This window comes from Dendrobates tinctorius, unplaced genomic scaffold, assembly GCF_039654945.1.
Source record: "Dendrobates tinctorius isolate UK_male_01 unplaced genomic scaffold, ASM3965494v1 ptg000082l, whole genome shotgun sequence".
NCBI lineage: Eukaryota > Metazoa > Chordata > Amphibia > Anura > Dendrobatidae > Dendrobates > Dendrobates tinctorius.
The window spans coordinates 23,450,423-23,572,318 of NW_027361750.1; the positions used below are offsets into that span (position 1 = coordinate 23,450,423).

General features: G+C 47.3%; 2 protein-coding genes across 2 annotated transcripts; both read left to right on the forward strand.

Moving 5' to 3' along the window:
- The first annotated feature begins 25,621 nt into the window (after positions 1 to 25,621).
- RPS20 (ribosomal protein S20) lies at positions 25,622 to 30,869 on the forward strand. The gene is made up of 4 exons (XM_073583979.1): positions 25,622 to 25,777; positions 26,525 to 26,624; positions 27,530 to 27,603; positions 30,648 to 30,869. The coding sequence occupies exons 1-4, from the start codon at positions 25,775 to 25,777 to the stop codon at positions 30,828 to 30,830; spliced, it is 360 nt and encodes a 119-aa protein (XP_073440080.1). The 5' UTR covers positions 25,622 to 25,774; the 3' UTR covers positions 30,831 to 30,869.
- Positions 30,870 to 45,547: 14,678 nt separating this feature from the next.
- On the forward strand, positions 45,548 to 117,687 carry LOC141097006 (kinesin-like protein KIF20A). Its single transcript, XM_073583980.1, has 19 exons — positions 45,548 to 45,621; positions 46,698 to 46,844; positions 47,883 to 47,978; positions 52,108 to 52,227; positions 52,311 to 52,449; positions 58,095 to 58,279; positions 58,573 to 58,648; positions 58,766 to 58,924; positions 59,613 to 59,724; positions 63,216 to 63,287; positions 63,786 to 63,932; positions 64,061 to 64,223; positions 86,851 to 87,012; positions 87,322 to 87,461; positions 90,127 to 90,292; positions 92,536 to 92,614; positions 94,198 to 94,253; positions 117,159 to 117,269; positions 117,354 to 117,687. Exons 2-19 carry the CDS (start codon positions 46,734 to 46,736, stop codon positions 117,606 to 117,608), a joined length of 2,349 nt encoding a protein of 782 aa, XP_073440081.1. The 5' UTR covers positions 45,548 to 45,621; positions 46,698 to 46,733; the 3' UTR covers positions 117,609 to 117,687.
- Positions 117,688 to 121,896: the final 4,209 nt, after the last annotated feature.

The following is a 121,896-nucleotide window of genomic DNA, read 5'->3' on the forward strand; positions in this document are numbered from 1 at the left end:
CTTGAGAGGGGCATGGTCAGTGATCAGCCTGAACTTTCGGCCCACCAGGTAATATTGTAGGGCCTCTAGAGCCCACTTAATGGCGAGGCACTCTTTTTCTACGACTGCATACCTTTGCTCGTGTTTATTCAGCTTCCTGCTGAGATAGAGGACTGGGTGTTCAACTCCGTCCCTCACTTGTGAGAGTACGGCCCCGATACCGGTATCAGAGGAATCCGTTTGTACCACAAACTCGCTGCGGAAGTCCGGAGTCACCAGTACGGGCTGAGAGCAAAGTGCCCGTTTTAGGCTATGGAAGGCTTCTTCAGCCGCTAAACTCCATTTAATCATGATGGAGTCTTTCCCTTTTGTAAGATCCTTCAGGGGGGTAGCGATGGCTGCCAAATTGGGTATGAACCGGCGATAATAGCCGGCGATCCCCAGGAAGGCTGGCACCTGCTTCTTGTTGACAGGTTGTGGCCAGTCCTGAACCGCCTGAATCTTATCAACCTGGGGTTTAACAACACCCCTCCCAATTACATACCCCAAATACCGGGCTTCTTCTAGCCCGATGTGACATTTCTTGGGGTTCGCGGTTAGACCTGCCTCCCACAGGTCGTCAATCACAGCTTGTACTTTCTGGAGATAAGTCTCCCAGTCCAAGCTGTAAATGACAATGTCGTCCAAATAGGCCAAAGCGTACTGCCTATGTGGCCTCAGGACTCGATCCATCAGTCTCTGGAAGGTCGCCGGTGCTCCGTGCAGTCCAAACGGCATATACACATACTGAAATAGACCTTCTGGGGTAGCAAATGCCGTCTTTTCTCTGGCAGCCTCTGCCAGAGGGATCTGCCAATACCCCTTTGTTAGGTCTAGGGTCGTAATATACCGGGCTTTTCCTAACCGATCTATTAACTTGTCGACCCGAGGCATAGGGTAGGCATCAAATTTTGAGACCGCATTCAGTTTCCTGAAGTCATTGCAGAACCGGATGGTGCCGTCCGGTTTAGGAATTAGCACAATCGGGCTGGACCAAGCACTGTGCGATTCCTCAATGACACCTAACTCTAACATTGCCTTCACTTCTCGGGAAACGGCTTCACGGCGCGCTTCCGGGATTCGGTAGGGCTTTACGTGAACTGTGACACCAGGTTCCGTTACGATGTCATGTTTCATTAGCGTAGTCTGCCCGGGTTTTTCTGAGAAAAACTTTTGGTTGTGAAGTAAAAACTGCCTGACTTCAGTCTTTTGCCGCTCCAAGAGAGTCTCTGCAATCCGTAACTCCGGTACGGTATGCGAGCAGACGGGACGGGCCAGCTCCGCTGACAAGGCAGACCGATCTTTCCAGGGTTTTATCAGATTTACATGATAAATCTGTTCAGGTTTCCGTTTACCTGCCTGGTATACTTTGTAGTTTACTTCCCCATCTCTTTCCTTAATCTCAAAGGGGCCCTGCCACTTTGCCAGGAACTTACTGTCCACCGTGGGGACCAGGATCAACACCCTATCTCCGGGTGCAAATGTACGGATCTTGGCGCCCCTATCATAGATTCTTTTTTGGGCTCCTTGAGCCTGCATCATGTGTTCTTTGACGATAGGCATGACAGCCGCAATACGGTCCTGCATTTGTGTGACGTGATCTATCACCGTTTTAAACGGAGTGACCTGACCCTCCCAGGTTTCTTTCGCAACGTTTAACAGTCCGCGAGGACGTCGGGCGTACAATAACTCGAAAGGCGAGAATCCCGTGGAAGACTGGGGTACTTCCCTGATGGCAAAAAGCAAATAGGGAAGTAAATAGTCCCAGTTCTTCCCATCCTTGTCTATCACCTTTCTCAGCATCTGCTTCAGAGTTTTATTGAACCGTTCGACCAACCCGTCTGTTTGAGGGTGATACACGGATGTGCGTAATGGTTCGATTTGTAACAATCGGCAGAGCTCCTTCATTACCCTGGACATAAAGGGGTCCCCTGGTCGGTGAGTATCTGTTTTGGTATACCGACCCGACTAAACACATGCACCAGTTCCTTGGCAATCGTCTTGGTGGCCGTGTTACGCAAAGGGATGGCCTCCAGGTAAACGAGTGGCATAATCCAAGATGACCAGGATATGTTGGTGTCCACGTGCAGACCGTGGAAGGGGCCCAACTAAATCCATCCCAATCCTCTCAAACGGGACTTCGATAATAGGTAGGGGTACCAAAGGGCTACAGAACCGGGGCTTAGGTGCAGAGGCTTGGCAGTCAGGACAAGACTCACAATATACACGAATATCGTGATGCATGCCTGGCCAAACAAAACAGTGTAATATCCTTTTGGTGGTTTTCTGGACTCCCAGGTGACCTCCCATCACATGTCCGTGGGCCAGGTCCAGCACCTACCGCCGGTAGGGTTTTGGCATGACTAATAGTGGCACCGTGTCTTCCCCCTTTTTCTCTATCTGATAGAGTAAATCATTCTCTAGAACCATGTAAGGATATGCCAACCTAGAGCCAGGTTCTACGGGTACCCCGTTTATCACTTTTACATTTGTCCTAGCCAGAGAAAGGGTAGGATCCTTTATTTGCTCGCTTTGGAAGTCATCTTTCTGAACTTCTAAATCCGTCAAACAGGGAGGTGGACGGCTGTCGGCCTCCTCCTCTTCCCTGGTCTCCTCCGTATCACCCGCCATGACTGAAAACGGGAACTGCAGGTCATTTCCAGCAGACTCTTCCCCCGAGTCTTCCGGGGAAATCTCTTCCAGGGGTTCGGGACCCTCACTCGCCCTGGGAGAAGAATCATGTACCCTATTACCCTGGGGTATCAACTGATTCTCACACAATTGCCAGAAGTGGGGAAAATCCCGGCCCAGGATCACATCATGCAATAACGCCGGGACGAGTCCCACTTTATGTTGCACAGACCTATAGGAAGTAGTAATGCATATGACCGTGGTGAGGTACGAACAGGTGTCTCCATGCACACACGTTACAGAAAATTTGTCTGATGGTCCAGTCGGGGCTGACACCAGACTGGCCTTCACCAGAGTCACCACACTTCCCGAGTCTAACAATGCCACCACTTTTTTGCCATCAACAGTTAAATCACACGTGTTTTTCCACATCCTTTTGACCGGCATTCACACTCACTACCCGTGCAACCATAGACATGTGGTTTTTAGAGTCTGTGACGTCGCACTGCATGGGTTCAGTAGTGACCGGACAGTTCGCAGCAATATGTCCCATCTCTTGGCAGCGGAAACACCTAATGGGCCCCTTGCTTAGACCAAAGTTCGTTACTCTCGGCCTCGCAGTGCGGGCAGTCCCGTTTTCCTCCCCCACTGTCTTAGAGATTTTTCCATCTCCCCTACTCCCTGGAACAGTCTTACCGGTTCCACGTGGAGATGATGAAGAACGAGGTGGGGTAGCGTCGTCTCGGAGTCCTTCCGCCACGGAGTAACGTTCAACCATATCCACAAGTTGATCTGCCGTCGTAGGATTTCCATGGCTTATCCACTTCCTCAGGGCTGGCGGTAGAGCTCTCAGGTACTTGTCCATGACGACTCTCTGGATTATCTCTGGCGCTGTCAACACCTCGGGTTGTAGCCACTTCTTCGTCACGTGGATCAGGTCGAACATCTGTGACCGCGGTGGTTTATCCGGCTGATAAGTCCATTGATGCACTCTCTGTGCACGGACAGCGGTCGTCACTCCCAGCTGGGCCAAGATCTCGGCTTTCAGTATGTCAAAGTCCTGCGCGGCTTCAGGCTCTAAGTCATAATATGCTTTTTGGGCCTCACCGGAAAGAAACGGGGCAATCAGGCCGGCCCATCGTACCTTCGGCCATTTTTCTTGCACCGCCGTCCGTTCAAACGTGGTCAGGTATGCCTCGACGTCATCTTCTGCCAGTACCGACTCACGTGAATCACTCTCGACTCGGCTTCCAGGTTAAGCTCAGGTAAGCTTGCCAAGTGCTGCGCCACCTGCTGGAGAAGCGAACGATCGGTAACTGTCTTGTCCACCAACTCCTTCAGCTGGGCCATCATCACCCGAGTAGCTTCTTGCTGGACGGTGGTGGACTGTACCAGCGCTTTCACCACGTCCTCCATGCTCATGCTTGCAACGTGATGCCCGCGTTCTCCACCACAATGTGATAAAACACTCCGGGATCGCCTTTGCTGGGGTCAAAGGTCACGTGCGTTCAACAGGAAACTCAGGCGCAGAGCTGGGAGTCGGGTATAACTGACACTGGGTCAGGTTTATTAAAGGTGAAAGCAATGCAAAAAGGAAATAAAACATAAAACAAATCCTTGCCTGTCCGGCACTAACTAAACAATGGACAACCTAACTACCAACTGCCGGGCTTCTCCCGTCCAGCCAAACCACAGTTGCAGTGGGCACTGCTTTCACTCACGTGTGTCTCTCACACAGGCAGGCTCTCTGTGTTCCCAGGCTGAGACACTCACACAACCACATGGCATCCTTTTATATCCACCTCCCATTATTCATTAGCAAGCAAGTGCGATACTGACCAGACTAGGCCACATAGGAAAGGAATCTGGGCGAGATATACCTGCCCTCATCCACTATTCCCACATGATTCTCACAGTGGTTATCCAACACAATAAAGCAAGTGGTGTAACAAGTTAAGCAAAATTCAACATGACCTGTCAGTGTCTTTGATTTGGGTTGAAGACACTTATTGTATGTGGGCTGGTGAGTTTTATGCACCAGAGCTTCTTTTTAGTCCTAGTCCAGCCCTGAATCACCTCCATTATCTGAATGCAAGGAAGAGAGTGAACTTCTGCTAATTGTGCAGTAACACTTCATCATCTCTTCTCCGTCCTGTCTTTCAGCACAGGGTTAAAAATGCTCCAACTCCATATCTGGCTTCATGGCTTGATCATAGATCCTGATTCCCAAGAATATCCCACAACCCCAAGATTGTGAAAGAAACCCACAAAACATTGGATGTTAAATATTCGATGTTAAATAGACCAAATTTTATTACAAATCAGATTATTATTATTTAATTCAGTGTCCGAAATTTAGAAACAGCTAATTGCTATGAAAAAGACACTGAAAATGGCAAACCTCCGACTTACAAAGAATCATCCTTCAGCACTCAGGAGAGGAAAACCCCCTGTGGAGGAAACCTCTAGGGAACTATGGCTGGAGGACTGCCCTTCCCTTGGGCTTGAAACAAGAGGGGATTATAAGGAGAAAAATGGGAAGCGCAAGCTTCTAAGTGTAGTAGTTAATTATCAAAGGTATATACTCCGTGTGAATACACTCACCTATTTGGTGTCTTGAGATACTGCATGTAGATCCAATCCCTGGATCACTCCATTCCTCTTTCCATTCAGTTTGCTGCAAAGATCTGGGAACTAGTGAGAGCACTGGACAGTGCTTTCATAGGTATTAACACTTGGTGAATGTTTTTCCCAGCAATATGCGCTCCTGAAGGATGATGATGGAACTTGATATTTAGATTCAAGGATGATTTTTATTTTTAATTCAAAATAGAATACAACCGGTTTCGACTGCTAAGAGTCTTCCTCAGGTATGTGTTACTTCCCTTGGGCTTAGAAGGTTAATGTCAACACGGAACAGCAAATTGTACCAGAATTTGTACATTGTGTATTATTTACAGTGAGACATCACATGGTCACATAGGTTGCACAGTACATCAGAAGAAAACGGACAGTAATGGTCAATGCCAGTGCCCTGTGCTAGTGCCATATGGTGAAGCCTAATGCAACCTCTCCAGGCCGTACACAGAAAGGTGAAAACGGCTAGTACCGGACATGAGGGAAATCTGGCTGCAACATCTGTCACTCCATTGATAGCTAGTGTTAGTTAGGTCTAGCTGGCTAGGCAGTATGGCTGATCTGGTTGGCTAGGCGATATGGCTGATCTCGCTGGCTAGGCGGTATGGCTGATCTGGCTGGCTAGGCGGTATGGCTGATCTGGCTGGCTGGCTAGGCAGATGTCCCCTTCCTCCCTTATAGATGGTGGAGTGATGAACCTCCAGGTCTCCAGACACATCTAGTATGGCACCTCCTATGGCTGAGTGACCTGTGGTTTTGGAATCTTCTTCTATATCATAGATGTATATGTTTATGACATCAGCAAAGTTGCCGTAGATACCACAGGTGATTATTACTGATGCTCCATTGGCTAGAAAGTCCTTCTCAAGGTTCCAAAGAATTAGCTTTTGAATGACTGGCATTGTGCCTTTTTCCAGAAGCCTGTAAAATAAACTTGTCACTGGGCAGGACCATTATTATTATATTTTAATGTTTCCCTAACCAAAGTCTAATTAGCGAGCGTACCTACAGACTTGATGTGTAACAAGTACAATAGTTCCCTTAAAGCGGTTGTCCACTACTTTTACATTGATGGCATACCCCTAGGATAGGTCATCAATGTCTGATCGACCGGGGTCCAACACCAGGCAACCCCCTGCCGATCAGCTGTTATCGGTGTCGGCGACTGCCGGCTGGAAGTACTTACTTGTGGAGATGGACGTCTACTTGTAGTGCTTGAGCTTGATACTGCACATCCGCCTCTTATTCAAATCAATAGTAGGCGGATATGCAGTAAACTGCAGCAGCCACTACAAGTAGACGGCCAGCTCCACAAGTGAGTACTTCCAGCTGGTGGCAGATGCTAGCGGTGCCGGGTGTGGGACACCAGCCAACAAAACATTGATGATCTATCCTAGGGATAGGTCATCAATGTAAAAGTAGTGGACAAACTCTTTAAGCCATACTAAATGCATAAGTAAGAGTACAGAGCAGTCCCACAGAGAATGAATGATATGGAGGTCAATGCAATTATATAAAGAAGAAGAAAGCCAAACCAGAGTGAGTGTTTCCCATGACACAATACAGCATACACTGCAGAGAAATGGAAGGCATGGGTGTCGTCCACAAAGGAAGCCACTCCTAACGCCGGAACCAAAAAAGACCACTTCCAAGTTGCCAGGACCCATGCTGAAAAATATGAAGACTACAGTGACTCTGTACTCTGGGGTGAAGTAAATGTTCTTGGAAATAAAGGATTCAAAACTGTATGGTTTCACAAAGGTGAGGAGTACAAAGAAAAATGCACGGTGCACACAGTGAGACATGGTGGTGGCAGTGTCCTTATGAGCGGTTGCATGAGTGCTGGGGGTATTGGGATGCTACATTTCATTGATGGTATCATGAATTCACAGATGTCCTGCTCAATATTGAACGAGAAGATGCTTCGAACACTCCATGCCCTTGGTAGACGTGTACTTGTGACATCGGCGGCTATGCCCGCCGATGTCCCTCGCGCAGCAGCGCACGCCGCAGCTTCCTCTTACCTGCGCGCCCGCGTCCAGGCGCGCGCCCGTCCTGCGATCCTTCTCACAGCGGCTCCTGGCCCCCGCTCCCTGTCGCGCGCACGCCCCCTCCCGCTCTCTCCCTCCAGCGGTGGGCGGCGCTGAGGGGCAGGACAGGGGGACGCACTTCCGGGTGTTAGGATACTTCAGGCGTCCTCGCTGTAAGGAGGACGCCTGATGATCGTGTAGTCTCCTGCACCCTCTGGCCGCTACAGTCCTCTGTAGTTTCTATTGTCCACTCCCTGTCTCTCTGCCTCCCCGCCTTGCCCAGTGTTACAGTCCTCTGTAGTTCCTATTGTCCACTCCCTGTCTCACAGCCTTCCTGCCTTGCCAGTGTTCCTTGCCTCAGTAGTTCCTCTTGTCCATGCTCTCTCCCTGCCTTGCCTGTGTTACATGCCTCTGTAGTTCCTCTTGTCCGTGCTCTGCCTCCCTGCCGTGCCCTGTGTTGCATTCCTCTGTCCGTCAGTCCTGGGCCCGTATCTAAGCCATCCTTCTCCCTAGCCCTTTTTGTCCGTGGAGCCGTCCCTCTTGGTTCCGGCTGTTGCGCTTCCGTCCCCTGTGGTCCTGCCCCAAACGATCCCTGTATAGGGGTCGGTCTTCACCTGGAGTGCTCGGCCCGGGGGCTCCGGATCCGCGATCCAGAGGGTCCACTCTCCGACGTAGCTTTTTTCCTAAAAACGTCACAGTATCATCAGGCCATGGACCCCGCCGGTGCCGCGGCTGCCACTCAAAAGGAACTACTGTTTTTAAGGGAAAATCTGACCCGGATTATGTCCTTCATGAAATCCATGGACACCCGGCTTTCCGCCCTGCAAACCACTGACCCTGGGCATGCCCCCCTCTTAGCCAGTCTCCAGCAGGAGCTCGCGCAGCAGCGCGACGCTCAATCTCACATTCTGGGGTACATGGCGTCCGTGGATGATCGACTGCTTGCTCTACAGTCCTCTGCGGCCGTCTCTACCCAACCGCGGGACGCTGTCTCAGCTCCTCCTCCCCGCCTTGGAAAACCGCCCAGGTATAGTGGGGAACCAAAGTTGTGTAGGGGATTTTTAAACCAGTGCAGACTGCACTTTGAACTCCTGCCCCAACAATATCCCACAGACCGCGCTAAGGTGGCCTTTATAGTGTCCCATCTTGAGGGAGAGGCGCTGGCTTGGGTGAATCCCTTATGGGAGAGGGATGACCCGGTGGTCACCAGTATCCAGAGTTTTTTGGAGACATTTCGCAAGGTATTTGATGAACCCGGGCGCCTTGCTTCCACTACGGAGGCCCTCTTTAACCTTCGCCAGGGATCCCTGACGGTAGGGCAATACGCCATCTGTTTCCGGACCCTGTCCTCGGAGCTGGGGTGGAATAACGAAGCCCTTGTAGGTGCCTTTTGGAGAGGTCTTTCTAGTAAGATCAAGGATGAGTTGGCCGGGCGTGACTCCCGAACCACCCTGGAAGATCTCATCTCTCTAGCTACTCGTATTGATCTGCGTTTTCAGGAACGCGCTAGAGAGTCAGCCAGGGAGAGGAGGCCCTTTAGGTTATACCAAGCCCCCATTCCGCGCGCTGTTGCTCCCTCTAGTAACTCCGCTCCTGAGCCTATGCAGGTGGATCGCGTCAAGCTGTCCGAACAACGGCGCAAGGAGAGGATGACTAATGGACTCTGTTTATATTGTAACATAGTAACATAGTAACATAGTTATTAAGGTTGAAGGGAGACTTTGAGTCCATCTAGTTCAACCCATATCCTATCCTAACTTGCCCTAACATGTTGATCCAGAGGAAGGCAAAAAAAACCCATGTGGCAACAGTAAGCTTCACATTGGGGAAAAAAATTCCTTCCCGACTCCACATACGGCAATCAGACTAGCTCCCTGGATCAACGCAATATTAAGGAGACTAGTGTATATACCCTGTAATATTATACTTTTCAAGAAAGGCATCCAGTCCCTTCTTAAATTTTAGTAGTGAATCACTCATTACAACATCATATGGCAGAGAGTTCCATAGTCTCACTGCTCTTACAGTAAAGAATCCGCGTCTGTGAGTATGCTTAAACCTTCTTTCCTCCAGACGTAGAGGATGCCCCCTTGTCCCCGTCACAGGTCTAAGAGTAAAAAGATCGTTAGAAAGGTCTTTGTATTGTCCCCACATATATTTATACATTGTAATAAGATCACCCCTAAGCCTTCGATTCTCCAAACTAAATAACCCCAAGTGTAATAACCTGTCTTGGTATTGCAGACCCCCTAGTTCCCTAATAACCTTGGTCGCTCTTCTCTGCACCCGCTCCAGTTCAGCTATGTCTTTCTTATACACCGGAGACCAGAACTGTACACAGTATTCTAAGTGTGGTCGCACTAGTGACTTATATAGAGGTAAAATTATGTTCTCCTCATGAGCATCTATGCCTCTTTTAATGCATCCCATTATTTTATTTGCCTTTGCAGCAGCTGCTTGACTCTGGCCACTAAATGTGAGTTTGTCGTCCACCCATACACCCAGGTCTTTTTCAGTGACTGTTTTGCCCAGTGTTTTACAATTAAGCACATAATTATACAACTTGTTCGTTCTACCCAAGTGCATGACCTTACATTTATCCCCATTAAAGCTCATTTGCCATTTATCAGCCCAAGCTTCTAGTTTACATAAATCCTCCTGTAATATAAAATTGTCCTCCTCTGTATTAATTACCCTGCAGAGTTTAGTGTCATCTGCAAATATTGAAATTCTACTCTCTATGCCCCCTACAAGGTCATTAATAAATATGTTAAAAAGAAGCGGGCCCAAAACTGACCCCTGTGGTACCCCACTGCTAACCGTGATCCAGTCCGAGTGTGCTCCATTAATAACCACCCTTTGTTTCCTATCCCTGAGCCAGCTCTTAACCCACCTACACATATTTTCCCCTATCCCCATTGTTCTCATTTTATGTATCAACCTTTTCTGTGGCACCGTATCAAAAGCTTTTGAAAAGTCCATGTACACCACGTCCACTGCATTCCCTTGGTCCAGTCCGGAACTTACCTCTTCATAAAAGCTTATCAGATTAGTCTGACAGGAACGGTCTCTTGTAAACCCATGTTGATATTGGGTCATAAGGTTATTCTTCTCCAGATACTCCAGTATAGTATCTCTTAGAAAACCCTCCAGGATTTTACCCACAGTTGAGGTTAAACTTACTGGCCTATAATTTCCAAGTTCAGTTTTTGTCCCCTTTTTGAATATTGGCACCACATTTGCTATACGCCAGTCCTGTGGTACAGACCCTGTTATTATGGAATCTTTAAAGATTAAAAATAGTGGTCTATCTATGACTGTGCTTAATTCCTGCAGTACTCATGGGTGTATCCCATCCGGGCCCGGGGATTTGTCAATTTTAGTGATTTGTAGACGCCGCCGTACTTCCTGCTGGGTTAAGCAGGTGACATTTAATGGAGAATTTTTATCCCTGATCATGTTATCCGTCATGGGATTTTCTTGTGTAAATACTGTTGAAAAAAAGTCATTTAGCATATTGGCTTTTTCCTCATCCTCATCCACCATTTCACCCAGACTATTTTTAAAGGGACCAACACTATCATTTTTTAGCTTCTTACTATTTATGTAGTTAAAGAATATTTTGGGATTATTTTTACTTTCTCTGGCAATGAGTCTCTCTGTCTCAATCTTTGCTGCCTTGATTTGCTTTTTACAGAATTTATTTAATCTTCTGTATTTATTTAATGCCTCATCACTACCTACTTGCTTTAATTCTCTAAATGCTTTATTTTTATCTCTTATTGCACCCCTTACAGCTCTATTTAGCCATAGTGGTTTCCTCCTATTTCTCGCATGTTTATTCCCATACGGTATATATTGTGCACACGTCCTATTCAGGATGCTAATAAACGTCTCCCATTTTCTTTGTGTATTTTTATGTCTCAGGATATCATCCCAGTTAATTACACCAAGATCATCTCTCATCCGTTGGAAATTTGCCTTCCTGAAGTTTAGTGTCCTTGTAATCCCTCTACTACACATCTTATTAAAGGATACATGAAAACTTATTAATTTGTGATCACTATTACCCAAGTGACCCTCAACCCTTACATTTGATATGCGGTCTGGCCTGTTGGTTAATATTAGGTCTAGCAGTGCCCCCCTCTTGTTGGGTCCTGAACCAGTTGTGAAAGGTAATTGTCTCTCATCGTTGTCAGAAACCTGTCACCTTTGCTGGAACTGCAGGTTTCGGTTCCCCAATGTATTTCAGGGTAGTTGAAGTCCCCCATAATAATGACTTCTCCTTTAGTCGCTGCTTCATCTATTTGCTTTATGAGGATATTCTCTGTAGCTTCCATTATTTTTGGAGATTTATAACAAACCCCTATCAGTAATTTATTATTTTTCCCCCCTCCCCTTATCTCTACCCACAGGGACTCTACATTTTCATTAGATTCATATATATTATCATGAAGGATGGGTTTTAAGGATGATTTTACATATAAACACACGCCTCCCCCTCGCTTATTTGTACGGTCATTTCTGAACAGACTATAGCCCTGTAAATTAACAGCCCAGTCATGGCTCTCATCCAGCCATGTCTCAGATTTCCCCACCATGTCATAATTATGTTCCAACAACATTAACTCCAATTCCTCCATTTTGTTGGCGAGACTTCTGGCATTAGTATACATGCACTTTATGTATCTCTCTGTACCTCTATTCTTTCTTAAATTATTAACTGTTCTAACCCCACCCCCCATGCCACCTCCACCCCCAATGTCATTATTTGTGCCCAGGTCTCTATCTGCACTGTCTTCCCCTCCTATAAAAGGAATACCCCCCCCATCCCTAGTTTAAACACTCCTCCAACCTTCTAGCCATTTTCTCCCCCAGCACAGCTGCACCCTCCCCATTGAGGTGCAGCCCGTCCCTAGCGTAGAACCTGTAGCCAACTGAGAAGTCGGCCCAGTTCTGCAGGAACCCAAACCCCTCCTTCCTACACCAATTCCTGAGCCACTTATTAATTGTGGAGGGGCCAATCACTTCGTACGCACTTGTCCTGAGAGACCGGGAAACGCATCCGCCTAGGCCAGGTAGGAGAGGGCCCCCTAGGTGATCAGACCCCCTCTCTTCCACTTACTCTTTCAGCTCTGCTTATTACAGGTCGGGGGTGTGGCTCTGTGGAGGCGTATGTGGACTCGGGCGCAGCAGGCAACTTCATCCGCCAGGAAGAGGTGGACAAACTCCAGATTCCCGTGGTCGTCTTAAGAAATCCGCGAGCTATCACCTCCGTCGATGGCAAACCTCTGCCTAGACTCATCACCACGGTTACCACCGAAGTTGAGCTACAAATTGGTGCACTTCACTCCGAGAAGATTGCCTTTTATGTCCTGCCTCAACTATCCCACGCCATTCTCTTAGGGTTACCTTGGCTCAGGCGGCATGAGCCAGTTGTCGACTGGCGCTCCGGGGAGATCTTGCGCTGGGGGCACGCCTGCCATGCACGCTGTTTGCGGACCCTTGTTCGTCCCCATTCTTTGCCTAAGCCAACCGATCTTCCGGGCCTTCATGTTCCTTACCACGCCTACGCTGATGTTTTCTGCAAGAAGGAAGCGGATTCCCTGCCTCCACATCGGTCCTATGACTGCCCTATCGACCTGATTCCCGGAGCTGTCCCTCCCAGAGGAAGAACGTACCCTCTTTCTCCAGCCGAGACCTCTGCCATGACGGAATACATTCAGGAAAACCTGACCAAAGGGTTCATCCGGAAGTCCTCTTCTCCTGCGGGCGCGGGTTTTTTCTTCGTCCGGAAGAAGGACGGATCACTGCGGCCTTGTATAGATTACCGGGGCCTAAACAATATTACCGTTAAAAACCGATATCCCCTTCCGTTGATTCCTGAGCTCTTTGACCGGCTGAGAGGAGCTCGGATCTTCACGAAGTTAGATCTGCGGGGAGCTTACAATTTGATCCGGATCCGCGCAGGGGATGAGTGGAAAACGGCCTTCAATACCCGTGACGGGCATTATGAATACTTAGTCATGCCATTCGGCCTTTGCAATGCACCAGCTGTGTTTCAAGAATTTATCAACGAGGTGTTCCGGGATCTGCTCTATTCCTGTGTGGTGGTGTATTTAGACGACATTCTCGTTTTCTCGCCCGATCTGTCCTCCCATCGCAAGAGCGTACGCTTGGTCTTGCATCGCCTTCGAGAGAATCGACTCTATGCCAAGATTGAGAAATGCCTTTTTGAGCAGACGTCATTGCCCTTCTTGGGATATATCGTCACTGATTCCGGTCTGAAGATGGATCCCGAAAAACTCAGTGCGGTACTCAAGTGGCCCCGTCCAGTGGGGATAAAGGCCATCCAGCGGTTCCTTGGCTTCGCAAACTATTACCGTCAATTCGTGCCTCATTTTTCTACGGTTACTAGACCCATCACGGCCTTGACCCGTAAGGGAACGAAACCCAACAGCTGGTCCCCCGAAGCTGAAAACGCCTTCCTGGCTCTGAAACGTTCTTTTGCATCGGCACCCATCTTGCATCGGCCAGTGACCAGCAGGCCCTTCGTCCTAGAGGTGGACGACTCCTCCACCACAGTGGAGGCGGTCCTGTCCCAGCAGGCTTCATCCGGGCGCCTGGTCCCTTGCGGCTTCTTTTCTAAAACCTTTTCGCCTGCGGAGTGCAACTACTCCATTGGAGACCGGGAATTACTTGCCATTAAGATGGCCTTGGCTGAATGGCGATATTTACTCGAGGGGGCTGTTCATCCCTTCACCATCCTTACGGACCACAAGAATCTGGCTTACCTGCAGTCTGCCCAAAGACTCAATGCCCGGCAAGCCAGGTGGGCCCTGTATTTCTCCCGCTTTGACTTTCAACTTCACTTTCGACCTGGTAATAGGAACATCAAGGCCGATGCCCTTTCCAGGTCGTTACAGTCACCAGAGAGGGATGAAGACCCATCCTATATTATCGAGCCTACTAAGATGATCACCGTGGCTCCTGTGAATTTTTCCACTCCTCCGCCTGGTAAAACTTTCGTTCCTCAAGGCAGACGTTCAGAGGTGCTACGCTGGGGGCATTCCTCCAAAGTTGCTGGACATGTTGGGACTAAGAAGACTCTCTTGCTGCTTTCCCGGTATTACTGGTGGCCCACGCTTCGCCAGGATATGATGGACTATGTAGCTTCGTGCACAACCTGTGCCCAGAACAAGGTGGCTAGGGCTTTGCCCTCCGGTCTTCTTCACCCATTACCAGTTCCAGAGGCTCCCTGGCAGCAAATCGCTATGGATTTTGTGACCGATTTACCCCGCTCAGCTGGATGTACCACCATCTTAGTCGTAGCTGATCGTTTTTCCAAGATGGCCCACCTTGTTCCCTTACCGGGACTGCCGTCCGCCCCGAAGTTGGCCGAGATCTTCATCCACCAGATCTTCAGGCTACATGGTCTTCCTCAGCGGATTGTGTCGGATCGGGGGGTCCAGTTCACCTCTCGCTTCTGGAGGGCTCACTGCCGGCTCATGGGTACGTCTCTCGACTTCTCCTCTGCATACCATCCTCAGACCAACCGGCAAGTGGAGCGAATTAATCAGGTGTTAACTACCTTCTTACGTCACTTCTCCAACGCCCATCAGGACAATTGGGTCGCGCTCCTACCTTGGGCTGAATTATCGCACAATAACCATCCCAGCGAATCTACCGCCAAGTCACCATTCTTTGTGGTAACCGGTCAAAATCCAGGTATTCCGCTACCCTTTTCCACGCCTACGGGAGTGCCCGCAGCTGATTCACTCGCATTGGAATTCTCGCAGATTTAAGGGAGACCAGGGAAGCGCTCAAGAGTGCCAATAACCGGATCAAGAAACATGCGGACAAAAGACGAAAGGACGTGCCTCCGTACCATCCAGGTGACAAAGTCTGTCTTTCAACTCGACATATCCGTCTGAGAGTTCCCTCTTACAAGTTGAGCCCTCGGTACATTGGACCGTTTGAAGTGATCGGACGCATTAATGAAGTGGCTTATAAGCTGAGGTTGCCTGCTTCGCTCTGGGTTCCCAACGCTTTCCATGTCTCGCTCTTGAAACCCGTAGTCCTGAATCGGTTCCAACCGGTTTCCATCGCCCCTCCTTTACCAGTTGCCTCGGAAAACGTCTTTTAGGTCAAAGACATCTTGGCTATGAAAAGAGTCAAGGGAAAGACCCTTTTTCTTATCGATTGGAAGGGTTTTGGTCCCGAGGAAAGGTCCTGGGAGCCTCGAGAGAATATCAATGCCCCCCGGATTCTGAAAAAGTTCTTGGCCAATCTCAGTAGGGGAGGACGTAAGGAGGGGGGTACTGTGACATTGGCGGCTATGCCCGCCGATGTCCCTCGCGCAGCAGCGCACGCCGCAGATTCCTCTTACCTGCGCGCCCCCGTCCAGGCGCGCGCCCGTCCTGCGATCCTTCTCACAGCGGCTCCTGGCACCCGCTCCCTGTCGCGCGCACGCCCCCTCCCGCTCTCTCCCTCCAGCGGTGGGCGGCGCTGAGGGGCAGGACAGGGGGACGCACTTCCGGGTGTTAGGATACTTCAGGCGTCCTCGCTGTAAGGAGGACGCCTGATGATCGTGTAGTCTCCTGCACCCTCTGGCCGCTACAGTCCTCTGTAGTTTCTATTGTCCACTCCCTGTCTCTCTGCCTCCCCGCCTTGCCCAGTGTTACAGTCCTCTGTAGTTCCTATTGTCCACTCCCTGTCTCACTGCCTTCCTGCCTTGCCAGTGTTCCTTGCCTCAGTAGTTCCTCTTGTCCATGCTCTCTCCCTGCCTTGCCTGTGTTACATGCCTCTGTAGTTCCTCTTGTCCGTGCTCTGCCTCCCTGCCGTGCCCTGTGTTACATTCCTCTGTCCATCAGTCCTGGGCCCGTATCTAAGCCATCCTTCTCCCTAGCCCTTTTTGTCCGTGGAGCCGTCCCTCTTGGTTCCGGCTGTTGCTCTTCCGTCCCCTGTGGTCCTGCCCCAAACGATCCCTGTATAGGGGTCGGTCTTCACCTGGAGTGCTCGGCCCGGGGGCTCCAGATCCGCGATCCAGAGGGTCCACTCTCCGACGTAGCTTTTTACCTAAAAACGTCACAGTACTTTTCCAACACAACAATGATCCGGGATACGCATCTAAGATCACTGCTGCATTTGTGAAGAACAGGGTGAGAGTGATTGCGTGGCCAAATATGTCTCCTGCTTTGAACCCAGTTGAACACCTTTGGGGAATTCTGAAGAGACAAGTTGCGCTTCACTTTCCATCCATCATCCAGCCTCTAAAATAGTTCATTCTTAAAGAAAGGAAAAAGATAGAGGTAGCAATATGTCACCTACTTGATCATTCCAGGGCTGGTCCTTAAAAATCATGGAGGTCATGCAAAATACTAGATGTAGTAGTTTTTAATGTGGGATGTATTCATTTTTGCATCAACTAAACTGAGTAAATCTCAAGATTTTATAATGAAAGTTAAATTATTAACTGTAATTTTATGTTAGGAATAAAACTTTTTTTGTGAAACTCAGTCTTGACAAAATTTTGGAAATTGTTCAGTGACTGATTGAATAAAATCTTACTTTTCAAAGGGAATATACTCATTTATGCTGAGCAGTGTATATTGTGCTGATATTCTCTAATTAGTTTGCCAAGTATGTTCTTTTTTCACGCAGATCTAGCATGAATTCTATAGTAAGGATGGGTAAACCTGAATGATAAAGTTATGGGTTCGTACTAGACACTTAGTCCATGTTACTGTTTGGGTTCAGCAGCCCGATCAAAATGTATTGAAAGGCTGCAGTGTAGCCAATCAACAAGCTTTTCCGGTGTGGGCACTTCCGGCTCAATCACAGCCATGACAAGTATTGACATAGTTGTAATTGGCCAACACTATGTAAAAAATAAAAAAATTAAAAAGACGTGAGGTCCCCTCTATTCTTGATAACCAGAGCAAGTAAATCTGACAGCAGCCACCAGCTGTCAGCTGTATCTTGGCTAGTTATCAAGAATAGAGGGGTCTCCATTCAGCTTTTTTTAAATTATTTAAATAAATTTATAAAACAGCTTTTGGTTTCCCCCATTTTTGATAAGCAGACAGCTGGGGTGCTCTCACGGTCAGCTCAGTGTGTCCTGGATGCCAGGCCATGGATATCTGCCCTCCCCAACCTAAAAATAGCAGCCTGTAGCTTCCCCTAATCTGACGCCTTGCCCGGATCTTCCCTCTTTCCCTGGTGCGGTGGCAAGTGGGGTAATATTTTTGAGGTTGAAGTCAGCTGTTTATATCCGCTGACACCAAGCCCAGGGGTTAGTAATGGAGAGGTATTTATCAGTCACCTCCATTACTAACCCCATAACCAAAAGTAAGAAAGACACAGAAAAACTTCCTTTAATTGAAAAAACATTCCCCACACAATAACCTTCTTTTACCCATTTATTAACAGTAAAATAAAAAATCAAACTCCTCCTCATCAAACTAATACAATAATGCTGATGTCCCAAGACAATCCGGATGGTTCGGTGGTTTTGTTTTTGGTACCGTTCTGGTAGCCGAACCAAACTTTTTTTTTTTATTTCGGCCGATCCCAAAGGACCCTAACATCCACGGCTCCGCCCATCACTATTCCACACCAAAATCAGTGTGAAATCAGGATTCTAATTGTGGTGTAGTAACCACTGTGTCCGCTAGGGGGCGCTGTGTGGATGTCCCAGGAGAAAGGATGAATGGCAGAATACTGAATGGCCATTATGTATCTCAAAGTGGGTGGCTTTGAGATGGAGACTTATGTGTTGATCAGCAGTGATACTGCTGAGGTGCTGCTATAATGTGACAGGGAGAAGTCTCCAGGTAACTAGGGAGATGGGTGGGCCAGTTACCTATAAACCCACCCAGGGGGTGTGTTTAAAGAACACTGTTGTAAAGAGTGTGTAAGTGCTTGAAGGACCTGTGATGAGGTCAGAGTCATGTGACCCGGTGGGCGTGGCTATGAACCATATAATGTGGGCAGGGTAGGTCACATGGGGTGAATGCTGGGACCTGGTTGGTCCAGTGTGGAAGGTCCCGCTGAGATGGAGCTTCCTGCCTGACAGCACGTGTGGACGCTGTGTTTAATGGTTGCAAGTGCCTGGAAGGTCCCTGGAGGGAATGAATGTCTGCAGTATGGAGAAGCAGCCATGAGAGAACCCTGACGGGGTGAGATATAACTGTGAGGCTGAAAAGCCTGCGTATTGGACATTGCTGACAGAGTGAAGCTCTGTCATGGATGCTATGCCATTTATATATTGCTGGTCATGGTTTATGATGTTTAATAAACCACATGGACCGTTCCGACTGAGGACTGAGTTTATGGAAAACCTGTGCCGGATCTGTTTTTGTGGCTGCCAAGCGAGTGATCCCCTACTTAAATGACAGTTCTACCTCACATTTGGTGGAGAAAGCTATGGGCAATGTTGTAGCCTTGTGGCTAGGAGCAACGGAAGAGGACTGCAAAGTCGGTTGCTAAGGGCAACGCTGAGCCAGGAAGGCTGACGGTTGGGCAAGCCACAGCCCGGCTGTGGTTCTGGAACCGTGGGAAGGCCTAGTGAGTAAGGCACTGTCCGGATCGGTGAGCCCAGTGCGGCCATTTCCCCAGGAGAAAGCGACTTATAGGATACCTCTGCGGTAGAGGGATCCGAGAACCTGCGCGGCCAACAGGTGATGGTCGTGAAAACCGTGTTGTACTGACCGGGTTCAGTGAGAAAAAGACTGGTGATTGATAGGGTGCCTCTGTGGAGAAGAGGTGTCCGAGGACCTGTGGGGCCGACACAGGTAACGAACAGGTGTTCGTGTTGTACTGACCTGGGTCAGTGAGAGAGACTGTGTACCTGGAGGGTTCAGTGAGCAAGGACCTGGAGGGTCAGTGTTGGGAGATTCTAGAAGAATCGGATCCCTGGAGCACGTGGTATGACCTTGGACCTGGTGAGGCGTGAGTGTTGGGCCGTCTCAGGAGGAGATGGATGTCCTGAAGAGCACCCGCTAAGCCCCTGGACCTGGTGAGGCCGGTGTGTTGGGAAACCCTGGGAGGAGGGACGCTCCCTGAATAGCACCCGGTGCACCCTGTGTGTTGGACGGTCTCAGCCGGAGACGGAACGTCCTGAATAGCACACAGACAGGACACGTGAGTTTTGTGTGATGTGTTGGTGTGGCCGGTGTGTTGGGAAACCCTGGGAGGAGGGTTGCTCCCTGAATAGCACCCGGTGCACCCTGTGTGTTGGACGGTCTCAGGAGAGGAGACAGAACGTCCTGAATAGCACACAGAAAGGACACGTGAGTTTTTTGTGTGGTGTTTTTTTTTCTTTTCTCAACTCAGCCTGCGGTGGCTCAGTGGGAGTCAAGAAGGTGACAAGCGGCTTCCTGTAACTCGGCGGGGTTACAAAGGGGACAAGCGGCTTCCTGTAACTCGGCGGGGTTAAGAAGGGGACAAGCGGCTTCCTGTAACTCGGCGGGGTTACGAAGAGGACACCAGCCGCTGTGTGTGAACAGCAGCCGGTGGTGTCGGTGATCGGTGACAGCAGGAGCTGTGGTGGTGGCAGCAAGGACTTGTGTGGTATCGTTAAAAGACATAAACTGTGTTGTGTGAGCTGTGGTCTGAGAAGACCGGTATAACGGACATGGGGAAATCACGGAAGGGGGCGGTGGCCCAAACTGGGGTGGTATCCCAAAAGGGGGTGAAGTCCCAGAGGGGGGCGGTGACCCAAATTGTGGTGGTAACCCAAAAAGGGGTGGAGTCCCAGGAGGGGGCGGTGACCCAAATTGGGGTGGTTCAGGAAATGGCAGGCACTGGTTGCCTCAGTGGGTATGTCTGGGGAACCGCAGTGTGTCTGTATGAGTTTTGAGGAGTGCGGCATGTATTTTCCGGATAATGATGGGCCACAGGTGTGTACCGTGATGCTGCATCGGGAAGGAGTCTCTGGTAGACTGGACTCAGAGAGTCAGGTGACTCTGACAGGAACTCCTCTCGTTTTGTCTCTGACCGAGAAAAACGCCAGGGTTCGCTGTAAACATGGGGTCACGGTGAACTATGCAGTAGACTGAGTAATGTTCGAGGGGACCAAAGGTGGTGCGTGCCAAGGGGGCGGGATACCACGTGACTTAGTCTATGCCTTGGAGAGGGGCCGGGACTTTGTGTTGTTTGATGATGTATGGTCGAATGAGGGAGACGTTTCTACTGTTGGATTAACAGACGTTGAGACGGTGACGCCTCCTAAAGTGGACACACGGTCAGAGGGTAACTGGAGGTTTGACTCGGGTGATCGGCGTGACTCAGACTCTAGGGGTGACTGTGGCTCTGAGAGAGAAAGGGAGCACAGACTAGATGACCTAGAGAAAGAAGTCTTCGAGCTCAAAGGTCACCTGGCATCGTGGCAAGGTCTGAATAAGTCCCTCAGAGAAGAGGTAGGAGTACTAACAGAAACTCTAAGAGGTCTTCTGTGGGAGAAGAAGTGGGACGAATCCTTACAGCGGCCAGGCCTGAATGAGGAACAGCGTGAAGACAAAAAGAAACTGAAAAGTATGGAAGCAGAGGTGATTCGTTTGCAGAGGGAGCTTGCTGCTGCAGAGTGTGCTAAAAGACAAGCACAGCAGGAAAGAGATGAACTGGCTGACGTGATTGCCAACAACAGAAGTGAAGGTGCTCTGGCTTTGGAAGAAAAGAGGCGGTTAGAGTATCGCATTGTTCAGCTTGAAGAAGAAGTGGAGGAAGAACACGGCAACGTTGAATTAGCCAATGACAAGCTGAGAAAGGCCACACTTCAGGTTGACCAGATGGATGCTGATCTGAAGACAGAACGTAGTAAGGCTCAGAAGAATGAGAATGCCCGTCAGCAATTAGTTCGCCAGAATAAGGACTTGGAAGCAAAGGTTGCACTACTGGAGGAATAGCTTGATGCAGAAATTAAAGTGCGACAATCTGCTAGCAAACAAGTACGTCGCACGGAGAAAAAACTGAAGGTTGTACTAAGGCAAATGGATGATGAAAGGCGTATTTCTGAGCAGTACCAAGACCTGGCGGAGGGAAATGATGTGCGTCTGAAACAGTTGAAACACCAGGTGGAAGAAGCAGAGAAAGAGGCTCAACGTGCCAATACGTTGCACCGTAGATTACAGTGTGAATTGGAGGTTGCTACGGAGACAGCAGATGCAAAGAGCTGTTAGGTTAATGCACTGAAAAGTAAACTTAGATGTGGTGGGGTACCATTTCTTACAAGACGCTTAGATAGAGAAAGGATGGTGACTAACCAGTGTCTGACGACGCAGACAGACCGTGATTGGAGGGTCAAAGCCAATGACCGATATTCTGACCGATGGAGGCAGGGGAGGTCTAACGTTGGAACGAGGCCGTATGACAGATGGAGACAGTTCTCTCGACCTGTGGGGCAAGGTGTAGTGAGTGCCCGGTCGCGAGACCCTGGTGTAATGTGTGTTCAACCCCACAAGTTTGAACAGAGGGGGGAGGTATGTGGTGTAGTAACCACTGTGTCCACTAGGGGGCGCTGTGTGGATGTCCCAGGAGAAAGGATGAATGGCAGAATACTGAATGGCCATTATGTATCTCAAAGTGGGTGGCTTTGAGATGGAGACTTATGTGTTGATCAGCAGTGATACTGCAGAGGTGCTGCTTCAATGTGACAGGGAGAAGTCTCCAGGTAACTAGGGAGATGGGCGGGCCAGTTACCTAAAAACCCACCCAGTGGGTGTGTTTAAAGAACACGGTTGTAAAGAGTAAGTGCTTGAAGGACCTGTGATGAGGTCAGAGTCATGTGACCCGGTGGGCGTGGCTATGAACCATATAATGTGGGCAGGGTAGGTCACATGGGGTGAATGCTGGGACCTGGTTGGTCCAGTGTGGAAGGTCCCGCTGAGATGGGGCTTCCTGCCTGACAGCACATGTGAACGCTGTGTTTAATGGCTGCAAGTGCCTGGAAGGTCCCTGGAGGGAATGAATGTCTGCAGTATGGAGAAGCAGCCATGAGAGAACCCTGACGGGGTGAGATATAACTGTGAGGCTGAAAAGCCTGCGTATTGGATATTGCTGACAGAGTGAAGCTCTGTCATGGACGCTATGCCGTTTATATATTGCTGGTCATGGTTTATGATGTTTAATAAACCACATGGACCGTTCTGAGTTTATGGAAAACCTGTGCCGAATCTGTTTTTGTGGCTGCCAAGCGAGTGATCCCCTACTTAAACGACAGCGCTACCTCACATAATTTCATTAACAAATATTCATTCATTGGATAAATGCATACTCTCCATTTTTGCTGCAGATTTTCAGCACTGTACTATAACACTGGACAAACAGATAAGATTATCAATTTTACATTCAAAAAATTAACAACCAGTATGGAGTTTGAAATTTGAAGCATGTCAAATCTTTGTGTGTCTCAGAAAAAAAATGTGTCAAGTGACTTATTGAAACGGATTCTGAGTGAAACAGCTTGTGGTTTCCACATGCATTAGCCATACTGAATGAGATTCCACAACACATGATACAGTATAGCTCTGCTGCAGAAGTCCAAGGGTTAAGGGGAACCTACCTGTTAGAAGTCAAAGAGAACGCATAGAATAATATTGGCTATGTGAAGGGACCCAAGGGTGGTTATAGGCTCCAACAACACCCACTATTTTATTACTGCCCCTTAGTGGACCTTCAGATTCATAGGGCCCTCCAATATTTTTTTTTTAGCTGTCTATTCTGTACGTGATCTGTATAAATTACACAACTATTCACTGAAATGTGAGTTTGGTGTGCAAATCGGACAAATCTTGATTCTGTGACTTTTACCGTCGGTCTGCCAAAAATAAAGAAATAAGAGACTTGAAAAGAGTCATTTACTATCCTTAAAGAGAACCTGTCAGCGGGATCTGGAACTATATAGTAATGCCATGGGCATAAGGGCACTATGATGCTGATTAAATTGATACCTGCTGTGAAGGAATCCGATCAGTGGTTGAATAATCATCCTCTAAAGTTTTAATCTAATTACGCCTTCTGTACATCAGGGTGGGCCTATGGTCTTCTGCTTCTCTGCCTCTCCACCAGCCTCCTGTTTTTTTTACAGGTCTTCTGCCAGTCTTCAAGAAAATGGCGCCTGTGGAGGCACATGCGCAGATCAAGATATCAGCTCAATGACGTCTTCAGTAAGCTGAAATCTTGATCTACGCATGCCATGTTACTGAAGACCTGAAGACTGAATCTAAAATCACTCTGCGCACGTGCCGCCCACCTCGTTCATAGCAGTGGTGCCGAATTTTAAAAAGGAGACCAGTCTCAGCAACCTGTAAAAGAGAGGAGACGGGTGGAGGGTCAGAGAAGCAGAAGAAGGCCCTACCCCCTAGACCCACCCCGATGCACAGAAGACGTCACATGAAAACTTTAGAAGATGATTATTCAACAACCACAGATCGGATTCTTTCGCAGCAGATATTAGACTAGTTGATCATTGGATGTGGCATCGGTCATTGGATGTGGCATCGATCATTAGATGTGGCATTAGTCACTGGATGTGGCATCGGTCATTAGATGAGGTATTGGTTACTAGATGTGGCATCGGTCATTGGATGTGGCATCGGTCATTGGATGTGACATTGGTCACTAGATGTTAGGCGTCAGGTTTCTGCGTCTGCTCTGCAGGAATCCAGAGCCTCACATTCTGCGGTCTCCTGCTGTCTATCTACTGCAGAGATTACTTTGCAGCAGACCGCTCCAGAGACTAAGGCTAGTTTCACATTTGCGCTTTATAGCGCAGCGACGGCCTGCGCACGGCCGCCGCTAAGCCCCGCCCCCTGACGGCTCCCTGTCCGCCCCTTCCGGTCATCGCCGCCTTCTAGCACACATGGGCGCTTGCGATCTGCGCACCCTATCTTTAGCATAGGGTGCGCAGATCGGGCGCTGGCCGTGCGCTGCGCACTTTTGAAGGTGCGCCGTGCGCGCCGAAATGCAACATGCTGCGTTCGGCGCACACGGGCGCACCTTCAAAAGTGTGCAGCGCACGGCAAAATCCTGCTAGCGCACGGCCAGCGCACGATCTGCGCACCCTATGCTAAAGAGATAGGGTGCGCAGATCGCAAGCGCCCATGTGCGCTAGAAGGCGGCGATGACCGGAAGGGGCGGGCAGGGAGCCGGCAGGGGGCGGGGCTTAGCGGCGGCCGTGCGCAGGCCGTCGCTGCGCTATAAAGCGCAAATGTGAAACTAGCCTAAGTTCCTCTGTGCTCATACTGGGCATGCTCATGAGACGATCTCCCATTGGAGATCGGGAGTCATGTGCACAGGTCCTGCTCCAGATCTCATTGGTCCATCTCGGAGATCTGGAAGGTCCCGTTCAGCCATGCGCTAGTATAGACTATACTTGCTATGTGTGAATGGTGATGGATGTATGATTCCGGTGACTGACTTATTAAGAAACCTCTTCCCTCTGATATTGCGCATGGTGATAGGGAATTATTTCAGCAGTCAGCGACAGTCAGTGGCAAGCCTTAGGCCACTGTGCACACCGCACCTCTGCGCTAGCGTCCGACGTTGCGCCTGCTTTGTAGCTGTGTCGTCCTGCGGCAGTGTCCTACGCCACGCTGCAGTTGCAGCCCTTCTTGGCGCTCGCAGTAGCGACGCCGCACACACTGTAGGTCTAGACGGACGCAGCTCCTCTGTCTTAGGTCCTGCTCCTGTGACCTGACACCGTGTGTGCATTTACCTGAGGCCTGTGATACTAACAGGCTCAGTGTTTTTGTATGTTTATGTTGCGGACCTCTGTGTGTTAACAGAGCCCGCTTTGCGCACTTCGGGTGAAGTCTAACCCGTGCGCATTATACCGCTATATTGCTCGTCTGTCATTACCTAGCAGCGGTGTAACATCTACTGCACGGTGGACCCCGAGCGGCGAACGCACTTTATTATTTATTTTTATTTAGTGCGTTCCGCCGTTCCTAACACTAGATGTGGCATCAGTCATTGGATGAGGCATTGGTCATTGAATGAGGCATACAGGGCCAATTGCTGTGGGCGGGGTCAGTTCACGGGAGGAGTTTTGGAAATTGACAAAGGAGAAGCAGAATAACTTGAATAGCAGGACCGTAGTAGTAACCCCTTATGTTACAAGAAGTAACGCCAATTCTGGGAGCGCTGGAGCCACGTATGTATGTGGTGAATGCCTGAACAACAGCCCGGACCTCTCTAGTTGCACTTGCATGTTTACAAGTGTAAAGTAAGGGCTGTTTGCCCTGACTAAACATGGCGGCCGGTACCGCTGGCTCTGTGGTGATGACGTATTTCCTGCAGGCCGGAAGCCTGGCTAGTATAAATAGCAGGGTGGCGGGCGTGTTCGTTCTTTCTGAGTACAGCCCCTGTGGTGTGTGCATCGTGCTGAGCCCTTCTCCTGGCTCACCGCTGTTCGCTCTCACCGTACACGAATAAGTCGGTCAGGAAGGTGATCAGACATGGTGAGGCGGCCGTAATCCCTGCGCCATTACGTATACACGCGGGCATCCTCGCTGCGGTAACATGGTGTCCTGGGGGCTCATGTGGCCGGTTATTGCGGGCAGCTGCTGCCATAACAATCCCGTGTTAGGAGCGGGGTGATGGTCTAGAGTCCGGGGAGGAGGCCCGAGCTCTGGTGGTCTGCCGGCTGTATGCACTCAGAGTGCAGGCTGCTGTGCCTAGGTGTCTGGCTGTAAAGTGATCACCTCTGCCAGGCTGACCAGGGCCACGTCTTGTGGGGTCCAGCAGCTCTATCCATGGGGGCCTTTGTTGATATATTCTGGCTTATAGGGGTGGATGTGTTGGAGATCGGTGGTCCTGGAGCCCCTCTGTTGTAGAGACTGCAGACCCTAGTGCTGCACTCTCCTTATCCTGCTGTTCTAGTGGAGCTGCTGGGCAGTGATGATGGCTCCCATAGATGCCTATGTATCTGGTTACGAACACTGGGCTGATGCTGCAGGGAGCTCCTGCAGGAATTGCCTGAGGGACAGTCGGACGGCAGGTTTGTGGTTCTGGAGGAGCTGGGACTGTAGATCTGTTATCCAGAGAATGTTCTTCATGGATGCTCATAGGACAGTGAAGGTGCTGGCTCTCCTTGACTTCTGCAGTGCTGAAGCCTAAATCTAATGTAGCCAGACATCTCTGGTGCATGGTTAGTTTCTCGGCTTTCTTTGTATTCATCGTATTTTTTTTTTTTTTTTTTTCCCCAGGCTTTTAAAGATACAGGCAAAGCACCTGTTGATCAGGAAGTGGCCATTCATCGTATCCGAATTACACTCACAAGTCGCAATGTGAAATCACTGGAGAAAGGTTGGTTGCGAATATATATTGAATGTGCTTGTGTCCAGTGTCCCTACTGTCTTGTACCCTAAATGTAGAGTATGCTGTCAATGTCGGCTGTGCAGGTTCCTTGGGTACTATGTAGACGTGAGCCGCCTTCACTCTCTTCCATTTGGTGACATGGCCTCTGAATAAAGAGGTTGTTGTGGGCGCACTGCTCTCCGTTCACTTTATTAGGGATCTGTAAAACGCCAAACAAGTCCTATAAAATATTAAGGGAAACCTTTTTCTTTTTTTTTTTTTATTCTATCTTTTACTGTTGATGCCGCATAGGCAGCCTCAATAGTAAAAAGTTGGTCACACTCGTCAAACACTTTGACGAGTGTGACCAACCTGTCAATCAGTTCTCCAAGCGATGCTACAGATCGCTTGGAAAGCGCTAGCAATTCTGCAAGCTAATTACGCTAAATGCTAGTTTTTCTGTGGGAATTTAAAATGCGATTTTCCTGCGGAATGGCATTCTCGCAGTAATTTCTGCGAGCGTTCTGCTACGTGTGAACCCAGCCTAACAAGCTGAAGCGCGTCGATTAACTGCAGCATAGACTCACCCATAGCCATTCACAAGATGCGGCACATCCGCACGGCTTGGGGAACACATGCAGACTTACCTGAGTGATTAGAATAGTGTTTGGGATGCAGTCAAAACTTCTATATCCTTATCGTGAGAGCATAATTTTTTTATTTTTTTTTACATGCGCTACTAGGCTTTTTTTTTTTGTTCCTGTTCTCAATTGTCTAGTTTGATTGGCAATAAGGATTAATTTCAGTGACTTGTGTTATAGCCGATTTATCAGAACTGTGGCTAGAATACTCATATTTATGCCAGTGATGCGTATGCAAATAAGATGATTAATGATCGTAATTTTGACTCTTAGTCTGTGCTGATCTGATCCGTGGGGCCAAGGAGAAGAATCTGAAGGTGAAGGGACCTGTGCGCATGCCTACCAAGGTAACGGGATCAGAAACATACAACCATGCTCGGCTCATGCCTGTGTTATCGAAACTGAACCTTACACTTCGATGTCGCCTGTTGAGCTCCAACAGCTTCTGAATAGATGGATTATAGATGTATAAATAGTCCACATATATAACAATAAGGGATGTTTATTATAATTTTATTTTGGGATTATACTATAAGGGCATGTGAGCAGTTAGTCAATGGTTGTGCAGTCTGGGACAGGAAAGCCTAGCATAATTAGTATATTGGGCTATGTACTCCTGATCGTAGGCTTTCCTTTCATCACACAGCTCAGCAGGGTTTTGTTGTACTTCATTATTGCCTTAGTCTGTCAACACAGAATGACCAAAGTACAGGCGCTTGGTGCATTATGGGCCAAACACTTAAGTGCACATTGTCACCTATTTGATTTCAACCTATCCACCCTTTTCTGGCTCTATAATGCCAGTCAAAGGCAAAAACAAGTAGTTGGTGCACCTTGGCATGGCTCAACTTTAAGACACTAAAAATGTCCTTAAGATCAATTTTTGGCACTTCAAACACAATAATACACTTAGGGGTAAAAAAGAATTCACTAATTATCCCCAAAAGAAGCAAACCAACACACCATATATATAAAAAATATTATTTTATTGAATATCAAAAATATTCCAATTTTAATAAAAATTACAGACTACATAATACCTTACTCATAACATACCCCAACGGGGAAAAATGCACAGACCATGAACACGGATAAATAATCCTTCTGTTAATAATCATAATATTCCTGTACAATTCATGGAATAAGGCAACAAGACCAATATTATAATAATCCTAAATAGGAATCAATCTAACCTTGCCGTTATAAGACGCCACTAAGTTTTATAGTATGCAATCATAAGTCTCACTCTAAATATAAAAATTCAGGGTAATAAGAAATCCTATGAGGTTATAGAGATACGACATAATACCAGCACCATATAAAGCCGTCATATCGACAAAATCGGGGAGGATTAATCTAACCCTGCTGTGAAAAGCACCGATACAACATGGGCTAAAATAAACTTAGGACACATAAAATGACAAGGTAGAAGAGCTATCAAACTGATAATTACCTTAGACCGGATTATGCAGGTGTAAATAATCCTGTGCACAGATCCCCGCGCCCCGACGCGCGTTTCGCCCTCTAGCTTCTTCCGGAAGAAGCTAGAGGGCGAAACGTGCGTCGGGGCGCGGGGATCTGTGCACAGGATTATTTACACCTGCATAATCCGGTCTAAGGTAATTATCAGTTTGATAGCTCTTCTACCTTGTCATTTTATGTGTCCTAAGTTTATTTTAGCCCATGTTGTATCGGTGCTTTTCACAGCGGGGTTAGATTAATCCTCCCCGATTTTGTCGATATGACGGCTTTATATGGTGCTGGTATTATGTCGTATCTCTATAACCTCATAGGATTTCTTATTACCCTGAATTTTTATATTTAGAGTGAGACTTATGATTGCATACTATAAAACTTAGTGGCGTCTTATAACGGCAAGGTTAGATTGATTCCTATTTAGGATTATTATAATATTGGTCTTGTTGCCTTATTCCATGAATTGTACAGGAATATTATGATTATTAACAGAAGGATTATTTATCCGTGTTCATGGTCTGTGCATTTTTCCCCGTTGGGGTATGTTATGAGTAAGGTATTATGTAGTCTGTAATTTTTATTAAAATTGGAATATTTTTGATATTCAATAAAATAATATTTTTTATATATATGGTGTGTTGGTTCGCTTCTTTTGGGGATAATTAGTGAATTCTTTTTTACCCCTAAGTGTATTATGGCTCAACTTTAGATGCACCTTACAAAGTGCCAGCACTTGGTTTGGGCCGTCATTCTCTGCAGAGACTCCTATGATAGGTTATGTCGGTACTTGGCCCTCCCATTAGATGTGAAACTTCTGGTTTTTACACTTTTACTGGCTTCAATTGTCTCGGGACTTGAAGCTGTCATCTGATCGCTTGTCCTTCAGCTTTTATGTGTAGCAGAAATGCTCATCTGCTTTGAACACTGGTCATGGGGTGGTGCTCATAGTAGATTGACAATGACAACCACAGGGGTCTCCTGCAGATGCCTTTGGTCATGCCAACACATCAGTGCTCCCCAGATCATGTGACTGGTGCTGATGGGCAGTGTTGGTGGCATGCTTCCAACACACTAATTTGTTAAATGCTGCTGTCAGATTGAGAGCAGCGTTTAACATGTTAACGGCCATGGGTGGATTGAGATTCCACTTGCAGCTGTTAGGCTGTGGGCACATGCTGCAGATTTGGTGTCTTTTCCCTTGCAGATTTAAGTGTCATGCACACTTTGAGTATTTTTGACTTGCAGATTTGGTGTAGAAAATCTGCAGCATGTCAAATTGTTTTGTTTTTTCGCCATTAACTTCACTCAAAAATGCACCAAAAACTGCATGTTTCCTGCCAAGAGCTGCAGAAATTTTAGTCAACATGTGCATAGCCTTGGACGCACATGACAGCTGATCAAACCGGCTGTCATGTGTGGGAAAATAAGCAGCGTCTAAGCCCTTGTCTGAAGGGAATACATGACATATGACTTGTATATACATCTTTTGTCGTGAATGAAGCTCATGTGATACAGGCACTCGTGCTCTAAGCCTAGTGGACCCAGCACAAGGGGCTCCGGCCATCTGCTGCTCAAGCGAGTTTCTGGTCTTTTTTCACTTGACCTCTGAGACCTGTGAGAAGACTCTCGCTATTCTAGACCTGGCTGCCAAGGTAAAGCGCAGGCCTCAGCATTAATGACTGAAGAATACGTTATGCCTTGTGGGCAAAACTACTGGAGCTGCCTGTGCTGGTACCCCCACCCCTTGTGGTTTTTTTTTGTTTTTTTTTTCTCCTGAAGTTAAGAGGACTGACTGCACTTCTCTGTGCCTAAAATTGAACTATAGAAGACTATTTTTAAAAATCTGCCACTTAAGAAATTAATGACTTCAATGCTAAATCGTCTATTAAAATTGACTGACTTTTTTCTTTTTCAGACGCTGCGTATCACTACAAGAAAAACCCCTTGTGGTGAGGGATCCAAGACTTGGGATCGCTTCCAGATGCGAATCCACAAGCGCCTAATCGATCTGCACAGTCCCTCTGAGATTGTGAAACAGATCACTTCCATCAGTATCGAGCCTGGTGTAGAAGTTGAAGTCACCATTGCTGATGCCTAAATGCCACATGACCTGAATAAAACATCTTGATTATAACTACTTTGTGGGTTTTCTACTTGAATGTATGGAATAAAGTACTTTTTATCTAGAAGCAACTCCAATATCTATTGAGAAGATGTAAATTGAGGGGTATTAAAGGAGATCTGCAGTGTACAAAGAAATGGTTTAAAGTCCCACAAACTGCCTCATTAATCCCCCTACATTAGTGATGCAGTGCTCATACACTGACAAACAGCTACTGCATCATCTCTCCCTGTCTGAGGTCAGATGAAGGGATAAAGCTTCACTAGTAGGGTTAGTGTCTGGTTGGGATCACGTTTCGCAGGATTGTGCTACACCTCAATTCTTCATGGCATGCTATGTATGTTTTAGGGGACAGGGCTGGAGCTCTGGGGGTGAGACTTCCATTGGTGACGTGTGGGGTGGCCTCAGGAGCAGTGTCTTCTCCAGCTGCATTAAACAAAGGAATCCTAATCGAACTGCTTACTCGCTTCCACAGCCATTTAAAGGGAACCTGTCACCAGGCTTGGCCGATATAAGATGCGGCCACTACCTTTTGGGTTTATCTACAGCATTCGATAATGCTGTAGATAAGTCCCTAGTCCGACCTGCAAGATAACAAAAATAACTTCTACACCCCTGAGGGGAAAGGTGGTCCGGTCTGATGGGTGTTCCAGGTCTGGCACCTCCCATCTTGCGATGCCATCCTCCTGCTTGCTTCATAGCTCCCCAGCATCATGCTCCTGCGCAGGGATATAATTCTCTGCCCTGTTGAGGGCAAAGTACTGCAGTGCGCAGGTGCCAGGACAGATCAGAGGCCCTGCACACTGCAGAAATCCGCTCTGCCCTCAACAGGGCAGATAAGTACTCCTGAGCAGGAGCGTGATGCCAGGGAGCCATGAAGCGACAGGAGCGTGGCATCGCAGGAAGAAAGATGCTGGACCTGTGACACCCATCGGACTGAACCGCCCATTGCCACAAAGTTTCTGTGCTTATGTCAACACAGGAAAAAATCCAAATGGTGCTATATGCTCTTTGAATAATTTGACAATTGTAACAAAAAGACCTGCAATTGTATTGGATCTCAAAGGAAATGATACAAGCAGATTGTTTAAGCCCACAACTTACTGAGTCCACGTACAACTGCTCAAAGAATAAGGTTCTAGCCCTTGGAAGAAAAACTGAAAGTGAATACGGGCCTACTAATGGAAAAGAATACTACATGAATGATCAAAGTAAGGGGGTAGTATATGCCATCATGGGGGGGGGAAGTGATACAGGAGTATAAACCCTAAGCGAGACACCCCGATCTATACACCTGAGGTGTAACCATACTAGTGACACACTGGACTTGAAAGTATGGGGGATAAGACAAGTGACATAGGTCCCCGAGGAGGGCATCTGGATCGGATCCTCTTACAAGAAGTGACATGGATCTACCGCTTAAATAAGTGATCCCCAGTGGGTCTGAATGAAGGATTTATCTTCAGTGTTCCTTTGATGGAGAGTTCCTGTATGATACGGGCCGCTTAATTGTAAAGTGCTGTGGAATATGTTGGCGCTATATAAATAAAAAATAATTATAAAAATTATAGATTATTACTGGGACTCTGACACCCAAGGGCCCACCTAACCCTACGCTCTGCTGATGGGCCTTTAGATAATGGAAGTCTATTTGCAGTTCCCGGTATGTAATGTCTGACTTGTGCACTGTTGGAAATTTTGCACATTTTTTTACAGCCAAATTTCAAAACACTAAAGTACACCTGGGTCAAAAAAAGCAAACAAATCATACAGCAGATCGTGCCCATGCACAGATATCCCAAAATTATACAGCACATAAAGGAAAAACATTGTAGCAGTATCTGATAAATATCCAGCAGGGGGAGCCCTTATAAAGGAAATAAACTCTACTAGTAATACCTGTTCAATATCCAGCAGAGGGAGCCCATGTACAAATATCCCATAGAAAGTGGAAATAACATGAACACTAGAGTTGAGCGAAACGAGTCTCAAATTCATAAGTCGCCGACTTCTGCTAAAGTTGGGTTTCATGAAACCTGACCATAGCGTGAGGTCGGCGACCAGAGCGCCAGAGTCGCGTTTCAAATGGTGCTTCCAGCGCCCTTTTTCAGCCAATGATGGAGGACGCACACTGTGGGCAACGCGATGACATGAGCAGCGGTCACCACCATCTTTGAGAAGGGCATGCAAGTGATTGGCTTGCTTTGTGTGGCGTCACAGGGGCGCTTCCCCCACTGTAAGCCCACCGGTTAGCACACAACCAGCAGCAAATGTTGAGGTGTCGTCGCAAGGCCGAAGCAGTCAGGGAATCACAATGTTAGTGCTATGAAAGACTGAATCTAGGCCATCAGCAAGACCACCAACACCATCACCAACCGTCTCTCAGTCCGCCATGTCCACTGCTAGTTCCACCATACGCAGCTCTCAAGTGCAGCTCACCCTACCAGAGACTCTCTGTAGGACAAGAAAGTACTCATCCGCGTACACTGTGTTTGAACGCCCACATTGCCAAACTAATCTCGTTAGAGATGATGCTCTACTGGTTGGTTGAAAGCGAAGCTTTCCGCGAGCTCATGGCCTACTCAGTACCACGCTATGACCTACCCAGTCGGCACTTTTCTCGAAAAGCCATCCCAGCCCTCCACCTGCATGTGAAAGACCGCATTGTCCATGCACTCAAGCAATCAGTGAGTGGAAAGGTGCACCTCACAACTGATGCATGGTCCAGTAGGCATGGCCAGGGCCGTTACGTGTCCATCACTACGCACTGGGTTAATGTGGATGCAGGGTCCACAGGGGACACCGGCGGTGGCACAGTGCTGCCTAGCCCACGGTATAGGAAACAATTGGCTGTAGGCGTTCGACCCTCCTCCAGAAGCGAAAGCTTGTCCACAGAGCGCAGTCGCACGACCACTCCATCCGCAGCTGCCAGTGTTGCACGCGAGGTGTCCCACTATTGAACAGCTAGTGGTAAGCGTCAGCAGGCTGTGTTGAAGATGATGTGTTTGGGCGACAGACACACCGTGGAGATACTGGCCGACTACTTGCAGCGACAAACTGAGTCATGGCTGGTCAGTCTACATCTTGAGGCTGGCAAGGTAGTTAGTGATAACGGCTGGAATTTTGTGGCAGCCATAGCCCTTTCAAAACTCCGACACATACCTTGCCTGGCTCACACTTTGAACCTGGTGGTGCAGTGCTTCCTCAATAATTATCCGGAGTTAACAGCCAGCCCTGCACCATAAGGTGCGAAGACTGTGCTCGCACATCCGCCGGTCGCCCGTACACTCCAGTCGTATGCAGAAGCTGCAGCGATTGCTCCACCTTCCCAAGCACTGCCTATTTATCGACGTTGCAACAGGGTGGAACTCCACCCTGCACATGGTTGAGTGGCTGTGCGAACAGAGGCAGGCTGTAATGCATTTGTGGGAGGATACACGGGCAGGCAGTTTGAGGGCAGACATTGAGTTGTCTGGTGTGCAGTGGTCGAAGCTGAAAGACCTCTGTAAAGTCCTTCAGTGTTTTGAGGAATGCACACAGCTGGTAAGCGCAGACGACGCCATCATGAGCTTGACCATCCCACTTATGCGTCTGCTCATGCAAACTTTGACGCACATTAAGGAGCAGGCGTCTGCAGCCGAGGAGGAAGAGGAGGAGGGAAGCCTTGATGACAGTCAGCCATTGTCTGCTAAGGGAACTCTCCTGGACGAGGTGGAGGAAGAAGAGGAGGAGGAGGATGGGGATCATTATTTAGGGGAGGAGGATGCTTCTCAGGGGGCAAGAGAAAATGTTGGCGTGGCAAGGTCAGGTACAGGATTTGCGCATAACTGGAGGGATGTGGATTTGCCAGAAAGTGCTCCTCCACCCAGCACTCGCAGTGCATCATTGACACCTGGAACATTGGCCCACCTGTGTGATTATGCCTTGCAGATCCTAAAAAGGGACCCCCGCATTGCCAAAATGATGAACGATGATGACTACTGGTTGGCCAGCATCCTTGATCCACGCTATAAAGGCAAATTCCAAAACATCATGCCACAGGAGAACCTAGAGCTAATATTGGCTAACAAACAAGCAACTCTGGTAAACCGTTTGTTTGAGGCATTCCCAGCACACAGCAGCGGTGATGGTTCTCACATGAGCCGTAGGGGGCAACAAGGAAGAGGTGTTCGTGGTGCACACATCCGAAGTGGCGTTGGAGACAGGGGTTTCATGAACAAGTTGTGGACTGATTTTTCAAGTACCGCTCACATGACTGGTAATACTGCATCGATAGAAAGTGACAGGAGACAGCAGTTGTCAACTATGGTTACAAACTACTTCTCCTTCCATATCGATGTTCTCCCTCACAGGTCATTCCCCTTTAACTATTGGGCCTGTAAACTGAACACCTGGCCTGAATTGGCACAATATGCCTTACAGGAGCTTGCTTGCCCTGCTGCTAGTGTGCTATCCGAAAGAGTCTTCAGTGCTGCTGGATCAATCCTGACAGAAAAAAGGACCCGTCTGTCGACCCAAAATGTTGATGATCTAACCTTCATTAAAATGAACCATGCATGGGTTTCAAAGGATTTTGTCCCACCTTCCCCTGATGACACATAGGTTTCCTGAAAAATGGCTCGCTTTTGTCCTCCTCTTCCTCTGACTTCTCCAATTCCTCCATTTGCAGCTGCTGAATGTCCAACATCAACATATGCCATTTTTTCAACCTCCCTAACTGGGCTGCCTCCCCCCCCCAGGGCGGGGGTCACCACCTGGCGCACGCATCCGTGCGAGTGCCGTTGCCCTGGACAGATGGGTGGGCCCACTCTTCGGCGACGGCACTGGCACAGGGTCCCTCATAGTACAATCAAGTGTCTCTGACGGTGGGGGTGCACACCCGCCTGTCAGACACAACGGCGTACTATGAGGGGCCCTGTGCCAGTACCGCCGCCCACGAGTGGGCCCCCCTGCTTGCTCAGGGCCCCAGCACTTGCAATACTTACCTCTCCCTGCTCCACCGCTGTGAAGTCTGGGCTGTTAAATCCTTCACTGGGACTGTCACTACAAATTTGGTGAACTGATAGATGATGGTTAAGACGTAGCTATGCCCAGTCCTGCTGGGCTCTATCTTCAGATGATCAATGGCTTCCATTTGTTATGGACGTCGACTCACAATGAGATGCAGTGGTGGTTTATCATCAGCTTTCACAGTTTTCCTACTCACAGACGTGTGACATTCCTGCCCACATTTTTAAATGTGTCCTCTCATGCCAATCCAACAGAATCGCCTATGGCCTGTGGCTTCTGTCTTTTGCACTCCAAAGTCACCTGACAGATCACGATAGGCAGTGAGGACCATGTCTACATCTCTCCCTGTGATCACAATTTGATGGAGATGAGTAACGGTGATGGGATCCATGGTACTGCGATACAGCAACCCTTTTTTCACAAAGAACTGTTTTCGCTGTCTCCACAGACAAAGTAATTGAGGGTCAGCTTCGCCTCTGAGAATTCTCCTGGGAGCTTTTCCCGTGATTAGTAATTCCAAAATTTCTGCAATCACTCAACTTTCCATCTGTACTTGTATCCATCTTGTTTCCTCTTGCGGAGAGTCTGGACTGTCTTACTGAGACTGAAATATATATGAAGATTTAAAAATACCCCAACAGTGTATACTGGTGTACGCTTCGAATACATTACCCTTTTTCGACTTTTTAGATTCTTGTCTAATCCATACTGAGGCTGTGAGTGTCTTTGTCTGACTCCGGAAATATACACAGAGATTTTTAATGTTTAAACTATGCTATATATACCTGTTATCCGGTGATACTGTACCATTTCTCAACTTTCTACAATCTTGTCGAATCCATATTGGGCCTGAGACTGTCTGATTAGAGATGAGCGGTGTTCAAGTCGAACTGTTCGCCAAGTTCAAATTCGAGCTGTTTTGGGCGGTGTTTGAGCCGTTCGTCGAACTCGAACACTTTGCTTAAAATTCGGCTGTTCGAGGTTCCGTTCGAGAACGGTTCGTTCAACCAAAAGCGTACCTTTATTTTCACATTAATAATGGTTTTCAATGTTAATAGACAGTTTCATGGCATAGTAGCGGTGTCTGGTAGCCAGCGGTGTAGTACATGGTGTCTGTGTCTGCTACTCAGCAGAGGAGCCCTCCCGTGAACCTAGCTATGCCGCCTGTTTATGAAAGAACCAGTTTTTGACTGCATTTAGCCAGGTTAATACTTTGGGCCTAGTAACTGTGTCTGCTACTCAGCAGAGGAGCCCACCCGTGAACCAAGCTGTGCCGCCTGTTTATGTAAGAACCATTTTTTAACTCCATTTAGCCCAGTCAATACTTTGGGCCTAGTACCTGTGTCTACTGCTCAGCAGAGGAGCCCACCCGTGAACCTAGCTATGCCGCCTGTTTATGTAAGCACTGTCTGCTACTCAGCAGAGTTGCCCACCCGTGAACCAAGCTATGCCGCCTGTTTATGTAAGAACTGTGTGCTACTCAGCAGAGGAGCCCAGCTGTTAAGCAAGCTACAGCACCTGTGGTTTGGACACTTAATTTTTGCACATTCTTTCTGGAATGCCGGTTAGGCCTAATTCCGGAATTCCGGTTGACCTGCACTTACTGGGAAATCCTCATTCGCGAGGAAGAATTGGAATCCCAGATCCCCATCACTAACGGGGTTCAGCGGGTTATCCGCACCTGTAAGCGACACACGCTGGTCCTTTCAGTGTAGCGTGCGTGCAGCCCCGGACATGTAAGGGCATGACAGACCTGTTATTGCTCGATCTCGCGTGCCAGAGCCTCGCGTGTCCCTCTAGTAAGCTGAACGCGGACCACGGGGGCATGCCGGAGTCTCGTTCGTTAATGGAATTAAGCTGACAAATCGCTAGCACAACTAAAAACGGCCATGCACCACCACCCACAGAATCGAGGAAGCTTGCAATCTGTCCATCCTTTCCGTGGCTGGCATGATTGAGGTTGCCCGTGTGGAGTCCAATTAAGCCGCAGGCTCCACTCCTTGTGGTGGTGCCCTTCTGGACATTCCTTTAAGGTTCAGCTTTGCAACCATACTGCCCCCTTAAACCAAACACTTTGCCTTCATGGACGCTGTTCGGAGGGTCGTGGGAATAACGCCGCCCGATCAGCAGTTGGCATAATTTATGGGGGAAGTCCGACGGTATATGATCGTCTTCGATTTTAGAATTTTTTTTGTATTTTAGATTTTTATTCCCGCCTTTCTTGACTTTATAAGGGCATGACATGCCTATATCTGTGTCTCCTCCTCCTCCTTTTACTCCTCCACCTCTTTTCTATATGTAGTTGCCCTTTTCCATATGTTATTTGTGTCTTCTAGGCATTTTGTCTGCTTTGGGACACCTTTTAAGGTGTTTTGCATGTATTTTCTATGTGTTTGTATGTGTTTGTGTTTGCCTGCCATTGTTTTCAATGGGGTTCGACTGTGTTCGTCGAACGTTCGACGAGCATTCGACGAACTTGCCTCCTGTTCGACGAACCGAACCGAACTCGAACACTAGCAGGGTGGCTCAACACTACTCCTGATATATAGACGTACATTTTTAACGTTTAAACTATGCTATATATACCTGGTATCTGGTGATACTGTACCCTTTCTGCCAGAAAGACCTCCTCCACCCACCACTCTAAGTGTATCATTGACACCTGGAACATTGGCCCACATGTGTGATTATTTCTTGCTGATCTTTTTATATTGTGGTGTGATCCATCCTGAGCGTGTGAGAGTCTGTGGGTTACTCCTGCAATTTATATGTAGATTTAAAAATTACCCCAACACTGTATACAGCTCTACGCTTGTGATACATTACCCATTTACTGGTTTTTATATTCTGGTCTAATCCATACTGACCAAGTGAGAATCTGTTTCTGACTCTGGAAATAAATACTGAGATTGACAATGACCCCTACACTGTATACAGCTGTACGCTTCAGATCCATTACCGTTTTACGGCTTTTTATATTGTGTTGTAATGCATACTGAGCCTGAGAGTGTCTGCCTCCTGAAATATATACGGAGATTTAGAATGTTTAAACTATACTATATATACCTGCTATCTGATGATACTGTACCCTTTTTCTACTTTTTAGATTCTTGTCTAATCCATACTGAGCCTGTGAGCGTCTCTGTGTGACTCATGAAATATATACGGAGATTTACAATTATCCTTTGACTGTATACAGCTGTACGCTTCTGATACAGTACCATATATCTGATGTTATTTTGGGTACATTTTCTCCAAAATTTGGAAGTATGGTGGAAGAGGCCGTGGACATGGGCATGGGGGGGCAGCTGGTACTGATGTGGTGGTGCATCTGCTGGTAGTGGCAAAAGCACAATAGCAGCTAAGGCAGGAGGTGTTGAGTCTGCGTCATGGTCTGGCTCCGGAAGGCCTGGAAGGCTACCATTTCTGGGAGTAGGTTAACCGCTTTTAAAGCCGGAGCATCAGGAACTGGTTTTGGCTTACATTGCCGAAACAGACTCCAGCTAATATGCCCTCCTCTTCTGAAGTTTCAAAAAATGAAAGCACTGAGTTGTCAAGTGCTGGCTCCTGGTCAGGAAGAACCCCTTTCCTTGTGTCCTTCACCCCCACCAAAAGTGAATGATGCAGCAGGCCACACTTCACATTAGTCCATGTAGCTCTTTCTCACATACCATGCCTGGGTTATCAAGTCAAATCGTGAATTCCCCAGTCCAAGATGAATCTGACATGGAGTGTGGGTCGCCAGCCAGGGCAGTGGGGTTAATCGGTACCAGGCCGGTGTCTCAGGGATGTGTCACGGTGGTGGTGACCCGGTCCGTGGCCCTGGGCATCCATGCAAAGGGGTGAATAACGTTTATAGGTGAATGATACGTGACGCGACCTGTGGTTTCTGATCAGATTGACCAGCGCTGCAGTGTCGCTTCTCTGGGACAAATGTTGTGGTGCAGCTAAGATGTAGAAGCCCTGCACGGGTAGGGCAGTAGTCCCAGGGCAGATGAAAGAGTTGGTAGATGGTGTGCAGTGCAGGATGTAGCAGAGCCGTGCGCCAGGCACAGGAGAAAGATGACAGCCACAGTCGTGTAGTTCCTTTACCTGTACTTGGTAAGTGCCGTCCAGGACTCAGAGTACAGATGGAGAAGGAGTTGGTCAGCCTGGAAGCAAATTAGGAATTCTCTCTCTGCAGATAGGTAGTGTGGCCTCTGTTCTAGCGCTTATCTGAGGTGCTCGCAGTATTGAGTTCACTGAAGTTCCCCCTGTTAACTCTCTTTTGGAACTTTCTCGCATGGCAGGCAGCCGTAGCCTTTTCCTTCTGGCTCACACACGTCGCTGCTGGGGCCTCCGAGCCCTAGTTGGGAACAGAGCGTTTACAGCTGCTACTTCCTCCGGTTTCTGCTGCAGGACCGTCAGTGTCCTTACAAACTCGGAGACCGGAATCCGGACCATGCGCTCCAGCTAGGAGTGAGCCTTAACTCTGCTCATCCTCCAGCTCCCCTTCTCACGTCCACACACTTCCCCTTCCCTTCACAGACTGCCCTAACTTTCCTCCTCCCGACTACAGAGAGCAGCTCCTCAGCAGTCAGGTTCAGAGCTCTCCCTGCTGGCCTGGAGTGGGAACTGTGTTGTGTGTTGGTTTAACTGCTAGAGAGATCCTTCGTTGCTCCCAAGCATGACATCACACTCTCTAGGAGGAAGGTAATGCCACTGTGGCGACCGTACTCCTGGGGGCGCCACAAGTGCACTGATGCCCAGCCACTGCAAGATGATTCTTCTGGTACATTGACCCAGACCACTACATTCCCCTCGCACTCTACACAGCCAGAATCTGACCCTGATGAAACTCAGGTTCCCCTTCCCGCATAGTATACCACCTTCCACGGTGACAAAGAGGAAGGTGCAGATGAAAGTGCAGGTTCCTTGAGCAGGTGGGGGGGCATACTCATGGGCGATGGCACTGGCACAGGGCCCCTCATAGAACGCAAAAGTGTCTTTGCCGGTGGGAGGGCCCACCCGCCATCAGACACACCGCCGTACTATGAGGGGCCCTGTGCCAGTGCCGTCGCCAACGAGTGGGCCCCCCCTGCTTGCTCAGGATCACAGCACTTGCAAAGTTGAAATACTTACCTCTCCCTGCTCCACCGCCGTGACGTCTTCCGCGTTTCCTGACAGTGACATTCTGGTCAGAGAGCGTGATGACATCACGTCTGTACGCCCTCTGCCTAAACAGTCCAAGTGCAGAGAGATGGAGGATGGGGACGAAGAGGAGTCCAGAGTACAAGGATTCCCTAGCAAGGAGACTTATTTAATTGTTTTAAAGGTTGGGAGCAATTTTTGGGGAGCACTATACTCTAGAGAATGATATACGGGGTCCACCATACACTGGAGCATTCCAAAGGTGGATATCAGACACTGGAGCAGCATTTACAGGGCCCATTATACACTGGAGCATTCGAAATTGGGCCCATTATATATGGAACATTATTTGGGCCATAAGACACTGGAGCATCATCCATGGGGCCCATCATATACTGGAGCATTGTAAATGGGGCAGATTATATATGGAGCATTATTTGGACCAATCGTACACTAGAGCATCATCCGTGAGGCCCATCATATGCTGGAGCTTTCCAAATGGGGGACATCAGACACTGGAGCAGCATTTACAGGTCCCATTATACACTGGAGCATTAGAAATGGGGCTCATTATATATGGAGTATTATTTGGGCCCATAAGACAGTGGAGCTTCATCCATGGGGACCAACATATACTTCAGCATTATGTGGAGCTCATCATATACTGTATCGAACATTATATGGGACCAATGATTCTGTATGGAGAGATATATGGGCCTCCTTACTCTGTTTGGCGCACTATACGGTGGCCATAATACTGTATGGAGCAATATACTGTCCGTTTTTGGAGCTATTGGAGAATTTAAAATGGATATCAGTCATGTGATGTAAGAAGTGAAGTATTTTTCATTGTACTATACCGCTATTTCTCTGCCGTATCAGAGGATCATGAATTGTGGCATGTGTTAAAGGAGCCCAGTGACACTCTTTGGCCCTGGGCCCACGAAAATCTGGAGCCAGCCCTACTCCACCACACAACTTTAGCCAAATAACCCCCAGTTTTCAATGCCTAACTATTATTATAAAGTAAATTAAGGTTGACAAGCTTAAGTAATAAGAATTGATGTTTTTGGCATTAAAATGGGCACTGTAGGTGTGTTTCCTGTCCTCCACTCACTGCCGACTTTTCTTCCCCATTGACTTGCATTGGGTTTCATGTTTCAGTCGGCCTTCGACTTTTCACGATAATCGGCCGATTGCATTCTACCCGACTTTTGCAAAAGTCGGGTTTCATGAAACCCGAGTCGACCCGAAAAAAGGCAAAGTCGCTCATCTCTAATGAACACTTATGATTCATGTAACTATGGCAGTCAGGGTGGGAATGACCCCTTATTCCAAAGTTTGATAGGCAGACACGTTATGCTATAGGATCATTAGTTACGGTGATCACATGAATGGTGGGAAATATGAAGTTGGAAACCAGTAGCTTTCTAGGAGCTGTAGTGATCGGTGCCAGGTGGTGTGGACCATGGTGGAGATCTGGGATTGCACATTTGAGCTGCTAGAAAGCTGCACAAACCCACAACATTGTGTACTATCGTCTCTGTATGCAGAATCGCTTCTTTTTTGTAAGTTGTGGGCTGTTTTGGTTTTCATATAAAACCTATTTTTTCTGGTCTTAAATATTGTCACCTTGTGCCCTGTGTCCAAAAGACGTCAGTGACGTGATGCAGGAGGATGACCGCAGAGAACTGAGAAGGATTCAGTGTACTTGGTGTATTTCCGCCATCTGGTGCTAGAAATACACTGGAAAGCTGAGCACTGGGCAATGGCAATTACTGACTTTATAGCCTGCCCTGGAGACATTACCAGGACCATGTACAGAGGAGCTGAGCCCGCCGTCGCCTTCAATCTTCATCTGGCTGGCGAATTGTTTGCATTAGTTTTTATCCCCCCTCCACTGCAATGATACCCGGACTCCCAATATAACCAAACTGGTCATAATTGGCCATTTAACCCCTAAAGCATTAGGGTTGCCTTTGGCCATTTGTAATTGTAAGATTGTATTAATGTCACTACTCCTTGACATTTTCTTAAATAACGTGAGACACCAGATCACACACTGTCTGCACCAAGTGATCGAGCTCTGTAAATAACATGAAACACAAAACAAAATCCAAGCATACAAATGTAGGGATAAATGGAATTCAACTGGATTTCTTGATTTAAATACTTTTTATTACATTTTTAATTTAAGGTTTTATCTGTTTTGTTTCTTTTCCGTTGTCTGATGTTTTCCTGTGGCCCCTGGGCCTATGTCTGGTTTTAGATCTTGTGCTGTAGCAATAGTATGGGGGTTGTCATCAACAATGCATGATCTGTGCTTAATCTTGTTTAGATGCATTACTGAAAAGATCTGTCAGACCTGTGTTCTGGGTATTACTCTCAGAGCAGTTCTTGGGTAAGGTTCTCAGAGCTGTGCCCTGCGTAGGACTCTTAGGGCTGTGCCTGGGTAGGGCTTTCAGAGCTGTACCCTTGGTAGGGCTCTCCGAGCTGTGCCCAAGGTAGGGTAGGGGTTTCAGAGCTGTATCCTTGCTAAGGCCTTCAGAGCTGTGTGCTGTGGAGGGGTTTCAGAGCTTTGCTGGGGTAGTGCTCTCAGAGCTGTACCCTGGTTAGGGCTCTCAGAGGTGTACCCTTGGTAGGGCTCTCAGAGTTGTACCCTTGGTAGGTCTCTCCGAGCTGTGCCCAGGGTAGGGTAGGGGTTTCAGAGCTGTGCTGGGGTAGTGCTTTCAGAGCTGTGCTGGGTAGGGTTCTCAGAGTTGTACCCTTGGTAGGGCTCTCCAAGCTGTACCCAAGGTAGGGTAGGGGTTTCAGAGCTGTATCCTTGATAAGGCCTTCAGAGCTGTGCGCTGTATAGGGGTTTCAGAGCTGTGCTGGGGTAGTGCTCTCAGAGCTGTACCCTGGTTAGGGCTCTCAGAGGTGTACCCTTGGTAGGGCTCTCAGAGTTGTACCCTTGGTAGGTCTCTCCGAGCTGTGGCCAGGGTAGGGTAGGGGTTTGAGAGCTGTGCTTGGGTAGTGCTCTCAGAGCTGTACCCTGGTTAGGGCTCTCAGAGGTGTACCCTTGGTAGGGCTCTCAGAGTTGTACCCTTGGTAGGTCTCTCCGAGCTGTGGCCAGGGTAGGGTAGGGGTTTGAGAGCTGTGCTTAGGTAGTGCTCTCAGAGCTGTGCCTGGGTAGGGCTTTCAGAGCTGTGCTGGTGAGGGCTCTCCGAGCTGTGCCAAGGTTAGGGTAGGGGTTTCAGAGCTGTGCTGGGCTAGTGCTCTCAGAGCTGTGCCTGGGTAGGTCTCCCAGACCTGTGCCCTGGATAGGGCTCTCAAAGCTGTGCTTGGGTACTACACCCAGAGCTGTGCTGTGGAACTGATCCCAGAGCTTTGCCTGGGTGTGGTTCCCAGAGCTCTGCCATTGGTAGGACTCTCAGAGCTATGAATGGTTATGACTCTCAGTGCCGTGCTCTGGGTAGGACTCTTAGAGCTGTGACTGGTTATGACTCTCAGTGCAGTGCCCTGGGTAAGACTCTCAGATTGGTGACTGGTTATGACTCTCAGTGCTGTGCCCGGGTTAGGACTCTCAGAGCTGTGCCCTGGATAGGACTCTCAGAGTGGTGACAGGTTATGACTCTCAGTGCTGTGTCCAGGGTAGTACTCTCAGAGCTATCACTGGTTATGACTCTCAGTGCTGTGCCCTGGATAGGACTCTCAGAGCTGTCACTGATTAGGACTCTCAGAGCTGTACTCAGGGTAGGACTGTGCCCTGGATATGACTCTCAGTGCTGTGCCCTGGATAGGACTCTCAGAGTGGTGACTGGTTATGACTCTCAGTGATGTGCCCAGGGTAGGACTCTCAGAGCTGTGACTGGTTATGACTCTCAGTGCTGTGCCCTGGGTAGGACTGTCAGAGATGTGCCACCACCTTTGAGTTGCAGAACCATGCAGTGAAGAGGTGCAAGATGCCACCCAATCCCTGTACTGGTGCCTCATCTTCTGCCAAACACTGGCTCTATCTATGTCAGGCATTGGCTTCATCTTGGACACAGCCTCTATTAGGCAGAGGAGGCATCGCCAGCTTTGTGGGCCACATTGAATTACCTGGCTGGCCGGATTTGGCATGCTCTAAAGGATTTGGATATTTATTTGCTTTTGCACTTTAGTCTGTTTCCACTTATTCCCAAAAAAAATCCGATACATCTGCACCAGGGCTCACTTTTTGTGGGACACCATTCATTTTACCACATAGTAGATTTTTTTTTTTTAAACTTTTAAGTGCAGTTATACTGTGAAAAAATGCAAATCTGATACTGTTTTTTAGTGTTTCTTTTCTCTTGGGCAACAAAAATGACCTGATAACATGATTCTCCAGGTCAGTGTGATTACAGTGATACCAAACATATGTTATTGTAATTATAGGTGGTTAAAGGTCACGTGGTTTGTGCACTTTAAATGCCACTGTCAGAGATCGACAGCCATCATCTGTTGGGAATGATGCATGCTCAGTCGGGAAGGGGTTAATTGTGACCTTTTATACACATGGAAACGCCCACAATCCTTTGCAGGATTCTCTATAAACCACTAGAGGGTGCTGGCCTGCCTCTTATAAGGTGGAGCAGACACACCCTGGTGCAGGACAGTGCAGGTCAGTAACATTGTTGCAGAGGATAAACCATTGCTACATTGTTCCTAGCTGGCAAAACGCCCATACAATAAATTGGAGCATTACGCCCTGTTCACATGCACAGTTTTTGCTCTGTGGTCTGCAGCCAAAACCTGCTCTCTTAGCAGGAAAAATGACTTCAAAATGCCTATTTCTCAGCATTTTCACAGCATTTTTAAATGTTTTTGTGGCTTTTATTGGGTGCAGATCACATATGTAATGTCTACAGTATGTGTAATAAAATTTGTTTTATTTATCAAAAAATGCTAAGAAAAAAGCAGCTAAAGATACAGTTGTGGTGTCTGCAGCTTTTTTACTCTAATTGCTTTCTATGGGTGAAAAAAAAAGCTGCAAAACAGCTGAAAGAATTGACCTGCTGCTGACCTCAAACCCACAATCCAGGGGTGTGCGGGAGATTTTTTGAAAACTCAGTTTTTGCTGGTTGTGTAAGAAAACGCATCTAATTTACATGCAGCAGAAAAACTGTGCAAAAACGCAACGTGTGCACATAGCCCTAGGTGGCCAACCTAAGAAAAATAAGAGATTAGCAATCAGAGAAGTTTTGTCAGACTAGGAAAAGTCACAACCAGGGATAAAGGAAACCAATCTGCCGTACTTCTTCGCACTAGTGAGAAGACTGACCGGGGCATCGGTCACATTGCCGTCCGTCCGTTGCCGTCGTCTGGATAGGACAGAAGGCTGCTCAGCCATGGGGCATAGCTTCTGAGTGAAAGGGAGCAGAGGTGCAACACAAATGTACTAATCAGAAATAGTAATAAGAAAAACAATACACAGACAAACCTCTGTGCCCTGATGGTTGGGGGTCACCGCCACACAGATCAGCAATGGCTACAATATAGGACTACTGGTAATATTGGTGTAATTGGGAATACTCAGCAATACAGATCTACCGATGCGCCGCGATATTATACTGTTCACACGTTGCAGTCGCCCATCATGCATTACTACCAGTATTACTATATGAATGCCACAGTCCTCAATGATGGACATTGTGCTTATTTCCTCCTATTCATCTGATGGAAGAATTCCTTTAACAGTTACTGCTGCAGAAAGTGAGTGTAAACGCTGCCCTAATGGACGCCGGGGATGACGGAGCCGTCCTGTCTGCGGAGCAGAGCGCTCTGCTGGATCCCACGATGTGCAGCGCTGCTGGGGACACGCTTGCCTCGGACTCCTCAGGACTGGTAAGTCCTCTCCAGTATCTCACCTTCCAGTCCTGCAGTAGAGGGCTTTTTTACACTTCTTTTATTTATTTGTTTTTGTTTTGGAACTACAGAAAAACTATAATTGAGAGACTGACACCTGTTCTGTGCATTGAAGACACTCCCGGTTTTGGCATGCAAACACTGATGTGTGAATGAAGCCTTATAAACCTGGGCATATTTGGTTATAAACAGCAAAAAAAAACCTTGTAGTTAGATCCTGCAGTCATGGTTTCCTCAAGACAACGTTCACACATTCAGTATTTGGTGAGTATTTTACCTCAGAATTTGTAAGCCAAAGCCATGAGTGGGTGATAAATACAGAAGTGGTGACGGGTTTCTATTATACTTTCCTCTGATTGTTCCACTCCTGATTTTGGCTTACAAATACTGAGGTAAAAAACTCACAAAATACGGAAAGTGTGAACGTGGCCTAACCAGAAGGATGGCACAAGGCGAGGTTGGATGGAAGGATCACGGCAGGATCAGACTACACCTGGGGTTTGTTGGTATCTGTAACCATGGCGATACATAGCTCTGCTTCGGAGCTGTGGACACAAACTTGGTGTATTTTTATTTTCTATATTTCACTTTCACAGCTGATTTCAGTTTCCTTTTAAAGAACCAGTCATCCTGGTTTTCTGGTTCGCTGGGGGTCCTAGTGATACGACTGTATTTAGGGATATTTTATAATAGGGGGACTTAAGGCTGCAATCACACGTGCAGTTTTGGGAGTATTTTATTGAGTCAGGCAGGAGTCAATTAAAAAGGCTTTTGGGCTGATGTCTATGTGCGGCAGTGGGTAGTGACTGTCGGGGTACATGCCATGAGCTTAGTATGGATACATTTATTTACTTTTAACCAATTTTGAGAATTTTGTGTAACATGGGGGGAAAAAATTACTCTTGGCACCCATTTAGTTCTTGTGTTGCCTATTTTAATGATGAATGTGTTCACAAGAATATCCGCTGTATTGAATATGTTCACTTCTATAATTTTTTTTCTCTCTGTGTTTCTCAGAGCTCTCTCCGTGTTTCGCAAGCTTCACATCCACTGAAGGTGTATTTGCGAGTGCGACCTTTTTCAAAGGCAGAACTTAGTAACCATGAATCTCAGGTTGGCTTCATTTTTATTTATTATTAGCTCAGTTTATACCGGCTTTTTGCACCTTGACAGGTTTGATTGAGCCATTTTTTTTTTTAATTTTTTTTAGGAAATCCTAAGGCCAGGATCACACATGCGAGGAATACGGTCAAGTCTCGCATGTTAATATCTGGCACTGCTGCCGGCACTCGGATCGGAGCGTGTGGCCGCATAGCAATACATGGAGCCGCACGCTCTGCTCCTGAGTGCCGGCGGCAGTGCCGGGTATTAACATGCGAGATTCGGCCGTATTCCTCACATGTGTGATCCTGGCCTAAGGTTTCCAGTGTGAACACTCTAATGGGTCCCAGGTTGTCAGATTCAGCAGCTCCGCTTGATTGACGTAGATCTCGATGAGCTACAACACCGCACACAACACTTTGACAGGTGTTTGGTATAACAGGTTATAAATCTAATTCTGGACAAACCCTTCAACCAAGTCTAAAAGACCAAATGTAAAGTTCCGAATTTTCATGTGTACTATTGATTTATGTAATAAATTACAGTTGGGTCCATATATATTTGGACAGACACAACATTTTTCTAATTTTGGTTTTAGACATTACCACAATAAATTTTAAACAAAACAATTCAGATGCAGTTGAAGTTCAGACTTTCAGCTTTCATTTGAGGGTATCCACATTAAAATTGGATGAAGGGTTTAGGAGTTTCAGCTCCTTAACATGTGCCACCCTGTTTTTAAAGGGACCAAAAGTAATTTGACAATTGACTCCAAGGCTATTTCATGGACCGGTGTGGGCAATCCCTTCGTTATGTCATTCTCAATTAAGCAGATAAAAGGCCTGGAGTTGATTTGAGGTGTGGTGCTAGAGCATTTGGAAGGTTTTCCTGTGAAGGAAACATGCGGTCAAAGGAGCTCTACATGCAGGTGAAACAAGCCATCCTTAAGTTGCAAAAACAGAAAAAACCTATCCGAGAAATTGCAAGAACATTAGGAGTGGCAAAATCTACAGTTTGGTAGATCCTCAGAAAGAAAGAAAGCACTGGTGAACTCATCAATGCAAAAAGACCTGGGCGCCCACGGAAGACAACAGTGGTGGTTGATCGCAGAATAGTCTCCATGGTGAAGAGAAACCCCTTCACAACAGCCAACCAAGTGAACACCACTCTCCAGGAGGTAGGCGTATCAGTATCCAAATCTACCATAAAGAGAAGACTGCATGAAAGTAAATACAGAGAGTTCACTGCACGGTGCAAGCCACTCATAAGCATCACGAATAAAAAGGCTAGACTGGACTTTGCTAAAAAACATCTAAAAAAGCCAGCACAGTTCTGGAAGAACATTCTTTGGACACATGAAACCAAGATCAACCTCTACCAGAATGATGGGAAGAGAAAAGTATGGCGAAGGCGTGGTACAGCTCATGATCCAAAGCATACCACATCATCTGTAAAACACGGCAGAGGCAGTGTGATGGCTTAGGCATGCATGGCTGCCAGTGGCACTGGGTCACTAGTGTTTATTGATGATGTGACACAGGACAGAAGCAGCCGAATGAATTCTGAGGTATTCAGAGCCATACTGTGTGCTCAGATCCAGCTAAATGCAGCCAAACTGATTGGTTGTCGTTTCATACTACAGATGGACAATGACCCAAAACATAAAGCCAAAGCAACCCAGGAGTTTATTAAAGCAAAGAAGTGGAATATTCTTGAATGGCCAAGTCAGTCACCTGATCTCAACCCAATTGAGCATGAATTTCACTTGTTAAAGACTAAACTTCAGACCGAAAGGCCCACAAACAAACAGCAACTGAAAACCACTGCAGTGAAGGCCTGGCAGAGCATCAAAAAGGAGGAAGCACAGCGTCTGGTGATGTCCATGAGTTCTAAGACTTCAGGCAGTCATTGCCAACAAAGGGTTTTCAACCAAGTACTAGAAATGAACATTTTATTTACAATTATTTAATCTGTCCAATTACTTTTGGTCCCTTTAAAAACAGGGTGGCACATGTTAAGGAGCTGAAACTCCTAAACCCTACATCCAATTTTAATGTGGATACCCTCAAATGAAAGCTGAAAGTCTGAACTTCAACTGCATCTGAATTGCTTTGTTTAAAATTCATTGTGGTAATGTCTAGAACCAAAATTAGAAAAATGTTGTCTCTGTCCAAACATATATGGACCTAACTATAGATGGAGGTCCGATGTTATCGCATTGGGAGGGTGGTAATGTTACAATGGGGGCAGGCTTTGCAATGATGAGAATCTCCCCCCCCCCCCCCCCCCCCCCATGTGCTCACCCACCTATCCACTCTTTCCCCATGTGCTGATCTCCCATCTGTGCGCTCTTCTTTGACCTGTCTACCCCATGTGCTATCCCCCTTGTCTGCTGTCTTTCTCCTTCCTGTGCGATGTTCTCCCCTCATGTGCTGTCCCATTTTATCTGTCTCACCCCTGTGTCAGAACATACCACAGCTCCTGGGAAGGGGAGGAAGCAAAAGACAATACTGACATTACAGCAGGAGATCGCAGAGGATACATTTTGTGAGGTAAAATATTTTACCTCACAAAACGAATCCTCTGTGATCCCCTGCTGTAATGTCAGTATTGTCTTTTGCTTCCTCCCCTGCCGAAGAGATGTGGTATGCTCTGTACACGGTCTGACACAGACAATTTTTAAAATGAACTTTTGTTTGTTGGAAAAACTCTCTTTAAGGTGACCGGCTTCCTCTGCCTGTAGACACGTCGCACATCTGCTGCCGGGATCAGCCGAATGATTCACTGCACCTGCGCGGAATTCGCTTAGGCGCAGTGCGACGATGTTCCACTGGTGGTACCGCGCAAGAGGCTGAGGGTGTGAGGGAAGAGGGTGTGAGGGAAGAGGGTGTGAGGGAAGAGGGTGTGTGTGGGAGTGGTGCGACGGTGTTCCGCTGGTGGTACCACGCAATAGGTTAGTACCAGCAGCAGATTCCATATTAAGACACCCATCACTTGGATGTCGGTGAACCTTCTCCACTTGGAATTCTGGGATATGGTGACATCTGGACAGAACAGGAAATGAAAACCTTGCAAGGCAATTATATAAATAGAAAATAAAATTACAGTTACTCTTTTTAATGGTTACTCAATTCCAAACCAAAAGTCAGACCAGATCTGAACATTTGACTTAGGGACCTGTTACATTTAGCGATGCACCAGGGATCCCGACCACGATACGACCCGGTCAGGATCGCTGGTGCATCGCTAAATGGTCGCTAGTGAGCTGCCAAACAGGCAGATCTCAGCAGCGACGCAGCAGCGGTCATTACTTACCTGTCAGACACGACGATGATGACGTCCTGCGCCCGCGTCCACGCGTCTCTCTCCAGCGCCAGCAGGACGCCACCACCAAGAAATGGCCCAAGACGTTCTCGCGCGATTATCGATAACCAGCGGGGGAGCAGGTCGGAGGTAAGTATCACATGTAGCGATATCGCTAGCAATATCGCTGCTGCGTCACAAAATCGGTGACGCTTTAGCGATATTGCTAGCGATATCACTATGTGTAAAGCCCCCTTTAGAATCTAAGTATTGGTATTTGTGGTTTGGAATTGAATCTTTGCAGATCACTAAAGATTATCCATCGTTTTACATAAATGAACAGTACACATTAAAATTAGGAACTTTGTAATATACCTTATCAGAGAGATCTGCTTCTTTCTTTTCCTGGACTGGTCATTCACTTTCAACTCATGGCTAAAATTCTTATTCTGTGATGACAATGTTCCCATTACTGAGACAGGAGATGAGGAGGTGCTTTCGAAAGTCCATGGAGGGGAAGGAGAAGGAGCTAGAGGCAGACAGGCATTCTTATGCAAGGAGTTACCGTAGTTCTCCATGGAGCTTTGAGCACTAACTTTCTTCTCCGTCTCAGAAATGAAGACCGATGTTACCTGGGAATTGAAAATGTTGAGACTGAAACCAGAAGTAGAGAGAACCAAATTTCTCTAAAACATATTACATCCGTTTCTTATTTTCACATGTACTATTGATTGATAGAATATAACAAGGGTTACTCTTTAAAGGGAAAGACAGCAGCTAAAATTTCAGAGGGGAATCCAGCTGCAGGGTTTCTGTGGCATGTCATTGTGTTTTCTAGGATTGTGTGACTATTGAGAACGCTGAGGTTGTGACACTACATGCTCCTAAAGACTCCTCTACGATGAAAAACTGTGAGCGCGGCATTGGGCAGTCGGTGCACAAGTTTACATTCACAAGGGTATGTGGTACCACTGCTCTTACCAGATTACTGATGGATATGTGTCTACGTATGTACCTGCACAAATGTTCTTTATTTTGCAGATTTTCGGTGAGGACACTACACAGGCAGATTTTTTTGAAGGTACGATGAAGGACCTGGTGGTCTCTTTTGCCAATGGACAGAATGGACTTGTCTTCACTTATGGTGTCACGAATGCTGGGAAAACCTTTACAATACAAGGTATTTAATCTAGCGTGACCTCTTGGAGGAAAGAGTCGCACTGATACGGTCAGTGTTCATTACATTTTTTTTTTTATTTGGATGCAACTCTTTTTTTAATATATCTTTCTTTAAATAAAATTTAAAAAAAATGTATAGCGTGATTTTAATTCTGTTTGTCAAATTCTGCATGAAAATACACAAGCATCAGTGGGACATCTAATCCAGGCAGCAGCTATGTTACTCTTATACTTTATACCCAGGGTGTTTAAGTCTTTGTGGCTATTTCCATGGTTGGTGAGGGTCCTACTCCTCATATAGTGTGTGTACCTCGAGGCCTTCTTTACTAATTCACCTCTCCCGCTCTCGGACCACAACCTTCTTTCCTTCTCTGTCAAGAATTGTCTCCTCACCCGGGACACCCCCACTTACCACACTTATCGGAATACACGTACCATTAATACCCAACAGCTTAGGGACAATCTCCACACATCTTTAGCCCCCATCTCCACCCTCTCCTGTCCAGACATAGCATTGTCACACTTCAATAATACACTGAAGAATGCCCTAGATGAAGCAGCACCTTCTATACGCAGAAAGACCCGACACAGACAACGGCAGCCCTGGCACACAACGCAAACACGCTTTCTTCAGCGCTGCTCGAGGTGTGCAGAGCGGCAGTGGAGAAAATCTCTCTTAGCAGAAGACTTCATCCACTATAAGTTCATGCTCAAAACCTATAACTCTGCCCTTCATCTGGCCAAACAATCCTACTTCACCACCCTCATCACCTCACTATCCAACAACCCAAGACGACTTTTTGAAACCTTAAACTCCCTCCTGAAACCTAAAGTACAGGCCCCCATCACCAACCTCAGCGGTGAGGATCTGGCCACTTATTTCCTAGAAAAAATCAACCACATCCATCAGGATATCTCAGCCCTATCTCCTCAGTGCCTGGATCCCCTTCCCTGCCGCACCTCAAGCTCACTAGACATCTTTGAGCCTGTTTCAGAAGAAGAAGTTTCCAAGCTCCTCGCTTCTGCTCGGCCTACAACCTGCAACAGTGACCCTATTCCTTCACAGCTCCTGCAGTCTCTCTCACCAGTGGTCACCACTCACCTGACTAAAATATTTAACCTCTCTCTTTCTTCAGGTATATTTCCCTCCTCATTTAAACATGCCATCATAACCCCTTTACTTAAAAAGCCATCCCTGGACCAGAACTGCACTGCTAACTACAGACCTGTCTCTAACCTTCCCTTCATCTCTAAACTCCTGGAACGCCTGGTCCACTCCCGTCTAATCCGCTATCTCTCAGATAACTCTCTTCTCGACCCCTTACAATCTGGTTTCCGCTCTTTACACTCTACTGAAACTGCCCTCACTAAAGTCTCTAATGATTTAATAACAGCTAAATCGAAAGGTCATTGCTCCCTGCTGATTCTCCTGGATCTCTCTGCCGCATTTGACACTGTGGATCACCAGCTCCTCCTCACTATGCTCCGCTCTATAGGCCTCAAGGACACAGCCCTCTCCTGGTTCTCCTCCTACCTCTCTGACCGCTCCTTCACTGTATCTTTTTCCGGCTCCTCTTCCTCTTTTCGTCCCCTTACTATCGGGGTCCCGCAGGGCTCAGTCCTAGGCCCTCTCCTCTTCTCTTTATACACTGCCCCTATTGGACAAACAATCAGCAGATTTGGGTTCCAGTATCATCTCTATGCTGATGACACCCAATTATACACTTCTTCCCCTGACATCACCCCTACCCTAATTCAAAATACCAAGGATTGTCTGTCTGCTGTCTCTAGCATCATGTCCTCCCTCTATCTGAAACTAAATCTCTCTAAAACTGAACTTCTTGTGTTTCTCCCCTCTACTAACCTCACTCTACCTAACATCGAAATAACCCTGGAGGGTTCAACCATAACTCCCAAGCAGCATGCCCGCTGTCTTGGGGTCATATTCGACACTGAACTTTCCTTTACTCCGTACATCCGATCACTCAGTCGCTCTTGTCACCTGCATCTTAAAAACATCTCCAGAATCCGACCTTTTCTCACCTTTGAAACTGCTAAGACTCTTACTGTCGCTCTTATTCATTCTCGTCTGGACTACTGCAACTCTCTTCTGATCGGTCTCCCTCTTACCAAACTTTCTCCTCTCCAATCCATCTTGAATGCGGCAGCCAGGGTCATATTTCTGTCCAGCCGCTTCACCGATGCCTCCATCTTATGCCAGTCATTACACTGGCTACCTATTCGCTACAGGGTCCAGTATAAACTCATCTCTCTCACCCATAAAGCTCTCCACTGTTCTGCACCGCCTTATATCTCCTCTCTCATCTCTGTCTATCGCCCTACACGTGCCCTCCGTTCTACAAATGACCTAAGACTAACATCCCCCGTAATCCGAACCTCGCACCTCCGTCTCCAAGACTTCTCTCGTGCTGCTCCAGCTCTCTGGAATGCACTTCCCCAGACGATCAGACTGATACCTAGCCCTGACCTATTCAAGCGCGCTTTGAAAACCCATCTCTTCAAAGAAGCCTATCACATCAACTACTCAGCAAGCTAACTTTGCCCTGTTCCCTCCTTCCAAATATTATTCTGAATCTGCACCCTACTATTCATCTGTCTCCACACCCTTCATGCACATAACTGCACTTGATACTTGTCTATTGCACTTAAACACACGGGCTGATGACCGGATCATGCAGCTTTATATGAAAATCCCTATTATAATTGCCAGACCTGAATTAACAAGCATTTCTCACCTACTGTGTCCCCCCATTTCCTTGTAGATTGTAAGCTTGCGAGCAGGGACCTCACTCCTAATGTCATTGTTTGAATTGTCTTAACTTGTATTGAATTTATTGTCTGTACATGTCCCCGCTTAATTGTAAAGTGCTGCGGAATATGTTGGCGCTATATAAATAAAAATTATTATTATAAAAATTATTATTAATACGATCAATATCTACAACCTACCTATTTGTGTCTATATATGAATTACAATATGAATTTACTGTTTAAGGCTGCTGCTATACATACTGTATTCTGGATTATTAATGTCCCATTATTTGACCTACTTTGTCTTGCTCCACTATGATTGTATTTTGTTCAATAGTCTTTTTAAGAAATCTGGGGATTGTCTTTCTCTCCTGAGTTTGATTTAGGATTTTGTTTGATTTTATATGGTCGGCGTGTGGTCCCAATCACTTCTAATGTGGATCTAGTCAAATGAGGGCTTATTTTGGTGGGAGGTGTGAAAAAAACCTAGGCAGTTTTAGTCACAATACTCCAATTAAAAACTCTGGAATGCAATAGTTGGCATTAGGAACCTGCAAAATGTTAAAGGAGTAATGTTAAAGGAGTCTCCACTACCGGACAGCCCCAGCTAAATCAACTCCGTACCCTATAGAAAATGAAAGCGATGTACATATATTGACCTCGTGAAGTAGGGCTGTATCAGAGATGTTGATAGAAAAAGGAAAGTCCAGCTCAAGGAGTAAAATCCAGAATTTTCTTTTTCATTAAAATACAAGCATGGCTGCTATAGTCATCATTGCGGTTTTTATCCTGACATGGGATAGCCGCACAGAAAGTGCCCAGGAGGTTCTGTGCGCGTTTCGAGCGGTATACGCTCTTAGACTCAGAATAACCCCAAAGAGCTAACAGCAGAATATCAAGAAAGTGCACAGGTGCACTTAATTATTTAAAATAGACAGAGGAAAAAAAAACAACTTGAATGTAGCCAAAAAACACAAATATAAGTGAAGTATACATAACATTAAATTAATATATCACATCAACAATAAAACAAAAAAAAACTTTATATGAATATGATTAATAATAAAGCATAAACTCTTTCCTCAAATTCATACCCATAGTTGTTCGTGTATCCAGAAGGTAAATCCAAAATGCCTCTCTGTCTCTTAGTAATTTTTCTCTATTTCCACCTCTGGTTCTTTTTTTAATTTGTTCTATAGCATAAATTTTAATGAAAGAAAGATCCCTATTGTGAACAGACACAAAATGCCTCGATACATTGGATATATTGCGGGTTGAGGGCTGAACAATGTCATACAGGTGCTCCCGAATCCTATCATTTAACCCCTTTCCTACATTGGACGTACTATTCCGTCCATGTGACCTGGGACCTAAGTCCCAAGGACAGAATAGTACGTCTAATGCGATCAGCGGCGCTCACGGGTGGAGCGCAGCTGATCGTGGCCGGGTGTCAGCTGATTATCACAGCTGACACCCGGCACAATGTGTCAGGGGCGGTCACAGACCGCCCCGACACGTTAACCCCTGGCACACCGCGATCAAACCTGATCGTGGTGTACCGGGGATTAAAGGAAGCATCGGCAGGGAGGGGGCTCCCTCCGTGCTTCCCTGCGCCCCCCACAGCAGCGCGATGTGCAGCGCCGCTGCGGGGGTCGCCTTCCCTGCAGGTCCCCGGATCCAATATGGCGACGGGGACCTTTGGGGGCCTGCAGGGAGCTGGCTTCCTCACTGCCCGCAGAGCGCAGGCATGAGGAAGCCTGCAGCAGTGCCTGTGACAGATCGCTGATCTGTCACAGCGATCTGTGATGTGACAGATCAGCGATCTGTCACAGGACAGTGATGTCCCCCCATGGGACATTATGATAAAGTAAAAAAAAAGTGTAAAAATAAAAAACAAAAAAACAATGAAAGTACACATTTGGTATCGCCGCGTCCGTAATGACCCACCCTATAAAACTGTCCCATTAGTTAACCCCTTTAGCGAACCCCTTAAAAAAAAATAAAAATAAAAAACGAAGCAAAAAATAATGATTTATTATCATACCACAGAACAAAAAGTGCAATAACACACGATCAAAAAGACGCATATTAATATCCATGGTACCGCTGAAAACGTCATACTGTCCCGCAAAAAATGAACCATTCAGATGGAGACTACAGTCTTAGTGAGGATTGGCATAGAATAGGGACCTGGAAAACGTGAAATGCCTTAATGTGGCTTCCAGGTACACATAACTTGGTCATTTTATGCGCTAACCTTTCTCAATCTTTTATATTTCTAATGCAGTAATGCAATTCATTATTCATTTTTCATGTTTGCATGTTATGGCGCTACAGTGTGCTTCCTTTTTTGCTTGAAATGTATATGAGTTGGTGACTCTAGGTTAAGCACCTGTTCACACTATGCTTATGCTTGGATGTGACGGTCAGTTTTTGAAATTTATTTTAAATAATTATGTGCACCTGTGCACTTTCTTGATATTCTGCTGTGTTAGCTCTTTGAGGTTATTGTGAGTCTAAGAGCGTATACCACTCGAAACGCATACAGAACCTCCTGGGCACTTTCTGTGCGGCTATCCCATGTCAGGGTAAAAACCACAATGATGACTATAGCAGCCATGCTTGTATTTTAATGAAATAAATAAAGAAAATTCTGGATTTTACTCCTTGAGCTGGACTTTCCTTTTTCTATGAGTTGAACTAAATCCTTTTTTCTCCATCAGAGATGTTGACCCTGCTTTTCCCAGTGGTCGACATGACTGCTGCAGCCAATCCACACTATTTTTAAATTGTCATTTTGTATATTGTGTAATATTAAATCTTTTGGTATGAAGATGGATTGATCAGTCACAAAAAATTATTTCATTCCTTTAGGAACACCAAAAGATGGCGGTATTCTGCCCAGATCACTGGATGTGGTCTTTGATCATATGAAAGGGCGGCATTACGGAAAGATGAATCTCAAGCCTTATCTTGGTAATGATGTTATGATGCTGGATGCTGGTCAAGTAAGGCAAGAAGAAGCCATGAAAGCGTCTCTCTTTTCAAGTATAAAGGAGGTCCGTCTGTACTAGGAAACTTAAAGCTTAGGGATTGCCTTTTTACTGTCATGTCCACAAGGTGACAGTGGAGTTGCCTTGCATTTATCTTCCTATATGCAATACAGAATATTAGAACTTAGAACAGATCTATATTTTGGAGATGGAGCAGATAATATGCAAACACATTGGCTGTTTTGTCACTGATGCCTCTGAATTCTGTAGCAATTCAACACTTTATCTCCTTGTGACTCACTTTGCAGTGAAATATAATCCATAGTCGTTGCTAATAAAGCTTGGTTGTTTTGTTCCAGGATAGTATGAAAACTGTTCTAAATACTGGCAATCTGAGAAGTCTGGTGTATGAAGACCACTTACCCGATGATCAAGGTAGATCAGACTATTGGCTATGTTCTTACATATTGACCCATTTAGATTTTGTGAATCTTCCTCAATACTGCTGGAAATTTTCAGCTCTATCCGTTTAATCCTCTGACCTATTTCTAGGTGGTAATGACCAAAATCAGTTCTCCGCTTGGGTGTCCTTCTTTGAAATCTACAATGAGTATGTGTATGACCTATTGGACCAGTTCCCCACATCAAAGAACCAAAAGAGGGCAGCCTTGAAGATCTGTGATGACCAGTTAGGCACATCTTATGTGAAGGGTAATGCTCCACATCTGCTGTTTTATAGGGGGATTGAATATTTATGAATACAGATGAGCAAATTAACTTTGCTATAAATTTAACCTTTTTTGGCAAAATTGTATCCAGCTAGCTTACAATAAAATATCTAACTCTCCTTGGCCCTCTCCCTAACCAGTCTCCTGCTCTGTCCTATCCTCTGATTCTTTTTGGCTTTTTCATTGTTACTGGTTTTCCATAATCGCCATTGCTGACTAAGATCCATATGGTCTTGACTGTGGGGGACCTAATCAGCAGTAGCAAAGATCCAGAACAAGATGGCTGAAGAGGACTGATTGGAGGACAATGCGGAGAGCTGCAGTGGTGGCATGGGGAAGAGCCATCAAGAGTGTAATAGGGGGGGAATTTGGGAGATTTGCTCAACTCTATTTATGACCGAACGGTAGGATATTCCATAAATGTCTGATGGATGTGAGTCAACAAGTGCTCTCAGGAAGAACATACACTCCTTTCACTTGTCCATTGATCCCCGATGCTGCCAACTAAGTTGAAGTTATAGAATTTGTCATTAGTTTAGAAAGCCAACCTTTATTTATTTTCTTTTTTTTCCAGAAAGAAGTGCTTTGTTTTGGTTTATCAATGCATAGATATAAACAGTGTTAAGCGATTCACTTATAGATGGAAAATGTAGTTTACCTTTTTTTTTTAGATTTGAAGTGGTTTAATATCACGAGCACAGAGGAGGCATGTAAAATACTGCAAATCGGCAACAAGAATCGAAGTTTAGCATCAACCAAAATGAATCAGCAATCCAGTAGAAGGTAAGACACCGTCAAGACTCGTGGATTGTTTGGCTGGGCTCTTGCCTTTTCATTATGTTCTATACATTTGTTCAATAAAATCTCAGTTGCTGCGGACCTTCTTTTTCATGTTTTAGGCTGTTAATACACAGTATAGCCCCCTTCGAATAGAAGGTTGTATAGCACAGTACCTCAATATGTTGAGGTCACAGAGGTGAACACATCTGATATACAGTAATGTGAGCATGTGATAGGAAGAGGATATGGTTTTTTTTTTGTTTTTTTTTATACAATCAATACTTCTCTGTTTAAGTCATTACCCCCCACAACTACCACGATAATTTTACGTTATTCTGAGCAACCGTATTTCAGAAATTAAACACTTTAATTTACAATGTTCAAGTATTGTCTGCAATAAATGTAAATTGCCAAACTCATCGATATCAGGGCTTCGGACAATATAAGTCTATTGTGTATTTGCGGGATTTAGTCTTCGTTAATAGTTGGTTTGTTTCTCCACATAATTATACAAGGCTATGATTGGCACAGATTCAAATAGACCTGTGACTGCTCTTTTCTAATTCTCGCAGCTCACTGGGTAATAGCGTTATCTTTTTTTTCGTTTGTTTGTTATTTAAATTCATCGTACAGTTCAAAAGATATGGGCCTCTTTATGGAGTGCTAATTTTTGACGTTTATCAAGACAAGCACTGGTGGCAGAGCTGGCTGAGAAGACTGTACGCAGCATCATTCTGCCAACAGCCATCTAGAGTGTGTGGCCAGTTTAAGAATACTTTCAAGTTACAATATTTGGCTAAGCTGCACTTCATAAATCCCTCAGTTGAACCTGAATGAGATCACGAATATAACCTACAGTGGTTTGCAAAGGTATTCACACCCCTTGGCTTTTTACCCATTTTATTACATTATAACCTGTGTTTAAATATTTTTGTAATCTGATTTGTGTGTGATTCATCAGCACTAAATAGTCTAAGTTGCAGTGAAAAAAAGAAATGTAGGCATAAATTAAATTTATGGGATCAAATAACTAAAAATTGTCATGTGCATATGTATTTGTCCCTTTTGCTATGAAGCCTCTAAAAATTTCTGGAAAAGAGTGGGGGAAGAGTACCTCCAGCAATGAAATAAAAAGGGAAAGTACCGGTAATCTTTTTGTAAAAAAAAATTAAAAACTTTTATTCGGTACAATAGTACATTGAAAAAGACATGGATCCTGGTCACCACAACCTGGGAATAACGTTTTTCATTTTTTTTACAAAAAGATGACTTTCCTTTTTGATTTCATCATTGGAGTGTTCTCTTCCCCCATCCTTTTCCACTTGCTGACGGCCAAGACTAAAGGTCCCGTTACATTTAGCGATGCACCAGCGATCCCGACAACGATACGACCCGGTCAGGATCACTGGTGCATCGCTAAATAGTCGCTAGTAAGCTGCCAAACAGGCAGATCTCACCAGCAATGCAGCAGCGGTCGGCACTTACCTGTCACACGCAACGAGGGTAACGTCTTCCGCCTGTGTACATGGAGTCGCTCGTCGGCGCCAGCAGGAAGCCGACAACGAGAAATGGACCATCCCGTTCTCGCGCGATCAACGATATCCAGCGGGGAGCCGGGTCGGAGGTAAGTGTCACATGTAGCGAGATCGCTAGTGATCTCGCTGTTGCGTCACAAAATCGGTGACGCTTTAGCAACATCGCTAGCGATCTCGCTATGTGTGAAGGGGGCTTTAGACGGCTTTGGGCAATGTTACTAAGTGTCACATGTAGCGAGATCGCTAGCGATATCGCTGTTGCGTCACAAAATCGGTGACGCTTTAGCAACATCGCTAGCGATCTCGCTATGTGTGAAGGGGGCTTTAGACGGCTTTGGGCAATGTTACTTCCAACAAGGTGCTGCAACAGATAGGGAGCTGACATTTTTCCCCATTATTTTCCTTCTATTGTTTCCTAAAACTTCCTGATGGAAGCAATTATCTTTAGAAGTCACATGCTTAGTGGCAGGAAGTCCACCTGTGTGTAATCGAAGTGTCACATGGTCTGTCAGTATATACACACCTTTTCTGAAAGGCCACAGAAGCTGTAACACCATTAAGCAAGAGGCGCGTCAAACCAAATGGCACTATGAAGACCACAGAGATCTCCAAACAAGTCAGGCGCAAAGTTTTGTAGATGTACAAGTCAGAGTTGGGTTGCAAAGTAAAAAATATCCCAATCTCTAATGAGCACCATCAATTACCCATCCAGTATCATCAAATGTTGGTATCACAACATACATGGCAAGAGAGGGCTGGCCACCAAAACTCTCAACTTGAGCAAGGAGGGCATTAATCAGAGAGACCGCACATAGACCATTGGTAAACCCTAAAGGAGCTGCAGAGTTTCCAAGCAGAGACTAGAGTTTCTGTCAATACCACACTTCATGGAGGTGGCCTTTATAGAAGTAGGAGCAGAAAAAACCTTTACTTACACACAAAAATTGTAAAACTTGTTTTGAGTTTTCCAAGAAACATGTTGGAGACTCCCCAAATGTATGGCGGAAGGTGCTGTGGTCAGATGAGGCCAAAATTGAACTTATTGGCCACCAAGGTAAACGCTATGTCTGTCGCTAAATCAACACACTTTGTCACCTCAAGAACACCATCTCCACAGTGAAACATGGTGGTGGCAGCACTATGTTTTGGGAATGTTTTTCAGCAGCAAGGACAGGGAAAATGGTCAGTCGAGATGAAAATGGATGGTTCACAATACAGGGACATTGACCAAAACCTGTTTGTCTGTGATTTGGGACTGAGGTTCACCTTCCAACAAGGCAATGACCCAAAACTTACTGCTAAAGCAACACTCTATTGCTTTAGGGGTAACAGTGTAAATGTTTTGGTGAGGCCTAGTTAAAGCCCAGACCTTAATCCAAATGAGAATCTGTGGACAGACTTGAAGATTTCTTTCCTCTGGTGAACATCAATCCTAACTTGAAGGAGCTGTGGCTGGTTTACATCAAGGAATGGGTAAAAATCCCAGTAGCAAGATGTGGAAAGCGCATAGACACTTGTGCAAAGCGACTTGCAGCTGTAATTGACACAAACGAAGTACTGCCTTTAAGGGGGTAAACAGTTATGCGCATTGAAGCTTTCATTTATTTTGTCATATTTGTTGTTTGCTTCACAATAATAAGAAAACCATATGTTGTTCACAGTTGTAGGCATGTGCTTTACTTGAACTAATGTAAACCCTGAAAAAAAAAATAATCCAGGTTGTGAGGTAGCCAGACATGGAAAATGCTGGGGGTTTGAGGGTGTAAATACTTTCACAAACCACTGTGTATTTTCTGTAAAATTCCTACAAGATGGTTCTGGGAATATCTTGCAGAATTCGTTTTTAGTGGCAAATGAGCAAATTTAAAAATGTAATTCTCCAAAGTCGTGTGTATATTGCTTTGTGTTGGACTGTGATATGGACTAATATTTTTTATATATATCATTATTTTATTTTAGTCACAGTATTTTTACCATTCGACTTCTCAAATTAAGCCATGGTGATGACCCCAGTGTCCTCGGAGTGTCCGAGTAAGTGAAAACAGATGTTGTTTTTGGTGATGTAAAGGTTACTCCTTTTAAAATGGAGAGATTTATTACTACTCCACCATAGCATTTAGGCCAGCTTCAAGCGTCAGCGTTTCACTGTCCATGTATGGTTTTTGATTGACAGTATGGCCACAGGTCTCCTGAACAGAACTCAATATCGTTTAGGTATTTGAGGCTTTTGAGTTCTGGGCAGAAGATCCACAGCCGATCTGCGCATCACAATCCTCACTTGGTCAGTGTAACTTGCCTTGACGTGCTGACCTTAAGACATTTAGACGTCCATGATTTTTCTAGAACATAAAAACAGTGTACTGGACCACTTGGTCCAAAAAAAGCCCCCAAATGTGAACAGCTGCATTGTTTATAATGGGTACATGTCCTATTCATGAGACTCTTGGCTACAACGTGCACTTGCAGCACAGACATCTGAATGAGGCCAGCACAATGGACACATAAAGTGTCTTCTCTGCCCCTTTGCAGGATGTCTTTGTGTGACTTGGCTGGATCTGAGCGTTGTAATAAAACTCAAACTGTCGGTGACCGATTGAAAGAAGCTGGAAATATAAACAACTCTCTACTCATTCTTGGTAAATGCATCGCAGCCCTGAAGCATAGCCAGAACCCAAAGTACGTATGTGAACACATATAACCATACGGTGCTACAAGGGACATCTGCTTGGCAATTGGTTGTAGCGGTGTTATTCACCCATTATATATAGGTGTGTGTTCCTATTCTGCATTCTCTTTACCTCCAGGAAAGCGAGCTATGTCCCATTCAGGGAAAGTAAACTCACCAGATTGTTTCAGCCTTTTTTCTGTGGGAAGGGAAAAGCCTGTATGATTGTGAATATCAATCAGTGCGCTTCTACCTATGATGAGACGTTGCATGTCATGAAGTTTTCAGCTGTCGCTAAACAAGTAAGTGTACCAGAAAACTCATTAGGCATAAAGTTAAACAGAGACATAACCTTTCCTTTATTGAGTAGGCTGTAAATAAGTTTTCCAGGATGATTTTACATTTAGATTTTTTCCTATTGGACTAAGAACTAACAGACAGCTAGTTAACTACCTGCCTTTTCTGCCCGGTGCAGTCTGAGTGTTAATGGATTGCCCCTGCTGGCGATTCTGCTTCTTCACATCAACCGAGCAGCTCTTCTTCTTCCAGGCTGCTCTATCGATGGAGTGTGACTGCCAATGTCATGCTGATTAACTGCCGACTTTCCCGCACTTATGCAGTGGGGAGTTGGCTATTAACCTACATGACATCTGCATTTTTTTTGATCCCCATATCCTGAAAGTGCGATCTAATGATCACAATATAAAATTAACCCTTATTTTAAATACTGTAAAGAAAGAAAGTCAGAATTGCTGATTTTTTATAAACGCCTCGCCTAACCTAAACCTAAACTGCAATAAAATGCATTAAAAACATGAATTTCAAAGTGGTATCAATCAAATGTCATCTCGCCACAAAAAATAGAAATAACTCATATGCATATATAAAATATGTACAGTATACAAAAATATATAAATATGCACATTTTACTCTTCGCCACGACAGCACCCACTGGAGGTAGCGCATCTGCCCCATAGGAACAGGAAACCTACAGAGAGATAAAAGGGGCGGTCCGCCTCGCCTCCTCAGTTGTGGTTTCCTGTTCCTAGGGGAACCCCAGGAAGAATCCTACTAGACATACCTGGGCCAACACACGCCGCCTGTGTGGTATCGAAAGGAACGGAAGGGGCTGCGGTCCGGAGGCAGCGTCGGGGGTGTTTCCATTAGACGGCTCCCCCTCGCCTGAAAAGGAGCCAGAGCGATGACCAGGTCTGGGAAGGGCCGCCCGGTCTCCCTCTTAGGAGCACCCCGCCGGCAGACATGGAGCTCCGGGCTGCGGCGCCAGTCTCTGCAGCGGCTCCAGGGAAATCAGGAGCTGCATACTGGTAAGAGCGCCAGTGGCGTGGAGATCGGCGCTGCGGCCGGTGGCTTTCCGGCCAGGGGACGCGGGCCAGCATTCACAGCGGGGCCTGCGCATGCACCGACTGGGTGAACGCTCCGACCCCGGAAGTAATGGGCGAACTTCCGGGGTAGAGGTACAGCGGCAGCGCCACTGCGCAGGCACGAGGCCTGACCCGGGAATACAGGAACTTCCGGGTTAGATAAAGAGGGAAAAAAAGGGGCTATTTAAAACGAACCACCGCATGCAATAGGCGGTGGAAAATGTCATCCCCAGGAGAAGCGCATCCTCCAACAGGGGACTCGACAGGGGCCGGTACCTCCCGAGACTGCTCCGGCAGGGGTTCCACGGATAATGCTCGCAGAAGTGACGCAGCAGAAGCAAGATCCAGGAATGTACCTCAGCCATCTGATCCGGTACCGTAAGCTTCACTGGGTGAGTATGCAAAAGACTCTACCTATTAAGCTGACCCGCCCCCTTTTTCTTTTCTCGCCATGTCTCCCCTCTTTCAGGCAAAGAAAAAAGAAAAATCAAAACACAAAGAATGTGCTTTATGCGCTCAGTCTCTCCCTGACTCCTACCCCAAAAAACTCTGCAAACAATGCATTAGGGAGACCAGACAGGGATCCGCAGTATCATCTAAGGACATACGGACCATCATTAGGGAACAACTACAGGCTATCGCCCAGGCTAGTACTCCCTCAGAGGGTAGGAGTAAGAAACAAGTAACCCTCAGCTCAGATTCGGAGGAGGAACATGAGAGCCTCAGACTCCGCACTCTCATCATCATCATCATCATCATCATCATCAATATCAATATCAATATCAATATCAATATCAATATCAATATCAATATCAATATCATCATTCAATCATCATCATTCAATCATCATCATTCAATCATCATCATTCAATCATCATCATTCAATCATCATCATTCAATCATCATCATTCAATCATCATCATTCAATCATCATCATTCAATCATCATCATTCAATCATCATCATTCAATCATCATCATCATCATCTCATCATATCATCATCATTCAATCATCATCATCATATCATCATCATTCAATCATCATCATTCAATCATCATCATCATCATATCATCATCATTCAATCATCATCATCATCATTCAATCATCATCATCATCATTCAATCATCATCATCATCATTCAATCATCATCATCATCATTCAATCATCATCATCATCATCATCATTCAATCATCATCATCATCATCATCATTCAATCATCATCTCGATCGTGTTTTCCCCTGGATAGTGTTGATAACTTGGTCAAATCCATAAGTAACACTATGGGGTGTGAGGAGACACAGAGCGCTCAAACCACACAAGATATGTTTGCTGGTTTGGCGGAGAGGAAAAAGAAAGCTTTTCAAGTAATACCAGCAATTAAGACCCTGATAAGGAGGGAATGGGAGAAACAAGATCAGAGAAGTTTCCTCCCATCTGACTCCAAAAGAAAATACCCATTTAGTGACGACGAGCTCCTAAAATGGACAAAAATTCCCAAGGTTGACGCTGCTGTAGTCTCCACCTCTAAGCAGTCTACTCTTCCAGTAGAGGATGCAGGCCACCTGTCCGACCCATTAGACCACAAAGCAGAATCATCGCTAAAGAGGTCATGGGAAGCAACTACGGGCATTTTTAAACCAGCAGTAGCCAGCACATGTACCGCCAGATCAATGCTTGTATGGGTAGATCAATTTGACCAACAAATTGAGCAGAAAGTGTCCAGGGAAAAACTACGTGCCGCTATTCCATTAATCAGAGGGGTGGCAGCCTTCATGGCAGATGCATCTGCAGACACCCTACGCCTAGTAACAAGATCAGCGGGTCTTGTGAATGCACGCACAATCAAAATCTAAGATCTGCGCGATCCCCTGTGAGGGTGAGTTCCTCTTTGGGAAAGCCCTAGATGACATACTCACCAAAGCTAAAGAAAGGAAGAAGGCTTTCCCTGACTTTTCTATCCCTTTGTATAGGAGAGCCTTTAAAAGACAGCCATTTGGAAAGAGGAGGCAAACAAAGATCTACCAGATGGGCCACGAAAGAAGAGAAGCAAAAGGGTACCATGTTCAGAAGTTCAGGATTCTGAAAAGAGAATGAATACTGAACAACCAGTACCCCCAGTGGGGGGGGGGGGTAGACTGAAACTTTATTCTCCAAAATGGGAAACAATAACATCGAGCTCGTGGATTTTAAAAATAATCAAAGAAGGAATAAAATTAGAATTCCTTCATATTCCCCACGACTCATTTATTATAACCTCCCTTAAATCACCAATACAACAAAAAGCCCTCGAAATGGAAATTCGGAGTCTACTATCCAAAAGGGTCTTAGTAAAAGTCCCAGAGGGACAAGAGGGTAGAGGGTTCTACTCTCCTTTTATTTTTAGTTCCCAAGCCCGATGGCACTTTTAGAACAATCATAAATCTAAAATAGCTTAATACGTTCATCAAAAATTATAAATTTAAAATGGAATCGATCAGGTCCACCATTAGGCTTCTTTTTCCGAACTGTATGATGGCAGGCATTGACTTGAAAGATGCTTACTATCATCTCCCTAATCATGACAGATATCAAAGGTACCTAAGGGTCGCAGTAGCAGTCGAAGGCAAGATCCGTCACTTTCAGTATACGTCCATGCCCTTCGGTCTCTCCACAGCACAGAGAATCTTCACCAAAGTGATGCTGGAGGTGATGGCCTATCTTCGTCAAAAAGACACCTTTATCGTATCTTACCTAGATGACTTCTTAGCTATCGGGAACTCGATCGCCCAGTGTACTAGACGTGTGGCTGATATGGTTTCATCTTTGCAGGATCTAGGCTGGATCATCGACTTTCAGAAGTCCAGACTTGTTCCGCTCTCCCTCCAGTCGTTTTTAGGGTTCCAGTTAGACTCTACGACTCAGAGGTGTCTACTCCCTCAGGTAAAAATTTTGCTCATTAAGAATAAGGTTAGAGCAGCAATGGACAGACCACGCATGTCTCTGAGAGAAGCAATGTCGCTATTAGGGTCGCTCACCTCCTGTTCCCCGGCGGTTCAGTGGGCCCAATATCACATCCGCACACTGCAACACCAGATCCTCCAAGAGGACAGACGGCAAGGCGGTCACCTCGAGAACAAGATAACCCTATCCCAGGAAGTCTTGACTTCTCTAGAGTGGTGGCAAGATAGTAATCATCTAACCGCGGGAGCTCCATGGGTAATATCACCATCCCATACTTTAACCACCGACGCTAGCCCCCACGGCTGGGGAGCCCATATGGGGAATAGCTTCTGTCAGGGGAGATGGAGTAAGGAGGAACTACAGTACTCCTCTAATCTAAAGGAGCTGATGGCAGTAAATCATGCATTAAATCATTTTATTCCACAGCTCCAGCGGAAGCATGTCAGGAAACCTATCGGACAACACCACCACAGTAGCATATGTAAACAGACAGGGAGGTACTCTATCAGAGACTCTGATGTCTTCCGCAGCAAAAATCTTAAGCTTAGCCGAAAATTATTTGTTGTCCCTTTCTGCCCTCCACAGCAAGGGAAAAAACAACCAAGAAGCGGACTTCTTTAGCCAACATACACTTCGGCAGGGGGAGTGGCGCCTCAATCGCCACGTCTTCAAGGACATAGTAGCTCTATGGGGCAGCCTCAAGTGGACCTTTTCGCCATGAAAAAGAACAGACATTTGCCTCCCTGTCCTTGACGTATCATCCAGACATACTAGACGTCCTCCAGGTCCCATGGAGATTTGACCTAGCATATGCCTTCCCTCCGATAATTCTTTTACCACAGGTCATTCGGAAGATCAGAGAGGACAGGGCGAGGATAATTTTAATAGCACCGTTCTGGCCCAAGAGACCATGGTTCTCATGGCTACGAACCATGTCAATATCAAATCCTTGGGTCCTCCCTTTGATCCCAGACCTACTCTCCCAAGGGCCTTTTTTCCACCCCCAGGTGGACAGTCTACACTTGATGGCGTGGAATTTGAGAGGCAGCTACTAAGATCAAGAGGGTTTTCCGAAACACTAATTGCTACGCTCCTACAGAGCCGGAAGCAATCTACTACCCAGAGTTACACAAAAGTACGGAGAAAATTTCTGCAGTTCCATACAACCTCTCATTCCACAGAAATTCCGATAGTACCGATCTTGGAATTTCTCCAAAAAGGAAAAGAACTGGGTCTGGCAGTAAATACATTGAAAGTCCATGTGTCTGCATAGGGGGCACTCTACGGCCATAATATAGCAGGAAACAAATGGGTGTCCCGATTTATTACAGCTTGTGAACAAATGGCCCCCATTCACATACCTAGAATCCCTTCTTGGGACTTAAACTTGGTCCTAGACGCCCTAACGGGAGCCCCTTTTGAGCCAATAGACACTGTATCCCCAAAACACTTGTCACTCAAAACGGCCCTCTTAGTAGCACTAACATCTGCTAGGAGAGTTAGCGACATTCAAGCCCTATCCATAGATCCACCCTTCTTACAGATATATCAGGATAGGTTAGTTTTAAAACCAGACCCCTCATACCTTCCTAAGGTATCAGCAAAATTCCATAGATCACAATAGATACTTCTCCCCACTTTCTTCAAGGACCCCTCCACTCCTGAAGAACACAGATTTCGCACCCTAGATGTTAGGAGAACTGTCTTAAAATACATCGAAAGATCCAGAAGCTGGAGGCAGTGTAGGGCTCTGTTCATATCTTTCCAGGACTGTAAAAAGGGGTACGGAGTCACTAAGAGCACCTTATCCCGATGGATCAGGGATGCCATCCGATTAGCTTACTCCGCGAAAAACAAAGATCCTCTGGAGAGCATCAGAGCACATTCTACAAGAGCAATGGCATCATCTTTGGCTGAGAGGGGAGACGTTCCAATCGAAGCCATATGTAAGGCGGCAATCTGGTCAACCCCTTCTACCTTCTATAATCACTATAGACTTGACCTCTCATCAACTTGTGACCTAAGCTTTGGCAGGACTGTCCTTGGCACGGTGGTCCCACCCAGGTGATGGTCTCTGGAATCTCTCCAGTGGGTGCTGTCTTGGCGAAGAGTAAAAAGCCGGATTACTTACCGGTAATGCTCTTTTAACGAGTCCATGACAGCAGCCGCTCACTTCCCTCCCTATGAAGATAATAACGATAAATACACCGCATATTAATAGTGTATTTCTTAAATATAAAGTAAATAAAATTAAAATGCAAGAACGTTGCCTAACCTTTGGCGGTCCTCCTGGTGCTCTGAAATACAACTGAGGAGGAGAGGCGGACCGCCCCCTTTTATCTCTCTGTAGGTTTCCTGTTCCTATGGGGCGGATCCGCTACCTCCAGTGGGTGCTGTCGTGGACTCATTAAAAGAGCCTTACCTGTAAGTAATCCGGCTTTTTGTTAATATATGTGAATCAGTCGCCCTCACCCAGGGCAGAGGGGTACTCGGTACTGGGCCCGTGGAGTTCAATGGGAGATGTCACAGTAGCTGTGACCCGGTCCGTGGCCCTGGGCGTCCATTGTAAAAGGGGAATGTTAAATGTGTGGATGATGATTAAAGTTAATTAGTGAATGATTTGTGACGCCACCTGTGGTGTTCGGTAATAAAGATGTTAAGCCGACGCTGCAGGCAGATCCTCTGGGACAGATGGTGTGGTGCAGCTGTGGGGAGGAGGACTCCCAGACAGTGAAGGGTCAGGTGCCCAGGGGACCGCCATCAGAGTTCCTGAGGGAACGATGCTGGGAGGACAGTAAAAGAAAAGACTTGACTGAAGTTGTCAGGGAAACAGGGGGCGGGGCAAGCTTAACAGGAGCAGGGGGGGTGCTGAAGTGGCAGTTGAGAGAGAGCCAGACAACAGACAAGAAGTCGGGTGAGACAGAGGACTGAGGGACCGAACGGTATGTTGTGGAGAGACCGACAGGGCCCTGTGAAAGGAAAGCTGCGGACTTACCGACTAGGGACACGTGAGAGCCTTGCACCAGCGGTTGCTCCCCTCATACGGACGCATACAGCCCCCCCGCTGTTTCCCTCCATGCTGTGACAAGTCCACGACCTCCACTGACCGCTGCGACTAAAGACCATTCCTTTACAGCGGTCAGGACACTGCCCCCCTGCCTTCTCCCACAGCTGCGACCCTGTCATCACCGACCCCAGGGGGCGCCACCTCACTACAGGCGGCAGTAGGGGCCCCTTTGCTAAGGGACCCTGAGCAGAGGTTGGTGAACGGTTATATTTAGAGACTGCGTCATGACTCTGCTGTGAGACGAGAGTCGCAAGGGGACGCCTGTTGCGCCCATCGGCAGAGTTTCTTCAAGGCCTGTTGTGCCCCACCATCATCGTTTTCTTCAGGGCCTGTTGCGCCCCACCGTCATCGTTTTCTTCAGGGCCTGTTGCGCCCCACCGTCATAGTTTTCTTCAGGGCCTGTTGCACCCCACCATCATCGTTTTCTTCAGGGCCTGTTGCACCCCACCGTCATCGTTTTCTTCAGGGCCTGCTGCACCCCACCATCATCGTTTTCTTCAGGGCCCGTTGCGCCCCACCGTCATCGTTTTCAGGGCCCGTTGCGCCTCACCGTCATCGTTTTCTTCAGGGCCTGTTGCGCCCCACCGTCATCGTTTCTTCAGGGCCTGTTGCGCCCCACCGGCATCGCTTTTTCAAGGGTCTGTCAAGCCCAGTTTCACCTCGGAATATCGAGGCGTCAAGGCAGCCGCATCAGCGATCTCTACGCGGCCACGCCTGTGATCCGGACAGACCCCTGGAAAGATAAGTGTACTATATGAGATAAGGACCCCCCCAGTTTGGTCATACGTGGCCTATAGCAACCGGGCAAACCGGGTAAGTCGCATGCACCATAAGAAAAGTGTTGTTAGGGTTGTTGAGTCCCTGCGTGGACTGATTGTTTACATTTGTTGTTAGCTCAATATAGCCCCGCGGCTACAGTTTTATAGAAGTTTATTCCAGAAACCACACTGTCTCGTGTCTCATCACTGCATCCTGCAAACCTGCTAGGACTCTACACTTGGCATAGTCGGCAGGATGCAGTCTCCGAGCACAGACAGTGGTGCCCCAGATCAGGGTAAAGCTGTAAACTCTACAAATGAGGAGGGTCCCTGTACCAGCATATCATTGGGGGCCATGCTGAACAACCTGCCTAGATTTTCCGGCTCCAATACTATGTTATGGAGCTGGACAGAGCGGATGCGGGGGCTCTTCCGGATGCACCCAATGACCCCTGATCTGGAGGCCGAGGTGGCACTCATGGCACTGGACAGGGAGGCGCGGAGGTCAGTGATGTTGAAACCTCCAGGGCACCGTAACACTCTTGAAAGTGTTACAGATAGTAGAACAGACCCATGGGGCCCCTACTGATGTGGGAGAATTAAGAACCCGTTTGTTTAGTCGGATGCAAGTAGAGGGGGAGACGATCACATCACAGAGTATATGAATGTCCTCCAAGAATTGCATACGGCTATAGAAAGAAAGGACGGGGTAGGGGCAGGACCTGTTGACATTACCCTGCGTGACCTACTGGTGACTGGTTTGCGAGATCCATTAGTCAAACAGGCACTGTGGGAACAGATCAGAATGAATCCCCGTGAAGACTTAATAGCTGTCTACAAATATCTAAAGGGCTGTCACATTGTAGAAGGATCAATTTTATTCTCATTTGCACAAGGAAAGACTAGAAGCAATGGGATGAAACTGAATGGGAGGAGACACAGATTAGATATTAGAAAAAACTTTTTGACAGAGTGATCAATGAGTGGAACAAGCTGCCACGAGAAGTGGTGAGTTCTCCTTCAAAGGAAGTCTTCAAACAGAGGTTGGACAGACATCTGACTGGGATGATTTAGCGAATCCTGCTTTGAGCAGGGGGTTGGACCAGATGGCCCAGGAGGTCCCTTCCAACTCTACGATTCTATGATTCTAAGATTTTTCAGAGTCCGGCACGTGCTCGGCAGCAGGGGATAGCGGTCCCCGTGGGAAAGTCCGAGGTGTGGAGGCCTCCGTGAATGTAGTCGAGGAACCTCAGTGGGTGGAAGAGATGAAGCAAGAACTGAAAAGTATTGAGGGCGAGTTGGCTGAAGTAAAGGGAAGAACCGAGTCCGGGACTGGACGACCTAGCTGTAACCCTGGCTCCTGGGGATCACGCTCCCCGCGGGGTGGTCAGCCTACACAGGCCCGGTGTTTTGAGTGTGGAGAACCAGGCCACTTTGCCCAAGAGTGTCGGCGGCATGGGAGATACCCACCCCGGCGGCCATTAAACTAAAGGGCTCCGGGCTGGGGGGACGCCGCTCGGAGCCGAAAACCACAACTAGGGGTGGTGGAAGTCCCGAAGATTTGGTAGCAAAATGTCCGGTGGTTTGGGCAGAAGTGGAGGGCCGGGCTGTCCGGTGCCTGGTGGACACGGGGTCACAAGTAACCACTATGCCTGCAACGTACTTTCAACAGAACTTCCCGGAAGCAGCCAGGCCTCAGTGGGGGCCCGTGATCAGACTAGTAGCTGCCAACCAATTGCCAGTCCCAGTTGCCGGGGTGGTGTGGGTGCAAGTGACGCTGTGCGGTAAATCCCTTGGTCGCAGAGGGGTGGTACTGACTCAAGGAGAAGCTGATAAGCAACACCCCGTCACCCTAGGCATGAATGTTCTACGAGAGTTCGGCAACCAACTGCTCAATGACACTACACAGAGGATTCTTAAGCAGTGGGGTTCTCGCACAGCCCAGGGACAGGTATTCCAGCAGCTGGTGCAGGGAGCACGGGTACATCAGGACCGCCAGGAAGGCGAGGCTCTGGGTAAGGTCTTCACGCCAGCGACTCCCCTGCTTGTGTTACCTCTTGGACAAACTGTGGTGGCCCTGCCCATTCGAGCCCCGATACCCTTGGAGGGTGTGGAGGTGCAGGTGGAGCCGTGTCACTCAGAGCGCTTGCCTCCTGGCATACTGGTGGCCCGTTCCCTGGCTACTGTGCAAAAAGGAGCCGTCCTGGTGCGCTGCGTCTACCTTGAAGACTGAGATACCGTTCTGAAAGCTTGGACTGTACTGGCCAAACTAGTAAGGCCTTTAGAAGTGCTGCCAGCCCCTGCGGTTCAGTTACGAGTACACCCCTAGGATCCTTGGGAAGTAACAATACGAACCTTACAGGCCCACAAAGTCTCGGCACAAGAGAGGGCCGAAATATTTTGGAGCAGATGCGGGCCGAGCTTTCTGGATTAACTGCAGCCCAGTTTTCACAGATAAAAACATTGCTGGGACAGTAGCAAATACTTCATGGTAGTCATGAGGACGATTTTGGGTGTACCACCGCCATCACTCATGAAATCCCCACAGCAGGAGCGGCCCATATCCGGGAATGATATCAACAGATTCCGCCACAACTCTATCAAGAGGTGAAAACTTTGCTGGCCCAAATGCTGTGAAAAGGGGCGATACGGGAAAGTCAAAGCCCCTGGGCGGCCCCAATCGTGTTGGTCTGGAAGAAAGATGGTACACTACGATTCTGTGTGGATTATCGTAAACTGAATGCTTGCACTATTAAAGACTCCTACCCACTGACCCGCATAGAAGAATCTCTGTCCGCCTTGGGGAAGGCAACATATTTTTCGACCCTGGACTTGGCCAGTGGGTACTGGCAGGTTCCCATGTCAGAGGAAGATAGAGCCAAGACGGCGTTCATATTGCCCATGGGACTGTTTGAGTTTAATCGGATGCCGTTTGGGCTGGCTAACGCCCCTGGGACCTTTCAGAGATTGATGGAGCGGTGTCTGGGAGATCTCAATTTTGAGGCTTCGTTGATCTATCTGGACGACATCACCGTCTATGCCGCCACCTTTGAGGACCACCTGAAGCGGTTGGGACAGGTACTCAGCAGGTTGCAAATGTACGGGTTGAAGGTGAAGCCTCAGAAATGCCACCTATTTCACTCTCAGATTGAGTGTCTGGGTCATGTCGTTTCAGCGGAGGGTGTGAGGCCATCCCGGGAGAAGGTGGCTGCTATCCAGGAATGGCCTACCCCTGAGACTGTGAAAGATGTGCGGGCTTTTCTGGGGTTAGCCGGATATTACCATCGCTTCGTAAAGAATTTTGCATGTCGAGCTCGAGCCCTGCACGACCTGCTGAAGGGGGCTCCCGCTGGGGCCAATGGGTGAAAAATCCAGTGGCAACACCCTCAGGAAGAGGCCTTCTGAGACCTCAAGGCTGCGCTCTCGGATGCCCCAGTGTTGTCTTATGCGGATTTCTCTCAACTGTTCATCTTGCACACTGATGGGAGTCTTCACGGGCTGGGGGCTGTGTTGTCACAGGTTCAGGATGGCCGGGAGAGAGTGATCGCATATGGAAGTCGCTCACTCCATGACTCTGAGCGTAACCCTGACAATTACAGCTCTTTTAAGCTGGAGCTCCTCGCAGTGGTGTGGGCTATGACGGAGAGATTTGCAGAGTACCTAGCCGGCTCCGAGGTGGTAGTGCGAACTGACAACAACCCACTGGCTCATTTGGAAAACGCCAAATTGGGGGCTCTGGAACAACTATGGGTGACCCGGATGGCGAAGTATAAGATTATCTACAAAAGAGGGGCCGAGAATATCCATGCAGACGCCCTCTCCAGGATTCGACATACAACTCCAGGGCACAATCGAGACGAAGAATTGGAAGGAGAGGAAATACCGTTCGCTCTCCCTGCTACCGTGCTCACAACCGACAATAAAAAGATATCTTCCTCTGAGACCTCAAGGGGCATACTGGAACAATCCCGGGATAAGTGGATACAACAGCAACAAGAAGACGAAGAGGTTGGCCTTCTCAGGACATGGGTCGCCGCTGGGCAATTACCCACTGACTCTCAATGGCAAAATTTGACCCAAGACCTGTTGCTTATGCTGCGACAATGGAAGAGGTTGGTTATCTGAAAGGGATTATTGTATCGTAAAATAACATCACAAACAACCTCAATGACTGGCAGGTGGTTACGCCAGGAGCCCAACTCCACGTACTGGCTCGGGAGGCTCACGAAAAAGGGGCCCATTTCGGAACAAAAAAAACTTTGCAATGGCTGCGACAGAAAGCTTACCACCCGTGCTTGCCGGCTGTTGTGGATGAAATTTGCCAGACCTGCCGCTGGTGTGAACTAGCCAAACCTCCCGCTCAGCGAGCCGCAACACAGACTATTGTGACCTCAGCACCCCTTGAGTTCCTGACGGTGGATTATCTGACCATTGGACCTGCATTTCAGGGATACGAACACTGTCTCGTTATGGTAGATCATTTCACCAAGTTCGCTGTGGTCACCCCCACTCGGGATCAGACTGCAGAGTCAGCTGCCTCCGCAATTTGTAGAAACTTTATACAAGTATATGGCTGTCCTCAACGAATACATTCTGATCAGGGAGCATGTTTTTTGGGAAAAGTCATGGAAGAATTACATCACCTCTATGGAATTGACAAGTCCTGGACCACACCGTATCACCCGCAAGGGAATGGGGCTTGTGAACGATTTAATCGGACATTGATTCAGATGTTGCGCACTCTGGAGAGTGACAAGAAGGCCCGTTGGCTCGAATATGTTTCCGAATGAGTTTGGGTCTATAACAATAGGGTACATCGAGTGACTGGCTATACCCCCTATTCCCTGTTTGGGCGAGAAGGTAAAGGGATCATGGTGGTGGAGTTAGACCCCAAAAAGCCTCAGCCCTGGACTGGAGTGTCGTCTTGGGTCCGAAATCATCGCCATCGGCTGCAAACTCTTCACCGGATTGTACACACCAAGCTCTGAGACTGGGAGCACCCAGGGAAGAATGTAACCCCGCCTCCTCACCTCCAAAGTGGGGACCGGGTGCTTGTACTAGATCAACGCCCCCAGAACAAACTGGAGCCGCGTTGGGAAGAAAGTCCTTATCGGGTCTTACGCCGTATCCATCCTGACGGACCGGTGTACGAAATACGACCTGAAGAGGATGAAACACTGCCCACTCATGTTGTGCATCGTAATATGTTACGCCCATGTACTTCCTCCGACCCGAAGCAACCGGAGCCTATCCCGTCGACATCTGAACCGTCTTCCGTATGTTGGGACCTGGATGACGACTAAGATGGTCTCCCAGGACCCGGAGGCCCTCCACTCAGTAATGAATCATCTGACACAATTGGCCCACCTGCACCAACCAGCCCACCGATGTCCACCACCCCAGACGACTCTACCCCAGTTGAACTTAGACGCTCCGAACGGCAACAGTCGGCAAACCCCCTGAACGATATGAGCAAGATCAATTCATATGGCAACGAACATTGAAACCCCTACAGACCGAAATCAATAGACTAAAGCCCTTGCCCGAGGACTGGCGAGCTTACAGGGTGGGGGAGTGTGGGGAGGAGGACTCCCAGACAGTGAAGGGTCAGGTGCCCAAGGGACCGCCATCAGGGTTCCTGAGGGAACGATGTTGGGAGGACAGTAAAATAAAAGACTTGACTGAAGTTGTCAGGGAAACAGGGGGCGGGGCAAGCTTAACAGGAGCAGGGGGCGTGCTGAAGTGGCAGTTGAGAGAGAGCCAGACAACAGAAAAGAAGTCGGGTGAGACAGAGGACCGAGGGACCGAACGGTGTGTTGTGGAGAGACCGACAGGGCCCTGTGAAAGGAAAGCTGCGGACTTACCGACTAGTGACACGTGAGAGCCTTGCACTGGCGGCCGCTCCCCTCATACGGACGCATACAGCCGCCCCCGCTGTTTCCCTCCCTGCTGTGACAAGTCCACGACCTCCACTGACCGCTGCGACTAGAGACCATTCCTTTACAGCGGTCAGGACACTGCCCCCTGCCTTCTCCCACAGCTGCGACCCTGTCATCACCGACCCCAGGGGGCGCCACCTCACTACAGGCGGCAGTAGGGGCCCCCGTCTGGTTTGCTAAGGGACCCTGAGCAGAGGTTGGTGAACGGTTATATTTAGAGACTGCGTCATGACTCTGCTGTGAGACGAGAGTCGCAAGGCGACGCCTGCTGCGCCCATCGACAGTTTCTTCAGGGCCTGTTGCGCCCCACCGTCATCGTTTCTTCAGGGCCTGTTGCGCCCCACCGTCATCGTTTTCTTCAGCGCCTGCTGCGCCCCACCGTCATCGTTTTCTTCAGGGCCCGTTGCACGCCACCGTCATCATTTTCTTCAGGGCCTGTTGCGCCCCACCATCATCGTTAATTCAGGGCCTGTTGCACCCCACCGGCATTGTTTTTTCAAGGGTCTGTCGAGCCCAGTTTCACCCCGGAATATCGAGGCGTCAAGGCAGCCGCATCAGCGATCTCTACGCGGCCACGCCTGTGATCTGGACAGACCCCTGGAAAGATAAGTGTACTATATGAGATAAGGACCCCCCAGTTTGGTCATACGTGGCCTATAGCAACCGGGCAAACCGGGTTAGTCGCATGCACCATAAGAAAAGTGTTAGGATTGTTGAGTGGACTGATTGTTGTTTACATTTGTTGTTAGCTCAATATAGCCCCGCGGCTACGGTTTTATAAAAGTTTATTCCATAAACCACACTCAGTCTCGTGTCTCGTCACTGCATCCTGCAAACCTACTAGGACCCTACACAGCAATGATGTTGTGGCCCTCCACAGGTAGGGCAGTAGTCCCAGGGCAGTGTAGGTGAAGAGATAGGGAGGAGACATTAGATGGTGCGGTGTCAGGCACAGCGATGTAGCAGTGCTGAGTGTGTTGGCGCAGGAATAAGTGGAGGACACCAGGGCATGTAGTTCCAAAGCTTTACTCAGTCTGTTGTGCATACAGGTGCCCGCATCCATGCTGTGTCCTCCAGGTCCGGAGCTCAGCCAACCTCAACGCAAGATGAAGTACTCCGTTCCACCACATGTGCCTTTTCTGAACGTCTCCCTCCTTAGCGCTCGTAGTGAAGTACTCACAGTACTGAGTTACACTGGAGTTCCTCCTTTCAGATGTTCTTAGAACTCTACTTGTACGGCAGACAGCTGTAGCCTGCTTCGGGGACTCCTTGCTACTAAGTCCTGGCTCACTCTTGTTGCTGTTGTGCCCCCAAGTCTTGTGTGGGAATAAAGTGGTGACAACTTCTATTCCTCCGGTGTCTGTCGCAGGACCATTAGTATCCATACAACCTCGGGGACCGGACCCCGGCCATGCGCTTAGAACTTGAGGAAGGGCTCTGCTCTAACCCTAATCCTTAGTTCTCTTCTTCTCCTTACGTTCCGTTCAAATCAATCTTTCTTATGGAGAATTAGGCTTTCTGAATATCTCTTTCCTGTGCCAGCAGACCCAGGTCACTGAGGTCTGCTGCAGCACTTCCTTTATCTATCCCACTCAAGGGATCTTCTCTCTGACTCCTCGTCAGACTGACTGACCTAGTCCTAATAATCTCCCGCTCTCTTGTGCAGACTAAGCTCAACCCACCTCCCAGCACTCTTCGTGTTCCAAGCAGGGAGCCACCAAAGGTGCTTTGCTACACTACTATGTTGTGTGGGATGCAGGTGTTGGAGTGTGGTCAGGTGTCTCCACCTTACCTGGATGGTGGGGCTCCACACCTCAGGAGGAGATGCAGTACCTCTGTGGCGACTGAACCCTCAGGGGCGCCACATATGCATATGTAAATACATACTGTGTGTAAATGTATTTTTATTATATATACATATACAGTGGGTACAGAAGTATTCAGACCCCTTTAAATTTTTCACTCTTTGTTTCATTGCAGCCATTTGGTAAATTCAAAAAAGTTCATTTTTTTTCTCATTAATGTACACTGTGCACTCCATCTTGACTGAAAAAACCCAGAAATGTAGACATTTTGGCGAATTTATTAAAGAAAAACAGAAATATCACATGGTCATAAGTATTCAGACCCCTTGCTCAGTTTTGAGTAGAAGCACCCTTTTGAGCTTGTACAGCCATGAGTCTTCTTGGGAATGATGCAACAAGTTTTTCACACCTGGATTTGGGGATCCTCTGCCATTCTTCCTTGCAGATCCTCTCCAGTTCCATCAGGTTGGATGGTGAATGTTGGTGGACAGCCAATTTCAGGTCTCTCCAGAGATGCTCAATTGGGTTTAGGTCAGGGCTCTGGCTGGACCAGACAAAAATGGTCACAGAGTTGTTCTGAAGCCACTCCTTTTGTTATTTTAGTTGGGTGCTTAGGGCCATTGTCTTGATGGAAAATGAACCTTCGGCCAAGTCTGAAGTACAGAGCACTCTGGAAGAGGTTTTCATCCAGGATATCTCTGTACTTGGCTGCATTCTTGTTTCCTTCAATTGCAACCAGTCGTCTTGTCCCTGCAGCTGAAAAACACCCCCATAGCATGATGCTGCCACCACCATGTTTCACTGTTGGGATTGTATTGGGCAGGTGATGAGCAGTGCCTGGTTTTCTCCACACATACTGCTTAGAATTATCACTAAAAAGTTATTTTTGTTTCATCATTAGAGTTGAGCATTCCGATACCGCAAGTATCGGAATTCCGATACCGACATCCGATATTTTTTCAATATCGGGCGTCGGAATCGGAAGTTCAAAGTTGATTGACAGCCGAAATGACGTCATCATGATGCGCGGTGTGTGCGCATCATGATGCGCCGTCATTTCGGGCCTTCCGGGGGGGGCTGTGCCGGTCTGCCGGGGGGCTGTGTGGACTGCCCGGGGGCTGTGCCGGCCTGCCGGTGGTCTGTGCACCCTGTGGGGGTCTGTACCGGCCTGCCGGGGGGCTGTGCCGGCCTGCCGGGGGGCTGTGCACCCTGTGGGGGTCTGTACCGGCCTGCCGGGGGGCTGTGCCGGCCTACCGGGGGGCTGTGCTGATGTCCGGGGCTCTGTGCAGGCATCGTCCGATGGGACTACAAGTCCCAATGGGCGATGCCTGCTACCATGACAGTGATTGACACATTAGCCAATGATGGGACAGTAGTAGTCCCATCATCCGGCTAATGTGTTGTTAAAAAAAAAAAAAAAATACTACATACATACTACATACATACTACATGCATGCTACATACATACCACATATATACTACATGCATGCTACATATATACTACATGCATGCTACATACATACTACATGCATACTACATACATACTACATGCATGCTACATACATACTACATGCTACATACATACTACATATATACTACATGCATGCTACATACATGCTACATGCTACATACTACATACATACTACATGCATGCTACATACATACTACATGCTACATACTACATATATACTACATGCATGCTACATACATACTACATGCTACATGCATGCTACATACATGCTACATACATACTACATACATACTACATGCATACCACATACATACTACATGCTACATACATACCACATATATGCTACATGCATGCTACATGCATGCTACATGCATGCTACATGCATGCTACATACTACATGCTACATGCATACTACATATATACTACATGCATGCCACATACATACTACATGCTACATACATACCACATATATACTACATGCATGCTACATACATACTACATGCTACATACATACTACATACATACTACATGCATGCTACATACTACATGCATGCTACATACTACATGCATGCTACATACTACATGCATGCTACATACTACATGCATGCTACATACTACATGCATGCTACATACATACTACATGCTACATACATACTACATATATACTACATGCATGCTACATACATACTACATGCTACATACATACTGCATGCTACATACTGCATGCTACATACTACATGCATGCTACATACTACATGCATGCTACATACTACATGCATGCTACATACTACATGCATGCTACATACTACATGCATGCTACATACTACATGCATGCTACATACTACATGCATGCTACATACTACATGCATGCTACATACATACTGCATGCTACATACATACTGCATGCTACATACATACTGCATGCTACATACATACTGCATGCTACATACATACTGCATGCTACATACATACTGCATGCTACATACATACTACATGCTACATATATACTACATGCATGCTACATACATACTACATGCTACATACATACTACATACATACTACATGCTACATACATGCTACATGCATGCTACATGCATGCTACATGCATGCTACATACATACTACATGCTACATACATACTACATATATACTACATGCATGCTACATACATACTACATATATACTACATGCATGCTACATACATGCTACATACATGCTACATACATGCTACATACATGCTACATACATGCTACATGCATGCTACATGCATGCTACATGCATGCTACATGCATGCTACATACATACTACATGCTACATGCTACATACATACTACATGCTACATACATACTACATACATACTACATGCATGCCACATACTACATGCTACATACATACCACATATATACTACATGCATGCTACATACATACTACATGCTACATACATACTACATACATGCTACATGCAATACTACATGCTACATACATACTACATATATACTGCATGCTACATACATACTGCATGCTACATACATACTGCATGCTACATACATACTGCATGCTACATACATACTGCATGCTACATACATACTGCATGCTACATACATACTGCATGCTACATACATACTGCATATATACTACATGCATGCTACATACATACTACATGCTACATACATACATATACTACATGCATGCCACATACATACTACATGCTACATACATACCACATATATACTACATGCATGCTACATACATACTACATGCTACATGCATACTACATGCATGCTACATACATACTACATGCATGCTACATACATACTACATGCATGCTACATACATACTACATGCTACATACATACTTCATATATACTACATGCATGCTACATACATACTACATGCTACATACATACTACATACATACTACATGCATGCTACATACATACTACATGCTACATACATACTACATACATGCTACATACAATACATTCATACATACATAGACATACAGTACATATAACATAGAGTAACATACTTACCAATACTTGTCACATTGTTCCCCGAAGCCATTGTCTTTTACGGAATAAATATTAACATAACAAACCACAAAAATACTCACCCATGATCCGAAGCAGTCCACGAGTGTGTCCCACGACGATCTTGGGTAGAGAACTGCAGCATCAGCTGATGCTGCCGCTCTCTACGGGCTGCAGGAATCCAATGACGGAAGGTAGGTATCCTTCTGCACTGTATTCCTCCGCCACTTAAAAAAAAAAAAAAAAAAAAGTCCCTAGTCTCACTTTATGGTAAAAGCTGTGTGGGAATTTTTACATTTAACACGGATGATGGGACTACTACTGTCCCATCATTGGCTAATGTGTCAATCACTGTCATGGTAGCAGGCATCGCCCGATGGGACTTGTAGTCCCATCGGACGATGCCTGCATGGACCCCCGGACATCAGCGCAGCCCCCCGGCAGGCCGGCACAGCCCCCCGGCAGGCCGGCACAGCCCCCCGGCAGGCCGGCACAGCCCACCGGCAGGCCGGTACAGACCCCCGGAAGGCCCGTACAGACCCCCGAGAGGCTGTACAAGGGCAGCAAAGGGTTTTTCCAATTCCGATACCGGAAGTCTCATAGACTTGAATGGGACTTCCGGTATCGGCATACTTTTTTTAAAGATCGGCCGATCCATTCCGATCCGATATTTTGAAGTATCGGACGGTATCGCTCAACTCTATTCATCATACCAGAGAACATTATTTCTTGTAGTCTTGGGAGTCCTTCGTGTGTGTGTGTGTGTGTGTGTATGTGTATATATATATATATATATATATATATATATATATATATATATATATATACACAGATATACACAGTATATATATATATATATATATATATATATATATATATATCGCTTTGCTTATATGGCAATATCTTAATCCGTAGCACTTTACATACAGGTGCATCTCACAAAATTAGAATATCATCAAAAAGTTAATTTATTTCAGTTTAATATGAAATGCCTATATTATACAGTCATGGCCAAAAGTTTTGAGAATGACACAAATATTATATTTTCACATGATCTGCTGGCCTCTGGTTTTTATGTGTGTTTGTCAGATGTTTTTATCACATACAGAAATATAATTTCAATCATATTATGAGTAGCAAAAGGTTATATTGACAGTTAGAATGAGTTAATGCAGCAAGTCAATATTTGCAGTGTTGACCCTTCTTCTTCAGGACCTCAGCAATTCTCCCTGGCATGCTCTCAATCAACTTCTGGATCAAATCCTCACTGATAGCAGTCCATTCTTGCAAAATCAATGCTTTTATTTTGTCTGAATTTGAAGGTTTTTGTTTGTCCACCCGTCTCTTGATGATTGACCACAAGTTCTCAATGGGATTAAGATCTGGGGAGTTTCCAGGCCATGGTCCCAAAATCTCTGTTTTGTTCCCTGAGCCATTTAGATATCACCTTTGCTTTATGGCAAGGTGCTACATCATGTTGAAAAAGGCACTGTTGATCACCAAACTGCTCTTGGACGGTTGGGAGAAGTTGCTCTTGGAGGACATTCTGGTACTATTCTTTATTCATGGCTGTGTTTTTAGGCAAGACTGAGAGAGAGCCCATTCCCTTGGCTGAGAAGCAACCCCACACATAAATGGTTTCAGGATGCTTGACAGTTGGCATGAGACAAGACTGGTGGTAGCGCTCACCTGGTCTTCTCCGAATAAGCCGTTTTCCAGATGTCCCAAACAATCGAAAAGGGGATTCATCAGAGAAAATGACTTTACCCCAGTCCTCAGCAGTCCACTCCCTGTACCTCTTGCAGAATATCAGTCTGTCCATGTTTTTCCTGGAGAAAAGTGGCTTCTTTGCTGCCCTCCTTGAGACCAGGCCTTGCTCCAAGAGTCTCCGCCTCACAGTGCGTGCAGATGCACTCACACCTGCCTGCTGCCATTCCTGAGCAAGCTCTGCACTGCTGGTAGCCCAATTCCGCAGCTGAAACACTTTTAAGAGACGGTCCTGGCGCTTTCTGGTCTTTCTTGGGTGCCCTGGAGCCTTTTTGGCAACAAGGGAACCTCTCTCCTTGAAGTTCTTGATGATGCGATAGATTGTTGACTGAGGTGCAATCTTTCTAGCTGTGATACTCTTCCCTGTTAGGCCATTTTTGTGCAGTGCAATGATGACTGCACGTGTTTCTTTACAGATAACCATGGTTAACAGAAGAGAAACATTGATGCCAAACACCAGCCTCCTTTTAAAGTGTCCAGTGGTGTCATTCTTACTTAATCATGACAGATTGATCTCCAGCCCTGTCCTCATCAACACCCACACCTGTGTTAATGGAGCAATCACTGAAACGATGTTAGCTGGTCCTTTTAAGGCAGGGCTGCAATGATGTTGAAATGTGTTTTGGGGGCTAAAGTTCATTTTCTAGGCAAATATTGACTTTGCAAGTAATTGCTGTTAAGCTGATCACTCTTTATAACATTCTGGAGTATATGCAAATTGCCATTAGAAAAAATGAAGCAGTAGACTTTGTAAAAATTCATATTTGTGTCATTCTCAAAACTTTTGGCCATGACTGTACAGTCATTACAAACAGAGTGATCTATTTCAAAACCCAAAGTCATTATCTCAGTAAATTAGAATAATTAACAAAAAATACCTGCAAAGGCTTCCTAAGTGTTTAAAAAGGTCCCTTAGTCTGTTTCAATTGACTCCATAATTACGGGGAAGGTTGCTGACTTGACAGATGTCCAGAAGGCAGTCATTGACACACACCACAAGGAGGGTAAGCCACAAAAAAAGCTGGCTATTCAGAGTGCTGTATCTAAGCATATTAATGGAAAGTTGAGTGGAAGGAAAAAGTGTAAAATACAAAAAACAGCTTACCAGAGCCTTCACGATGATACCTTGGGATTAGCCCAGCACCTCGCACAGATCCAGGCAGAGCAACCTAGAAAGTGCAATCAAAAAATGGAAGATATCCAGCGTAGAGTGAAAAGGTTAAAAATTAACTTTTATTATATACTTACTTTAAAAAGATAGAGAAAATATTCGATATATTCATAACAGCAGGCATGGACAATATGTAGGCAGATCAACATGTTTCGACGTATGTCTTTGTCAAGATTCCCATTTTCACTGGGTTTTTGGCTCTTGACAGGCGACATCGTGCTTTGGAGGCTTGACCAGCACAGAGCGCAGATCCTGGCTCTGACCAGTGTATGGATTGCACGTCATTGCACGTCATCGGTGTCCCCACAACTCTTTCATGTCTTTACTAGTAATAGTCTTTGCATATGGGCCCAAAGGACCTTTTGGTCCTTCTAGACTTCAGGGCCCTTGTGCGATTGCAACCTTTTCACATATTATAGTTACGCCCCCGCTAGCAGGATATGTTGCTTGATCTGGTTGCTGTATTATGTAACATTAGATTGTATAACTTGACACCCTTCAGAAGTTTTGTCTAGAGTCGGACAGTTGTATTGTGTTGATAGGTAGGATGTGCGTTGTAGTGTTTGCTTATGAAAATTTAATCTTGTATGTTCAATTTTAGGTTGTTCAGTCAATTCAGCCCCGAAGCTTTGATTTCATGAGCCCAAGAATTGTTGGCAAAGATGGCAAGGTTATAATAGAAGACGATGTTGACGTGTCAGTGGAGGATCTTATTTCTGAGGATGAAGATGAGGAAATTGATATATCAATCCTGAGTTCAGAGGTAACTATTGCCTAATGTTACTCAAGTAATGCCCCTGCATAAACTGCCTCAGTAATGCCACTCAAATCCAAGAAGGGCACAAAGAGAAATACTATGAATCTTTTTCCTAATCTCCATTATTCCATGTCCAAGGTATAAGTTGGCGGTGTCGCTATGGTGTAACGGTTCTTTGATCTATCTGGTTTCCATCAGTGCATGTGTACAGGCTTATATGTATTTCTGGAGGAACACTTGGGAGGCAGCCTCCAGCAGTTTTCTGTACGATCTCTAAAGCTGTCTTCAGTTCGCACACGTCTCTTAATCTTACAGGATCTCTTGAGAAAAATTGAAGAATTGAAAGAGAAGCTGATGTCTGAGAGGCAAAACAAACTGCTGCTGGAAATGCAGATAAGAGAAGAGATGGGGGAAGCGATGTATCAGCAGATGGTACAGCTTGATGAGACTTGGAGGTACAAGAGGGTTTTTTTTCCCCCTCAATAATGTTTAATGCTATGCGAGCGGCAGATGTTATCATAATTCCATGTAATAATGGAAAAACCAACATTTGTAAACGTCACCAATACTTACATGTACTTATCTCTGATGCCGTACTGCCAATATATTCAGACATGCTGCCAAATGAAATCACCTTTTGCTCAATTTCTAGCCATAATGCAGTCTGCTAATATTGTAATGGGCAGACATTTGCAGCTTAGCATTAGTATGGCATGCTATAGGGCAGAAATTTTATTGTGATGAAGTTACTGAAATGTAAAAATATTTTTTACATATGAATGATTACTTTTTTAATTAAGTTTCATTATATAATCTTCATTCTGTATTTGACCTTGATACATTGTTTGCAGCCTGCTCCTGTATGTGAGGTCTGTCTGTTCAGGGTGCTGTTGTATTCAGTATCAGTCTAATTTTAGTTCAGCTTAATTTCTGGAGTGATGGTCTCTTCTACAACTCATGAAGGATTATATTTTCTTCCAGAGTAAGAAAAGAACAAAGACCCGTCAGGGTCGAAACATTGCATCATGGCAGATAAAGTCTTCATGAAATTCTTAATCACCCGGATGGAATGCTGTTCTTTTCTTACTCTAGCAATTGGGACCGTAACATGGCCCATACTGCCGGTATAAGGTTGTGTGAATAGCCCCAATGGGTGGCATATAAGGATTTGGGTTTCTGGCATCGGCTCTAGTTTTCATTGGAGTAGATAACAGCTGGCTCTCATTGCAGATGGCATTGACACAAGAGTTGTGCCTGTAGCATCTGCAGTGGGAGCCAGCTGAAATACCTGCATCTACTGGGATCATATCTAGGTTTTGATGCCAGAAGTTTAACGCCTCATATGCTGCCTATCTGGGTACCGATGAGTCTATGTACCAAAACCTATTAAATCAGGCCAGAGGCAGGTCTAATGGGTGGTCTATAAGTATATCACTAAGACTAAGCTGATCCACTGTGCTACATAATTAGTGCAGTGTATTAGCTATGTGATCAGTGTACTGCACGATCAAGTTCCTTTGTGGGACTTACAAATCTTCTTAAAATGCGTAAAACAGAAAAGCAAGTGTGAAAGCTTCAACTTTTCCTGGAGTAAACAAGGGCTCACACAAGTCTATGGAGATATAAAATATGGTGGTACAAAATTTTTGTAATTCATTTCTTTTTAAACGGTCTTAATTGTGTAGAAGTAATGAGACTGAAATAAAAAGTCGTACGGCCATAGAATAAAGTTGTCACTTTTTGTGCAGAACCAAGAATAGTGTGAAATTTAACACCACTCCATGTCACCCAGTTTGGATTTTCATGACCAAGCTCTATATTTCAAATCTGAAACGTTACTCTATGTGGTAATAACTTTTTAATGCTACTACATGGGTACATGTGCCAGTGATTGTGTGTTTTGTTTTCTTAAATATCTCGACATATATGATTTGGTGATGGCAAATTTAAGTAGATATTTTTTGCGTCTATTCATGAAAATATCTGAAATTTGTAGAACATTTGAAAAGGTTAACAATTTATAAGACCTTAAAACTGTATTCCCACACACAACTGTCAATGAACGGCATTTCCCATTTGTCTACTTTACATCTGCTTTTTTTAAACGTCCTTTTATTTTTTAGGAGGCCAAAATGTTTAAAAGTTTATCAGCAACTTATTTCATGGAAATATCAAAAACCTATATTTTTAAGGACCTATTTACTTTTGAAAGGACTTTTAGGGGCTCTATATTAGAAAGCCCAAAGTGTTACCTCTTATTAGTGAATAAACCCATCATTACATTCAGGAAGTTTAACCAGTCAGTTGCTTAACAAAAATTGAACACAGAATGGAATGAAAAATTACGTTTTCTTCTAATAAAATTTTCACAAGGGATAGTAGAAGAAAAGCGACATACCAAATTATGCAATGTCTTCCCGAATGGGTATTTTTTTCTGTAGTTTGAAGCTACTGGTTGTTGTGCACGGCAGGGTTAGGTAAGGCAGGAGAGTGATTTGACTTTTGAAGTGAAATTTTAACTGGAATAGTCTGCAGACGCCAGGTTGCATTTATCTTGAAACGTTTCATTTTCACAAGGGGTGAGAGTAGAAAATGAATCACATTTTCACCTGTAATTTCTCACAAGTGCTGCAATAATATGTGGTCGTACAGTACATTTTGGCCACTTGGCAGGGCTCAGAAGGTTGAAGCACTGTTTGACTTTTGGAGTGCAGATTATGGTGGAATAATTTACAGGCACCATTTGTCAGACCCTTTAAGGTGCCCAGAGAGAAGGAAAAAAATGTGACCACATTTTGAAACTTGCAATCCTTGGAGGAATTCATCTATGATGAAGTGACTGTTTTGACCCCACAAGTATTTTTCCATGCAGTTTACTAGGTGGGTTCTCCCCCTTATATCAGTGCCATTCAAGTGGATACTAATTTCAGTCTGGGCATACTGCGGGGATCAGAAGGGAGTTGAGTGGGACATTTTGCGGTATTGATGGGATCCTTGTCGCTTTACCAGAAACTTTGAGGTACCAATAATGTGTAATGATAATCCCATTTGTTTTTCATTCATACCATTTTGAAATGTACCCATTTCTGTGACCCTTACATCTTATTCATGTACTTCTAGCAAGCGATTTGAGGATTTCAGAGAAACTACAGAGGAACAACTGGAGAACAGGCTTGAAATGTACAAGAAAGCCATAAAAAACCATGCCTATCGACAAGCAAAAGAAGAACTCGAAGAGGATTATGTTCCACTGGATGAGTTTCAGGCTGAGCAGGAAAAAGTTGAGGTTGGTGCATCTGCCATGTGTGAGGTGTTTGTACCATAACGCTAGTTGCCCATGTGATAACCAGCAGACATGCTGCTGTGACCAGATGTTTAGATGCTGCAATCTTCAACAATCTTGGCACCTTTTACAAAAAAAAGGGAGTTGGGGTCAGGGTTGGACTGGGACTAAAATTCAGCCCTGGCATTTGAAGTTACACAGGCCCACTAGTCACATGGTAACTATATAATATCTTTGTACACTTGTAGGTTACAAGAAGTGAGAGGAGATTAACACAACTATATAACATGTAGTCACAGCTGTGCCCAGTATTTCAGCTCAGTCCTATTTTTATTGCTTTTAGGTACAGTACTCCTCCCAAAGCTCTGTCCCCTTTTGTACGCAGGGTACCAGAATTCCTAGCAGAACTGCTATCCATTGGGCAACCAGACCCCCTGGTCACAGCCGCCCCTATCATACCTCCCAACTTTTGAAGAAGGGTAAGAGGGAGAAACACAGTGGCGCGCGCCGCTGCACATTTTAGGCCATGCCCCGGCCACATCCATTTCGCAACTAGTCACACCCATGTCCACGCCCAACCACACCTATTTGGCACTGCTGATCACACTGACTGGTACTGATGGCACAGTGGCTGGCATTATGGGCACACTGACTGGCACTAAGGAAGAGAGAAAACAGAGAAAGAAAGAGTGAGAGAGAACAGAGAGAGTAAAGAAAAGAAAGAACAGAGACAGAAAGAGGAAAGAAAAAGAAAGAACAGAGAGAGAGAAAGAAAATGAGGGAAAGACAGAACAGAGAGAGAAAAAGAGAGAAAGAAATAAAGAAAGATTCTATAAAGATACTATCAGCCCGGCTCCCATTGTAGTGCCCACCTGAGCCTCCCGGTGCAGGACATATCATGATCCGCTCACATGGCCGGCATCCCCGATTCCAAGGCGATCCTGCTGTCTGCGCTGTCGGAGGAGGACATGGTGATGGAACTGAAGGCATTCCTAATTCCGTCACAATCTCCTCATGAAATTCTCATTTCCGGTCAGCTTCCAGCATATCACTTCCGGTGGAACGTCATGTGTGAGTTTTAAAATGCTCCTTGGGGCTCCGCCGTATACCCCTGTGTCCGTGGGAAAAGCCCGCTTTGTATGCTTCGCACACACTTGGCTCTGCTCCCATACATCCCGTACACATATGGCTCCACTCCATACACACGCGGCCCCGCTCCGTATACCCCATACACACGCGGCTCCGCTCCGTACACCAAGTACACACACGGCTCCTCTCCGTACACACCGTACACACACGGCTCCTCTTCGTACACCTCGTACACACACGGCTCCTCTCCGTACACCTCGTACACATCCAGCTCCGCTCCGTACACCTCGTACACACACGGCTCCGCTCCGTACACACATGGCTCCACTCCGCACACCTCATACACACACAGCTCTGCTACATCTACCTTGTAAACCCCTCCTGATCCCATACATACTTGCCTCATCCAGCACCATGACAACCAGCACAGCAGAGTCCGGCAGACACCAAGAGGCAGGGCTGTGCGCACAGGACCTGTGATGAGGTCACAGGAGGGGTGCAGTCAGGGGTCACATGATCAGGGGTCTGGACAAAGGCTCCTGATCATGTGACCCCTGACTCCTCCCCTCCTGTGACCTCATCACAGGTCCTGTGTACAGAGAAGAGAGCAGGCAAGCGACGCTGTGATTGGCTGCGGGGGGGTCTCAAGCTAGGGCGAGGATGGGGTACGTGGCGACTTATCTCCCTGCAGTGCGTGCAGAGGGCCAGCAGCAGGAACAGCCAGGCCAGTGGCCGCATCAGCTGGCAAGCGGCCAGCCTCCCGCGGCCCAGCGGGAAAATGCCCGGTTGGGCATATTACCAGTCTGGGCCTGGTTGGGGTGCTCCCTTTGTACAACCAGCAGTCAACAGTCCTCCAGTCGTGCACAGGTTAACTTGTGCTTGCAGTCAATCTTCACCCTGACTGTGTCTTCTATTCCACATAATTGCATTTTCAATACAATACTTGCATCTGTACCATTTTTGTGGCGCCGTTTGTTTTCTTCTCCACATGAACTTTTCTTACTGTGTCGTTTTTGCGCTTGTATTACTTGATCTTATGTGACCATTGTTGCACCCCTCTCCCACATTATGGTCCTTAACAAGCAATGTATTTTTAGGTATAAATGGCTTACTGTTTGATATCTGAAATGTACTCTAGTACAATTATATCCCTACAGGAGAGAGACCGAAGAATAGAAGAACTGGAGATTGTGCTTGGTCTACAGAAGCAGTCAGGCGATGGTGAAGGTGACACAGGTATGCAATGTTTTCAGCATAGAAGTCTCTATAGATCTATGCGTACAAGACCTGATTTAAACATTTCTACACCTAGACAAAAGTACATACCGTAATTCTGCGCTCCCTCTTCCACCCCTCCTCAAAAAGATATTTAGAAATGTATTGATGCGAAAGTTGTCACGCCTTCTTAAACGAACTTCACCATTGCGTGTCTCATCAGATTGACGTTTCCTGGGAATCTAACACTCTTCATGACACTCGTATACTTTCTTTTAAGAAATGTTTTACGCTCTTTCCTCATTAATAAAGCCGTTAAGAGCTTTACTAGTAATTGTTGCGTATTAGGGTGTCCACCTTGGCGGATAGGTAGAGCTCATGAGCATATAGGGCCTTATAGGGATATTGTAGTGTTCTTTTGACACACTTCCCCTTTTTTTATATATATATAAATTATACACAAATTCCAAGACATCAGTTTTCACATATGTTCACTTAGTGTAAACTGAGCAGCACCGTTCCCCAAAACTATGCAATGAATGCTGTTTTAAGTCTTCGCAGCTTGATGAGTATAAAGCTCTGGCAAAAATTAGGAGACCACGGCAAAATGTTCAGTTTGTCTGATTTTTCTCTTTATAGGTATATTTTTGAGTAAAATGTAAATTGCTCTTTGATTCTATAAACTACTGACAAACATGTCTCTGAATTTCCAAGCAATACATTTTGTATATTTTTTTCTAAAAATGAGAAATGGTCAAAATTAAATAAAAGAACCAGTGCTTTCAGACTTCAAATAATGCAAGTAAAACAAGTTCATAATCATTTAGAAACAACAATACTAATGTTTTAACTCAGGAAGAGTTCAGAAATCAATATTTTGTGGAATAACCATGATTTTTAAGCACAGCTTTCATGCGTCTTGGCATGCTTTCCACCAGTCTTTCACATTGCTTTTGGGTGACCTTTTGCCACTAATGGTACACACATTTAAGCAGTTCTTTGTTTGATGACTTGTGACTATCCATCTTCCTCTTGATTACATTCCAGAAGTTTTCAATGGGTTTCCAGTTTGGAGAATGGGCTGCCCATGACAGGGATTTGATGTGGTGGTCTCTTATTTTTTTGTCAGAGCTGTATCTCTAGCTTCTGCTAGAGTTCATGATTTTTTGGTTTTGTCACTTTCGAGGTATAGAGAGCAGTAGATATATGTAGAACTCAAGCAATATGAGCGGAATGAATCACTATTGAAACCCCAAATCTGTAATTTTCTTTTAATACATTGTTTATACTAAGTCTGTGAGAGAGAAATAGCAAATTATTTTTGCCTGTGACTGAGCAAGACAGCACAAGCTGTAAAGATGCTAAAGATCTTAGTTTTTACACAGCCACATAAATTTGAAAGTGAAAAAAAAACATTGTGGTCGGAAACCCCCTTAAACTCTGTGTGACTGGGAAGAATAAACAAAACTACTGCAGTTTTCCAAAGTATATAGATCCATAATATGCATATTACAAATCTCCTTGTTCAAGACTTGGCTAAGAGCTGTATTTTTAGATCAGAATAACCTGATTGATGTAATACGGTTTTGCTCCTTACCCACTAGATTCTGCCTCTGTGGCCATAGATGCATTGACCAAACGGTGTCAAGATAAAGAAAAGGTAAGATCTATTTATATATGACCTGTAAGGCTGTGGCTGTCTTTAATTTCAATACCATACCACATCTCCATCCAATAACTTCAGCTATGACCCGTCATTCTCAAGGGTCTAGGAAGTGGCTAAGCTGGAGAGTAGAGGTGAGCGAATATGCTCAATTGGAATTACCCATCCAGGGTCTGGAGAGACTCCAGAGCATAATAAGGAATATTAATTTTGCGGAATGCAACTTCCCATAGGTTTTCTCATGCCATTCTATTTGCAGAGGACAGGTAAATTTTGAATTTCGCCAGACGCGCTCACCTGTAGTCGAGAGATATTGGTGTGGTTCTCCTTGTTCTACCTTGCCTATGTAATAAGCAGGTGCTGGGATGCAGTAACACAAATACTGCAGAGCAGGGATTGACTATATTTAATTATTTAACAGTGGGAAAAATCCTCACACAGAGATAGCCGGGTAGACAGAGTGCAAAGGTAAAACTGAGTTGGTAAAAGTTGGTTAACTAAACAGTCTCTTGTTAATGGTTTCAATTATCGTGACTGCCGCCTGTCACTTTCTGAAGGCCCGGTGGGTATCAGAATGCCGGCGATGTTCGGTGTAATGTCTGCTGGCGTCCTCGCCTAGCCACACGGTCCTTCTTCTGGTAACAGCGGTCAGTCTCCGGTTTTGCTGGCTGAGCCCCTAGTCCATATATCTGTGGCGTAAGAGAGTAGAGCTCCCCAAAAGATTCCACTCGGTGCGAGTCTCCTTTAGCAGCCACTGTGACCTGAAGGGCTGCACTGCAATGCTTTACCCGGCGTGCGCCTCTGAATATCAGTCGACACCCGTACATTCGTACTGTGATGTTCCGTCAATCGCACACTCCCCTGCGCACCCACCGGTTTCGGTGAGTCTCTCACTATGCCGCCTTTTCTCTTCATGTCGCGGCCTGTCGCTCCCCTCACAGTGGTTGCGGTCTGCACCTAATCGGCGTGCTGGTGGGAAGAACGCTTCAGTTGCCGCGCAACCTGTTTTGCCTTACACTGACTTGCCACGGCCCCTTCACCCTGGTTATTGGCTCGCTCCGGCTGCAATCTTGTTCCCCCAGGAGCAGGAGGTTCAGCACCAGAAGTTACGGACCACCTCTTCAGCAGCTAGCAGCCCGGTCCTCCCTTGTACATATGCCTGCATTTGGCATGGCAGGAAAGCAGAGTGTGTATCATTTTGGGAGTACTGTGGCGCTCTTGACCCAAGTTAACTGCATCATAAATGCCTCTGAGGCTGTTGGTTCAGATTAGGCCTTAGAATTTCGTCCATAACACGGCCCATAAAATACCAGCACTGTGTGTGTATGTAGGTTCTTGTCTTGAAAAGGTAACTGAGTGTCCTTTATTTTTTTTCATAAATCAACTGTACAAATCAAAAATAATAACTTTATTATATATATTCATAGAAAGCTGCATCTTTCCCCTCCAGGACTGGGGTAAAATCTGTTTTCAGTGAAGACAAATTTTTACATTACTGAAATACGGGAGTAAGTAGAGGAGGAGCTCTACCCTCTAGCTCTACGCTCCTCATACCTCCCCTCTACATAAAATATAAGTAAAGGCCCCGTCACACTAAGTGACTTACCAGCGATCCCGACACCGATATCAAGGTGTCAGGATCGCTAGTAAGCCGCTATGTGATCGCTGGTGAGCTGTCACACAGACAGCTTCACCAGCGATCAGCACAGAGATGCCGAGCGCCCGGCATCGCTGGCCATCTCTGTAAAAAATAGAATCAAAATAAAAAATATAGTTATTCTCACCTTCCAACGTCCCGTTCAGCCATCCTGCCTCTCTCCACGCTCCAGTCCCAGTGATCCTTTGCAAGAATCACCGCGAGATGTCACGGTCTCGAGGGATAACAAAGTCTCGCGGTCATTCGTGCAAAGGATCACTGGGACCGGAGTGTGGAGAGAGGCAGGATGGCTGAACGGGACTTCGGAAGGTGAGAATATTTTTTTTTTTATTTTTTTTATTATTTTTTACAGCTGATCGCTGGTCTCCCGCCTGTCACACGCAGCGATGAGACCGGGACCAAAAGAAATGTCCAGAGGTTTCTTCCAGCGATCAGCGATACCGGCAGGGGGGCTGATCGCTGTCACACACAGCGATCTCGCTGGTGAGATCGCTGTTACGTCACAAAAGTTGTGACTCAGCAGCGATCTCGCTACCGAGATCGCTTAGTGTGACGGGGCCTAAACAATTGCCATCTCCTAGCTTAGTAATCGTAAAGTCTATCCTCAATGAATATGAAGATTTTTGGTACTCATTGTATAAAACCTTAGTCTTCATCAGAGGACACTGGAACCATGGGCTAGTCTGCCGCCAGTGGGAGGAGAATACGAACAATACATCTTGACGAAAAAAAAAATTGTCTCCTACCCGGTAAACTATTCTTTGTCTGCTAGCACCTGACCTCCTCAGTTAGTGAGAAAACAACAGGATAAGAAAAAAACTAAAGTATAAAGGAATATAAGAAAAAGTATAACCACCCAGAGAGAGAAAACCTTTAACCCCTTAATGACCACCGATACACCTTTTAACGGCGGCAGTTAAGGGTAGTTATTCCTCAGCGCAGCTTTTTAGCAGCGCTAATAAATAGTGTTGCAATGATCGCCGTTATTCGAATAACTGGGACCACAAAAAAAGTCAGATTTTCCCATTTATTTCTCTGTCCTCTGATATGATCTAGCACATCAGAGGAGGGAGAAATGGGGTCCCACGAGCCCCCTGGTACCTCCGGTTTCCCTCCGGCTCTGTCCCCCAGCCCTCGACGTCTTCTTCTGGGAAGAAATGGTGGATGCATGCACAGTGCGCCGCCAAGATCTGCCTGCCAGCACCTGGCAACAATAGGAGATTTCTCCTATTGGTTCATTTTTATCACTGTGATAGACCCTATCACAGTGATCAAAATAAAAAAAATAGTAAATCAAACTTCCATTTATCATCCCCTTAGTTAGGTAAAAATAATAAAATTAAAAAAAAGTATTTCCATTTTTACATTACAGTTGGGTTCAGAGTTAGGGTTGGGGTGTTGGGATTTACGGTTAGGTTTGTGGTTAAGGATGTGATTAGGGTCAGGGGTAGGGCTGTGTTAGGGTTGGAGTTAGAATTGGAGTGTTTCCACTGTTTAGGTACATCAGGGTGCTCCCTTCCTTCTGAGCCCTGCCATGCGCCCAAACAGTGACTTTCTCCCACATACGAGGTATTGGTGTACCTAGGAGAAATTGCACAACAAATTTTGTGGTCCATTTTCTCTTATTACCTTTGAAAATAAAACTGAGTCTAGAAGTAAATTTTTTCCTTGCACATTGCTTTAGTATTCGGGAAGCACCTAAAGGGTTAATAAACGTCTTGAATGTGGTTTTGAGCACTGTAAAGAGTTCGGTTTTTAGAATGGTGTTGGGTATTTTCTGCTATATTGACCCCCCCCAAACTCTTTAATCCCTTCGCGACATGCGCCGTACTAGTACTGCTCTGCGGGAGGTGCAATTGTGCTGAGAGCAGAACTAGTATGGTGCCGCGATCCCTGCAGCCTCATGTTTAGTGCCGCGGCGATCGGGTGTGGGTGTCAGCTGTATGTGACAGCCGACACGCAGCAGCAATGCCCACGATCTGTTCTAGCACCGATCGTGGGCATTTAACCCCTCTGATGCCGCTGTCAGTAGTGACAGCAGCATAAAGAAGCATTGCACAGGGAGGAGGCTCCCTGTGCTCTTCCATCAGAATAATGCAGTGTGAACCAAGATGGCCGGGTTCTACAAGGAGCTGGCTTGCGAGCGCCTGCTAAGAGCAGGCATTGGCATGCCTCTTTCCCTGCCTGCAGATTGCTGATCTGACGCTGTGCAAAGCGTCAGATCTGCGATCTGACATTATACAGTGCTGTCCCATAATGAGACAATATAATAAAGTAAAGAAAAAATGTGTAAAAATATTTTTTTAAAAATCCCCAAATAAAGAAAAAAATAAATATTTTTCCAATACATTTATTTATGTAAATGACAAAAAATGTACACATTTGGTATTGCCGCATCTGTAATGACCCGCTCTATTAAACTGTCCCACTAGTTAACCCCTTCAGTGAACACCATAAAAAAATAAAAAAACGAGGCAAAAACAATGCTTTATCGTACCGACGAACAAAAAGCGCAATGAAACGCGATCAGAAAGACTGATGTAAATAAAAATGGTACCATTAAAAACGTCATTTTGTCCCGCAAAAAACAAGCTGCTATACAGCTCCATCAGCAGAAAAATAAGTTATAGCTCTCAGAATAAAACTACGCAAAAATAATTTTTTTCTATAAAAGTTTTTGTAAATGCGCCAAAACATAAAAAAATATAAATGAGGTATCGCTGTAATCGTACGGACCCAAAGAATAAAGCTGCTTTATTTTCCCTTCACCCATGACAGCACACCTGAGAGAGGATCCGCCCCACCAGGACAGGAACCTACTGAAATATAAGGGCGGCACCTCTCCCCCCGCTTCAGTTGGGTTCCTGTCCTGGAGCGGGATCCCAGTCTGACAGCGGCAGTGGATGAAAATGGACCCAGGGCCATCCCGGGAAGAGCAGGTCAACTTACCTGCAGCGCTGGCAGTCGGTGGCCTGGAAGCGCAGTCACCGGGGATCCTCCTGCAGGCCCCGGGTGCAGTTAGGCGGCCTCTGTAGCGGGGCGCTCCTCTGTGCCTCCCTCCCCTTGTGCGCGCCCGATCCTTCTCCCTCGGACACGACAGGGAGAGCCGGGGGCGGTTTCCGGCGTCTGACGTCTGCGGCGCGGGGCACCCTGGGAGTGCGCCAGCTGACTTCACAGATGCGACGGCAAGATGGCGCCTGGTGCGATGCCGGCTGCAGTAAGAAGAATAGTGGCGGCCGGCGGTCGCAGGGGGGAGGGGAAGACGGATCGCTCACCGGACGGACCTATTTAAAGGAGGACGAGGAGCAGGGCGGCCAGGTGATACAATGGGGTCACAGCAGGAACGTTCACCGTCTCCACCATCTCTGCCCCCATCGCAGACCTCTGCACGTAAGCATGGCAGCCGTTCAAGCGGCAAAAGCAGCAGACGCCCGAGCCATAGATTGAGGGATTCCTCGAGATCGAGAGAGCACAGACCACATGCTCCAACACAGCCTCCGAGTCCGGTACCCGACTTTATGGGTGGTGAGTGATCTTCGTGAATGTTAGACCAATGCTAATAGGGTCCTTCTTGTGTGTTATTTTTCCTTAGGGAAAAGCAAAAAAGCAGGGAGCAAAAGAAATAATAGAGAGTGCCATATGTTAAAGCCCCCTAGCGAGAGAGTGGCAAAAGGACCGTTGCGCCAGCTGTATCCAGCGAACCATGGCGGAGGAGGTGCCGAGCCTGGCAACTAACCTCAGATCAGTCATCAGATCTGAGGTAGAAGGCTCACTTAAAATGTTATTAAAGTATAAGAGTAGGAGAGACTCCCCTAGTAGCATCATTTGTGGTGACCCCCATCAGGAAGGGAATAGAAGATAGAAGAGCAGTTGGCCCTGGAGGCAGAAATCCTAAGTCTGCTAGACAAACACGTTCTGACCGAAGTCCCAAGCGAACAGGAGAGAAGGGGATTCTACTCACCCCTCTTCCTAATAAAAAAAAAATCTGACCAATCATTCAGGACGATTATAAACCAGAGGCCTCAGTCAATGGATAGAAAACCAGACCTTCAAAATGGAGTCAGTAACTTCGGCCATAAAGCTATTACACCACAATTGTTTTATGGCTGTAGTCGATCTAAAGGATGCCAACTACCACATCCTGATCCATCCAGAGTACCAAAAATACTTAAGGGTAGCTCTCTACATCCAGGGCAACCTCAGGCATTTTCAATTCAGAGCCCTTCCATTCGGCATATCCATAGCCCCGAGGGTGTTTACGAAAGTCGTAGCGGAGATGACAGCCTTCCTCCGAATCCACAACACAATTAGAATACCCTACTTGGACGATTTTCTAATAGTGGGCAACTCGGAGCATCACTGCACAGAACAGGTGGAAAGGGTAACAGATACCCTACAGAGACTTGACTGGATGGTGAATATCAAGAAGTCAAGACTACAGCCCCTAAAGAGACAAATATTTTTAGGGTTCATCCTGGACTCGGAACAACAAACTTGTCTGTTGCCAGAGGCCAAGGTGGAAAAGCTGAGGAATATGACCTTGGTAGCCATAGACCAGCCTCACATGACCCTGAGGGGTGCGATGTCCTTACTGGGCACCCTGACAGCCTGTATTCCAGCGGTCAGATGGGCACAATTTCATACCCGTCGACTGCAAGCAGAGATCCTATCGGCACAGAAATCACTAAGAGGGCGTTTGGAAGGAAGGCTGGAACTTTCCTTAAAGGTCAGAAACTCTCTCAGATGGTGGTTAGACAGGGCAAACCTGGTAGCAGGAACATTATGGCACAGACCAGTGTCCGATGTTATCCTGATGGACGCAAGTTCCTTGGGGTGGGGGGCGCACCTGAGGGGACAGGCAGCCCAGGGACCCTGGGGACACCAAGAGCAAAACGCATCCTCCATCCTAAAAAAACTACGGGCAGTAAACAAAGCCTTAAAAATATTTATTCCCAGCCTAGAAGGCCGCAATGTCCGGATCATGTCGGACAACAAAGTGACAGTGGCGTATATCAACCACCAGGGAGGGACAAGGTCACACTCCTTATTGAACGAAGCCAACAAAATTTTTCACAGAGCAGAACGACATCTACTCTCCCTAACGGCACTACACATAAGAGGGGTAGAGAAACATATAAGCCGAATTCCTAAGCCGCAGCACATTGAGTCAAGGAGAATGGGCCCTAAATCACTTAGTGTTCCAGAAGATAGTACAACTCTGGGGAGAGCCGGAAATAGACATCTTTGCCAACAAAAGCAATAGGCAGGTAAAGAGATTCTGTTCATTGAACCCAGAAGAAGAACAATGGGCAGTGGACGCATTGCAAATTCCGTGGAGTTTCAAACTGGGTTACGCCTTTCCTCCAGTAGCTCTTATCCCAGCAGTGGTGAAGAAAATAAGATGATCAGGCCAGAGTGATCTTAATAGCCCTGTTCTGGCCAAAAAGGCCCTGGTTCTCGTTACTGCAGATGATGTCCCTTTCAAATCCATGGGTACTACCAGAGATTCCAGACCTGCTAGCTCAGGGTCCAGTATTCCACACGCAAGTCAAGGGGTTCCATCTGACGTTGTGGAATTTGAGGTCACTTTTAAGAAATAGCGGGTTCTCCCCTGGGTTGGTGGCTATGCTGATGAAAAGTAGAAAGCCAGTAACAACTAACATATATGGTAGAACATGGAACAAGTTTCTGCAGTTCCTGGGGAAGCCGTTAGACCAAAAACCCCCGATCAAGGCCATCTTAGAATTCTTACAGGCAGGACTACAGCTGGGCCTAGCGGTAAATACCCTTAAAGTACAGGTTTCAGCACTAGGCGCTCTATATAACTGCAACATAGCAGCAAACAAATGGGTAGCCATATTTATTAAATCCTGCCAGAGGTCTAGACCAATTCCATTGCCAAGAATGGCTCCGTGGGATTTAAACCTCGTGTTAGAAGCTCTCACGAAAGAGCCATTTAAACCGGTTCTCCAACTGCCAGTAAAATATCTCACCCTAAAGACCATTATTTTAGTGGCCCCTACATCGGCCCATAGAGTAAGTGACTTACAGGCCCTCTCAGTTAATCCACCTTATACCCAGGTGTACCAGGAGAGGGTTGTCCTAAAAACAGACCCTGCTTATTTACAGAAAGTTGTATCAGATTTCCACCATAGCCAGGAGATTGTCCTCCCCTCCTACTGTGAGAATCCAAAAAATCCAGGAGAGGAGAAATTCCACAAACTAGATGTTAAAAGAGGCCTCTTAGAGAATATATCAGTGACTAGCCAGTGGAGGAGGTCCCAGTCCCTATTTGTGCAAAAAATAAACAGAGGGGAAGCGCACTAAGGCGGTAAATGAGGGACACCAGCGTGTTTAACAAAGGTAATCCACTCACCTGATGTGTTTGTGAAGGGTCACAACCACCTAAGGAAGTTTTGGCCACTGCAGATACCGGGATGCAGATAAAACAGTAGAGAAGACAAAAGCCGTGGTTTGTCCGCACTAGACCACAAGGAACCAACTGAAGATGCAAGCAAACCTTTATTCACATTCAAGCCAACGCGTTTCATGGCCTCCTGGCCACTTCATCAGGGCAGCAATGTTCCATCTCAGGTGTGCTGTCATAGGTTCTGGAAAAACCGGCTACCGGTAAGTAACCATGGTGTTTTTTCTCCTTCGCCTCATTGGGGGATACAGGTACTGTGGGTGTATGCTACTGCTGCCTGGAGGTTGACACTAAGTGAAAAAAAGAGGATAGCTACTCCTCCGCCGTATACACCCTCGCCCCGATTGCGGGCGGATATCAATTTTTGATTAGTGTCCGTTGGAGGCACACGTCTGTGTTTTTTCTTCACTTTTTTTTTCCCCCATGAAGATGACAGGGGCAACAGACCCTATTGAAAGGGTCCGATTTCCCCATCCAACAACGGGCGAGTGTCACCTCCACGTATCCTCTCCCGCAACTAGGTATTGAAACCATGGGTTGTACAGAGGCACAAGCATAGTCCGTGCGGCCCCACTGTTCCACCAATGCTAGACTGCGGTGCTGCAAGGTGGCGGACGGTCCCTCTCCTCGCCCCAGGAGGGAAAGACAGAGCTAGGGTGCCTGCACTGTCCTATATGTGGCCCCCTCCCATTTACCTGAGCTGGGAAGCTGAAGATTCATCATGGAAGAGGATGGCCGGGGAGGGCTCCTGCAGCGACCACAGGGCTGGAGCCCTTAGCCTGCTCATCGGAGGTCGGCGCGGCGGTCAGCATGTCCAGCCAGGAAGCCTCAGTCTGGGACTCTGTGGGAGGTGGGTCCGCCCCTCCGTCACAGGCATGCATTGTAAATCGAGCCCGCGGCTTCGGCCGAAGCTAGGCTGCGGGCGGAAGTCCCGCCTCCCTTCCTTGCGCCATTTCCGGCGGCCCGCCTTTCGGGTCTGGGCAGGCGCCGTAAAAATTGAGCCCCCGGCTTCGGACCAGCGCTAGGCCGCAAACTGGAAGTACCACCCCCAGAACTCTTCTTCGGCCGACGGGGGCACAGGACTGGGGTAAGTTTTGCCCGTGAGGCCATGCTACAGGGAAAAGTGAGGTGCTCCCCCCCCCCCCCTCCCAGCGGTCTGCAGTTCTGATGCCTGGCAGACTCAGCATGTCCGGAAAAGCAAAGACGCACACGTTTCTATACGCTGCATGCATCTCTTGTCGGGCAGCTTTTCAGCAGGTGCAGAGCAAGCGAGTCTGAACGCGCCCAGGAGTCCTCCCCCGCGACCGGGACCAGTGTTCCAGACCCCCCGGAGTGGAACCTATCACTGTCACAGGCCATGGCATCGCTTACGAGAGCAATTGAGTCCCTTCGCGCCTCAGATAGGCGAGCCACTGTCCCTGCCCCTGTCTTAGAGGGGTCCTCCACCTCACAGGAGCCTCCAGCCTGCAGGGGCCACTCTCACTCCAGGCAGACTCGGGGGAAACGAACCCACACGGCGTCTCCAGGTCCATCCGGTGCCTCAGCATCCTTGAGCTCCGCTTCTCGCTCCCTGTCACCAGTGGTCGATGGTGAGCAAACCTCAGATTTTGAATATTCCGGGGTCTCGTGAAACAGTGGACAGCCTTATCGAAGGTGTCAACCAGACTTTAGGAATTGAGGATGATTCCACCTTGGCTTCAGGTCATAAGGTGGCATTTAAGCAAGTTAAGCGACAGCATAGAGTATTTCTCCTTTGTCTCATTGGGGGACACAGAGACTGTGGGTGTGTGCTACTGCCGTCTGGAGGCCGACACGAAGTATACAAAAAACAAGTTAGTTCCTCCTCCGCCGCATACACCCTCGCCCCGATAGCGGGCGGAAACCAGTTTTTTGCTTAGTGTCTGATGGAGGCACACGCAGTCTGGGTCTCTCCAGACTATTTATTTATTTTTTTTTAACATTTTCTTGCTATGAAGAGGAGACAGGGGCGACGGACCCTATTGAAAGGGTCCGATCTCCCCCAAACATCAACGGGCGAGCACGCGCGAGTATCGCCTCCGCGTATCCTTTCCTGCACCGAGGGACATCTCTGGGACTTTTCCCCAGACATCTATTTTTTCTTTTTTATTTTGAGAAGATATGACAGGGGCAACGCATCCTATTGAAAGGATCCGATTTCCCCAAACCATCAACGGGCGACCACGTGCAAGTGTCCCTCCACGTTCCCTCTCCTGCGACATGGGACAATATGCCAGACTTAGCCCTGTCCACCCCTAGGTAGCGAAACCATGGGCTTGCACAGAGGCACAAGACTAGTCTGTGCGGCCCCACTGCTACACCAACGCTAGGCGGCGGTACTGCGTGGTGGCGGACGGTCCCTCTCCTCGCCCAGACAAGGCAGACGGAGCTAGGGTGCCTGCACCGTCCGAAGATGGGTTACCTCAGGGTAAGAAGGGCTCCTGGGCAGCGGGAGGTTCCAGGCCAGGGCTGCCACGAACATTCCAGATGCTGGAGCCGGCTCCCCTCTCCTGCCTGCGGGCAGAGCAGGAGGGCAGATCCTCGGCGGTCGTTTTCCCCTCCTTCCTTCCTGGTCAGCCTGCCACGTCTCTCTGCAGTGGCCAGGCTGGGGAAGGAGCACGTGGGGTAGGTGAGGCGCCAATATAGGGCGCCAGCTCCGGCGGGCGGGGCTCAAATTTAGCCTGCGGCTTTGGCCTAGGCCGCGGGGGAGGCCCGCCCCCCGGCACCGGCGGGTGGGCAGTGCCTAAATTTAGCCCGCGGCTTCGGCCTAGGCCGCAGGGGGAGGGCCCGCCCCCCAATGTGACGTCAGATCCGGCCCCCGCCCCCGACGCGACATCAGATCAAGCGCCGCTCTCGGGTACTGGGCGGGCGCTGGATAAAATGGAGGCCCCGGCTTCAGGATGGGGTAGGCCGCGGTCAGGAAGCATCGCAGCCTACCCAGGGAGACTAGCAGCTGGGAGCGAGCAGCAGCAGCAGGGAGACAGCAAGAGCCCGGGTAAGTGCGACCCCGTCTTGGCCACACTAGGGCAGGTTGTCCTCCTTCTCCTCATACCCCTGTATGATATAAAAAAAAAAAAAATTTTCTAGCCGTGTTTTTCCGCAAGTATGTCTGGAAAGGGGAAGAAACACACTTTCCTTTTATACCGCATGCGTTTCCTGTGGGGCTGTGTTCCCGCGAGCGCAGACTATTAAAATATGTGAGGCCTGTAGTTCCGAACGTGCCCAGGAGCCCTCCCCTCCAACGGAGCCCAGGGGGTCGGATCCCCCAGAATGGGCGTGATCACTGTCTCGGTCTATGGCTTCACTTACGAAGGCGATCGAGACCCTTCAGGCCCCGGATAGGGGTAGAGACAACGGCTCACCGGTTTGGGAAGGTTCATCCACCTCACATGAGCCGCCGGCCTGCAGGGGCCGCACCCTCTCTAAGGAGACGTACAGGGAAAGAGCCCATATGGCGTCTCCGGGCCCCTCCGGTGCTTCGGCATCCGTGAGTGCGGCGTCTCGCTCACCGTCACCATTGTGTGGGAGCGAGCAAAGTTCGGATGAGGACAGGCAGGAATCCTTGGATCTGGATACCCCCCGGGTGTCGGGAGACGGTAGACAGTCTCATTGAGGCCGTCAATCAAACTCTTGGTATTGAGGAGGATGTCTCCCTGACCGCAGGGCATAAGATATCTTTTAAGAAGGCCAGGCGCCCACATAGGGTGTTTAGCACTCATCCAGAATTCGAGGACATGGTGCAGCAGCACAGGGAACGCCCAGACAAGCGGTTTTCAGGACAAAAAACGCTAGAGACGAGGTACCTGTTTGCACCAGAGTTTTGTAAAAGTTGGGCGGAATCTCCGATTGTGGATCCCCCAGTGTCACGCCTGGCCTCAAGATCGTTGTTGTTGGTGCCTAGTGGTTCATCCATTAAGGACCCCACGGATCGGCTCATAGAAGGTTTAGCCCACTCGGTGTATGAGGCATCGGGATCAGCGCTTTTGCCTTCATTCGCAGCAACATGGGTGGCCAAGGCCATGATGTCGTGGTCAGAATCTTTGAATAGAGTCCTGCAAGACAGAGACTTGCCGGTAGAGGTGTCTGAGATAGTCACTTGCCATCGCGATCTGATTTGCTATCTAATGCATCCTTGGATGTGGCTAATTGCGTGGCGCTAGCGGCAGCAAACGCTATCGCCATTAGGAGAGCCTTGTGGCTAAGGCTGCGGCGGGCTGATTCGATTTCTAAAAAATCGTTAATGTCCCTGCCATATCAGGGTAATCGGCTTTTTGGAGAGAAGCTAGACAAGCTTATTTCAGATGCCACAGGGGGAAAGAGTAGCTTTCTCCCACAGCAGAAGAGTAGACCGCCCTTTCGTCAACCGCAGGCGCGCTTTCGAGCATTTTGCGCCCCAGGATGGGCAACAGCGGCCGGTTCTACTGCCCCAGCTCGTCACAACCAAGACAGAGCGCCAGGTCACGTATAGAGCCAACCTGCTGGGGAGGATGCGGGGCCGTCCACCCAGGTCAAGGGGAGCTAGGTCCCAAAGGCCCTCAGCAAAATGACTTGAGGCATCAGGTACCCGAGGACAGCAGAGTAGGCGGTCGTCTGCTCAGGTTTCGCCACGTCTGGGTCAATGTGGCACACGACGCATAGGTGGCGGAATTAGTGTCATTCAGGTGCAAGATAGAGTTTATCGGACACCCTCCAAAGAGATTTTTTCATTCCCGGCTTCCCAAATCAGAAACCCGGGCAGAGGCGTTGCTAGGTGCCATCAGGATTCTTCTGTGCAACGGGGTCATTGTCCCGGTACCAGAGGGCGAAGAGGCCTAAGGATTTTATTCCAACCTGTTCGCGGTCCGCAAGAAGGACGGAACAGTAAGACCGGTTTTGGACCTAAAGCTCCTAAACAGGTTCATCAGAGTCAGGCACTTTTGGATGGAATCCCTCCGGTCAGTGATATCGGCCATGGAGCAGGGAGAGTATTTGGCCTCAATCGATGTTCAGGATGCCTACCTGCACATCCCTATCTTTCCCCTGCATCAGAAGTTCCTTTGTTTTGCGATCAATGGCCGGCATTTCCAGTTTGTGGCTCTGCCGTTCGGGTTGGCCACGGCACCCAGGGTATTCACGAAGGTGATGGCGGTCGTTATGGCCATTCTTCATTCTCGGGGCATAGTAGTGCTGCCATACTTGTAGTGAAAGGGCCGTCCTTTCAAGCATGCGAGGAGAATGTCAGCATCACGCTGGATACTCTATCCCGCCTGGGATGGTTAGTCAATGGGAAGAAGTCATCTCTTACCCCAGCTCAGAGGATTCCATTCCTAGGGATGATTTTCGACACTTCCCAAGGGTTGGTAATTCTCCCTCAAGACAAGGCCCAGGCGCTCCGGCAGGGAGTTCAGAGTCTTCAGCAGCCAGGCCCTCACATGATTCAATTTGGGATGAGGGTTCTAGGGAGGATGGTAGCAGCAATAGAAGCAATTCCGTTTGCGCCGTTTCATCTTCGCCCCCTGCAGCATGCTCTTTTAGCAGCATGGGACAGGAGTCCGTTCTCCCTGGATCATCAGTGCAGGTTGTCCCTTCAGGTCCGGCGGGCACTTCAATGGTGGACGCGCGACTCCTCTCTCCTTCAGGGGAAACCCTTTCCTCCAGATCAATGGTTGGTGGTCACGACCGATGCGAGTCTTTTCGGTTGGGGAGCAGTGTTTCGTCATCACACAGCACAGGGGCAGTGGTCTCCCCAGGAGACTCTTCTGCCGATCAACTTGTTGGAGATTCGAGCAGTGCGGTTGGCGTTGCAGCATTTTCAGCACTGGCTAGTGGGTCGCCCAGTCAGGGTCCAGTCAGACAACGCCACGGCAGTGGCGTACGTGAATCACCAGGGAGGCACGCGCAGCAGGGCAGCCATGCGCGAGATAGAACATGTACTCCGTTGGGCCGAAAGGCACCACTCAGTAATCTCAGCGGTTCATATACCAGGCGTGGAAAATTGGGCAGCAGATTTCCCGAGTCGGCAGGGGGTCGTGGCCAGAGAATGGTCCCTGCACCCCGAGATTTTCCAGCAGATTTGCCAACGGTGGGGAACTCCGGACGTGGATCTGATGGCCTCCAGGGAGAACGCCAAGGTGGGCAGGTTTGTTGCCCGGTCTCAGGACCCGCGAGCAATTGCAGCGGATGCATTGGTTCTTCCATGGAGCCAGTTTCGGCTCCCATACCTGTTGCCTCCTCTGCCTCTTCTCCCGAGGGTAATCAGGAAGATCAAGATAGACAGGGTTCCGGCAATTCTGCTGGCTCCAGACTGGCCCCGTCAAGCTTGGTACGCGGATCTAGTACAGCTCCTCGCAGACTTGCCATGGCGTCTACCGGAACGGCCAGACTTACTGTCCCAGGGGCCGATCTACCACCCGAACTTAGGGGCCCTGTGTTTGACGGCATGGCCGTTGAATCCTGGGTTCTGACCCAGGCGGGGTTTAGGCCCGAGGTGGTGGCCACGATGGTTAGCGCCTGGAAGCCGGCCTCGGCGAGGGTCTATCATAACACGTGGAAGGTTTTCTTTCTCTGGTGTCGAGAGCACGGGGTTGCGCCTTTGTCCTTCTCGGTTCCCAACATTCTGGCTTTTCTGCAGTCAGGCCTGGACGCAGGTTTAGCCCCGAGTTCCCTAAGGAGACAGATATCGGCCTTGTCTGTCCTTTTCCAGCGAAAGATCGCTACCAATATGCAGGTCAAGACATTCATTCAGGGGGTCTCGCATTTGGTGCCCCCCTTTAGGGCTCCCTTAGACGCCTGGGACCTTAATTTGGTTCTGGGTGTCCTGCAGGAAGTCGAATTGCCATACCTTACCAGGAAGGTCGTGTTTTTGGTAGCCATAACCTCTATTAGGCGGGTCTCGGAATTGGCAGCCCTATCCTGTAGAGCGCACTTTCTGACCTTTTTTTAAGGATAAGGTAGTCCTGAGACCACCGCCGCCGTTTCTGCCGAAGGTTGTGTCCTCGTTCCATAATAATGAGGACATTGTTTTGCCTTCGTTTTGTCCAGCCCCGGTACACAGAGTGGAGAAGGCGCTCCACACGCTGGACCTAGTAAGGGCCCTCAGAAGGTATGTGTCGAGGACAGCACCTTCTCGCCAGACAGATTCGTTGTTTGTGATCCCCGAAGGGCGCAGGAAGGGGCTCGCAGCCTCACGGTCGACCATAGCCAGATGGATTCGCCTTACTATCCAGGAGGCTTACCGTATTAGAGGCGCGCTGGTTCCAACTGGAATAAGGGCGCACTGGACTCGGGCAGTGGGCGCCTCTTGGGCGCTGCGGCATCAGGCTTCGGCAGAGCAGGTATGCAAGGCGGCAACTTGGTCAAGCCTGCACACGTTCTCTAAGCATTACAATGTGCATACTCAGGCTTCGGCAGATGCGAGCCTGGGTAGGAAAATTCTCCAGGCAGCGGTGGCACACCTTTAAACAGGTGGGCATGCGGTGTGGATTGGTGAGTTGCTCCCACCCAGGGACTGCTTTAGGACGTCCCACAGTCTGTGTCCCCCAATGAGACGAAGGAGAAACATGGATTTTTGTGAGTACTCACCGTAAAATCCTTTTCTCCGAGACGCTCATTGGGGGACACAGCACCCTCCCTGATAGCCAGTTGGCTCTTGTTTATTTAATTAGTATAATTCCTTATTTAATGTAGGGTGGTCCTTTTTCAGACATATAATTTTCTGCGTTAAGGCTAATTTATTGTTATGTTCTCCTACTAACTTGTTTTTTGTATACTTAGTGTCGGCCTCCAGACGGCAGTAGCACACACCCACAGTCTGTGTCCCCCAATGAGCGTCTCGGAGAAAAGGATTTTACGGTGAGTACTCACAAAAATCCATGTTTTGCGCTCACCCAGAGTTCGAGGACATAGTGCAGCGACACAGGGAACGGCCGGACAGACACTTCTTGGGTCAGAAGGCCCTTGAAGCGCGGTATCTGTTTGCCCCGGACCGCTGTAAAAAGTGGACGAAATCCCCAATGTTGGATCCACCCGTGTCACGCTTGGCCTCTAAGACCCTGTTATCCATACCTAGTGGTTCTTCTATTAAGGATCCCACGGATTGTCTCAAAGAGAGCTTGGCTCGTTCAGTATTTGAGGCATCAGGGTCAGCACTCTCCCCCTCGTTTGCAGCAACGTGGGTAGCCAATGCCATGAATTTCTTGGTCAGAATCATTAAAGCCTTGCAGGATAGGGACCTACCTGCAGAAGTATCATATTGCGAATCAGATCGCTATGGCTAGGGATTACTTAATCAATGCGTCTTTGGATGCAGCCAATTGCGCAGCACTTGCTGCCGCTAACTCAATTTACATTAGGAGAGCTCTATGGTTAAGGACATGGCGGGCCGATTCCACCTCCAAGAAGTCCTTGACTTCTCTGCCTTATCAGTGCGGCCGCCTATTCGGAGAGAAGTTAGATCAGCTTATCTCTGACTCCACAGGAGGGAAAAGCGGTTTTTTACCTCAACAAAAGGTCAAACTGACATTTCTCCACCAGTTTCAGCCATGGTTTCGGACCTTTCACAACCCCGGGTGGACTACAGCAGCCAATCCTGCCGCTTCAGGATGCCTCAACTAGGATAGAGATCGGCAGGTCTCATATAGAGAAAACCCGCTGGGGAGAACGCGTACGCACCAGCCCAGGTTGAGGGGATCCAGGTCCCAAAGATCTTCAGCCAAATGACTCGAGGCATTTGCCAGGCAACACCAGAAAGGTAGGCGGCCGCCTACTCAGGTTTTCGCCACGTCTGGCTCAATGTCGCGCACGGCACATGGTTAAAAGAGCTGGTGTCCTCAGGATACAAGATAAAGTTTGTCAGATGACCCCAAGATGTTTTTTTCCCATCTTCCCAGGGTGGATACCCGGGCAAGGGCTGTACTAGGAGCCATCGAATCGCTCCAGCGCAACGGAGTCATAATTCCTATGCCAGAACACGAAAAGACTCATGGTTTCTATTCCAACCTATTCGCTGTTCCCAAAAAGGATGGGACTGTCAGACCTGTTTTGGGCCTGAAGTTCCTGAACAAATGCATCAGGGTCAGACATTTCCGGATGGAGTCTTTCCGTTCAGTCATATCGGCCATGGGGCAGGGAGGGTATTTGGCCTCTATCGATATCCAGGACGCCTATCTACATATCCCCATTTTCCCTCCGCATCAAAGGTTTCTACGCTTTGCCATCAACTATCTACATTTTCAGTTCATAGCGCTGCCCTTCGGGCTAGCCACCGCCCCCAGAGTATTCACGAAGGTCATGGCAGTCGTCATGGCCATCTTGCACTCTCGGGGCATAGTCGTCTTGCCTTACATGGATGACCTCTTGCTCAATGCAGGCATGCGAGGAAAGTGTCAGCATCACGCTAGATACACTTTCCCACCTAGGGTGGTTGGTTAACATGAGGAAATCATCCCTTGTCCCAGCCCAGAGGATTTCCTTTTTAGGGATGATCTTCGACACTTGCCGAGGGTTGGTAATTCTCCCTCAGGACAAGGCCCTAGCTCTCCGGCAGGGAGTCTGGACACTTTGCCAACCAGTCCCTCATACCACCCGCTTCGGGATGAGGATTCTAGGGAAAATGGTGGCAGCAATGGAAGCGATACCGTTCGCCCCCTGCAGCATGCCCTCTTGGCAGCCTGGGACAAGAACCCTTTCACGCTCGATCACCGGTGCCGGTTGGCCTCTCAGGTCACAGTCGCTCGGGTGGTGGATAACGGGCTCCTCTCTGCTTCAGGGGAAACCCTTTCCCCCAGATTATTGGTTGGTGGTGACAACCAATGCCAGCCTCCTTGGCTGGGGAGCGGTTTCTTGCCACCACACGACCCAAGGATGGTGGTCCCCGCAGGAGGCACGCCTCCCGATCAACGTGTTGGAGATATGACCAATCTGGCTGGCTCTGCAACATTTTCACCACCTTCTGGCAGACCGCCCCGTTCGGATTCAATCGGACAACGCCATGACGGTGGCTTACATAAATCATCAAGGGGGCACCCACAGCATGCAAACCATGCGCGAGGTAGGGCACATTCTTCATTGGGCCAAGAGGAATCGCACGGTGATATCGGCAGTCCACATCCCCGGCGTGGAGAACTGGGCGGCAGACTTCCTCAGCCGGCAGGGTCTTGCGTCCGGGGAAGGGTCTCTACACCCAGAGATTTTCCAACAGATTTGCCAATGGTGGGGGACACCGGATGTGGATCTGATGGCCTCCAGAGTGAATGCCAAGCTACCCACGTTTGTTGCTCAGTCCAGGGACCCGCAGGCAATCGCTGTGGATGCATTGGTTCTGCCATGGAACCAGTTGCGCCTCCCATACCTATTTCCCCTGCTGCCTCCACTCCCGAGAGTCATCAAGAAGATTAAAACAGAAGGGGTTCCAGCGATTCTGCTGGCCCCGCTGAGCGTGGTATGCAGATCTGGTGCAGCTGCTCGCCGACGTCCCTTGGCAACTGCCAGAGCACCCAGATCTACTTTCCTAGGGTCCGATATTCCACCCGAGCTCAGGGGCACTGTGTTTGACGGCATGTCCATTGAATCTTGGATTCTAACCCAGGCAGGGTTTGGGCGTGAGGTGGTCGCTACAATGGTTAGCGCCAGGAAGCCGGCCTCAGCACGTATTTACCATCACACCTGGAAGGTTTTCTTTTCTTGGTGTCAAGGTCGTGGTTGTGCTCTGCTAGAATTCTCTATCCTCAACATCTTGGCCTTTCTCCAGTCTGGCCTAGACTCAGGGCTAGCTCCAAGCTCCCTTAGGAGACAGATATTGGCTTTATCTGTCCTGTTCCAGCGCAGAATTGCTACCAATTTGCAGGTGAAGATGTTCACCCAGGGAGTCTCCCATTTGGTACCCCCCTATAGGGCGCCCCTGGACGCCTGGGACCTTAACCTGGTCCTAAGTGTTCTGCAGGAAGCTCCATTCGAACCGCTACAGGATGTCTTTGTTGTACCTGTCCTGGAAGGTGGTATTCCTGGTGGCTATAATGTCTATCAGGTGGGTCACGGAGCTGGCGGCCCTATCCTGCCGAGCCCCGTTCCTCACTTTCCATAAGGATAAGTTTATTCTTAGACCAGCCCCTCCTTTTCTGCTGAAGGTCGTTTCCTCGTTTCACATTAATGAGGATATTGTCTTGCCCTCTGTTTGTCCAGCACCGCTACACCGGGTGGAAAAGGTCCTGCATACGTTATACCTGGTGAGCGCACTCAGGAGGTACGTGGCGCGGACAAAATCCTTTCGTCAGTCAGACACACTGTTCATGCTCCCCGAGGTGGGCAGGAAGGGACTCGCTGCCTCAAAATCGACCATAGGCAGATGGATTCGTTTGACTATTCAGGAGTCCTACCACATCAGAGGCGTGCCAATTCCGGCAGGGATCAGAGCACACTCTACTCAGGCAGTAGGCGCCTCTTGGGCGCTTCGGCGGAACAGGTTTGCAAGGCAGCAACCTGGTCCAGCCTGCACACATTTGCCAAACATTACAATATCCATAATCAGGCTTCAACGGATGCAAGCCTGGGTAGAAGGATTCTCCAAGCAGCGGTAACGCACCTTTAGACAGGAGGTGCATGTAGCTTGGATCGGTGAGTTAACTTCCCACCCAGGGACTCTTTTAGGACGTCCCACAGTACCTGTGTCCCCCAATGAGGTGAAGGAGAAACAGGGATTTTTGTGATAAACTCACCGTAAAATCCTTTTCTCTGAGATGCTCATTGAGGGACACAGTCCCACCCTATTAGCCAGTTGGCTCCTGTTTTATTTAATATGCATTTTCTTTGATATTAGGGTGGTTTTTTTCTGGACATGTTACCTGCATTAAGGCTGATTTTGTTGTTCTCCTACTGCTTTTGCACTAAACTGATTTCCGCCCGCAATCAGGGCGAGGGTGTGTACGGAGGAGGAGGAGCTAACCTCTTTTTTTCACTTTGTGTCAGCCTCCAGGCAGCAGTAGCATACACTCACAGTACCTGTGTCCCCCAATGAGCGTCTTGGAGAAAAGGATTTTACGGTGAGTTTCACAAAAATCCCTGTTTTTACTAGTTTTCGCAATAAAAAGTGTTTTTTAGTGTGTGACAGCAGCCAAACATAAAAGTGCAATATAACTCTGGTATCGCAGTAATCGCACCGACCCGATGAATAAAGTCGCCTAATCACTTATACCACACAAGGAACAGCATAAAAAATAAAACCAATTCATCACATGCTGTTGATTTTTTTCATTCTGCCTCCCAAAGATCGCATTAAGGCAGACATGGTCAGTGTTTCTTTTTTTTATTTTTTACTTCTTTTAACTGCTTCAAGGTTTGGAAACCATGAAGCAGTTAGAAAAAAAAAAAGTGCCATGTTCATCCAGAAGCAGCTTGCTAGTTATAGTTTAACCCCTTCTTGATGTGACGTACCGATACCTCGTTTTGCGGTGCATTCCCACTAATGGACATATAGGGTACGGCATGGTAATCGTGTGGAGCTTAGGTGATAGCCGAGACATGGCAGTCACTTTTAGGAACGTTGCCCTCACTGCCCCGGGATTGTTAACTCTCTAAATGCCACAATCAATAGTGATAGCAATATTCAGATTGCTGGGAGAGGGAGGGCATCCAATCGGCGCCCCAGTTAAGTGATTGTGGGAACCCAATGGTTGCCATGAAAGCAGGATGTCACATGACACCTCCTGATCGGTCAACCACAGAGGCCTGCTTAGACTGTACCCAGAACAAGGTCTTAAGAGGTTTCTGTCAGTGTAAAACTGACGGGTATAATGCATTGCAGTGCTGGTGCATCGCAATGCATTATACCAGTGACCAGAGTCATAAGTTAGTCCCTCTATGGGACTCCAAGTAAAAAAGTTGTAAAATAAAAATTAAACCAATATATATCTATATTTATATAAAAACAAAAATAAAAAGTACACATCTGGTATTGACGCAACCAGAACAACCTTATTTATAAAACTGTCACACTAGTTAACCCTTTCAGTGAAAAACAATTTTATTATATTTTTTTAAGGTGGCAAAAATCTATGCTTTTTCATCAAAACACTGAAAAAAAAGCGCCGTAAAACGCGATTAGTAAGACAAGATGTAAATAAAACTAGTGACTCGTCTCTCAAAAAATAAGCCCCATATAACTCAATCAGCGGAAAAATAAAAAAAGTTATAGTTCTCAGAATACAGCTATGCAAAAACAGCTATTTTTCCTACTTATTTGTTTTTATGGTGTAAAAGTGCCAAAGCATTAAAAAAATTATATAAATTTGGTATCACTGTAATTGTACTGTCTCGAAAAATAAAGCTGCCTTATCACTTTTACCAAATGGTGAACGGCATTAAATAACCAAAACAAGACCCTGAAATGCTGATTTTTGTTCTTTCTGCCTCCCGAAAATCACAATGGTATCAATAAAGACGTCAACTGGGCCCGCAAAAAAAAGCCCTTACGTGACACGTTCGGGAGTAATATAGAAAAATTATAGCTCTTAAAATATGGGGATGAAAAACCATACTTTGCCACAGAAAACTGGGTAAGCTTATTGACTCGAGTATAAGCCGGTTATGTATTGTCCCTTCATCCCTGTCCTGCTATGTGTGGCTCTCCCTGTCCTGTCCTGGTATGTGTGGCTCCCCCTTTTGTATGCATGGCTCCTCCAGTCCGTCGTATGCATGGCTCACCCCTCATCCCATCGTTGTATGCATGGCTCACCCTCCCCCTGTCCTACTTGCATTCCTCGTGCCGCCGCTGCATCTCCATTATCCCGGCGCGGCACCTCTCCTGTGCTGAGCAGTCACGTGGTACCGCTCATTAAGGTAATGAATATGTGCTCCACGCCTATGGGAGTGGAGACACGTGCATATTCATTACCTTAATGAGCTGTACCACATGACCGCTCAGCACAGGAAGAAGCCTGCAGCTGTCATTGTGCCACTGCTGCCGCCTCCTCCCCCCTCCCCTGCCAGCTTTCTGAACAATGACTCGTGTATAAGCTGAGGAGGGAGTTTTCAGCACAAAAAATGTGCTGAAAATCTTGGCTTATACACGAGTATATACGGTATTCTTTTTAAAACTAAAAACAAGTATTTTTTTAGTGATATTAGCCAAATATATGTTTTTAATATAAATCTGGTATCGCTTAAATCGCATAGACCCGAAGAAAAAAATCCTTTAAAGGGACTAACAAATGCAACAAAAAGTAGAAAAGTTTTAAATATGAAAAATAAACACACGTTCCAATCACCCCACATTAAAAATAAAGATGATTTTAAAAAATATATATAAATTACACGTGTGGTATCAATTTCCAGAAAAGTCCGATCTATCAAAATATGAAAAAAATTAACCCAATCGGTAAACACCACAAACAGTAAAAAAAAACCTCAAATGCCTTTTTTGGTTGCCACAATACCGCAAATCAATGCTGTAAGAAACAATCAAAATGTCATATCCATCCCAAAATGGTATCAATAAACGCATTCTCACCCCACAAAAAAAGAGCTGTGAGAGGGCTCAATCAACTGGAAAATGACCATGTTCCGGTTTTGGAAAATGGAGACACAATCAAATAAAACTTTTTTTTTTTTTTTTTATACTTTATAGGTTCATGATTTTTTTTATTCGACTAAAATAGTAAAAAAAAAAAAAAAAAAAACTGGTCAAGTTTGTGGTTACTGTGATTGTACTGATGAGTAAAATCATAAGTTAGAGAAATATCTATATTCACGCTACTTGTTTCAGAGCATTTTGGAGTTCATGTGTGTAGGATCCAATTCAGATGTGTTTTTATTTGTGTCCCTTTTACAGATCATAATTGGTTTAAGGGTGCAGATACAGAACATTAAGGATGAAGCTGATCTGAATGGACGACGACTGGCTGAAGAAAATGCGATGTTGAAGCAGCATTTGACAATCAAAGTGTGCCTAATATTACTCATGATTATTCTGTTACTTTACCCTAAAGATGATAAACCCTAAATGATAATTGCTGGCTTTTCACAGGACCAGGAGATCCGAGGTCTCCAGAGTCTGGCGGAGCGGGCGATCCAGCTGGAGGCTTCAATAGCAGAACTTCAGGGGCAGCTGGATGAGAGTAGGAAGCTTGTGTCTGCCGTGGGGGAACCCAAACCCAAAAGAGGCTTGTTGTCTAGTATTAAAAATTCCATGAGCGTCACTCCAAAAAAGATGAAAAGTGTGGAAAAAACAGAGGAATCTACTGGCCTGGCTAGGAAAAAACTTTTGCTGGCTCGTAAATGAGTCGTCTATTATTTTACACTACTTGTATGTATTATATGTATGTGTTATATGTAATTAAATAAAACAATTCAACTTTTAATATTTTTAGTTTCTTTGCGGAACCTTTCCTCACATCACCTTTCATGATAAATGTACAAGGGTGAGGTTTGCTTTCCTGCTGCCTAAGGCTGGTTTCACACCAGGGCCGGACTGGGACTAAAATTCAGCCCTGGCATTTGAAGTTACACAGGCCCACTAGTCACATGGTGACTATATAATATCTTTGTACACTTGTAGTTTACAAGAAGTGAGAGGAGATTAACACGACTATATAACATGTAGTCAGAGCTGTGCCCACTATTTCAGCTCAGTCCTATTTATTGCTTTTAGGTACAGTACTCCTCCCAAATCTCTGTCCCCTTTTGTATGCATGATTACAGAATTCCTGGCAGAACTGCTCTCTATTGGGCAACCAGACCCCCTGGTCATAGCCGCCCCTATCATACCTCCCAACTTTTGAAGAAGGGAAATTTTGGCCATGCCCAGCCACACCCATTTCACAACTAGTCACACCCATGTCCACACCTAATCGCACCCATTTAGCACTGCTGATCACACTGACTGGTACTGAGGGCACAGTGGCTGGCATTATGGGCACACTGACTGGCACTAAGGAAGAGAGAAAACAGAGAGAGAAAAAAGAAAACAGAGAGCGAGAAAGAAAGGGGAAAGAAAGAAAGAACAGTGAGAGACAAAGAAAGAACAGTGAGAGACAGACAGAACAGAGAGAGAAAGAAAGAAAGAACAGAGAGACAGAGAAAGAACAGAGAGAGAAAGAAAGAGGGGAAAGAAAGAAAGAACAGAGAGAGAAAGAAAGAACAGAGAGAGAAAGAAAAAGAAAGAAAGAAAGATTCTACAAAGATACTATAGCAGCCCGGCTCCCATTGTAGTGCCCACCTGAGCCTCCCGGTGCAGGACCTATCATGATCCGCTCACATGGCCGGCATCCCCGATTCCAAGGCGATCCTGCTGTCTGTGCTGTCGGAGGAGGACACGGTGATGGATCTGAAGCATTCCTGGTTCCGTCACAATCTCCTCAAGAAATTATCTCATTTCCGGTCAGCTTCCAGCACATCACTTCAGGTGGAACGTCATGTGTGTGTTTTAAAATGCTCCTCGGGGCTCCGCCGTGTACTCCTGTGTCTGTGGGAAAAGCACGCTTTGTATGCTTTGTACACACTTGGCTCTGCTCCGTACATCCCGTACACATATGGCTCCACTCCATACACACACGGCTCCACTCTGTCCACCTCGTACACGCGTGGCTCCGCTCCATACATCTCGTACACACACGGCTCCTCTCCGTACACCTCGTACAAGCGGCTCCTCTCGGTACACCTTGTACACGCGCGGCTCCACCTCGTACACACACACGGCTCCGCTCCGTACACCTCGTACACACAGGGCTCCGCTCCGTACACCTCGTACACACACGGCTCCTCTCCGTACACCTCGTACACGCGGCTCCTCTCCGTACACCTCGTAAACACGGCTCCTCTCCGTACACCTCGTAAACACGGCTCCTCTCCGTACACCTCGTAAACACGGCTCCTCTCCGTACACCTCGTAAACACGGCTCCTCTCCGTACACCTCGTAAACACGGCTCCTCTCCGTACACCTCGTAAACACGGCTCCTCTCCGTACACCTCGTAAACACGGCTCCTCTCCGTACACCTCGTAAACACGGCTCCTCTCCGTACACCTCGTAAACACGGCTCCTCTCCGTACACCTCGTAAACACGGCTCCTCTCCGTACACCTCGTAAACACGGCTCCTCTCCGTACACATCGTACACACACGGCTCCGCTCCGTACACATCATAAACACACGGCTCCGCTCCATACACCTCATACACACGGCTCCGCTCCATACACCTCATACACACGGCTCCGCACTGCTCACCTCGTACACACACGACTCCGCTCCGTACACACGGCTCCGCTCTGCTCACCTCGTACACACACGGCTCCGCTCTGCTCACCTCGTACACACACGGCTCCGCTCCGCACACCTCGTACACACGCGGCTCCGCTCCGCACACCTCGTACACACGCGGCTCCGCTCCGCACACCTCGTACACACGCGGCTCCGCTCCGCACACCTCGTACACACGCGGCTCCGCTCCGCACACCTCGTACACACGCGGCTCCCCTCCGCACACCTCGTACACACGCGGCTCCCCTCCGCACACCTCGTACACACGCGGCTCCCCTCCGCACACCTCGTACACACGCGGCTCCGCTCCGCACACCTCGTACACACGCGGCTCCGCTCCGCACACCTCGTACACACGCGGCTCCGCTCCGCACACCTCGTACACACGCGGCTCCGCTCCGCACACCTCGTACACACGCGGCTCCGCTCCGCACACCTCGTACACACGCGGCTCCGCTCCGCACACCTCGTACACACGCGGCTCCGCTCCGCACACCTCGTACACACGCGGCTCCGCTCCGCACACCTCGTACACACGCGGCTCCGCTCCGCACACCTCGTACACACGCGGCTCCGCTCCGCACACCTCGTACACACGCGGCTCCGCTCCGCACACCTCGTACACACGCGGCTCCGCTCCGCACACCTCGTACACACGCGGCTCCGCTACATCCACACTGTAAATCCTGACCCCACACATACTTACCTCAACCAGCACCATGACAACAGCAAAGCAGAGTCTTGCAGACGGTAGAGGCAAGGCTGAGCGCACAGGACCTGTGATGAGGTCACAGGAGGGGCGGAGTCAGGGGTGACATGATCGGGGTCTGGACAAAGGCTCCTGATCATGTGACCCACTGACTCCTGCCCTCCTGTGACCTCATCACAGGTCCTGCGAACAGAGCGAGCAGGCTACCGAATGCGACGCTGTGAGTGGCTGCGGGGGGGGGGGAGGGGGTCTCATGCTAAGGCGAGGATGGGGGGCGTGGGAGGGGCGTGGCGGCTTATCTCCCTGCAGTGCGGGAGGAACTTGAAACTATGCCGGCTGCAGGAGCAACAGTGGCCGCAGCAGCTGGCAAGCGGCCAGATGATCGGGCGCTGCCGCCCGCGGCCCACGTGACAGCGGCCCAGCGGGAAAATGCCCCGTTGGTTATATTGCCAATCCGGGCCTGTTTCACACTAGCGTTTGGCAGGGCTGTGGACTTCCTCCTTTCTTCCTCCATTAAGCCCCTCCCATTTCTGCACCTTTTCCATTCAGCTCCGCCTACATCGGCATGCGTCCTGCACACCTTTCTTTAACATTGGGTACACAGGCCATGCGAATGTATGCGGATGCCTGCACATGCTTCGTTTTGACGCTGCGACGAATGCAACATGTTGCGTTTTGTTGCGGTCGGCGCAGCATCAAAACGACGCATGCGCAGGCATCCGCATACATTCGCATGGCCTGCGTACCCAATGTTAAAGATAGGTACGCAGGACGCATGCAGACGTAGGCGGAGCTGAATGGAAGATGTGCGGCAGTGGGCGGGACTTAACAGGAACTACCAGCCTAAGACAATTGAAAATTTGTGACATATTAGCGCTTCATCAAGGGATCTGGGAGGGGAAAAATAGATATTCTACCCTTGGGTTAAGTTCCCACACAATATAACTTTATTTTATTATTTTTGATTTTTTTTTTTTCTTTGTACTGTGTTCATCAGTACAAAAAAAGTGGATGTAATTTTGGATATTTTAGAGTAGACTCCCTCCGGTGGGTCATGGTGGGTTCATGGCTTTGTTTTACATGCCAGCAGCTTTACTAATCTCTCGTGATGATCCGCTGGTAAAACAGTGGTTTTGATCAAAACTACAGCAAGCAGCCCAATAAGTCGCACATCCCTGGAATCCTGGTCTCTGTCTCTACATTACATTATGCTGCCCTCATATTAAGTGGCAAAAACCTGGTGACCGATTCCCTTTAGGTAATTTCCAATTGTATCATTGGTTGTTTGTGGCCAGTAATTCAATAAATGAGACGATCTGGTTAAATACAGACAGCACTGGGGTCATATTTGCAATTGATTTTTTTTTTTTTTTTTTTTTAAATGTCTGCTACCCAATCCCACAGCATGTAACTCTCGCCTATGGTATGCACTTATTTTACTACTGTATTGTGGTAACAGTATTGTGTATAATTGGAAGAACTTATTTATTGCGTTACAACCTAAATTCTACTTTAAATCTATGGTCACTTACCACATAGTACAAGACCTTACTACATGATACATTAATGTATTTAGTGTGTACTTTTGTGCAGATGAATAACTA

Excerpts from the sequence above, each read along its gene's own strand:
- RPS20 (XM_073583979.1), top strand. Across the intron at positions 26,625-27,529 it reads TGTGAAATCACTGGAGAAAG|TCTGTGCTGATCTGATCCGT; the intron begins GTTGGTTGCGAA and ends TTTGACTCTTAG. Across the intron at positions 27,604-30,647 it reads CTGTGCGCATGCCTACCAAG|ACGCTGCGTATCACTACAAG; the intron begins GTAACGGGATCA and ends TTTCTTTTTCAG.
- LOC141097006 (XM_073583980.1), top strand. The coding sequence starts at position 46,734 with ATGGACGCCGGGGATGACGGAGCCGTCCTGTCTGCGGAGCAGAGCGCT. Across the intron at positions 47,979-52,107 it reads TTAGTAACCATGAATCTCAG|GATTGTGTGACTATTGAGAA; the intron begins GTTGGCTTCATT and ends TGTGTTTTCTAG. Across the intron at positions 59,725-63,215 it reads AATCAGCAATCCAGTAGAAG|TCACAGTATTTTTACCATTC; the intron begins GTAAGACACCGT and ends ATTTTATTTTAG.